Here is a 144,179-nt window from a genome sequence, read left to right as displayed (position 1 = left end):
ATGGTTGTCCAGAAGATGTGACTAAAAACTGCTTCATCACTGGTTTTTGGTTGGTTGGTTGGTTGTTTTTGTTTTGTTTTAAGTAGCTCAGGACAATTTTGAGAGTGACCCACTCTGAGTTTTGCTAAAAAAGAAAGCAGACATTTCTTTATGGAAATTTTCTATCCGTTTTCTTTCCATTACTTTTGTGTCTGGACATTCAGGGAAGCCCTCTGTAGCTGAGCAAATCTTTCCTGGTATGCCCATTTCTGGCTAGGCCCATGTATGTACAAATACTCACTAATATTAGAATTGAAGCTGAGATTTCAAGACAAATTTAGTCAAAGAAAGCAAGCGTGTGAGATTTTTCTGGTGCTTGAAGGGTTTGCAGGATGCCTTTACTCTGTGTACATTTTCATTAGTTTGTTCTCAAGAAGTTGGTTCCAGCCACCCACAGTTGGTCTGAAATTGGTCTGTTGATTCATTGCATCGATACTGTCTTTATTTAGTCTTTGGTGCTGTTTGGAATAAGAGAAAACACTGTCCCTCTAAGAGTAAACCTAACCAAAATTTGTACTTCCTGACTTTTAAGGCCAGAAGAAAAAAAGGCATTGTGCTCATGTGGGCTTCCCAAGGCAGAGCATTTTCTTGACTTGATTGTTATTTTTAAGTCAATCTCTGCAGCTGGATTTAGACTTCTTTTAGGAGAAATGAACAGTCTACCTTAAACTAAATTTTTCAGCGAAATATTTCACCAGAGTTAATGGAGTATTGTAATGGATAATTACCCTTAATGATAATAATTATCCTATTTCTAATCTAAATATGCTCCACATGTAGTGGTGTACATTCCTGAATCATTTACAAACTATACCAGCATCTATTCTTGTATTTTGGGGGAAGGAAAGGAGTTGCAAAAAAACAAATTCTCTCCGTAGTATATATAGTTAGATTTTGAGGCATACCAGACCGCTGCCTTTTAGCTCAATTTATGTGTGCCAAACGCACTGTATAGCTTTATAGTTTCATAGCCTCAACATCAAATGCCATTACAAAGTCTAAGGTTATCACACTAGCAGTTACACATGTATTTACCAAACCGTTAATCTCCTCAGAAAATATCTGGCTAGTTATGTGTTTTCTTAAACCTTTGCTGTTTAGCATCAATGACTTATGTTAATATTTTATTAATTGAATTAAATATTCAATATTTTAGTAAGACTTCTGTCAAGATGACAGCTTGCAGTTGCTTTGCTCACGTTGCTTATCTTTAAAACGTCACAACTTTCCTACTGCTTTCCACCCAGTGGTTTGTTCAGCGTGCAGAACAACACTTTAGGGCCTCGGAGAAAAAGAACATTTTCCTCAGGTTGTTTTGTGCTTTGAAAATCACTTTCTCTGTTCAGCTGATCTTGAGACCAGTGAAGAGCAGACAGGAATTAGTCAAATCAGGAGGTGGTCATGCTCTGAGCAGCTGAAGCCACTCATGTGAGACCAGCACTGGATGCCAAGGAAACATGTCAGCTCTTGGTAACCCCATAGTGATGATGCAGGGACTACCTTCACCCAAGGATGTCCTCCTTTCCACCTAAAACACTGCTGTGAATGACAGCAGTACATGGTTCATTGTTTCTTTACCAAACAAGGGAAAGGATATGATTTAGTTCTGGAAAAACATACCTTTTCTGTTTTATAATAGATTTAAAAGAGGATGCATAAAGATGGAGGCCATCAGGGTGCAGGTCAGAGCCACAAACTCCAGAGGTGGAGACATCAGTGTCTTCCTAACACTGACAGCTTAGTGTGGGCCTCTCCAAGGGGCACCTCTCTGTTCCTAACACCTGATATACAGGGCATCCAGGTGGGCCAAGCTCTAGTTTGCCATCCATTCAAGAGGATTAAAGCAATTCTGCTCTTCCTCAGAGAGTAATTGTGAGAAGAAATGTATTAAAGATGAAGAAATGTCACAGTAATGAGGGCAGTATAAATGCATAGTGAGAAAAGTAGAAACAACCACACAACCAGAAGCTTATTGGGAAGAGTGGACATTTCTAAGGAAAACAAGATTACTTAGCATTGCAATAATAGGCATAGAAATACAAAATAATTTTTAAAGGTGCATAAAACCACCAGCAACTAATAAACAGGCTTTGATGGCTTCCAGAGTTACTTCTCATGTTTTTCTGAGTGCCTGGTCTGGACCAGTGAGGAAGGGAACGGAGCCAGGTGAATTAGGGGCCGTCTCTACATTGGCAGTTCTTATTTTCTGCCTTTAATAGCTACATGTCAGCTGTCAGAAGTAATTTTCACTATTCTGTTCCACATGTATCTGTTTATTCTCCATGTAAAAATACTGTGATAAACCACCAAGGAGCACATGGTACACAAGCAGGTGACACGTCTTGCTTTTGACCCTTTCTCTGCCATTTGTCACTCTCATTTGTTGTGCTGAAGAGCAACCCAACCTGATCTCACGATCTTGGTTTGCTCTGTGACTGGTTTGGTTGATCCTGCCTTGGAGGAAGAATAGGGACTAAGTATGAAGGACCCTACCAGTCCCATTTTGTATGATTGTATCAAATTGTATGTGGCATCTGTGAACATATATGTTTCATTTGATTTCAGTGGAACCATTTTTGTTTCCTGGGGCAATACCAGGAGGGGAGAGTTGGCCCTGAGTATGTATGCTCCTGCATGCCAGCATTTTCTTATCTTTGAAATTCCCTCTGTTCTGGAATGTTAGAAAATAATAATATTTAAATCATTCATAAAATATCAGGTCCTATCAGCATACAATACATAATTCTACCCTCCCAGTGAAAACTGACTCTGCAGCTATCATCATAGTAAGAAAGTAAAAATTTACTTGCTGAAATGGTTTGGAAATAGACTGATTGTCAGAAGTGGAACCAGGAACCATTAGTTCTACAACTCACTTGATTACTTAGCTTCCTTCTTCTCTCCTGTTGAGGAAAACAAAACAAAACAACACACACATAAGTAAAAACAGTACAGATTAAGGCCAGGAAAATGCTTAAAGGGCTTCAACGCGTTGGAAACAATGGTGGCAATGTTGGAATATCACAAAGCTTGCACCAGGTGGATCATACGAATACATAGGAACAGAAAGAGCACTGTGTGCAAGTTTGTCAGGACCCATTGAACCAATGTGAAACTGAAGGTGACAGTTTCCCAGATTGCATCATTACCAGTGACAAGATGTAGTGTCACCACTACGAGACAGAGTCAAAACAACAGTCCATGGATTGGCCACATGTGAATTCTCCACAGAAAGAAAAGTTCAAGCAGCAGCCCTCAGTGGGTAAAGTGATGGTCACTGGCTTTTGGGTTAGGAAAGGAGTGATCCTTCTGTATTTCCAGGAACCTGAGCAAGCCATCAGCTCAGACCACTACATCACGACACTCACTAAGCTGAAAGCTCAAACTTCCAGAGTCAGGCCAGAGAAGAAGACAACCTTTCTCTTGCAACACGATAACTCCTGGCCCCATACCAGTTTTTGATTTTTTCTTTGCTGCACCAGGAGTTCTTTACCTAGTCTTTTTCCAGGGCTCCTGGAGATTTCTCAGGGTTAATGTTGCCAGTTCTTGTATAAGTCATATCACTGGGAAAAATAATCTTGGCAGTAATTGTGTACTTCAGTATATTACCCAGTGGAGTATGTGACTATCTCTTGCTAAACAACAAACATAGAAGTGCAGAGGATTTAATTTCACAATAAATGATACAGGTGCTACGTCATTTTTTAATCTGTGCAGCTGTTTGTAATGTGTATAAAAGGAAGTACAGAATATATGATATATCAGATTGCATAATTCAATTCAAAAAGCGCCTTTTGCTATATTTGATTATTTCCTCTGCTTAACTGAAAATGCAGATTTAGTCATTCCCATTAACTGAATCATTATTAAACTTCCTTTAGGGAGACTCAACATCTCATGATGGTTATGTGGTTGAGTACACTGAGGAAGGGGTCTCTTCCTCCTCTGCAATAACCAGCACTGCTCATGGCATTCTCTACCGCTCACCATCCTTCAAGAAACAGGTGTCCCATAAAATATGGGAAAAGGAATTTGGCCCTGCAGAAAAAGATTTGAGCTAAATGCCACCAGTAGTACTTCTGATTCAAAATGTTGCTTGAGTAGCATTAAATAACACAGTTCTAGCCCTAAGTTGAATAAGAAAAATGTAGTAACAATTACTTGTTTTCATGAGTTAGCATTTCTTAATGTTAACATTTCTTAACTATTGAGCAACATAATAGGAAAGATGCTTGACAGCCACGGTCCTCTAAGAGCAATTAATAAATGCAATAAAATTCCTGTTCTTTTAAAACGTATTCCCCTTTCTTTCTCCAAGGTTACAATGATAGCAGCTGTGATACTGATTGGTAGGCACTGCTACTGCTCCCTTATAAACCTCCCCTAATGCAATTTGAAAGCCTATCCTTATCAGCATGACGTCTGCTGCTGATGCAGCAGCAGATGAGAATCTTGGAGGAGGGGAGAGGTTTCCTGCAGGTAGCAGAGCTGAGCCTTTCTCCTCCATGCTGAACACTGGGCTGTGGACAGCACTGACGCACAAGAACTTGGTCATTTGGAGACCATTACAGAAATACCTAGTACCAAACAGGGGGATTGACTGCCTGGGGGAAAAAAATAAATAGTCCTAAATGTGAAGCAACCTCTTTGTATGAATCTGTGGCCCTGGCATGGTGCTACTGTATGGGTGACTGAAATGGATCTGACTATATACAGCCTATGTGGGAGAATTCATGTGTTTTTCCACACTCTTTTTACAGCTCCCAAATCTACCTTCTGCCCCACTGAAGAGACCTGGTGGCCAGGCCTGGTTATTATCATTGCAGTATGCTGTGCCACACTAGTGTTCCTCTTTGTAGTTGTCATCATTTGCTACAAAGCCATAAAAAGGTAAGACTACAGATGCTTTTAATGTGCTCAGGGCAATGTAATCCTACAAAAGCTGACCCAAGACTTGGCTTGGTTTTCTTCAAATGCGTCCTAAGGGCAAAAGGCAGACTGAGGTACCCTATGGTCAATGAATGTTCTTATCGGAAAGTTACTTTATGTACCTTTTCTTTCTGTGTAAAGGATGAAGCTCAATGCCCAGCCATGGGCTTGAGGAGTGGAAAAAACAGAAATGGGACAAAGTCATGTTTGGTTTAACATCAACTTCCCCAAAGTTAAAATGCTTTAGGATGCTGAATAATGTCAATAGGCTTTCAATTCAGAATGTGTATGTGGGATGTGAGATTTTTGGCCCAGACCAATTCCTAATTGCAGCATTTCAAGTTGATGCACGCTCTTCTAACCCAAAATCTAGGGTAATTTGTGTAATTTTTCATTTGGAGACTCAACTTTTGACTTATTCTTGATTATTCACTTATTCTTTATTCTTGCTTCAATCTACACAATCAAAATCAAAACTTACTTCCTTTAATTTAAAAGCCCATGTGAAGCCTATGTACAGTACTGTGTGTAGGAACCATTTCAGCTCCTCTGCCACTGGCTTTATGATAGATGTGCTTGTTGACACTCCAGGCAGTTAGAAAGCTTTAACTTCAGTTACAGAAAAATGGGACAGGGAATCATCCGTTTACAAAAGGATTTCAACTTCCCAGTGGAAAAGAGTCAAAACTCAAAAGCTTCTGTATGAAGATCCCAACTGTGTGTCCAATACTCGGATTTAAAGAAGAAAGTACCTTGTGGGAATTGTATTCCCACAGTGGATGGAGTTTCTATTCTCCTCTGCTGGTCTGAGAATCACCCTGAGGATGCCTCACAGCTGGGTTTTCACTCTGTCACTATTTCATACTGTAGGTGTCTCAGGCAGGAATTGTACTGCAGCTGGGTCACTTGGCTCACCATAAAGAATACAATATTCAATCCATAACTCTCAAAAGATGCTGCAGTGACATCTGAATCACTATTTGGAAAGGTGATGTTTTTTCAGCATTGGGATGTTTGAGGGATCTTTCTGAGGTGAGAAATAGGAAAAGAAAATAATTTTCATGAAACAGTTATTTGCGTGCAAGGTAACTGCAAGACTTTTGATGAGCCCCAGCAGGGATATCACAATGGTAGAGCATTGCATGTATTTTCTGGTTGTCTGAAAAATTTATGCAGTATTTGGAGGATAGTATATCCAAGAGCATCAAAAAGAGAGAATTCAGGCAAGAAAACAGAAGTCTGTATCTACTATCTTATTAAATTTACATAAATATCTTTGCTATTCTAGCATAGCTTAAATGAATGGTTGTTAGTTTTGAGGAGCTGGAAAGCTTTCACTCTGTCTGCTGGACTTTTAAAAAATCATCTATGGGGGACTGAAACCAGAGTCTGGTTGGATGGGTAACATAGCAAAATTTCTTGCTTGTAGTTCCTAATCTACCTTGGACTATTCACAAGTTGTATTCTTTTTTCCACAACAGCTATTGCATTTGTCTGCCTAATGCCAAATTATGAATAATTTCTGCCAAGGCTACAAAATACGCCGATGGGAACAGTTACTCTCCAGGGCAACTTGAGCTTAGCAAAAAAATTGCTCTTCAGATCTGCTCTCTGCTGCTGGTAGATGGGAAATACAGAAAAGAAATTTAATCAGACAAATTTAGAGCTGTCTGGAAAAGGCTATGGGAGTTCACATAACCAACTCTCTTGTGTCTCACGTCAGTGAAGGATAATGCAGATGCTTGATGAAGACACCAGTTATTTGTCAGTGATGAGAATATTAACACGCAAGTCTGCAGCTTGAACTGGCGTTAGGCTCAGAGAAAAGTGAAAATTCTTCTTTTATCTTATTGTTGACATTCACACTGTTGACAAATGCTAAGCTGAAAACTGCTCAGCTGTGGGATGGATGGCTATAAAGGAAAATCTTATTAATTATATTTTTTACAGAGTAACTGGAGCATTGCTTTTCATCAATGAGTCCTTTCTAAAACAACTGTTAAACAGATGCCTTGAAATGCCTGGCAGCATCCCTCAGTAGTTCAGGTTCCTTGATCTACTGTAAAGGATATCTGTTGATAAAGCCCTGAGAAATAAGATAATACACTTCACAAGAAAAGCATCTCTGCCTTCAACACAGAGTATTATCACATATTGTTGAGCTGAATTGGTTTTAGCTAGTGTGAGAAATCCTTCACTCTATTTTTTGCTGGGAGGTAGAACTGGCTAAGGAAGGAGGGAGGATATTAATCTGAGTGACACTGAAGCTAAGTCTCTCTAGTGTGCTCCTGGTCTCATGTTCTGTAGCTATGCTCTGCACTGTCCTTTCTTACACCTCCATCACACCAGCTCTTCTCTCAGACCCTCATTTCTTTGCATCTCCTGGAAGTGTGACATTTGTCATTTCAGCATTTCTGACAGATCTGACTCCCCCCTCCAGGGCAGCAAGTTGTCTGATTGCCTGTCATACACTCATTCCCTTCAGATGTGATCCCTTCAAATGCTTCTCCTTCAGTTGTATCTTGGTTGGGTTATAGACATGACATGGCATAATCCTTGTTGTCCAAGGAAAGGCCCACACAGTTTCTCTCTATGTAGAAACAAGAAACTAGTCAGAAGATCCCACCCTTGCCCACACTGACTCTTCCTTAGCTCAGTGTGAGGATAATGTTGTGGGTCACCACTGAACAGCATCCCTTCCTTCTTTGTACCATGTCAGGCATGTCAGCGAGTTTCAAAGTTGGCAAAGGTTCATTTCCCTGCCACCATTTAGCTGAGGGGCAGCAAGCGGGACCAGGAGAGTAGCAAAGCTTGCTAGGAAGGAACTGTTTACAATGCCCATCGTGAACTGACTCGAGACCCTCTCCTGCTTAGTTTCCCCTCTCTGAGACAGATATCAAACCATTTCCCTACATCTCACAGGTGTCAGATAGGATCAACATCCACTGTCCAAATAGCAGTGTAAACAAAAAAGTGGCAAAGATTATTATCCATTTTTACTCTGTAAAATGTTGTGTATTGCCTCCCAGAATTTTTAGACAGGAATTTTCTACCTCTTCCTGGAAGAGCTGGGGAAGATCCACATCTTCACATTTGGAAACTCTCACTGATGAGAGCCTGGGGTGCAGCAGAAACTGAAAGCGCCAGTGAGCGTGAAAACTGGCTTGCCAGCAGCAGATGGTTCAATATCTTTTTTGGAGTCTGCAGGGACTACATTTAAAAATTCTCACAAGCCCATCAGCTAAAAAAGAAATAAACTATAATAATAATACCAGGAAGATACCAACACGAGCTGCTTGTAAAGTACATCTATCCATGGGCAAAACTCGTACTATCAGCCAATCTGAATTAAACTACTGTAAACATATATGGTGTATATCTTCCAATGACAAATCCTTAACTGTTATGGATTAGGTATTGCAAAGAACATAACTGGGCTAACTTGATACCATACTTCTCTGCTTAATAGCCTCCTAAATGAAGAGGGTTTTATTGCCTGCCCATCAACTATAGCTATATCGTACTTAACCTAAACCATGAGGCTTAACTTAATTAGCAGTATAAGTACTAAAGAGATGCTGAAGAGTGAAATAACAACAATTATCTGATTGTAGGGTGTAGCAAGCATTAACTGTCTTAGCAGGAGAGTACAGGCAGAGATTTATTTGCACAGGGCTTGAATCTGTTGTACTAAACCCTCACTTTCATAAGAATCAAATCTAAAGTGGAAAGAAAAAGTAGAAAAATGCTATTGTGCTTAAGTTAAAATCTCCAGTTTCAAATGGCCAGACCCAATCCAACTCTCTTGTGTCTGCTTTTCTGCTACAGGAGGACAGGGAATACCTGTCCTCAAGGTATCATAACTCAGCTGTATTTTTATTTGATCTGTATAAAATATTTCTTCTGAGTTTTCTCTTCTGTAAGCTAAGAGTTGGGTTTATCAACAATTGTTGGCACTAAGCCATTTTTGTCATGAAATACAACCTAGTGAATTGCTGCTTCTTTGTATGAAATTACTAGTGAAACCAAGCCAGCCTGCTGTTATCTCCATCTCCACACCTCCCCTGGAAATACTTAAATTGTCCGAAATGAAATGCTCATAAGAAATGGTGAAATCCACTCCTGTGCTTTCTGGTCCGCAAGGGAACTAATACCAAAATATATAAGTCAGCTTTAATGCTCAGAGCACTGCCAGACATATCTTGGGAGGATACCTATGGGGCAGTTCTAAATTTCTGCATGTGATACTGGGGTCTGCAGCTGCATAGATCAGCTTTGTCAATCATTTGAAGAGATGACATTGTGCTACAGTGTGGTTGTAGACTTGGTGACAGCAAACCTAGTTTTGTAGTAGATGAACAGCTATGCTCTTTGGTCTTGATGACAGAAGGATATTTCCTCTTTTTTAAAAAAAAATCTGAATCTTCTCTTAAGAAGCTTTCCAAAAGAACATTAGAAAAGAATCTAAGGATTGGCTGGATGTGTTGCGCTTTGTTCAAGCAGCATTTGGCATCTGTGACACATTTTGTCTGCAGATTTCTAGAACAGGCATAACCACAGGCCTGGACTCAGACTCACTTAGGTGGTGAGAATTCTCATTTCAGGGGTAAAGAAAGTGCTCTCAAAGTCAGGATTGCTGTAACATTTTGCATGTCTGAATGAGTAAGCAAATATCTGGGTCCAAATCTGGACTGCCTCCAGGTATTTCTCCAGCATTTATCCCTCTAAAAACCTGATGCCCTCTCCCTGGAGCACAGTCACCAAGAAGTAAAACCAGGAGATCCAAGGGCAATTAGCACAGGCTGGAGGGAGCAAGGCCATTTCAGTATTTCATGGTTTGTGGACTGGACTTGGGCAAGTGCACCATGAATGCAAGCACCTCTAACAAATCTTAATCTCGCTTAAATCAGTGCAGCTTCAAAAAAAAAAAAACAACAATCAGTGTAGCTCTGTTCCGCTTAATCAGCTCTGGAGGTGGCTGCCTGCTGAGCTTTTTTCAACATCTCCTTACCATGTACGCACCTGAACCATGGTAAGTCAGTAAGACTGGAGGGAAGTAGGAAGTAAACACAGCAAAAAGGATTAATGAAAATATTTTGGTAAACAAACAGCTGAAACAGGGCAGAAGGGGATTGACATTTTGTAATCCCATTTCTGCAGCTCACTGGTGTGTCAGTGCCTTACTATGAGGGGACTGAGGTAAAGGGAAAAATAAGTTTCTGGTTGTTTATATAAAATTAAGATACTGAAGCCATCTCTCAAGTCTCAAAGAAGAGCACAAAGCTGAGCACCCAGGTCTCTGTGCCAGCTGATGCACAGGCTTTGTAACCTGGCAGGAGATGTTTAGGGTGTTTTTCAATATGTGAAAAGCCCGCACTTAGTTTCTCCAGAACATCCATATGGTCTGAGATGGCCTGTGAGCTTCTCATCTTGCCTAGGGATGACTCATTGGCTCTGCAGGGTTTTAAGACAGATACCTTTGTGCTCAGCTGTGCCACAGGTTTCAATGACAAAGAGCCCTCCTGCTAAGTCAGCAAAGAAAGGAGGCTGATGATAGCAAAGTTTAACATAATATACCTTTATTCACTATTCTAACTTTGTCAAGCCTCAACAGGTTTGTATGTGTCTTGCAGCCTGAGAGAAAGGTACCATAAACGCCTACATATGCAATTCCTTAAATAGGTAGTGAGTTCACCTTCAAATAATAATAGGAGAAAACATTGTACTGAAATAAAATGACAGGTCATATTTACGCCGTCTTAAAATTCATTGCTCAGGTGATTTCTAGGGTACTCAGCATTGCCCTGTGATTTATAGACCCTGTGTACTGCAAGGTCTAGTTTCAGTAGTTGGAGCAGGCTTCAGGAGGTTGACTTTAACAAAGTGAGGCAGGTGCTTGCAAAGGGAAAACATCAAGTCCTTCCTTAGGAGGACAAAAAGCAGAGGCAGAAGCTACGGTGAACCACTGTCTGCGTCCTACCGGACAGACCATGACCCTCTGTTTCTCATTTTGTACCGTTTGCACCCTCAAAAAGAAAAGACTATATAGTCTTCCATATGGCTACCTCTTACGAGAACTATTGAGATCAAGCACAGTCTAGTCCAAAATCATTACTAATTGCAACAAAACTATGCTTTTCAATATGAGAAGAAAAGTCAGAAGAGTGGTCTAATCTACATAGTTGCTATGAAGTGGATATCTACAGTATGACTGATGACCTGCTATTTTTCTGTTTTCTGCTGCAGATTAGGCTAGCACATCAAGTGGGCAGAAATCCTGTGCTAGATGGAAGTATTTTACAGTTACTGCCTCAGCACAACTCTGAACGACAGGTGGATTTCACCTGTGTGATGCTCATGTTAATCTAGTTGTACTAGCTGAAATATTCCTAAAGTTCACTCCAGCACAAGTCAAAGATACAGGCAGATAGTGGAGTTCTAAAAAGGAAGATTCGCTAATTTGAATGATTTTAAAATGACTCCTTATTACATGCTGTTTTTCTTGAAGCTGTAGTTTCTGAAGTAATATGTATAAATATGAGATTAGTTTTTAAAATGGGTTTTTCATCTCTTCACCCACTCTCTTCACCTACTGTTCTGAAAACAGACTTTAAACTCAAGACTTCTACATATTCAAAACTCAACAAGGCAAAGAAATCAGTTTCTCTTCCTTAGAAATTCATTTGATTTTCAAACTTCTGCAAGCTGACAGGAGGGCTCTTTTGGTTGACCCTGCAGATGAAAAACCACAGCTGTGTCCGACACGTACCTGGCACAGTGTGCTGGGACATCTCTGGAAAGTTTTTGTCTGGGTTACCTAGGGTACCTGAGGGTCTGTGTTTGTCACAGCCTGCAAAAGCCTAGCAGCACCACACTGGGATGCCCAGAACAATCTGTTTTATGGAGCAGAGGAGACTGTACCCCTGGCGCTGGGGTGGAAATCAGTTACTCCAGTACTATACCACACAGAAATTCCCTCTACACTAGGAGAATCCCCTAGGAATCTGCTGTGTGCTTTTACCACTCCCTGTCCCTTTCCGCAGAGGATTTGCAGTGCATCTGGAGTCAGAGCAGTGGAGCCTGATTTCTCTAGTATTGGAACAGCTGCAGCTCCCTGTGCACTCACCAGACACAGAGGATTTGCAGGAGTTCTAGAACCCAACAATTTAGGAAGAGAAAGCCAGAGGAGTATGGGCCTGATTCATCACTGTCTCCCAGTGTTTCTTTCCAACTATTTCTACTGAATTTTACGTCATATCTAGTTGCCTCTAGCCAACTTAGCAGTTTCTGCCCTCACTGCTGGTACTCACCCTCTTGCCACAGCATGAAAAGAGCCGAAACTGCCAGGATTGAACCCAGCCACCTGCAAGGGTGCCCTGCCTCCAGCCCTCCCCAGGAATGCCCCAGCAGTTCCTCCATGGGCCCATAGCTGTCCCTGCTAGGCTCTGTCTGGACCTGCTTTGCTCTGCGTTGGGAGCACCACATAGCAGACTTGCCCATGGAGCAGGAGAGCACTAGTTCTTCCCATCACTTTCATCTGAGCTGTTGATCCCCTCACAGGGGGAAAAGGCCTCACAGAGGAATCTTAACAAGTTACAGGGCTGGGCAGTCACCAACCATATGTAGTTTAACAAGAGCCAGTGCCAGATTCTGCACCTAGTCTGATTTTTTGCTCAACCATCCTTTCTTCTCTGCACCGTAGTACTAAATATTTATAAAGCTCTGGGGTTGCTAAGCAGCATTCAGCTCCCACTTCAGGAGAGCCTTGCTGCAAAGGCAAGATGTGCAGTAGGCCAATGTGGGAGACGATGGCACTTGCTGGGGTGGCCCTGCCCTGCCACACACTTGCCTCATTCCTCAAGTGTTTCCTCAGTTGAGAGGTGTGGTTACCCCCTCCAGCACCATAAGGCTGGAGAACTTACAAACCTCCAGATTGTCCGGCTTTGAGAGTTGTTGGCAAAATATCTATGTCAGAAGACATTTTCGGAGATGACCTGTTCCAGCATCTATTACCCCAGGCTAAAGCCAGGTAGTGGAGTAAAGCACAGACAGAGAGAAATGAAGGGTCTGATCTCATCTGTTTAAAAGTCAAGAGTAGGAAAATAAGTTTGTTCCTTTTCTTGCCTTTGCCTCAAAACATTCTTGCAAAGAGGCCTCAGATGGAGAAATCATGCAGTGCCTTCTTTGGTGTCTTCTTCCTAAGGTAGTAGCATAAAACATTGTGAAAGACATTAATACTCCCAAGCAGTGGTAAATGGGTGCTAACCTGGCTCTTCCCTTCAGTTGCTCTTAACCGTGAGAGCGCTGTGCTCTTCTGAACACAGAGACAGGCTGAACTGAATCCTTCCTTCAGAAAAGTTACCTGAGCCTGCTTGCTCCCAAACTACATAAATCCAAATCTTGGTGCATACATCACGGTGCGCAGGACTTGTGACTTGCTCTACCTCTGCATAGACTTGCCCAGTTGCACACCTGGAACATGGGAAAGTTGGGACCACTGTGTACAGTCAGCTAATGGCAGGTTTGCATTTTTCTTGCAAAGAGAAGGACCTGGCTCTGCAGACTTTTCTCTGTGACTGGAGAAATTCAGGAGCAGCTACGTGGAAATCACTGGTTTTACTCTAGCTGGTAAAAGACAGATTGCCTCAAATGCAGAGTGATACACAGAGCTGCAAAAGTCAGTTTATTTTAAAAATTGTAGCCTTCTTCTCAGCTCCTTGCATTTATTTGTCCTGCAGATAGCCTTCAATTAAAGACATTTCTGTAATAGAAAATCTGCAGAGAATTTTGTTCCACCTGCACAGAATGCACCTGTTTAAATAATTACATGAAACTCTACTCAAGTGATTATTTGAAATAGCAGTAGCCTTGCTCTTCTGTCTGGACCTAGTCTATCACTCAAGTTGCTGCCTATGTTTTCAAGGGATCAAATAGCAGGGTAACCATATGCAGATAACTATCTGCATTCAGCAAAAAAAAAAATCTGGGCACAAAGTAGCATGGAAGATCAATTTTGTTCTGGGGATGGAAAAGTCCAGTGCCTAGAATGGCAATATCTATAATTGCTTGGGTAGTGAGAGACATAATGTCCTTCAGAGATTACAAGAGAGCAATGGAGAGTAGCTCTTGCTCTCTTTTCCACCTTACTACTCCAACCCCACATTTTTTTTCCTATATTTTTAATCCCATTGGCCTGGCACATCAACTACCAGCCAGTTCGCAGACATGGGGTGCAATTCCTGCAGGTTTCCCTCCAATTCCCATATAAATATCATCTTGTAAGGACAACTTCTACTTGGAGCTCAACTAAGTAATAGTCTATATCTGGTTTTACCAGCCACCATTGCTGAGCAGAGCAATCAGGCAGGCCTCATATCCTCTCTATATAAAAGAAGCAAGGTGTTAATCAGGATTGATACAGTGGGCATTTGAATAGCACATTACTCCAGACATTCTTAATGTTTGTTATGTACTTTGTGAACAGAAACCACTCAACACTGATGAAGATTGTTCAGTATGTACCGGAAAGACTGTAGAATACTGGGGGAACTGAAAGATCTTGAGTTCTGGCATACACTCATGGTTCTGCATTACCATAAGTGGCAAATGATCAGAGCGTAGCAATTGGAAAGAGCAACACGATAGAAAAGGCATTACAAAGAGGTGGAAGGACCAGCACGATAGAAATGTGCTACAAATGAAGGGAAATAGATCACTCACCCATCAAAAGATTCTGGATTTGCAGAGAAAAGCTCCACCAAGGAGGAATCACCAGAAGAGATCCTTCTTCAGTGGCAGTCAGCCCTTAAATGAGGCCTAAGAGCCAGGCTCCACCTCTTCTGGACACACAGGTGAATTGCCTTCACCTGTGCTCCCAGGGCTGACTGGGTCTTTCCTCCAGGTGCTCAATCAGTGGTTCAGGTCATCACTCAACAGTTCCCATACATCAGAGTGAGGTTTGCTGCTTTACATCCTCACTTGTGGGAATGCGTGTGACTTATTTTTGTGAGGGTCACAGAGAGCTCTCACGCACATGCAGAAATGAAGGACTGAACCTGCAAGGAGAGATGTTGAATTGGCAGCAGAGCATCAGTTGGCAGGCAGTTGTATTGTATTGTTTTGTTAGCTAGATACTGGGTGGCAAGTAATTGCATTGTGCATTTATTGTGGCATTTTTTTTTCCATTTTACTTTTCTGCTTTAGTAAGTAGTTTTTATCTCAACCAGTAATTTCTATTTTGTTTCCAATTCTCTTATTAGAGGGGAACAAGTGAACAGCTGTGTGGTGCTTAGCTGCCTGCCATGTTAAACCACAACAAATCCCTTCCATACACGTATCAGTTTCCTTCTTCAACCTTTGTTGCTTTCACTCATTCCCTGCTTCCTCCTCCAGCAGTCCCCATTCAAACCTCTATTCTTTTGAGGGTGGCAAACTTATTTCTATCTCCAGCTTAAATTTTAACTTTACCCCTGTCTGCTTCCTATTTCTCCTTTTAAACGGTCTTCTTCCTTTTCTGGTATTCCCTGAAACCATTCCCATCCCCTCTTTTTTTTTGTTAGGTTAAACTGTTCAAGCATGTTTATTGTCTTCAGTAAGAAGTTAGGACAGAAATTTGAGCTGGCTTCTCACTTTAATTATAGACTTGCTAAGGCAGATCTTACCTAACACAACAGTTACCTACAGTCTCATTTAGCAGGACTCTACGTATGTATTGGCAGTGCCAGGAAGTTTCTGTGTTGCTTGGCTGTAGCCTTGGCCATAATCCAGATGTGTTTTAACTTTGTTAAAAGTAAGGTGCCTTGATTTCATGCTTTAAATGTCTCTTCCTCTTTTTATTTTCTTTTTTTTTTTGTTTTTCCATTTAGTGGCTTTTTGCCAGGCTGAAAGGTCAGCAGCATGAGCTCATTGTTTCACATTAGGCCTGTTCATTTTATTTCCTTTTGTCATCAAAACACATCGATTATGTATTTTACAGCGAGAACACCCAATGGATAACGTCAGCTGTCATGTCTCACTAGTCAATAAAACCTTTTAAAGATCATTATAGAGAGTGCAAAGAATGGGATGTAACATGAGGGGTCACTGGAAGTACTACCATCAGTTACCTCAGTTAATAGTCCAGTAATAAAGATGCTTCTTAAGATAGGTTTTGTGTGAGTGATAAGTAAGGAGCATAATTCTGAAGTTAGTTTAAATGAAGCCTGAGTAGGAAAGGTGATTGCATCACCTTAAGCTCCCAGAGATAGATCTTTCTTTGGTACATCAGAACAAATCCTGCTCAAGTCCACCAAAGCCTGTGGAATTACTCTGACTTTGCCCTGCTGAAAATAAATGAAGACGAAACTCCACTTCTTAAATTTCATGTGTGGTTCAGCGATCTACTGCAATTACTTGCGATCTGAAGAGACCAAATCCTCCCATCAGATGCATTCCCAGTGTCTCCAGTAGGCTTGGGTAGGTGCACTTCTGCAGTGGGAGCCCTGCCCACTGCATTTTGCTTTTTGTCCAATAGCTCAGGGAACCTCTAAGTGCTGATGAACGTCTCTAGAGCAGCTCCATATGGAAATATTTTTCCCTGAGAGAAGCGCTCAGCAAAGACTAGACATTTAATCTGTGCACAGCGAGGGGGATTCGACTGTCACAGGGGAGTGTGAAACACCCCAAAGTGGAAATTGCCCACATGCCTGCAGGGTTTGCTTAAATATACTCCAGACATCAGTCAGCTAAACATGGCTGTGAGGGAGAGCTGAATTAGCCATAAATTGCAGGCTTGAAAATTCTCATGTGAACATCCAGAAAAGAAGAAATCTTGCTTAGGAGATGGTATCTTAGGGCTAGATCAGAGCCTATTGATGCAACATGACTTGCAGCACTGTGAAAGGGACTCTTCCATTTTGCATACCAGTTCTAGCACATGCACTTGTACAGATCTTCTCTCCTTCTCCACGTAGGAATTTAACTGAGTAACTTGTCCAGATGGAGCTTTTTTATTACAGTTGTAACTCATTTGCTTTGTTCATGGGAAGTAGTTGAGCCAGTAACCTCTTCCTATGAGTAAGTGTGCTGCTTGTTTTCTAGACAGACTGATGGTCCATATATGACAATTGAATGGTGAAAATCTAAAGTTTTAAAGATTTTTCATCTTTAGGACTTCTTCGGTTTCTACCGTTAAATTGTCAAATAAATAATATCCAGACTAAACTTTTCTGATCTCACTGAGACAGTCAAAGGAAGTCGGAACATGACTCCCTTCCTATGAGCTTGAAAACCATCTCAGAGAAGTGACCTTCCTTTCTACTTCAAAGCATGAGCCCTGTGTATCTGGTCCATTGCTCTAGGCTGGCCAGCCCAGATTGGTCGTGAGGCAAGGCTCCTGGTGGGCAGCTGCATACAAGCTTTCTAGATTTGACAGCTGTCTCACATAAAGCGACTTCCTTCTGTGCACTGAGCCTCTGTAGCTGGGGTCCTACTCACAAACCAATCTTAGAAAGCTTGCTTCTCCCAGTAGTTGCTATTACGGGAACAGATTCATCTCTGATGGCTGATGCCCAGCATGAATCAAGCTGCTGTTTGATGAACACCCACAGTGTTGAGATGTAAACACCCTCCATTCACTTTCTTTGCATTCTTATAAAAATTCTGGTTGTTGAGAGAGATGGTCCAGTAACTGAATAAAAAATTGTAAAATTTATTCTTCCATGTCCATATCTGCTAAATGAGGATGTTTCCAAAGAATGATGGTAGCCCACACATCATCTTGTCTGGGCTTCCAGCAGCGAAGTCTAGCTGCCATGGGTGCCGCTAACAGCCCAGCATGGGAGGCATGACTGTGTAACAGCACACATATCAGATATCTACCCCATTTCTTGGAAGACTTTGTAAGCCAGGAAGATGCTGCTGCTGTTGGATCACTGCATGTACCTAGACAGCATGGGTATTTCCACCATACATATGAGGATAGACCGATCCTATAAAGCAAAGGAGTGTATTGTATGATATTCAATTTTACTGAAAAACATTCATTTTTATGTGTTGATAGCTAATGAAATATTCATCTTTGTGGAGAGCAGCTTTGAAGTCATCGCACATACAAGCACAGGAAGGGCTCTGGAGTCACTGTGGTGCTTGTGGTAGAACCGGTCTGCAGTTGTTCGTCTTTCCTTATTGTACATTTCAAGTACAATTTACAATTTTGTACCACTATTCAGGAAATAACAGACTTGCACTGTGGTCTTCTGAGCGTTGGGCATCTCCTCAAACAGTGTTCAGCAGGGAAGGCATAGTGCCTGACTGCATTTTTAAAGAGAAAATTGATGCTCTATTCCCATTTTGTAGGAAGTAAAATATTTCCCTCAGTAAATCCCAAGTGAAGGTGGGCATCTCCTGACTGTGCCGAGCTGACTGTCAGAGCCCCAGCAGGAGGTGAATTTATCATATTTCTTTTATTTATTCATCAAAAAAGTCATATATTTTATTTTTTTAAGGTGTAAGAATGAGAAAAATAAAGAGAAACTCTCCCATAGTACTCTACCAGCAGTTCTGCATTACAAACATAGACTTACATTTATGGTAAATTTACACCAGTAGTAAAAGCTGGCAGGGGGGTGTTGTTCAAACATACCAGCTGAGTTTTGTGATTAGATGTGATCGTGTGCCCAAAAATGTTTTCCTGTCCTGGTTTCAGCAGAGAGAGTTAATTTTCTTCATAAAGGCTGGTATGTTTTGGATTTGGTATCCTTTGTTTCAGATTTAGAATGAGAATAATGTTGATAACATACCAACATGTTAGTTGTTGTGAGCGTTGTTTACACAAAGTGAAGGATATTTCAGCTTCTCACAGAGCCCTGCCAGCAAAGGGGCTGGAGGAGCACAAGGAACTGAGAGGTGACAGAACCGGGACAGCTGACCCAAACTGGCCCAAGGGATATTCTATACTACACGGCAAAATATTGAACAATAAAACAGGGGAGGAGCTGGCTGTGTGGAGTTGGCTGCTGTTACTCAGGGTCTGGCTGGGCATCAGTCAGCAGGTGGTGAGCAATTGTGTTGTGCATCACTTGTTCTGTGTATTGTTGTTATTACTGTTATCCCTTCCTTTTCTTACCTACTAAACTGCATTTATCTCAACCCACAAGTTTTACCTTTTTCCAGTTCAGTCTCCAATCCCACTGAGGGGGATCTTTTCTAAAGTCGGAACATACAAATCCTGTTTAAATGTGCATCATTACACTGACCTTTCCACAGGACTCTGCAGAGAGCTGGCATAAGCCAATATGAATTTTTTTTTTTTGCAAACAAAATTTATCATGTTATGTTATCAGAACCTCATCAGAAATTGAAGCTTAGCATGTGAAATGCTCTAGTAAATGGCTGTTTGGTGATTTCTTGATTTTAGGACTCTTGAAAATTAATTCATAAATGGTGGAGAGGTCATTATGGATTCTGATGCATCGTTTCAGCATGTATTGCAGAGTTATCTTTCATTCACAGTTGTTTTGCATGAAGAGTGCAACAACTTGCTTGCTAAAGCACAATGTGTATCAAATTACACTGCAAAGCAATGCCACTTAGCCGGTTTCACCTGCCACCAAGTGCATATGTCAGGTATGAATAGTTCCCTGCTCTTTCCCTCACTAATTTGACTCATCCATCCATGCCAGTGAAGAGCAACCCTGGAATGGAAATGCATAAATACAGGGACCACAGCATTTCATCTGAAAGGGTGCTTTGAGTATTACGTGCGGGAAGATCATGTATAACCTACCTTGTCAAGCAGAAAATAGGGTATCAGGGTTCTCCTTGGCATGTGAAAGGAAAACTTGTGTACTTGGATCAATAAAATTTGAGGGGAAAAAGAAATAGTGACACACAGAGTTAGACACAAAAAGAGCTAGTACCCTAATGCAAACAGGCAGTTTAAAAATTGCAATATAATAAAAAGTCTTTGGTTATCTAAATTCATGAGTCCATTTTAATCAATGTGATAAATGCATAAAGCACTGTCAAGCTCATGATTTAAATGGTGTAACTGAGGCAAGTGGGACCCCAAATCTGTATCTGTCATCCATCTGGAAATAAATTGAGGGAGTTAAGCAGAGCGTTCTGCAAGCCTGAACTTTGGTTCTGCCAAAAATAAGTAAGTGTCTCAAATTGCCATTTCATTGAGCCCCAAGGTAGTTGCTGTGTTTCACTCATGCTAACCCTGAGCAGCTGATGAGGCAGAGGAGGATGTGGGAGCTGCAGAGAGCCAGCAGAACCCTGATAAAATCTCCATTACACTGTTTTCAGGCTCTGAACAAATAATTTCCAGTGCATTCCATTGCAGTCCATACAATATCAAGGACAGCTTCTCCAGCTGGTCTTGCTGTCAGAGGGGAGTCTCTGAATAACTCAGCTCCATTCTGGGGAAGTGAAAGCAAACAGCTGCTCCTGGGCAGGAAAAAGAGAAGCTAGAAGAGGCATAAGGGAAAAAGAGCAGTTTCAGGAGGACTGAAGAGTTCATTCCTGAAATCACCTCTAGAAAAAAAAAATGAAATATGTAGATAAACATGAGAGGAAGATAATTCCTGAAGAAAGAAAAAGTCTAGACAGGGAAAGCAAATGGAGCTGGAAGGATGCAGAAACACTTAACACAACAAAATAAAGAAAGAAAGGGCAAGCAGGAGACAGAGCTGATAGTGGCCAAAATGTCTTCATTGCTTGACAGTTCATGAAGCCAATTGTCGTGTTTGGAACAGGAAAATAAAAGGAATTTTGAAAACAAAAGAGAAGTTTAAAAAGAGCCACAACATTTTTCCTGCCCATGAGAAAATGAGGGAAGTGCTGCCATCGGATTCTCCATTTCTCTTGAGTGGTGAGGTGGGGTGGAGGGTGCTTTACAATGGCATGACAGGTAGAGCCACAGGAGCTTTTTCCAAAACCAGGCAGGCACAGCATGTTAACAGCTGAAAAGGAGTTCAGCAAAGTTCTTAGGTTCCTCTTCCTTCCATTTTCACTCTCTAACAGCTGAATCGACAGCTAATATTAACAAGCCTTAACCCTCACCAGCTAAAGAGGGGAGTAAGACATCGCAGTCAAACATATTTTCTGCAAGATTACAAGAGAAACAAACTTATCTTCCTGTAATCATCGTCCACATACCTTTCACTAATGCTTTTATCTGCTAAAATTAAATATCGTTAACTATTTTTTATCAATTGTTGTTTGCTTTGTTAAACAATGTTAAGAATAATTGCAGGAAATGTTGTCTTTTACGAGTATGTGTATCTTTCTTTTTGCCCTTTCAAGCACCTTCAACTCAAGGCACTAATGTGTGAGATATCTTTTTGGAAAGCACAAAACTTTTGCCTCCTGCTGTGTGTAAAGCCTTGGCTTTAAATAAAGGTCACACTACTTTTGATCAGAGAAATTGTTGAGGAAACATTTACATGAAGTAACATGGTCTGTTTTGCTCAGGTCTTCCCCTTTGGAGTCACTTTAAAATCCCAAAGAAGGTGCTTTTGCTCAGTGATTCACAGATTCTTGTTAGTTTTCTGCATTTGCTGGGCACTTCAGAATTGCCTTGTATTTAGTATTGTTGGACCTGGACTGTGTTACCAAAATGGTGCCAATGGCCGGTAGCTTCAACACTTACATGGAGTTCTCTGAGCTAGTAAACTAGGTTTCCTTCACAGGCAATGCAGAGAAACAGGGATGCCTTGGGCACAAAGCATCTGACTAATTTTGGGTATCCACCTCAGCTTAATCTTAATCTTGTTTTAAAAGTACTTCTTTCTATTCACTGATGGTGAAGGAAGTCTGGGGTGTTCACCACAGATGTAGCTATCTACACCTACTCACAGGAGTCCTCTCCTGAACATGGAATTTTTATGATGACTGGTGAGTGACTGAACTGGTGAGTGAGTGGGGTCCTCAGTCAATACGACTGGCCATCAGCACAGTCTGAATGGTGTAGCACTTTGAGGAGAAAGGCCTAGGGCTGGCCTGATGCTGACCCTCAGCCTGTGTCTCCATTCCAGGGATGAAGGTAGTGAAGAGCTGGGAGGTTGCCATGGGGAGACAAGCAGCCCTGTATGTGGCTTAGGACCAGACCCCTCACCTTCCAGGTGAATCATCAGGCTTGACAAAATTTAACTGCTGATTTAACCTCTGTTCAGAAAGGGAAAATAGAAAGGAAAAAGTCAGTGTTATAACGCACCTTTTAATGTCCTTGCTTTTCCGTATTGACAAATAAGATGTTTATCTCTGTCCTTTCTTCTCCTCTCACCCTACCTATACATCACGGAACCTGGGATCACCTAAGGAAACCCATGAGAAAAGAAGAGAACGGAACCAATCGGGCTGAATATGCAATGACCTCCTCCCAAAACAACAAAACAGTTGATAACAATGCTGTCGTATAATCCCTGAGACCCCACTGAGGCTCAGGAGGTGGTAAACTTTTAAAGCACAGCATGGAGTATGCAAGGTGGGTGAAATAAGGCAACGAAAGGAGCTCTGTGGCCAAGGACTTCATTTCAGAAATAGCGCACGTATCAGTGATTCAGAAGAGAAAAGCAGGCTGCTCTTCAGGCTTGCTGCTTCTCCAAGGGAGGATAATCCCCTTCTCCAAGAGACGTAGATCGAAGCTGCCCAGAGAAAAGGCATCACAAAGCATTGCATGCTGCATCTCGTGAAAGCAACATCATGGTGCCTCCTGTTTCTTCTTCCCCCTGTTCTTAGTCTGAATAGAGTCCCACAGAAAGCTCCTTAAATAGGGTCTTTTGAGGAAAAGGTATCTGCTGGAGTGGCAGCAGCTTACTATGAATGAGTCTGAGGGTCAGTGGTGGAGCTGTCATCCACATGCTTCTCCTGCCTGAGCAGTGTTTTCATCTAGGACCTAGCAGCTTTGTATGCTTATACTTCATTCATTCTTATTATTTCATTACAAAAAAAAAAAAGGAAAAAAATCTGTTAAGCCATCAAGAAACCAAAAATTGCATGAAATTGTGACTTATCCCAGGAAATTCGTCTGTGGTCTGGTGACTGTGCAATTTCCATGGCTGAAGACTTTTCAGGCAAAAGAAAAAAACATTAATTTAGCAATTAGCTTTGCTAATTAAAGATATTATTAATAGGTGCTTTGAACATTATTATTTCATAATCAGCCTCCTTTTTTGCATCATGTTACATTTTTTTTAATCTTTAAAAAGTTCTTTTTTTGTGAAAGTCCACACATTTCTCTGTGTTTGCTTCATGCTGATTTGCCAGGGAAACCCCTACAGGAAAGTTTTTGTTTACACCTTGGAGTGAGTATTTGGGCAGAACTGTGTTGAAAGGATGAGCAGCCCTTGACATCCTCTTCATTCACTGGTGAGTGTTGCTTCCTGAAAGTGTTGAGTATCCTGATCCACTGATGATGATGTAGATCTGGCTTGGAGGACCTGGTAAGCTGGCGATGGTCACATTAACTCAGTCTCTGCCTCTCCTGGCAGAGACTGCCAATCGTGCCAAATTCAGTGTAATAGCTTAGTGTTATACTTTCCGTGGCATGGATTGCTGACTACTTAAAGCAAAGCTGAATCCACCCAAATTCATTTCATGTAGGATCTCAGGTTAGACTCTGTAATCAACACTTTAGATAAAGGTGATCGATCTGGCCGAGCTGCTGGTCTTTCCCCATCTCCTGAAAACTTTCCTTTGTGACCCATCACCACGTGTATGTCTTCATTTACCTCTGTGCTGAAAGTAATGACACAGTGAAAGACAAATGTCTACCCTGCTGCTTGTCTGGACATCAAGCAGCAATACCACTTGGTTTCCATGTCTGTGAGTAACTCCCGGGCACCAACTCAGTCTTGCTCTGGGACATGGCTGTTGCCCGAACCGTCGCTTCTGTCATTAATGCAACACACTGATACTTTCAGTTCAACATAAAGATGTGCCTGAACTGCAGAAACCAGATCTTGATTTTGAACACATTCCTGTCTGCATTTGGTCTACCTCCAGGATGTAGAGTTTGGCCTAGAGGAAGACAATGTTCTGCAGACATTCCCTGAAAAACCTCCAGGATGTTCAAATCAGCGTTTTCAGCTCAGGCCCATCTCTAATTTTCTATTACCTATTGACCAGTAGGGTATATGTAAATATAAGTATCTTTTCAATGATGAAATGAAATGCTGCTATATACCGCCACTGAGGAATTTATTCATTTAAGCTTTTTGGCCTGTTATCACTACATAAAAGTTTAGCTACATAAAATAATTTTTTAAAAGCTAGACTTTCTTGAGAAGTGAAAGCAATTATAAAAGTTAAAGGGAATAAGTAACCCTTTGCCCAAGAGTACGATACTTCCCTTCCATATTTACATTGTGTGCTAGCACAAGATACAGTGATATGCTCTTACATACAAAGTGAGATTAAAATGACAGAAATTGCAGTTTGAGTCTAGTATCCCAAATGTTGATTACCAAAAGCACTTAGCCCCTAAATACTACAATAAAAATATTACAAGTATATTTCTAGAATATTTTTAAGCTATAACATTTATTTTGGTGTAGTTACCTACGTTTACCTTTTTTTACTCCAGTTCTTTCTGCCTAAATGTGAGATAGTCTGAGACTGGTTGCATGTTTAGCTGAGAGTGTAAGTGTGGATGCAGATGAGCTTAGCATGACACAGGCTCAGGATTAGCACTTTCTCCTAAAGGTCATTGATTTTATTTATTTCCTAATAAAGCTTTAAAGGCATGTTCTGTAAAGCCAAAATCACAAAAGGGATTTGTAGCTCATTATGTTAATCAAAACATGTCTGTTTCTGCAAGAACAAGTCTAAAGAGATGATCAGAGGATGCTATCTTATTTTCAGTGATGTCAGTGGTAAAATGGCCTCAATGAGAGAAAATCCTGATACATGACATAACCAACAAGCAAACCTCTCACAAGGCACAGAGGTCTTCTCAGTGGAACACAAATATTCAAACCTGGTGTGGAGCAGGGAGGCAGCAGATTTCCAGGAGCCACACATGGGGACTGGCATCTGTTTTCAATTCTGCCATTCATCTGCTGTTTACTAGCAAGTAATTTTGCTTCTCCATGCCTCAATTTACCCATGTGTATACTCGAAATAAAAATACTTAACAGTCCTGTGGCAGTATTTTGAGAGCCATGTACATATCTTACTTGCACAGGCAGAGTTACAATGCCACTATATGCAACATGCTGATATTAAATAAATGTATTTGGGAACACCATTACGTAATATTTGTACTGCCCAAAGCATTTCATAAACAAACATTCCTCAGTGTATTTTCGTAGTCCTTTGGCCACAGATGAGCAGTAGGAGATGAGCAGGGAGCTGCTCCTCACTACTTCATCAGTCACTTTCTCTCAGTACTTACACAGCTGTATGGTTGGGAGAGATAGGAAATTCCATATGGGGCAGTTTTGTCTGTAGAATCCTGAGCATCTAGGTACAGTTGACTGTACTGCACCAAAAGTTTAAGGTGATTTTCAGAAAGTCTCTTGGAAAAGTACGCTGGAAGCAGATTTAAGTCTTCAGAAAAGAGAGGCCAGAAAGGCAGTGTCTTTGAGGAATGATTTTTGAAGTTTTCTTATGTGGTTTAAGGGTTTGTCTAACACTCTGCGGACTACATGGAAAACTTTTCTGAAACAGCTTTCTATTCTTCCTTATTGTACTATTATTAAACACAAAGGGAAAGGAAAGGCCTTGATGGATAAGGGCTCCACTAAGCAGTGACCCTGGATCTGGGGAACTGGCAATTCAAAATACAGTTTTACAAACACTGCAAGTTTATTTTTAGATGCAGAAAGGTCCTGCATAGCTCCATTCACAAAATAGCCAGATCCTCAGCAGTTACAAAGGTGGGTTGTTTCTAGGCAGAAGTATAGTGCTCTACTCCAACCCCTCTGACCACCACCAGACAGCCTTGCAAAACAGAAAACCACTTTGTTCAGTCTGAGGGTGAGCACTAACTCAACATTTCTTCTTAAGTACCAACACAAGCATAGACTGCACTTTAAGGGCCTGAGCTACAAAGCATTAAGTTTCCTTAGCGCTCAGCAGGAAGGTGCAGCTGAGGTGTCCATGTCTTGCAGGAGGCCTCAGCCCTGCAGCCCTCCCTGGCTCAGACCCACCACAAGGTTCTGACCAGGAGAGCATCTCCACCTTGCATAAATGTTGCAAAAACAGACATGGAAGGAAAGACGAGAGTTCTACCAAGTTTAAGATATAAATATGTTGATATATATCTAGATAGAGACCTAATTGTCCAGTCTTGCATGCCATATGGTCATGCATAGCATGTGAAGCAAGCGTGGCCCTGCTTCTCCAACCAGGTAATGGCCATAGATGCGTCCAAGCAATGGAGAATCAGGCCTGAGGTAGATATGTATTTACAATGCTCCCTGCACCTGTACAAACAAAAATATATTATTTTAAACTGCAAAATAGTGTGTTTAAATCAATGCATGAATGTAAATATTCTAAGATCTGCCTTCTTGACATGTACAGATGAAAACAAATATTATGTATAGGAAATCTGTATCAGTGGTTAAATGACTAAAGAGAAAAAAAAAATCAGAATTAATGTTGTCATGTTTCTCAAACAAGCCATTAATGTATATTTAGTATTTAAGGATATTGCTCAACAAGTATGTTCCGTACCAAAAACTGTGTTGCAAATACAGATTGTGCAGTACCCTATTTTAAAAAGGCACCATAATTAATTTTTATTTTAAATAAAAATGTACTTGTAAAAAGTTTCCTGTGTCCAGTGGGTTGTGTAGCTGAGGGTTGGGACATGGTGAAGAGAAATGCTGCAGTGAGGAGTGAGAGTGGTGCCTCTTCAGGCACTTCTAGTGCTGAATTAACCCTATTTACTTAAATGTGCTTTCTGCTCTGGTTTCAGTGCAGCTTGTGGCTGCTGACATCTGGTAGGGTTCTGATGCATCTCATCCAGCCCTCAGTTTCAGTCCCAGTCCTGTGCACTGCTACAAGACTTTGGCCCTGTCCATTTCTTCCCCTCACCCCACACTGGCGTTCTTGCTTCTTCAAACAAAAATAGTGACTGAAATAACTCCCCAGGTACCTTCAGGCTCCTGAACAAGATCAGCTGTATACAGGCCTGCATGGGGTGATTTTTATTCCAAGTGTGGAGTCATCTTGGTTAGCTTTAATTCCCAAGAGGGGATTTCCTCATGGTACAAAGATTTGTCTGCCTAATTCCTAGAGCTCAATAGATTTCACTTGTCCCTTGTGAATAATTTCACATCCCCATTTAGAGGTTCTCTTGAACAAACCCCAAACCAACACAAATATAAAATGAGCAATAACCCCTATGCCATGTACTATAACATCCAGGAGACTTAATTATCAGCTATGTTTTGTGAAAAAGAGCCCCCGTATTATAATTTACATGTGACTACAGAAAAAGAAAATGCCTCAAGAAGACATTTGTCTCCACTTCAGACATCAAAGGTGCAAGATCAATGTCCATGCTTCCAGCCTGTAGCAAAGGAAGACGCACAGCACTATGAAGAGGAGATTTCCACAACAGGGAGAGACTGGTTGGAGACCATTCAGCAGACAATGGCAGCACATAGACCTGGTGAAATTCAGGTGAGGACCCTCAAGTCCTAGTAACAATAAAAATACCAATCAAGAATTCACTGCCATGTGACTATTTGTATACTTCAGTCCTGGTGAAATGGTCATATGAACCAAAGCATGAGCATGTTGAAAAACAACCAAAGCACTGGTACTCTTTGGTGAACTACAGGAGTATTTGGTGCAAATCTGATTAGACTGGAACAGTGCAGGAGAGCTCCAAACCAAAAAAACTGAAAGTGTTTTGCCCATAGCTGAAAATATTACTAAATAAGAGACACAGTAAGCAACGTGCCATGTTGTGAAGCCTGGTGTTGTCTGATGTGCTCTTCCCTCACTGCCCCATCACTGGGAACCAGCATTATGATACCAAGAGAGTAATTAAATTACTGGGTTTTAATATTATTTGAGAGGGAGCAAGAGAAGTATAATGAGGGAGATGTGGTTTGTTATGTGATTTTGGTAATCTACAATCATTATCAAGTGTATTTCAATAATTTCATCTGATCACGTGCATTGCCAAGGTCTACATCATTTTAATAGATGTCCATTACAATTAGTTTCAGCTAACAACTTTCTCCGTTTCTGAAAGAGGGCCTGATTTGGGCATGCTTGATTAACGCGGGTGTAGTTTTTGCCCACCAAAATAATCAGATGTTTCAAAATCCTTATGTCTTGCTCTTAGGTTATTAATGTGTCAGCATTCTTATTAGCTATTTCTTTTCTATCAAAAATATTCCCTCTGAGCTGATCTTCCATTTAATAAAGATTATATCTAAGCTTCATGATCCTTTCATAACTATTAGATCCTCAACCAGTTTTATAGCACAGAAACAATTATCTAATTGCGATCTAACAGAGGAGTTGCCCTTGAAAATGACCTGAATCTAATTAATTTTTTAGCATTCAAGAAGAAAGTACTGGGAATATTAATACTGAGATTCCTGGCATATTCTGAACTTGTTTTATTTTTGCTCATATTTTAAACAAAAGCACTCATTGCCACATTTAAACACTTGTCATGTTGCTCCTGCCTTGCATCATAGCACAATTTGGCATAACCATGCAGATTAGCAATTCTTCCAATTACTTTGAGCATCTGAGTAGAGTTGTCATAGCATCCTCCTGCCCCAGTCCATCCTGCCCGGAGCATCCATACACTCTGTAAGCCTTAGCAAGGGCTCCTTACTTGGACACAGAGAAGGGCAGCAATGCCTGGGTAAAGCATCCAGCCCCTGAAGTGGGAATTGCTATGGAGAGGGAGTGATGGTGCAGCTATCAGGCACAGGATGCAGCACCAGTACCCCTTAGTTCTGCCACTACGGTCGCTGAACAAGTTAAGGTGTTGCAGCACACGAGTGAGGTTAGAGGTGAGTGGTCAAACCTCCCCTCCCCCCTTACTGTATATCATAAAATGACATAAGTGTATTACACCCATGAAAGATGCATTATTGCACTGACCTGAGCTTCTGATCAGCCTCCTATGCTGCTGAAGAGGTGGCTGTACAGGATGAATGTAGTCCTTGGTGACCCAGCTCTGCTTCCCCCAATGATTTACAAAAGCAAATCCTACAGGCTTTAGTTTCTGCCTCACTGTATAGATGGCAAAGCTACAACAAGCTGGTTTTATAAGTGCTGGCTAGGTACATCAAGTCCTCTTTCTGGCTTGTTGGTTTCCTTAATCTGTGAGCATCCATAAAAAACATTTAAGTGGTATATATATTTGTCTTCCTGAAAGTACTTTCTATTATATATCACAGTGGCTGAAGGAGAAAGGAAGTTTCTTTGTAAATAGCAGCTGGCTGTTTTTTCTTTTCTATGCATTGATATAAATTTCTTGAACCGGGTTTTGTGCAGCACAAAAAGAACTTTGAGCCAGAACATGAATAAATTTCCCTCTAAGTTCAGCATCACTTCCCCCTGCACACGCACACAGAAATGCTTTCAGTGCTTAAGGTTTCATTTAACACAGCCACAGTCGGAAGCAGAAAAGAAAATATAAAGAAAAGCAGCAGTATGGCAGACACATCCAAGTGAGTGAGCCTGTGAGCCAGAGACAGCCTTTCCTATTTTGATTTGTAATTTGAGGATAATTCAATTAGACATTTCAACCAATTTAAACATTCATGCATTGTCCAGCACCAAAGCATGAACTGTTCAGCAGCAAACTAGACCTGACAGCCTTAGCAGGCCAAGTACAAATCTCAGCGTTTCAAATGAAAAGACCTCACCTAATTGATGCCTACCGGAAAATTAAAAAAAAAAATGGGAGTGCAAGGAGGGTGTGGGGGGTGAGAAGACTACAAATGGCAGAATGAGGCATATATCCTGATCAGGGGCTTCACACCTCATTAGCAGTCATTTGCTTAACAGAATATTTCAAGGCCTCTGTGTTCCTCTTAGATTAAAATCCGAATGCACCTGATCACCCATCTGCTGCTCCTCTCCAGCAGTGTCTTAACAGCAGGCATTCAGGAGCAGAGTGGAAGGGACCTGCAGCTGCTTGTTGCAGCCCGAGCCCTCCTGCCAATGTTTTATCACACTGGAGATATCAACCAATGCCAACCTCCTGAAACTGTACCCTCACCACAGGAGAAGTCCAGTCTGGACAAGCTTGTGGACATGGCAGGGAGAAGTCAGACAGCAGGAATCACTGTCCCTACATCTATTTCTGCCCAGCAGGTATTGTGCAGCAACTTCCCCAGCATCAGGAATGAAGCCTGCCCAGGGGCAGGGGCCAAGCCCAGTACCTGTCACCCTGCCCTGATCTGCCCACTGAGCATGAGCAGCCGAGTCCCTGCTGGAGGGAACCATGGCTGCGTCCAGGGCACAGTTTAGTCATGTTAAAGCACCATGTATTTGAATTTTAGAGAGAGTTTAAAACAAGGATGTTTTGGAGTCTTTTTTGCTTGAAACATGTTGTTCCTTATGACCTCTGACGTCAGGGGAAATAAAGTTGTTTGTCTTCTCCACAGCAAGCTGCCCTGCAAGCAGCAGGTCACATTCACCTACAGACTGGCTGCCTGGCAGGCAAACTGTTATGATGGACACAGATTTGGGCTGCCCAAAATCACTCTTTTCATTAACAACATTTAGAGACAGGCTAGGATAATAACATGACTCATCAAGAAAAGCTTCTCTGGCAGCTATGTGCCTTTGGTGTACTTTCAACTGCTCCTCAGACCATTTTCAGAGAAGAAACAAGACCTGCAAAACTTTTTGCAAAGGTATCACTCCTCTTCCCTTTTCATTTTAATCACTGTATATTCAAAGTAGTCTTGACGGACAGCATTTACTCCTTTGAGGGTACAGAAGTCTTGCGGAGAGATCTTGACAAGATGCAGGGCTGGGCACTCACTAAGAGCACGAAGAGCAGTATGAGGTTCTACACCTGGAATGGGAAAGCCGTGGATATATGTACAGACTGGGGGACAAGAGGCTGGAGAGCAGCCCTGCAGGAAGGGATCAGGATGTTCTGGCTGATGGCAAGCTGAACATGAGCCAGCAGTGTGCCTTTGCAGCCATAGGGCCAACGAGGTGCATCAGGCTCAACACTGCCAGCTCCACTCTGTGCTGTACAGCCTCACCTCCAGCACTGGGTGCAGTTTTGGATGCCACAGTGTAAGAAGAACATAAAACTATCAGAGAGCTTCCAAAGCACAGCTACAAAGATGGGGAAGGGCAAGACATATGAGGAGCAAGAATACTCTGTTCAAAACTGGATATATTTGCACAAATTTCTACAGAAAATCCCACCTCATTCTTGAAAATACAATGGATTAATACTGCACATGACTTCAGAAAATTTGAAGAAAATTATCTTGTGTGTGTGCGTGCATGTGTTTGTGCACACATGCATGCAATGTAATTAATCCTGAGTAGACAAACAAAGCTTAATCTGAAACAATGGTTGATGGGTAGACAATGCCTTCAAGGTCACTTGAGCAATTTGGTCAGGCACCCCCTGAATGGGACAACAGAAAAACCGGTGGCACATCCTCCTCCTTCCCATCTAGCACCAGCACACACAGTGCATGCCTTGATGATGGCCACAGGGCTGCTAGCAGCTCAGCTTCTCCCAAAAGGGGATCTCACAAGGATCTGGAGAGTACATGGGAAAGGAGCCCAGGGCTTTCTGGCAAGATCTTCTCTCCAGTGTTGAAGTGAACATGGAAATACAAGTTACAAACACATTAAAACAAAAACTCCAACAGATTTTCTTCTGGGGAGTGTTATGGCCATAGGACACTTCTTTTAAATCCACTTTTCCATCTGTTTTTGAGCAGGTTCTCATATCAGGGAAAACTACTCAGATGCATCAGCAAGGAAGTGAATGCCCTTTGAACTGCCTCTCCTCTAAGGCACAGCTTTGCATAATCCATCTGGGCTGACAGGTCACACACCGCCAACAAAAAAGACCAACTCATCCTTTTTGATGGCTACAGTCTGTCACTGTCCCTTGCTTTCAGCACGTGTGGCAAAGACGTGCCCTTCCTCTGAGGGAACCAAGGAGCTGAAAGGAACATGACAGTTCATCAGCTTGGGAAAGCTTCAAAACAAACAGCATTGCATTTCTATCTGTGGAGTTTCAAGGATTTTGAACAAGGACTTGCATTTAATCAGCAGAAGTAAGAAAAAAGATATATATATATATTTAAAAAGAATCTAAAACATATGAGCTACCAACCCACCTTTGCCAAACTTTTCAAGTTCACACGCCCCATTTACTCCAGGAAAATATGCCTTTGTTCCAGGAGTGTTCCTGGTGATGTTATTTGTAGTATAAACAGAATTTTTAAAAATAGCTGTTTCTGAATTCTTTTTCAAACCTGGTCACTGTTCTTCTCACTACAAAAAGAACTGGTCAAGGCCTGATTCAGACCAACTTTTCTCAATCAAATTAAGCATCAGTATCTCTAATGTTCTTCTGAAAAACTATTGTAATTTAAAACCTTGCTTTGATCTGTATTAATTTCCAACTGTAGCTGAATTAAGACAATCATCTGTAAATAATGTCTATGGACAATAAGACATCATCAGCTGAGGCTGCAAATCCCTGATGCTAGATAGGAGATTCCCTAAAACATCATGGAAAGTACAAAGCCCGGGGGGTGATGCTGGCTGCTAGCAATTAATGATCTGCTGATGCTGACAAATCTAAAGAACTGAAAAGAGAAAGTGGTCTTACGTGATTGATGCTTTTTATAGAGTGATGTACTACTTGTGCTGATTTCAGTGTCTGGACTCCCATGGACTTACACAGTGTAGCACCTGGCTGCTGAAGGGTTCATTTTCAAGTTTTCAAGAACAAAGAGAGTGTGGCTACATTTCACACTGAGTTCTGAGTTTTGAAGTACATAAGAGGATGTTTGTTGAAACCAAAGTGAAGAAGATTTGCCTGAAATTTTATTTTGCAGAAAAGGAATGCTTTTTGAAATTACACCAGAGATGAAAACAGCTATTCCATATTATGATTTGTACACTTTATCCCATGCTTAATAGGCCAGGAGACAAACGAAGGATTTGCACAACTGATGAGATTCTTATTTGCAGGAAGGGGGAGAAAACAATTTTCCTACATATCATATGGTAGTGATGTCCAAATATAAGTTAGGCATGATATTTTAATGTTCAGGGATAACCCACATTCTGCATTTGTTGTGATGATTCACAACAATGAACTTGACCCAAAAAATTCTGCAGAAGCTCTCAGTGTTACTAATAATAATCATTATTCAGAGATTTCCCAGGTGGATTACTTCACCTTCTAATTAAACGTGATTTTGCAGAAGATGGCTTTATTTTTCACGTGCATATTTGACTCAACAGAGCTGAACAGTGGGCATCCCTCTCCCAGAGCCAGTGCTCCAGCTCTACTGTGCAGCTCCATGGGGCAAGTGTGGCCAGCCTCAACAGAATTCACAGCTCTTGAAATGCACTGAAGGGAAAAGCTGTTATGTTTCTATGAGACCCACAATGCAGATTGTTTCCTCTTGTCTGGATTTATGGTAAAGGATGAACACAAGGCCAACATAAGCATTCTTAATACAGCTTTTAGGAAATCAGTCTTACAAGCATGATAAATGAAATGAGCTACGGTTGGATCCTTGAAAACTGTCTGCAGCTATTCTGGGAAATAAAGTGGTTTTTTGTTTGTTATTTGTGTCGCTGTTTTTCCCAGATCTTTGCCATCTTGATTCGAGATATTTCAACAAAAAGCTCTTTAGCTAAGTGATGTATTTTCAGACTAAATTCAAAATTCCTCTGTTTGCTTTTACAAATTCAACCATAACCTGATGAAACCCTCTCCTCCGCACCCACAAATCACATGTTGACATGTATCCTGTATCCCTAGCATAAGAAGGACGTGGACCTGTAGAGCAGGTCCAGAGAAGGGTCACAAAGATGATCAGAAGATTGGAGCACTTCTCCTATGAAGAAATGCTGAGAGAGCTGGGATTGTTCAGACTGGAGAAGGCCCAGAGGAGACTGTGGGGCCTTTCAATATATAAGCATGGCTTGTGTGAAAGATGGAGAGCTTTTTTTTCACTAGGGCCTGTATCAACAGGACAAGGAGTAACAGTTTTAAACAAAAAGAGGAAAGATTTACATTAGATATAAGGAAGAAATTCTTTATTATGAAGGTAGTGAGGCACTGGAACAGGTTGCCCAGAGAAGCTGTGGATGCTCCATCCCTGGAAGTGTGCAAAGTCAGGTTGGATGGGGCAACCTGGTTCAGTGAGAGGTGTGCCTTCCCATGGCAGGGAGTTGGATTGGATGGTCTTTAAAACTCTTTCAGTCCAAACCATTCTATGATTCTGTATTACCATGATGTATAGCACTTATTTCTTTACCAAAAACAAGGTACTGGGAAGAAAGATTGACTTATTGGTAATTATAAAGTTCTGATAAAAAAAGAGTCACCCAAGAACAGAAATAATGCAGTCTTTCCCTGCTAGCTGACTGCATGTTGCAATCTGTCTCTCTTGTAGAATTACACTATTTCAGGCAAAATAGAGAGGCTACCATAAACCTGCTCTGTTCTTAGAAATGGGCTGAGATCTTCACCTGGTAAATAGTCACGTAGTCCCATTGGATTTGAAGAACTTCAGTTTTATCAAAAGCAAAGATACATCCCTTTTCTTCCCTCTGCCAAGGAATCAGACAAAAAGTGGCTGCACTGTGAGCCAACATTCTGCCTAGCTGCCTTCCCCACATGCGCTGACTGTGGCTCTTCTGTACAGCATTGCTCAATTTGCCTGAAGCTTGAGGACAGTTTCCAGCCTCCCAGAGCATTTCATTACCTTATCTCCATTATTTAGACAAATACAGAACACTTCTCCAGACAGGTTGAAGGGCGCCAGTTTATCTGCATTAATATAATAACAACCCTTTATCCACAGTACCCAGCTTCTCCTTGAAACTCAGCCACTATCCAATGAATGCTGTAAATAGCAGGATTTGCGTGCAACAGTACTAGATGCACCGCACTCCTCATTTGATCCTGTTCAGTTGTGTTTCCTTTCTTTGCTTTTTGTTTTGCTTTTCTGAAGTCAACTTGCCACTTGCCGTCTTAGTGTTTATTGTTAAACAACCAGTTTGAACAACACTTATGATCTAGTTAATGAGTTATGAGTTTTGTTTTACACAGTCAGATGTGTTGAACTTCAAAGCATTTACCTGGCTGAGCAGGGACAAATGGTAGATATGGTGTCCTGGGGCCATGTAATGTTAATGACAACTATTACCTTTGCGCTGCCCATAAAATCTTGCCATGGTCTGGATGTCTTAGGGCTAAGCATGATGCCCTGTAATTACATGGAAGGAAAGAGAAACCTGTAATAATTATTTTATTCTGCGATTTGTATGGAACTATGCTATAGTAAATCGGTGAAGTGATAGAGCTATGGGAGCAAAGACTTATTTTACATGTTTTTTTTTTTAAGGATCACTTATTATTATTTTAAATGCCAGGTTCTTAAAAACATTTAGAAAAAGACAAAGCTTATTTTCAGGCTTCATATATATATATATTTAAAAAAAAAAAAAAAAAGACTTCTCAGAAACATAATCCTATAAATGTAGCTGTATGTGCAAAGAGCATTTCAAATGCCTTCTTCTAGGGGCTCTATCTGGGACAATAAATGTTTTTTTACACTACCTAGAATCCTTAGCAAGAGTAGTAAAGGGCAGGAAATTTACCTATAATAATCAGTCCTAATTTTCTTACTGAACTACTGAAATAAAGATCCATTCAGAGTTTGCTTGTCAGGACTGGAAGACTTTTATTACTTCTTTTCTAGCTAGGGAGAAAGTTCCTAAAACAGAAGGAACATGCCTCAGAGCAGTATTTCAAACAGAAAATTATCTTCCCTGAAGATCTGAAATATGATTTTGCTATATTTATCAGTTTTATAACAGAGAAAGGTCAAAATGTGAACTTCTCCAGCAAATTCAGCAAAGCCTCTTATGCTTCATCTGTCCCAATGGGAATAAAAGTAAACTTGCGTCTACTGCTTTAATATTGGTGGGTCTTGGTTTTCTGTTTTGTGTGAAAATATTCTGTGGAAAATTTGGAGTACTGAGACAAAACAGGGTCTGAAAAATCAGATTCAAATAAGCAGGTGATAAATGTGAAGTTCAAAAATTAAATTTAAAAAAATGGAAAAAAGGAAAAATTATGCAGAGGCACTTCTCTAGAGAGAGCCAAATCCATTAAACTAATCCATTAAGCAGCTGACATTCTGACCCATCATTTCTTCTTCATTTAGGATCTTTCATCCTTCATGCAAGAGGATCTCTCATTACTTTTATCTAAACAAATCTAAGTGCATTGGCATTCTTCTGTAAACAATTTGCGGAGAAAAATCCTCTAAACAGTCACAGCCTGAACAGTGTGACCCCTCAGATGAATTCTGTTTTTTCTTCTGAGCCAATGACCTAGACTATATAAACAATTTGCTTTACCCTCCTTCCACAATTAATTTCCATCCAAAAGAATTTTCCTTTCTAGAATTTGATTTTGAAATAAAGCAAGGAGGTGGATAGCAGGACACTTTGATGCAGATCCCTGTTCTGTCACATACTTTTTCTAAGACATGGGTGAGACAAAGCCAGATCTGCAGAAAACGTCTGTCATGGCTATCCAAAAGGCTTAGATTTGAGCTCCTGTTCAGCCACAGCCTGGTAGGAGAGAGGCTGGGATTTACAGGCTGCTCCCCCAGTAGAGCAGCTTTGCTCTGAGCGTACCTTAATCTACACGTTCAAGTGCTGAAACTCTTCAGGAAGCACAGAATGGTAATTTCTTCTGATCCAAACCAACGGGCCCATTCCAGCAGGAGAGACTTGCACTCAACCCAGCATCTCCCTGGCCATCAGGCTCTTCTGTGTATCAGAGACCTGAGCTGCAGCCTTCCTCTCAGCTCTGCTTGGGAATGAGGCCTTGAAGCCACTCTCCCCTCCCCAGACAAGGCAGCTGTAGCAGCCTGGTGGGCCCCTGCAGAAAGCCCCTTCTAAGAACGTCACCTGCATAGACAGCAGCCCTTATAAGCCAAGCTTTCACAGCTTCCAAGGAGTAGTCCATAGGCCCAGCGTGTTGTGAAGCATTGAGTTACAGACTGAAGATATCTGTGATCCATGTGCAGCAGTACAGAAGTACTACCTTGGCTAGCACTGAGTGAATCAATGAAAGAAAACATTAGGGGAAATGAAGCTGAGAAGCACAGTATGTCACTAGATTGCAGAGGGGTGGCACCAGGCACTGAAGATCATGGTCAGCCTGGACCTCAAAAAAGTGCGCTGCCTCTTTAGGGCCTGTCAGTCCCTTCCCTGCCCTGGAGAAGTCTCTGAGAATAAAAGCCTAAAAGTCTTTAAGTTGTGACAGGAAAAGTGAATGCATTTCACAGGGTCCCAGTAGTCTCCCTGTGCCAGGGTCAGACAAGTGCAGGCCACTCACAGTTAACTTGGAGCTTCCCTATGATCTCTGGCAAAGTTTCTGGGCCAGGTCATTAAACTGCTTCAGCAGAGGCTCGCAGCCCTGCAGGGGCTTTTGCAGGCAAAGCAGGAGCATGGTTCTTCCTGCCCAGAGGGGCTGTATTCTCATGCATTTCCTACTCCATCGAGCTCTTCAGAAAGCAAATGACCAAGCTCAACTTTTAAACAACTTAGTTTTCTGAGTGTTTTTTGGCATTGATGAAGAAGTTGCCTGTTTTGGACTGAGTGATTGTCTCTGAACTGCTACCCAATATATATGCTTGCAAGTATGGCTCTCTGTGACATTTTTGCTAAGCTAATCAGTTCCTGTTGGTAAAGCTTAATAAATGTTACTCCTTTGCCACGCAGGGCTCAAGGTCATTCTGCTAAGGAAAAGAAGGATGGAAATTGAATTTTGGAAGAAATTTTCTGTAGGATCATAACTTAATTCAACCTTTAACCCTTGATATTTCATACTAAAATGACTCATTAAAAACGAGAAGATGAACACTTCTATTTTTGTTAACAATAATTATAGTTTTTTCCCCAGAAATCATTTACTTATATGTCTGGGGAAAAAAGCACACACTGGACTTTCACTACAGGCAAGATTCTGCCATTCCTCATACCTTCAACCCATTCTATTGCCAACCCAATATTTGGTGTTCCTTACTGATAAGTGTAATCAGATAGCATTGAATTTTGGCTGCTCTTTGGTACATTCCCTCTTTCCAGTGTTTTGAGGTGACTGATAACTAGATTTCAAACTGAAAGGAGAAGGAGGAAGATGGTTTTCAAATCCCTGGCACAGAAATGAGAGTTTAACCAACTCCTCTTGCATCACAGATAGGTATTCATGATATGAATACAAGGGTAATAGTGCTTTTATTACCAGCTTTCTCCAGCAACTGTTTTGGAAGGACAAAAAGCCCTGGTTCAGTACAGCAACTCTGGCATCCTCAGAAAAGGGTCAGTGATGAATTTCCAAAGCAAGGAAATTGTTATGAGCTCAACTGAGGTACCGAAATTTAAGGACTTAAGTACTCAGTTTCTCACTGCCTACTTTGCACAGCTCCTTGCTCAGTCTTGGGCTTTGAATGGCCTGTTTCAAAATTTTCTGATCTGTAAACATATCTTCTAGGCGTACAAAGAGATACTTCAGGCATATAAATTCCTTAAGGAGATCAGATGAGCACTATATCATGTATAGTACACTAAAAGTGATGTACCATTTAAATGGTACACTATACTGACAGGATTAGACCTTCAGAAAGTTAATATCTTCTCTAGAGAAATGCCTCTTAAGTATACCAACAGCCTGTCATGGTACCGCATGTAACTTCTGAAGAGTTTCCTTAGTAGCTAATTTCCCCTTCATGAATACTGGAATCTACTAGGAATTACCAAATGAACTTCTATTTTGGCTTTATTTCTTTTGCTTACAGGTCCATGTAAAATTTCTTCCAATTGCCTGCCAAGCCCCCATAGCTACCTTCACAGATCTCCATCCCTTAGGCAGTTAATTCCTTTTGAACAATGCACGTCATCTTTTGTGCCCATAAGACCTTTACACACAGACACTGGGGGTGAACAAGTTCCTTTTATGTTTCTCAGAAGGCTTTATGAATATAAACGTGATTTTCATAAGCTGGGGGAGGTTCCTCACGGTGTGGGGAAGGAACTGAGACACAGATGCTTTGTCCAAGAGAGGTCCCACTCTGGGACAGAGGAAATGGAAGCCAAACCTCCTTTCTCCACATTCAGACCCAGGCATTCCTACACGGACTGACTTGGTTGCTGACAATTACTCAAATTAATGTAATCTCTGTGTCTCATATAATGAATAGCACAGACTCGGCTCAGTTTTGTTTACCTGTATGTATACTGCATAGCGGGTCTATACAAGTTCCATACTTATCTTGCCTCTTAAAAGCATAAGACTTGTTTCAGTGCCTCAGGGACGATTTAAGCCTGTGTATGTTGGAAGTGAATATAGTATCAAAGAACATACATTTGAAAATATGACTCTCCATGATGGCAAGGAAGATCAGAGAATTTGAAGACAAATTAATTCAATTACGTAAGTATTATTTATTTCATTCCAAATGTTTTGTTCCTAAGCATTAGTTTAGAGGGGATTTTAACTTGGCTAATCCAATAAAGAGCAGCGAGTTGGAATAAAAACAGCAACAATTACTGCAATTCCTCTTGTTTCTCTTGCAGAAAGCAGCCTGTCCCACCATTAGCTCTTACGCTTTCAAAAACAACCTTTCCATCTCACCCACTGCTGACATTTCCCAAATGAACCACCTCCACCAATAGCAATGTTTTAGCAAACAGTCATTCTTGCCTGCCACAGCTGTCTTATCCAGAGAACCTAATCAACCTGCTGGGGAGAGTTGAATTATTAGAGATATAAGACTGATTGAAATTAGTGATTCCCAACACTTAATCCCAGTGTGAGAGAAAACAAGCCTTTGCATATTTAAGTACTAAGTTATCTCAAGCAAGTATGGAACAACAGTGACTTGAAATACATGTTGTTCTGTCAGTACCTCATAAATTACTGGAAGTTTTGGTAAATCGGTTGAATGCTGATTCCAAGTTTGTTTAAATTTGTCATCCCAGGTATATCTCTGTATACGAAATGTGTCATAAAAATTAGAACTTCTTAGATTTTTTACGAAAGATTTCAAGGCTCTATCCCGAACCATCTGCATCTCATAGGAACAAGTATTAAATAAGTCTTTGCAGATTTGGCCAAGACACCTTTTGTATGTCTTTGCTGCCACAGCAGATGCCCAGAGGAGAGCTCTAAAGACAAAAGCATCTCAGAGTCACCCTGTATCAGGTTTTTGCCATGGCAAAAGGAAAAGGATCACGGAAGTTGAGGAAGATAGACGGACTTCAGAACAAGCTCAGCACCACTATACCAGGCAAGGCTGGAAGGTGCCCAGTATGTCCCAAGGAATGATGAGATCCATCAGACAAGGCTCCAGCAAAAGTACTGCTGAATATGAAGTTGTTCTGCTAGAGCACTACTGCTGCTGGTTGCAGGTACCTTGATACATACATGCCCACTATCAAAAAGTTGGCATGTGTATTTGTGAGCATGTGTGCATTTTTGTTTAAAAACAAAAATAATTAAATATAAATTCAGTAAAATCATAGATACCTTGTTATTTCACCATGGCTTCACTTTCTGGGAATACTCCTCCTTATGGTTCCTCACTCCCACAGTGCAGATGGTGAAAGTCTGCTCCTGAGCCATGAAACCAGTAGAGAACCATCTCCAATCACCCTATTTTATCCAAGCACTGCCTTAGCTCACCAGAGACTGTAATGAAGCCATTAGGCCAACCGAAGGAGAAAAGAGCTATTTAAAGTAGATCTAGTGCCAAAACTGGACTGAAGTGGAAATTTTCACATTGTGTATATGAGAGATCAGGCTGAGACTGAGCCATGCTGCTGCAGAATTACCATGGATCCAATTATGACTCTTCTCCCTTCAGTCTTGTAATGCTCCATTTCTGATTATGCAGTCAGCAATAAAGAAGTGGATGTTTATCTAAAACACTTACAGTTCTTCACTTTCCCTTGTGCTCCTCGTCAGTTTGCCCTTAGACTGTAAGGCAATATATTGTGTAACCACCCTGGAAACATATCCTGGATGTCAAAGGAAGACCTTCACACAACGCAGATTCTGCCTTTAACTTTCAGAACTATGATGCCACTTATAGCAGTAAAGCACCGGTAAAACAACAACAAGAAGCAACAAGGCTGTCAGCTCAGCACACTGCCTCTCCCTTTCCTGGGCAATCACCGAGCATAAGCACTCTGAAGGTTACATCTCTGCCAGTTTTATATATTGACCTTGATGTCCTGTCCCTTACAATATTCTTTAAAATCCATCATCTCAAACTAAGTTAGAAAACCTAATTAGTAACAGAGACAATGAATAACAAGCTTTAGGGGAGGGAGGAGAGAACTTCTTGCAGGTGGCCAGCTCTTAGCTGAATAATTCTCTGTGTAATGGTCATGCTTCAAAAATTTAATTCTCTGTAATTTCATTTAGGATGGGGAAAACAAAACAAAATGAGCAAAGTGATATAGGATTTCATTTATATTCTGACAGGTACGTTCATCTAAAGTTTACCTACAATAGCTGCACTTACTGTACCTTTCTTCCAAAGCATTTAATGGTGTGAAACAAGCGGCAGTAAAAAAAGAAAACACAGGGCCTACTTGGCATTGTTATTTGCTATTTTTATACTGAAAAAAGAAGCCTCTCTACATCAGGCTGATTGTATTAATCTGAGATTCCCACAGTCCTTCAGACTTGATTGCTTTTTGATTCTTGCTTAGTGTAAGTGGTGATAAAAAAGCTGAAATTATAATTCCTATTTAGAAGACAAAGGGGTTCCATGGTGAGTGGCACATTCTGGTGCTTTAATTAAAAAGTTGTGCTGAAAAGCTTTGCTGCTTCTGCAGATCTCTGCTTGGAGCACAAAAAGGGTGTTATTTGCAGACAGATTTGGGGGACCACCCTTACAATTGTTCTGAGCTACATTCATGTTTTTAAATCAGCATACTAAGGAAGAAAAGCAGCCATCAAATTTGAAATATTCTTTTTATCTAGAAAACAAATATAAAAATCAGTCTTCTCAATGATGGAGATATATTTTTGGAGTTCTTAAGGTGTTATCATCTCTACTGAAGCTCCTAAAGGAAGAATACCCTTAAAAAAAAAAAAAAAAAGCTGAAGTATCAAGCAGTAATTGAAGGCCGTTAGCCCAGTACTGCAATGATTTTCAAGTGCCAACTTCCTTTGAAATGATTGCCCAGAAATCCCTAGGGTCAAGGTTTTTAGTCCCTGAGGGCAATCATTGCTGTACAAACACAAGCCACCATTCTTTCATGGAGACAGCAATGGCTGATGGATTAATATGTTATGCAATGCTCTGAGCTATCCACACTCCCTTGGAATTCAATTCGTACATAAAAAGAAATCAATAGTCATCACTGTTTCTTTCAATTTCTCATATGACAACAGCACTGAGAATTAATATTTTACTGAGATAAATAACTGTAAACTAAGGCTGTAGGGGGCATGTGAGATTTGGGTTCACTTGAGAGCTCAGGTAAGGTACTGAAAGCTTAGATACATTAAGTTAAATCATATCTAGATTTTTATTTGATAGTGCCAGAACATAGCATTCAATGCTCAAATCCTCTTTTTGTGCTGGAATCTTGACATAGTTCCCTTCTAACCTTATGTCTAAGCTCAAGCCAACCTATGTACATGTATTTGAAGTTTCTTCTCTGGTCTAGATACCTGCCAAACCTCTGGGCAGCAAGAAGAACACGAGGAGCTTGCCACAGTGAAATTAACTGCAAAGGTTAACAAGGGTTGTAATTGTCCCAGCACCCAAGATTCAGTTCCTAAACTCTGAAACTACCGATTACTAGAGAACAGAATTGCAGGTTAAGCTTGATCTCACCAAATGTTTCGGTGCATGTCAGAACTGTGCAGACACACAGCTTTTACCTGATGAGATCCTGAACAGGAAAGAGAGAAACTCCTCCAGTGAAAAAAAAAAAAAAAAAAAAAAAAAAAAAAAAAAGGGGGTGGGTGGGAGAGGGGAGGGGTAAAGTCAAAATTAGTTCTGCTCACAGATGGCACCTGAGACAAGAGCACAGCTGAAGTGACTTCATTTACTCAAAGATAATTAACTAATGAGGGATGTAATTGTGTTTCTAAAAGTTATGCCCTTAGGGCTAGGAACAATTGGCACACAGCATGTGCAGGCCCTTCTTGACCACAGTAACCAATGCTTTCCAAAGGAGCGTTTCAGACTTGGAAGCTTGCTGCATCTTTGTTCCTGAACAAGAGCGTAGCATGTGATCTACCCTTCCAGTACCTTCTGGAGGAAACCAGCCACCCCCATCTTCTACTCAGGTACACATGCTCCTGGTGCCCAGCAATGCCTCCAGCCATTCCCTCTGCTAACAGCACTTTGAAGCAAACCAGCTTCAGCAGCCCTAATTTTTGGTTTTGGCTTCACAGCTGGGGAAAACTAGCAGCTGTTTTGTGATTCAAAAAGAACAGAATAGTAACCCACTGGGGTTACTTTTGCATGTAGGTGGGTGAATCGGATGAATAATTGGACAATGCAAATCAATTAAGACTATCTCAGTTAATAGAGTTAATTTGCTAATTAGATCACATTTGGTGAATCAGCTGCAATTCACATATGACAGAAATATTAACAAATATTAAATGCTTACAGTGAAACACAGGTAAATGTTGCTGCTGAAATGGTTCTGAAGAAGGTGATCACTACACAGAAGTTTTTGTCTTTAAGGACTGCAGAAGCATGATTGAGTTTCATAAAATCCTCGGGGCAGGAAGCATATTTTCTTCTTGGCTTGAACAGCTCTCATCACCCTGACAACTCCCAGTGGAACATAAATGCTCACTGGAAATGAGCTGAGAGGGAACTTTCTGATTAGAACCTATGTGTAGATGTTGACTGGGGTGAGACACTGGTGGGTCTGCTGCAAGGAAGTCATAGAATCATAAAATTACCAAACATCCCAAGTTGGAAGGGACCCATAAGGATCACTTAGTTCAATTCCACCCAAAGATCAGACCACAGAAATGAAAGAAATGTTTTTAAATTTGAAAAGTGATTTAAGAAGAAGCAGTGAAATAATCAGACTGGCCCTCTCACACTCTTCCTCTCAGAGCCTGGAAACATATCTGGGCTATTTGTATCTAGAGACGTACACTTAGGGCAGATAAGCATCTGATATTTGAGCCAGCTGAGTGTCATCGCAGTGGAGATCATTGGGAGGGAAATGCTAGTGCTATTATATTAAATGTTTTTGGAAGGCTTAAAATGCTTTGGTGAGGTATAATTAATATGATCTGAACAAAAGCAGAGCTGCAGCTTCCGGAATACCAGCTATCCCATGATGACTTAGGAAAATGCTGAGCTCTAAGGTCTGTATGACCAGAGCAAACTGAAGATGCAAGACGAACATGGGCGACCAAATGTGCTGCTCCCTGCACAGCAAGAACAAACAAACAAACAAAAAACCCACCATTGTTCACTTGTTTGTGCAATAATGGCAAAAAGTGGTGTTCAGTAAATATATTATTATGGATATCAGATCATGGCTGCATCACTTTCGCACTTTCATATGGCACCTCTCTGGAACCAGCTAGCACCAGAAACTGGTGCCTTGTTTCTTCACAGTATCAATCTTTGTTCCTTTTGAGCTATAAATGCAGAGTTTGATCCTAAACAGGTATATTACCCGCTTCTGCAGATTCCGGTAAACTTCTGGCAGTTTATACTTGCTTTGAATCTAACTAATTAACATAATTTACACAAGATCTTCTCAGTAGTGCAAAATGGGTAACATTTTTAATGATTTATCTATTTATTTTAATAGTGTTCATTTATATTCTGTTTTACTGATGTTTTCCTGCATGGCAAGGATTCACAGGTTTAGAAAAGCTTTTGTAAAGAACTTCATTGCAATTGATTTGATTTCATATGAAAGCAAAGGAGCTGTCAGAGAAGCAAACCTACCCAAAGAAAGGATTACCTATAAACTTCTTATTGTTTGCATATAACTTCACAGATTTGCAATTGTACCCTTTTGGAAGGACCTAAAATAGTAAAACGGCCCTAGCAGTTTTGTTGCCCAGCTGCTGAATTATACATAGAGAAAACTGACCCAGCGTTGCATTATGTCTATCAAATGTGGAGCCTCCCAGCTCATGGTCATGGCTTGTCAGGTTTGACAGGAACTGGTTAAACACAGTGTCACAGTGGGTTACCTGGGGCTGCTCACAGGAATTATGCTCGTCAGTCAGTTGGCAGTCTTGCAGTACCTATCAAGTCCTGCAAAACGATGGAAAGTGATTGAGTATGAGACTTCCAGTTACTGAGTCCTGGCTTCTCTTTTCCCATGTTAATGTTTTGTAAGTACAAACAAGAAACCAGCACCCTTCCCAAGCACCGTTCGCAGTGTCCTGCAACAGAGCTGTGACGCACCGGCCATACACAGTGAGAGCAAACAGCTGCCCTGCTCCCGCTACAGGACTTCGGCACCACCGCAGCTCACTGGGCATAGTAGGCCTGCCTTGTCCTCGTGAGGCCTTCTGTTGCCTGACCAAAGCCAACAGAGTATTTCAGAGTTACAAGTCAAGAGACTTCCTAGATGATCTTAGTGGTCCTTTCCAACCTTAACGATTCTACGATTATAAATTTGCATCAAGTCAAACAAATGGCATGTCAACTTTAAGTTGACTGCATTGCTGTTGCCTTCACTTGCTATTAGGCCTGAGATGAAGCCCATATCACTGACTGAACATTCATTCAGAGTCAGATCCCACAGAAAAAAGACACACTCTGGTCCTGCCAAGGAGTCACAAAGAAGCAAAAACAAAAGGTGTGGACAAAGATGTCCCTCATCTGTGTGTACCTGGGGAGCAGCACAGGAATTTTTGCTTCAGAGTCTTTTCCCAGGACTCACTAACAAGGACAAAACAGCACTGGGCTCTGGCTTGAAAGAAGGCCATGCAGACCAGAGGTCAGAGACATCTCTGGGCCCAGAACATTCATCAGTCCTAGAGTACATCGAGTCCCGCTGCATCAAGAAAAACCAAGCCAGAAAAGTGACTGTGTTTCTAGGGCCCCTGACCCCACTGCAGTTCTAATAAGAAGTCACAGAAGTGTTGCACACAAGATAAGGCATGTGTGTGGAATATCTAACTGATATCTAACTTATCTAACTGATGAAGCTCTCTGTTTGTGCAGTCCTGTGTGTACATCAGTGACTTTCTTAATGAGCTGCAGAGAGGCCTGCCCAGCCATGTGAGGCATTCAGTGAAGATGTTAACCTCGCTTTCAGGACAGAGAGTTATGTAATTTATCCATACATTGCACCGTGGACGATGTGGGCTTTACCGCCATTTCATCCCAAGTGCTCTGTGTTGTTGAAACTTTCACAGTTCAGTGCACAGTAAATTGATTCTTCTACTAGGTCAGCCCTGGTAACAGGCAGTGATTTAAGCTGCTTATCACAACATATGACTAAGTAGTGATTCTAAACTGCAGCTCTTCATGACAGAGGGAGGTTAGACACTGCTCCAGCGGCCTGGCTCCCGGCCTCTGGTATTTGGTAGCATTTGTACAGAGTGCCAAATGTTATTTACTTCCTAATCTGCCTACAGAATACAAAGAATTGCTGCTCCGGGCTATTTCAGAAAGAGAATATGAATGACTCACTTGAATTTTATCTTGGCCTCAAGCACTGTCAATATATGTTTTACTATGCTTTAAAAAACAATTAATACAGATTTCTGTGTATCTTAAGAAGTCTACAGCTCATTTAGTGATTTTCAGGAGGTGTTAAACCACACACATCCAGCAAAGCCAAGTTATTTGTTGTTATTAGTCAGCATAATCCTTCATCAGAAACTCCTCCAGGCTGTATTCTCTATGCTAGAGCAGTTGCTCAATTCATATTTACAGTCATACATGACAGCAGCTCTGCAAGAACCGTATCAAACCCCTAAATCCTATGCTCATCTATGGAAGTAGGTTCTGTGTCCAGCTCTTTTCTCAAAACCCTGGGCTAAAACCAGGTCTGAATTCCCACAAAGTCTGAAAGAGCTCTGTTACGGACAAGGATTCAGCATGTCTGGCTTGGTTTGTGTTTTAGTATCTACCCATCATTATTTGTGTTCTTTCCGTGTTTTGCCATTCTGAATACTAGATGCTTAGAGGCAGAGATTTTGCTAGGCAGGGAGAACACTTGTACCACATTGCCTACATTAATTATCCATTGAGATGCCTGTTCATGGCATCTACTACATAGAAGTGACTTTTGAAGACAAACCTCTTTACCACAAATAAAAAGCCTTCATCCTTTAAGTGTCCACAACCCCACTACGCCCACCTGAGATTACGTCCTTTCTCACACCCAAGGCCCCTTGTTCTCTCCCGTGCTTTGCCTTTCAGCTGTCTTTCAGATTCACTGGGCTACACAAAGGCACAGAGGTGATGAGATTTTTGAGTAAAATACAGAAATCTCTCTCCTGCACATCTTACTTTCAGGGAACCAATTGCACTTCCATTTCATTAAGGTGATACCAGACTCCACCACAGAAGAACATGGGCCCTATTTGTGTGCTAGCCCAGCAAAGTCATCTTCAATATTGCAGATAAGCAGGAACAAGATACAGTCCAGGAAAGGAAGGAGTCAAACTAATTGAAACTAAAGTCCGAAGCTCCTTTTTTCCTGAAGGCCAAAGTTAACTAACTACAGGTGTACCTCAGCAGTCAGTGCTCTCTCGAGTCCTGTTTAACATCTTCATTAACGATCTTGATGATGGGGCAAAGTTTACCCTCAGCAAACTCATGGTTGGCACAAAGCTGGAAGGAGTGGCTGATACACCAGATGGTTGTGCTTTATTCAGAGGGACCTCAATCAGGCAGGGGAAGTGGGCTGGCAGGAACCTCATAAAGTTCAGCCAGGGGAAGTGCAAAGTCCTGCACATGAAGGGGGACAAGTTTTTCCTCATAGCCAGTAAAAAGCTGGAGAATGAAAGTGCTGTTTCTCTCACCCTTACTACCAGGAACATTTGGGAAGAAGCCTTTCCATATCAATGTACGCAGGTTTGTGCAATCTCAATTCAGCATGACAAGAGTCTATGCCTGAAACATAAGAATTTATTTTCTGGGGGATCACTTAATAATCTTCAAATCAAGACAGAAATGCTTTGAAAACCCTTGAAAACTTTGCATATTCAGATTCAAGTCACATACAAGCAAAACTAGCTACAACAAAACAGCTAACAATGAATCTACTGTATGTTACTTTATTCTGATCGGAGCCACTCCACTGTAAACACTGGAAGGGATCTTTTAAGCAATCTAGCATATCCTTAAAATCTTTTGTCTTAGTGGGTTTTCCTTGTTTTGTTTTTGTTGGGTTTTTTTTTAAGCATAATGTTCATTTAATAACATATCTCCAACATTTCCACTTCTATCTTTCCTCAATATCATTACTGAGGAAAGCATGACCCTCTGCAACAACCAAAAGATACTCAAGCAGTTCCTTACAGGTGTGCATCTCTACTTCCACACAAACTAGGAGGAAAAATCTTAATTCTTAGAGTAGTAGTAAAATCCAGGAATTTAATAGCATTCTAAAACACAGTGTAATGTATGTTTGCTATTTTTCTAATCAGTAGTAGCATTATAGTAATAAATACAGAAAATACAACTGTGATTGCACAGATATAAATTACAAGAAGTGGTAAATCATGATGCTCTTAAGATTTGAGGCAAAATTCACTGAATTTATTGAATGTTCTTAAATTTCAATAGGCTTTGGCTGGGCCTCTCAATGATATTAAAATCCATTTGTTATTAAACATCATGTTCAATACAACAGTATGCAAATGGTGCAATTTGATAATATTATTATGCAAATGTTCAGGTCCAACCATGCTCTTCTGAAGTCTCAAAATACAATTTCCGTAGACATCAATCAGAATAAGTCTGAGCTATCCATTTTTAATTGCACTGTATACAAGTATTACAGAAGAATACAATACAGTATTCACAAAAATCAGAGGCTTATATGAAACCTACAAAGAGCAGCACAGCATTGATGAAGTAAAAGCAATATTTCAAAAAAAATAATAAATTAGGCTTGGCAGCTTTGGAAAACAGTATTAAAGAAAAAAAAGACAAATGAATTGGCACAGTTTAACAATCTAATCTCTAAGTGCACTTTATAATAACTCTCCTTAAAAGCTGCTGTTTTCCCAGAAGATGGTGACAAAAAGCCTCATTAGAACACCACTGTTTTGTAGTGACAGGTTTTATTGCATTGCCAGCTGTGAATCTAAAAAAAAAAATCTCCCCAAACAACTATAAAGGTTACTAAAAAGCCAGTTTTCTTTATTATCATCAAAAAATAGCAACATAGCACTTCCATATGTTTGTGAATACCCACAATTCTAGTTTTAAAAAAAATAGAAGTTAAAGAAAGGTGATTTTTGTTTTAGCTTCAAAAATAATGTAAAGAAACATTTATTAACGAGATATTTCAGTGATTAGAGAGATATGTACAATGCAATAGATTTGAGTCCAATCCTGCAATATACATGTTTGTGAATGCAGACTTGAATACCTGTTGATCTTGCTCATTTGAGCATAAATGATTAATGTAATTAAGGACTGGCAGGGTCAGGCTCCTAGCTTTCACATAAACTTTTCCACAATCTGTTCTAGGCTAAAAAGTATAGATACAGTATATAGTCTGTATACTGATTTTTACAAAAGGTGTTCTACAGCTCTAACTCCGTTATTGCTAGACTAAAAATTGACATTTGGAGCAATTTACATGAATCATAAAGGATAAAACTGAGATGCAGCTTCTGATGACTGAATTTCCACTTGAGCCATTTTAAATTGGGTACACTGCAGCCATTTGCGGAGCACTGACGAGCTATTGTTCATTTGTCCTGACCCCTGTAACATCCTTAGGCTGTGATGGTTGACATTGCTCTGGATGGCTTGGAGGCGTAGCTGGAGTCCAGCAGACAAATGCTGTTAAAATAATACAAAATATCTAGTTTATCTCCTTTAATACATGCATTAATACTGTACTTATAGTCATCAAGTGTTGTTATTGGTCAGGGAAAGTTCCTGCACTACCCCAGGGACACATTTCTTTCTTCCACATCCTGTACTGTAGCGTTGCCATGAATGACAAATGTGCCTACAAATCACTAAGACTCTCAATCCTGATCTGTTATGGGAGTCTCAATAATGGAACAAGAAAACCAGAGTTTGGGGAACAACCACTTCAGTAAAAAGTGAAAGGCTAGGCTGCAGAACCCAGTTAGAAGTATTTCAAAAGGGAAAGGAAGAACAGTACTGAGCACTGGGCACATATCGTAGCTGATGACGCTAAGATACCCAAAATCTTCAGTGCTGAGTTTCGAGACCAAGTCTAGTGACCCTTCTTTCAGAATTTACAGAAATACGTAAGATCAATAATAAAAGGACAAGTTAGGAGAAACAACTTACCTTAAGATTTGACTGTATCATTGGCAACCACATTGGTATTAGCTGCAAGAAGAGATGCATTTTGTTATTTTACAAGTGACTGTAAACATGCTGTAGCTACTGTGAAACAGAGAAATGTAAATCTAACCCATTTAGTTGTCAAAATGGACACAGTCTGAACCATAAATCTACAAACGTGGTTATTTTTCAATGATGCATGTGTTTTGTGGCAGATTACTCTCTAAGGTTAAGAAGCCAGCTTCCTTTGTTTGCAGTTTGATGAAGCACCAGTAGCAGCTACTAATATCCTGTCTAGGGATTGCCTTAGACAATGACAAGAGTATAAAATTAAAATAAAAAAGAAAGGAAATCACTTCTTATTTTCCTGTGAGGGCATATCTGTACATGTAGGTGAGCAATAATGGAATGAACACAGTACATATTCCGCATTGCAAAGTACACATCAAGAACTGAAAAAACAGAGAAGTTCCTAATGAAAGGCAGATATTTAAATGGTAACCAGCACTTCATAAGCCACTAGGCCAGTGTCATTAATTGCAGAATGTGACCTGTAGGCTTGCAAGCACAGATATACTCTGCTAACTATGGAGAAATGCTATTTATTTCAGTCTCTTGATCTTCAGAAAACTTCTGTTTCTGAGTAAGTATAACATGACAAGCTTCTAGAAGACAGAAAAACCCTTCTAACAAAGGTACTCATATTCTCCAATATTAATTTAACCACTGAGGTTATTGTTCTAAAATGTTCCTCCAAATGGCATCAAAATTTGCAATGAACCAATTATGTTACCAGGAGCTGCAAGTTAAACTTAATCGCTATTGACAACATTAGATAAAGTGCTGTTTGCCTTGTGCAAGGAATGATAATTGTTTCAATTTCAGTGCTGTTTTGCTGGAGAATCATATGCAGTTCTGTCAGAACCAATTACTTAGCTACCAAATAAAGAACCTCAGCATTTACAAAAACATGAATGCCAAAACAGCTGGAAAGTAACCAGATGCAGCAGGTGTGGGAATTCTCTACGTCATTCTGTGGACTCCCACACTAAATGAGGTGCCTACTAAGGTCTAGTGCCCCAAAGTCCAGATGTGATTCTTGGAGAGGTGGGAACAGGAAACATATAGTGAAAAGGCATGTTCTGTGTTCTACTGCCACCACAAATATCATTGACATTTCACCCAGAATTGATGGCTTCACCATGAAATGAGCCAGTGGAGACAGAACTGGTGTCAGAAGTAGAGCAAGCAAGGAGAGAAGGTAGGCAGCAAACCCTGGGAAGGGAATTTTTCTCAGGGCCAAGGCACCCCTTTGCATCCGAACCAACTGACTGGATATCTTTTAGAGTCAGATGAAAACAATAAGCACTTCTCATCACTGCTTTGGTACAAGATGAACTGGATATCTAAAATAGATAAAGATGAGTCATGACCTAAAAATATGTGTTTATATCCATTGACTAAAAAGGGTAGTCAAGGAAACTAGCTCATATTGATATTTATACCACAGAAGTCTAAGGTTAGATAAGATTATTGTCATCTAGCACCACTTCCATCTTCCAGAATCTGGACACATGGAGTAAAACTAAACATTCTGCTTCTGGCACAAGAAAGTAAACCCTCCACTCCTACAGCTGCCGCTTAGATAAATGAGAGAAGAAGAAATTTTTATTGAAGCACTTAAGCTTTATGACCTAATTCCCAGCCAGCCTTTTCTACACAAAGGAATAATACATAAAGCTGGCTAGAATAAAACAGCTGGAAGAACAGACTGCTGTCATTGTCAATTTTTGGAATTGATATTTTCAACAGGATCACATCGATTCCAGTGCAAGTTCTGACAGAAACCAGGCTGGAGAATAGATTAGTTACTGTGCTCTTCTGGCTCCTCAGCTCTGCCCACTTAGAAAGAAAAATAAACATGTAATGGTTGAAATGCTTTCACAGGAAATAAACTCTGTTTTTCTCACCAGATGAGTTAAAATGTTCTGAAGTCAGATGCAAAAATCATCCTCTAAGAAAACAGGAAATTACTTAAAGACCACAGAAAGCAATCAAAGATATGTCTCAGTGCTAAATTCAGATTGAGTTTATTTTAATAGCAGAGGTCAACACAGTATTTGGAGGAGGGATCCTCACAGAACCAACACAAGGAAGGAGATAATGGAATGCTTATACCAGCAAAAGAGAAAGCTCTTCTTTCAGTGAGATAGAGCTGAATTTTTCATGTCTTCCCTTTATCTCTTGTTTTAAGACAGTTTTTCAAAGTACAAATGGCCTATCATCATCCAAAACCTTCTCATTGTGGTGCACTGGAGATGTGTGTGTTGAATCACACATAATTACATAATGACTTCATTAACAAGAAGTTTTTGCAGCACCTGGATTCTTCAGGTGGAATAAAAGACACTGCAGCAGACAAAATGTGAATAACAAATGATCAGGACCGTGCTCAGTTCCAAGAGGAATTGCTATTTTTGCTGAAAGAATGTTGGAAAGAACTAGGGTAAATACTTACACAATTAATTAGTTCTGAAAAAGTTAGTAACCTGGGACCACAATCCTAAAATACTATTATGTCCAGGTATTGTTCCTGCATGACTGCATTTTAGAGCTAAGTAAAGGGGTTTGGGTCATCCAGACTCTTCTCTCCCACCTCCCATCCACTAAACATGAAAGAAAGCACCTTAACTGAATTTCATAGGCTTTTGAGCTTGATCTTGTAGTAACAAAACCTGATTTAACCTGATTTAGCATATTATTGATATATACTTCAAAATTTAACCTTCTGTAAAGTGTTTATTTGAATTGTGACTGGAATTTAGCCCCAAAAGCCTCTCTTTTCACAGCTTTAAAGCCATTCTTCCATTTTCTTTAAAGACATATCCCTGTCAAATTCTGGACAAACTAGACTGCCCCCCAGCTCCTCTAGGGACAGAGACAATTACTTTGATGTCCCTACAGTGACAGAATTTTTGTGATGAATTGAGACACTTCTGACAGTAAATCTGTATTTTCACAATGAATGTGAATATTTTCAGGTCAGTTAACGTCAAATCCTTTCATTTTAGCTACTGTACTTTCAATTCCTCCTTCACCATAAAAGATGGGAGTAAAATATTAGTGAGAATCTTCCTTTATGGCAACTGAGGAACTACATAAACCAACATATATCAGCTAGGTTCAGATAACTACTTGGTTTGTTGTAATTTTCTGTGGGGGAAAAAGAAAATACCTTCAGAGTAATGTGATGGCAAAACAGGTAAAAAAGGCTAATAAAATTGATCCATGCTTGTGCAACTACACCAACCCTTTTGCAAGCTATTCTGCTCTGATATGAATAGTACAGAAAATGCCCAGGAGCCTGAGTGCTGATTTCAAAAGCAGTTTTACAATAATGAAGCATGCCTTATTTGATTTTTAATCAAAAATAGCCTGTTGCACATCCATCAGAAAGAAGATTTACTATCAAATAATATTTGATTAAGAAAGGCACACAGGCATTTAATACACTACTGTGGAATAAGGCTTTGTAATCAACCTAAAAGAATTTGAGATCTGATCAATGAGGGGATCTCGAAAGGATTTGTGATGGTTTAAGATTACAGAATGGCTGAAAATTCAGACAGTACCTAGATGTTCTCATAAGGTCAGAGACACTAGTTGAGATCATTAGGGGAATAAGACCGTCGCAACAATGGAAGGAGGAAGTAGATCACAAGTCCATTTCAAAACATCAGGTGAATATGGATTTGAAATTATGATCTGGGCTTACTAGAGATTATATTTTTTGTTATGCTCTACTAGATTTTATTTCTACATTACATTCAACTTCAAATTCTACTTTTTTGTTGTTGTTTTTAAGATTTGCAGGAATCATTCTCTAGTAATCACAATAGACAAACAATATCCTTGACTAAATATTCATAAGGTGGTACACCTACCTTTACAAAGATAGTAGAGTTGCATTCCTGTAAAGCCTCCATTAAACTAATCACATGCAGACATACCATTTCCACCATCTTGTAAAAAAAAAAAAAAAGAAATCAATATCCAGTATTGTACACTAAGCAAACCCTAAAAAGAACCTTCCTTTGTTTGCTTGGCAGTTATACTGAATCACTATATGTGTATTTACTAAACACACATAAGATAATATGTACATACAAGGTACACTTTTCTTTATTGACTTTTCCCCTGATGCAGCAACATCTGTCAAATATTTCAAAGTGTTTGATGAATTTTAATTCCTATCACACATCAAAACAAGTTGTCTTCAGCTTTCTTCCTTTCAGACATCATAAATCCTTTTACATGCCTTTGCTGTATAGTTCTCATCAATCAAGGTGTCAGAAATTGATATTTTTATTTACTGAATCCTTTGAAAATTAACATAGCCACACAAAACATCTCTTTTTTTCTACTATCAGAAGACAGTTTATTGTTCTGAACTGGCAGTTAGTCCATAATTCTTCCATTTTGTATGATTAATTATGACAGATGAAGATACTATTTATTTGGTGGTAGACAACATTTTATGTTTTATATTATGTAAATTCATAGATTCAGGAAAAATACCTTGAGCCATCAGTATTTACAGCACTTGCATAAACTATGCACAAATTCCTTTGACAATAATAAACTTTTATGTAGTGGTTTTTATCTTCAAAGTGCTTTACACAAATGCTAATTAACCTCACAACACCCATATGAGATGAGCAAGTATTATTATCACATTTCACAGAGCAAGTGCTAAGGCAAATAGTTTAATAACTTGCACTAAAGCCACACAATTAGACACTTTAAGAATAGAGATTGGAACTTTGGTCTTCCAGGTCATATTCTTGTCCTAAAGTTTGACATTTTCCTTTGTGTCTGACTAAACAGCTGGCTAGTTAGTAGCACTGTGCACAGCTCCCATTGAGTGGCTAAAGTATCATTTAAAGACAGTTTTAGATGTTCCTTGCCTCTTGATATGGACAAGATACAAGGAAAGAGTGTCAAATTCACTCCAAATTCAGCTGATGCACCTATGCAATTACAGTTGTAAGGGCAAAGGTCCAAAGGTGGTGTTTGTTTTCTTCCTCCCCCTTAAAAAAGGGGAGGAAAAAAAGCAGCAAAAGAAACAAAAGAGAATGAAAACTCCAAATGTTCAGAGCACCTTGCTTAGAGGATGAGGCCATCTATAAAGAATTTTTCTCGCTTGTATACTAGTTACCTTCTCAGTTAAAGTCAAACCATCATTAACATACAGTCATGACACCACACTTGTCATGTCTTTCTGAGGAGTGGCTAACAACACATCTTGTCCATCATAAACAAGCTCTTAACCTTAAACCTGCATGCATAGAGAATCTTTAGTCAGTGGGAAGCAGAGGTAGCACTTATGTGAAAGCCACTGGCACAACTCTGGGTTCTTACTGTATAAAGCTTCTCCAAAGGCAGTGAGCAGTTGAGATAAGTGAATAATTGGAAGTTAGTTTCAAAAAAAAAAAAAATGGCCTGGATAATTTCTGGGCAACATGAGTTATTCCCTCTCAAATTTTACCCCTGGAGATTCAAGTCATTAACTCCTCAAAAGTGTTTCTAGAGATAGCTACGTGCCTTATTTTTGATAAGCAGCTAACGGACTATGAGTACTGAAGAGTCAGCACTGCATGTTTTTCACCATTGTATGGTAAAAAAAACAATTGAAAAGGATATTCATGGAATTATCCTAAAACACTTAGTTGCTCATGTCAGGCAGAGTAAGATGAAGCAATAGGACCAGTGGGAAGAGCAGAGATATATAAAATGAGACTTGAAGCAGAGAGCCCTCAATCCAACAAGCTATGACTAGCTCTGGAACACAACACTGTTTCAGGCAGATCCTGGCTATATCCTATCTCAGGCCCACTGCAAGGTTGAACCAATACTAACTAGCATTCTCTTTAATTTCTCAAAGCATCAGTGTTGCTTTAAAAAGTTATTCAGAGACTGATGTATTCCACTGGACATGGAAACAAAACCAAGCCCCATCCAAGTTTAATCTACACAAATCTGTGCACAGCATCTGACTCACCACTTTGTTATGTGCCATCAGCTGTAGGATGCTCGGTGTTACTCGGCTCCAGAACTCCAGGGCTGTAAGGATTGCTGTAAAACTAAATTCATTCTGATTCTGGACGGTCGGAGCTACTGCTGTTTGTTCACAATACACTGTCCAAAGCTGAGCAAATATAAATGCGTGGAAGAGGGAACACATGTGCAAAACAGATGTCTGTAGAAATAGAAAAGAGAGGACAATGTTTATTGAAATAAGTGTATTGGAGTATAATGCAGAGGCTTTCCCAAAAGTACTCCCCTCTCATGCATTGCACTGTGCAGTCTTGCTCTTCACTTTCCTGAATATTCCTCTTTAATTAGGAACTAATCATGCTTGATAACATCTTCATGTTTAGAACTGATTTCATATATCTATGGACTAAAAACTGCATTTGCAACCAGACAATCTCATTCAATCTTAGTGTATGACATTAAGGTCCGTCCCTTTAAAGAAAAGATTAGTTTTGCAGTACAGGTACTAAACCTTAGTCCTGAGACTTTTGCTGGAAAACTCCAACCCCCATTGTGGGAAGCCTGGAGGCATCTATAACATCTATGAGTCTGATCACCTACAAGGAAGGGTATCACACAAAATACATCATCTTACAACTGTGATCTATTTCTGTCTTGCTGGGACACAGCTGCTCACAGTCCAGGAAAATAAGTTCTGTGAAGCTAACGGAGAATTCATCCTGTGTACTCAAGCATGACTTTGCTAATAAGTGTTATATATTGCAATGTCTGAGGCTTCAGGAGTCCTGAACATTAACTACCTGCTTATAACAATGATGTTACTGGTTAGAAATGTTTTCTCAGTTTTACAGTGCATCAGTGATCCATGCTTTGAGGCAGCATGACCGCATCAAATATTACAATGGTTGCTCGGTAACAGGAAAGAGGTAATTGACTGAGGGAAAAAAAGACAAAAAAAGCCAGGAGACATGAATGGGAAGCACCAGTGCACTGGCTGGGTGAGGGGAAAGAAAGGAGGATTTTAAGTACTAGACAAATGCATAAGCCTTCTGCTTCTGTAGTTAATAAAATCCTGGTTGGTGTAAGTGTACCGCTATATCTGTGTTCAGATAGTGTCACAAATTGCTTATGATTTGCAATAACTCTCTTGTCAATAGCTTCCTCAGAAACAAAAAGTTGTGCTTGAACCATCACTGTTTGTAATTAATCTTTGATCACAACTTCAGTAACAGGTTACAAAATTCTACTGTACACCTAGATATGAATTAGCAGCTCTCTAGAGATTTGCTACAGAGATGGTCATTGCTAAAGATTCAGTTTGGAATTGCGTTTTTCCTTCCCCACTCCTATTCAGAGATATTTTGAAAATGTTAAATCTCTTAAACTTATTTGTAGTGATCTCATCACCAGTTTTCTATACATACAGAGCTAACTATGCAAGAAAAACTGTAGAGATTTTTTTCCCTAGATCTCAGGTATTAGTAATGTTTTAGACCTCCTTTTTACTTCAGAAGAAATAAATATTCCTATGTTGGCCTGCTTTAATCCAATGGAATCTTTTCTCAAATATAAAAAAGCCAGAGGGTTCTTAAACTCTCAAAATACCTTTATTGGATTACTTTAGAAATGGTCTGCAAGATTCTGTGCTGGAAGTATAAACCATTTTAAACAGGATATTAGTGTACATTATGTAGTTTTGATAATATTTATAAAATTTTAAATTTCACATCATGATCAAAATACACGTTACTGAGAAGTATTTTCTAGAGTAAGGCCAGTATACACCACATCTACTCTTAAAATGCAGAATCCTTACCTTTGATTGCTCTGGAAACCCAATCAGAATAACAATAAGGTGATCAGCAATTTGTGAACCTGCATCCAGTGGAATAGGCATGCAAGATGATGGAGAATTTGGACAGACAACATTGTGTGTCAGTGACCCCAGGAGTAGCCAGGACAGCAAGCGAATATGTGAAACACATTCTATGAATTCTTTGGGCCTGTCAAGAAAGAGTGGATTTTATAATGCTGCAAAGTTTTCTACTTCTTCCCCAAAACAAAGAATCTCTTTAAGCACTTTGCAGATGCAGTCTTAAGTGTTCTGGAGGCACAAATCATTGGTACAGCCTACAGGAAGTCTAGAACCACACAGAATTTAGTGGATTTGACATAACCTTTAACAAGTCCAACAGAACATACTTGGGAGGGAGGCTAAGGAGTGGTATCTGTAAAAGGGTAAAACATGCACAGATTCACCTGATCCATACACAGTGATTATTTACACAGAAATCATCAGATGAGGATTGCCTAAACGGAAGCGCTTCTCCCTGTTTCCCAGGACAGCACACAGCTGACAAGGCTATGACAAGATATTCTTCATTCTACAGCTAGCTCTGAGACACAGGTGCCCTGCCCTGCCTTACTTTTGCTGTGTTCCACTTCTCCATACATGAACTCCAAGTGGAGTAATTTCTTTTTTCCTTTGTCTCTCCCTGGACACTAGGACTGCATTCTTTCGAGGGCAGAGACTGTGCTTCTTTGTGACTGTTATTCATCCACCATCTAGTGCAAAGCTTAACTCTGAAGCTCTGTGCTTAATCAATCTAAAAAGGAATAGTATTTTCTGATGTCATCTTGTCTATTCCCTTCCTGTGAAACAGTTCAAACTACATACCCATTTGAATACATAGGCATGGGAAAAAATATATTAGATCAAAAAATCACTACCTAGTAGGCCACTCACTACTCTTATTCATTTATAATGTAATGTCACTGTCAAGGACTCATAGAAACAAAGATACATTCCATTAATGTATCTTTGTGTGCAGACTGATAAAATGTTCATCCTCAAATACATAAAGGGTCTCATGGGAAGCCCACATCTTCACCTCAGAATATATAATGTAACTTTTACATGTAAGAAACTGTAGCCCAAAGAGTTTCTTATTCTTCTTATTTGAAGCCTATATATGTTCTATCTGCGGGACAGGAGCCCAAACTGCTTAGTACCTAGAAGCCCAGGCAGAAAGTTTGAGATAAAGCTGGGACTAGAATTCAGATTTGTTAAAACACAGTGAGCTACACTCAAAACATCTCACTTGCTAGCATTGTAAGACAAAGGACAATGCTTTGCTCTTCTTTTTAAAGATAAGACATTGCACATTAGGATTTCTCATACTGAAAAAAGAATAACAAGTCTTGAAGAGCAAGACTTCTCCCTAGGAGAAGTCAGTATTTGTATCACCATCTAAGCAGACTTACACTTAAAGATCTTGCTCATTTGTAATCAGTAATTTCAAGGGGCTTAATTTCCATTTTTCTATGACCATATTTTATATAATTATAGGACTAATAAATTACTTCCATGGTTTTCACTGCCTGTATCTAGATGGAGAATCAAGTTCATTTCCAGTGCAACTCCAGTCAAGTCAAAGGAGATACCTCCGCTGGTCTGTGCTTTAAATGTTGCACTGATGAGCTTCTCAGATAAGAATCAGGGAGACGCTGACAAGCATTTTCAATGTCCCATGGCCACCACTCCGAACTACGCATCCTATCTACTCAATCTAGCAACAAACACAGAATTCTGTGGAGACTTCTAATTCATGTTAGTGTTCCTTTTTGTGGAAAAGCATTCTCACCCTTGTTGCATTGCTGAAGGAGGATGGTAAAGCCAAGGCAAATATCGGATCACAGCTTTGTTGTCTCTGTGGTTTCCTCGTGTGATTTCCATAGCAGTAATCTGAGCTAAACCAACTTTCAGATGCCCACCAAACGTGTCTTCATGCAGTGGCTGAGAACAAGTCTTCATATGACTCTGCAAAGCAAAGATCTTATTTCCTACCTGAAAAGAGTATTCTGTTTCACTTTGCTTCACTGTCTTTCTCAAGGTCTCTAGCTGTGTCTAAAAAACTACAGAATATAACTCAGAAATGGGCTTAAAAACATTCTCCAGTCTCTATACTAGTAAGGGTATTATAATGCAGCTTTTTTCAAGGAGGACACATTCTCAAGAGCTCACGAAAAGGTAAATTTTACAGAATGTCTAAGTATCTGTTGTACCAGCAAACTCAATGTTGATAAGCGCAAATTCATGGTTGCACATCCAGACAGTTTAATTGAAGATCAAAGAATCCAGCCATTCAACAAGGTAGCTCTCCGGGCAGGAAATGCCTTCCTCCCGCAATAGAATTGCGCAATATTCTATTTCCAGGTGCAGAAATAAGCTGTCTCTCATTCACCAAAGATATGACTGTGCTGCTCAAGTTATTTGCTACAAATGCCTTTAAGCCCTGCACATACAAGGGCTAAACCTTTTACCAAGACACCTCATTACATTTCTGCCTGGAAAGATAACATATTATGCTGTTTTGACAGCTGTAAGGCATGTTTCACTGGTGCTCCTTGAGATAATCCTATATTTCTAGCTGAGCTAACTTTGCATTACTTTCTGCCTCTGGTCTAACAGAACATATGCAGAATACATATATATGTGCTTTCCATAAGAAAAAAAGGCTATCAATAATTAAATTATTATAAAAGAATAAAAATCAGTGGATCAATAATATTTTATAACAGGATCCAACCCCCAGCAACTTATACTCTCAAAATCACTTCAATTCTCTTTGAGAGGAAAAAAAGAAACCTATCAGCATGTATTTATAGTGACTTTGCTACAGACAGGTAAGGATAGAAGGGTAGGCAGGCAATTATATTCTTCAAAAATAGTGGCATTTTCTAAATAAAGCCTGATCTCTAGCAATTAAAATGTTATCCCAAAGGAAAAGAAAGATAATAAACTGAACAGAAAAAATAAACTGGAATGCAATTACCTTGAGAATTAACATTTATATCTTGTTTATAAAGCAATAGTTGTGAATATGTAGGACTGAAAATACTTGACTTCTTTCACAGAATAGGAAACTATTCTCAGGCACCCAAAATAAGACACTGGAAATTAATCAATAACTTGAACTATTTGTTCACTGAATTTTTCTAGGATAACATTTAATAATCTTTTCTCAATTTTTATTTTTTTCTTCTGAAACACGTCACTCAACATTTGAAACTTTGAGAACTTTGAAAATTGGAAAGTTGAAATGATTCAACTTTTGCTGTTGAAATGTTACTAGTCGTACAAATCTTAACGATTATGTGATTTTGTTAGTCCAGATGCTCTTGATAGTCGTAGTATGATACGCATTCATGGTAAGAAATTGTACAAGTAGGTAGGAACATCAATGTTAATAAATCCCAGGCAACATAAGTAATTATATTTAATCAGCTTAAAAGAAAGTAAATCTAGACATTGTGAATTTGTTAAAATTCTGACTATTTGTAAATTTGTAAATTTCTCACCATTTGCAATATTTTCCCAACAATGCTGGAAGCACATAATAAGTTTACCTTAAGATCCTACTAGAATTTAAAAGTGAAAAACCCAACTTCTCAAATTCAGCCCTATTTAATAAGAACTGTCTTTTAATTTTGCAAAGACAGCCGAAGTTTATTCTTCAAAATAAATAAAATTACTACCATTTTTGACTCTTATGTTTCTCCTAGAGTCCTGTGTTACATGGATTCAGACAACACAGACTCAATACAACATGCAATTTTGACAAGTCGGTTCTGATTTCATTTTAAATGCCACAGAGGACACATTTGGGGGCTTCTTGTCTAATTTAAAAATATAAAAGTGACAAACTGGGTAAAGTTTTAGTTCACGTCCTAGCTATATCTAGGTATCCAAATGTACTAAATAAATAGTCCTACCAAGCATAAGAAATTATCAATTCAGACTTAAGCTTTGGAAAAGCATTTCTTAAAAACAGACTGCAATTCAAGGGAGAAGAGGCACCAAAAAAAGAAAGTGTAAATGGAAGAGATCTTCCTACTGAAACCTTTACATGGAAGAGAGGACATCTGCAAGTATTTTCAAATGAATTTTTCACATTCTCCATTTCTATGGAAGTGGCAAATCAGATGTGTCTCTCATTTATGATTTATTTGCCAATCTCTTTTGAAAGTAGTTCTGAACTGGAAGAGAAATGGGTGAATAACTTTAAAGGATACAGTGGGAAGGCAATTCAATTCAGCTTAAAGTGATTAATTATTTTGTACTTTGAAGTAAATTTCTACTCCAGCTACTGTACAAAAGGCTGCTTCTCCTACTGAAGATTTTCTTTTAAATCACAATGGGATTCAAGGCATAGGGCCAACTGAGTAAGAACATACAAAAAAAAAAAAGGTATTTTGTCCAGTAAAACAAGGTTACTGGGGGTTTCAAGAGATGTGATTTTCAATTTCACAGGGATTCTTCCTCTTTTGTGGTATTATTATCCCGCAATAAATTGTCCCCTCCAGGGCATAGAGTATAGTGGAGAGGACAAGGGGAAAGTGAGCAAGAGTATGTGAGATAAATAAAAATAAATTAAAACAAAAACAAAAAGATAGAAAGAAAAAAGAACAAGTGCCTCAAAGTCTTACAATGGTTCCTTCCAGGCAGGATAATTACAGAAAGCATATTTAAAACAACAACAACAAAACATCCACATACACTTTATGTATGCCCATAACCAACCTTTAATTTGGTTAAGGTATGCATATCTGCAATGAAATCCAGCACTTCCCCAACATACTGCCTCATGCATTCCATTGCTGCTGTTCCACACTAGAAGGTAAAAGAAATAAATTTAAGTAACAGGTTTCAAATATGTTAGTGCTTTTGTCTTTGCTTCTTGTGCACCACAACTCAGGTTTGTTTTTGTCTGTTTCAAATTCTCTGCTTTTTAGTTGCATTACTTTAATTAGAAATAGGCATTCTTTGATGTTTTTCTTCTCACTGTAATTTGCTCTCTTATCGAATGACAGTATCAAAAGATAGACCAGTCAGTATAGCTCCTTCATGCATCATAAAATGCTCTAATCTATGACAGTAATGAAAGATTAACTAATGAAACTTTCAATAATATCTTTCTCATGCAGCTCCTGAAGTTTACAGTGGTCCAGAATCAAAGTCTTAAAAGTCTGATGAGAGTTTAACAACTCAGTTCTTCAAGCCGCTGGTCATATCTGCAAGTAAAACCAATCAGATGCAATTGCAGAAAACAAAATTCAGTCATAGACACAGATGCCCTTATGTTCTCATGAATCATGATAGGAAACAGGGTAAATGATTGGCTTTGTGTATCTTCTTTATAAGCATCACTGAAATTTGTTAGGTTTTTTTTTGTTTGTTTGCGTTGGGTTCGGATTTTTTGTTGGTTGGTTGGTTGGCTGGTTGGTTTTTTTAACTAACAAATGTTTCTGGGGTATTCCTATAGTAAAGTCATATGGCATTTTAATGGCACTCAAGCCAGTTGCAATTTTGAAAGGAGGATGCAAGGGAGATAAGGAATAAATCCAATTCTCATGAACTATTCCAATTTGAACATAAAGGTGTAACCACTGAGAAGTGATCCCTACCAGAGCAAGAAAAACTCCAAAGGGAAAACAAAAGGATTCAGTGTGGTGCTTGATTCCCACAGCACAATTTTTTTGTAGTCCCTTTCCCAGAACAATGAAAAATGCTGGTCTGGCCTTCGGCTAGTACAAGACATGCCCAAGATGCGCACAGTACTCAATGGAACAAAGCTGTCAGATTAAATAAAGGTTTCCAAACCGAGAACTCTGGAGAAAAGCTTTCAGAAGATGATATGGCTGACCCACAAGGTATCATATAATGTTTATATTTTAATTATCAGAGGTGAAGATGATTCTAGCTGAATTCAAGGGGAACTACAAATGTTCAGCATTCCTCAAAATCAAGTCTTTATAAATGCCTCAATTGTAGGGTCCAAGTGACTTTAGAGGATATAGGATGAAATTATTAAATTTGGTATCTTTCTTCTTACAGTGGCAAAAAAAACCTGTTGTACCCCAAGTCATAGGCTCAGGACAATATATTGCAAAATGTTTATAGAGGGGGGAAATATTCTTCTTTTACCTCTATTTAATCACCTGTGCTTTGAAACACAGAAGCTGAGTACACAAATGAATCAGATTTAGTTTTGACCACAAAATTATTAAGCCATAATTGAGTTTTAGGGCCTGAAATTTGAAAAACAGTTAGCATTCTATTTTTAAGCAATTCATGTGGATGATCCTCATTTTCCTAAGTTAATATCAATCTACTCAGTGTTGAATTAATACCACTTTCCGGTTTTTCAAATGCTATGCCTGTCAGCTCCCATGACAGAGTAACAAACAGTAAAAAATGGTCACTGGCAGCCCTGTCAGCATATCCTCCATCTAGTTTATGTGGAGTATTGAAAAACAGAATTATAAAAGACATTATACCCAGACCTCTGAATAATAATGTTCCATTTCAAAAGACTTCCCTCTGAGTTTCTCTTTCATTCAAGCAGCAAGCTACCTGGTTTCTTAAATTTTTTTCTGAAATGATCACTTTCCTATTATATCTTTTTATAGCAATGTCAGCCTATCTATTTAAACCAAATGTAAATTAAAACATTCTGCTGGGAGGAAAGCAAAGGCATTATTAAAGATCTTCTTGAGCACAGGCTCCAGCTAAAGTCAGACATGTGACTAAATATTATTAGTGAGAGTAAGGGAAGCAGCATCAAGCCCAAAACTTTTCAACATAAATAAAAAGGAAGAAGCCTAGCAGGTACTGAATGCAACATACCTTGCCAACCACAGAAGAAATGAAAAGGAAAGAGCATTCAGATGAATCATAATGAGCTAATAAGACATACTTTTTGAAAGCCAAAACTCAGAGATGGATTTTGATTCAATACTTACTCCAGGCAGAGAGGCAATCATCTGTTTATGCAAGATTGTTGATTCAGCTAGTTTAGTTCCAGCATCTGCACAAACAAACTAAGAAGAAATTAAAGATGAGTTATTTTTGAATTATATTTGGAGGAACCTGATGACACAAACAAGTTATTCATGGCTTTATTAAGATCATTTCAGACCTCTTCTTGCTTATATTTGTAGTCAATGCCTGTAGAGCTCTCTTCCTTTATAACCAATTTAGTTTGCTCACCATTATAAATGAGTGATTTTAATGAAAAAATTTTGACTTTAATGTTTTTCGTTAACACATATATGCTGGGCAGAATTAATTTGAAGACTATTATATAATAAATAAAATTTCCCTTTATAAGTATAAATAGGTATCTTAGCCATTCCCTAGATATATGAAATACTCATTTCATCCCAGATTTAAACAAGATAGGGGAAAATAAGGCAGCATGCCATGTTCTTTACTATGATACTAAAATGCTTTCACTGAAGTTCTACAATAATGAACTATATGAACAATTTTCAAATTGAGAATACACTGGTAAAGTATAAGATAACTTTTGCATAATAAAGGCCAAAAAATAAAAATACAGGCTGTTTCTGAGACATGGTCATTATCATTCTGTTATATTAGACTACCTCTACTTGGCTTTATTATGGTTTTCTTTCCCTTCCTTTCTTTATCTTTTTTTTTTTTTTTTAAACTTTCAAATCCCTTGCCCCAAAATCTCCGCCATCCATATCACTCATATATTAGATCCACTAATACTGTTATTTAATCTTTATGTTTCAATAATGCATTTGACAACATACAGATGATTTGCTTTTGCAGAAAACTTGTATTAAACTCTATTTGCTCTTGGGTAATTTCTGTCTATCATGATACAAAGAAGCTTTCTAACAAAGAGCAGACAGAAAAGAAGAACCAGCAAGCTAAGGTACAAGTCTTAATTTTCTTTCTTAACAATGAATACTGTGGTACCTTTACAAAGTGAGATAGATATTGACTACACAATATTCTTTAGTCATCTAATGCCTATGTGTTAGCATGCTTTCAGTGACTGAAACTATTCTTGAAAATATTTCCAAAACATTTATTCTTGCAGTTCCACAGGCTGTACCTTTCAGTGATTTAATCTGAATTTGGACTGCCTACCAAAGACTTGGAAACATGTCAGACTTATGACTTGACCAACAATCTCTTCCTTGGGGTAAATAATAGAAAGATATATCTGAGTTTAGGTTAATAACCTAATTAGGCATTATCAGACATAGGCCTGGATCCAGTTGACTCTTCTTTTGCTTAGAAATTATTTTACACCAGAATAAGCCACACAGAAAAAAACAAGAATCTGACTCATATTTCAGTTGATAAGTGGCCTGGTGCTCTTCTTGTCAGAGCTCTAATCATTACACAAAAAGGAAAAGAAAGCCTTAGGTTTATGGGCTATGTTGATCCAGACTTTGTCTTAGCTAAAGCAGCAAACAGGACACTCCACTTCTGTTTTAACAGAAGACCCGTTAATTAAGTGAACTTAAGTGAACAGGTGACAGATTTTCGCTTGATGTTCCCTGTATCAAAAGGAGCAAAACTGTTGCAGCAGCAGCAATCAAAGCTACCTCCACTGGTCTCCTGTAAGCTTCCTATATCTATTGCACAGTGCAGTTTGGATTAACCAAAATATTGATTTATTTGTGAAAAACAGCTGACAAAATCCATTACAATTTTAATGAGCAATTGGACCATGTTTAGCTTATATTTCTCAACATCTGACTGCCAGGTGCAAGGATCCTTCCTAAATTCACAATTCAGTTAAGAGAAGATGGGGAAAACAGATGCAAAATGAAAATTTCTTTAATTTCCAGTCCAATTAACTGTCATTTACGTTGTCTTCCTCTATTAAATACTGTAAGGCATTAAAATGTCACTGGCAGGAAATTCAGCCTCAGCCATATGTAAAGGTAAAGGAAATAAAGTATCTCCTTGCTGCAAAAAAAGATGAAGAATGGGCAAATAATACCATATTTCTTCTTAACATTGTCTGATAAGATACGGATGGATCATAACGTTTAAGCGGGAATGTCTTCTGAATGACGCGAACTAAGTATATAATATAATTATCTATATTATACTCCACTTATAATCAGAGCTGTAAAAATATATATTCCTAACAATGTATTATGTATGTAACTTTAAATTGTTCCAGTCAGTAATTAGCAGAAAAGATCTTCACAAGGACAAAAATTGGAACCACTGAATTTACAGTAGTTGAAGATCTGGACAGAAATCGGAGTTACCTAAACAAAACAAGTCAAGTATACCGATCTTTAGGGGATGACTAAGCAAGCAAATTCTAATGAGACTAATATAATTTGAAGTCAGTGGAAATCCTGAAGACATACATTGATGAAATGTGAGCAGGAGGAAAGTACTGGGAAAGAAAACACTGGGTGAAGAAGCAGTTCCTATGGAAACCCATGGAACTGCAGCATGTAGATTATGGCTTTAATTTGCTAGGGCAAATTGAGAAGACAGACTTTTTTCACCTTTAACATCCAGGATACCTATCCGGGATTTGGATGATCTGGTTAAAATTCACTTTCTTTGTAAAGTGGGGTATAGTTGCACACATTTTAGCACAGATGTCACCAGTTACACTGATGGCACCATATAGTCTGGAATAAATGTGGGTGACAAACATACATTCCTAGAAACTCCTTTGTCAGACAGCCCACAACTGTTCTATCATTAAAATAAAATGCTTTTAGCTCCTTTATTTTGAACATTTTGATTGAATGTCAGTGTTTTGTATGCACTGTCTGTATAGAACCTTGTATGGAGGCTAACAAGTTCATGGAGAAGGGACTGTCTTGCAAATGAAAACCATTTTCCTTTGGTGCTGTATTAGCTTTGGTACAGTTTTATGGACTTGAAACCATACAGTTTAAATGGATGTTGTATGGCCTTTGTGTGGTAAAGCTGTACACTGAGCCTTCCATTCTATTAACAACACCAAAGAAAATTCACATAGATATATTTGTTTTTACTATCAGGTTTCTTAGATTACAATAGTGCTTAAGATGTACTAAGTGGCTACTGTGGTATTTAAATTCAAGGTGATACTAGACCACATACTACTGAGGGTTGCCAATTTGCACTGTCAGTAGGTCTGAATACAACCCCTGTTCTTTATCTCTGACTAGACAAAAGCAGAAGCTTTGAATATCAAGAAATATGACTTACATCACTGGCCTCTGAAATGCTATGCAAGACCCTTACAATCACACTGGCTGCTGTCGTGGAAGGTATGAATGTGTCCTAAAGCATATATAGCATATAGGAACAATGCTAGGAGGAAAGTACTGTTAATTATCATTTTCTCTTTACTTCCAGCATACAGGAGAGAGTTTTCTTTGATGACTCTATCAGGTGATTCTCTCAATGTGAAGGACAAGTGTTTATCAGTTAAATTCTACTGCCAAGACTGAAGGGGTATGTTCGCAGTCCTAAATGGCAAATTCAGGACTGATTAGACTACAGAAATTAAGGTACTTTGTCATCCTCCAGGGCAGCCATAGGAGAAAGCTATATAATAGAGCAGTGCAAAAAAGTTTGACTTTTTCTGTAATCTAGAAGTCAGTCAAGCCAACAAACACAGATGCACGTGGTATCAAGCTGCATCTCTGCACCGCAAAGACAGAGAGCAGTTAGTGGTTGAGTTATTGGAATTGGTCTCGGTTGGGACTCAAAATAAGTCTAAGATTAAAAATTTTAAAAACTAACTGCCAGAGCCTGAAATGTAAGCTTTTCAAAAAAACGCTTCCCCTGACATTGCTGGTACTTTCAGTAACCATGTTGGACTTGTAAATCCTTTTTGTTGAATTTAGGCTGAGATACAGTCCAGATGAGAATAACATGAGGTAGATCTCCTGTACCTGCACCAGCAGCAATAGATTCATGTCTGGTAATGGTGACTTTAACTTCAGTGCCTGCAATAACTCCAATATGACACTGCGTGTCAAGTAGAATTTGTCCCTTTCCTGCAAAAGAAGAACAGTGTTATGAATGTTCTGAAATTCACTGGCACCCACTAGTAAACAATACTTTTTATCTAAATTCAAAAATACAAAATTTACAGAAGTGTACTTTTTGTTACTGCCTTACAAAATTCCACAGTTTTGAAATTCTAAAGATCAGATAGAACAGACATCAATGAGAATGATTTTTACTATGCAAGATTTTATTTCATACATGACAGATTTTATAAGACAGTTATATAGCAAAGGCATGCAGGGTAGTTGTCACTGCTTACTTCCATATAGATAGAAAAAGGAAAGTAGTAAGGACTGACACAGGAAAACAAACTGGCAATAGTCTTTAGCATTATTCTCTCATTAAACTTGCCAAAAGTGGTCTAGATTTTACCATATATATTTTTGCTGTCATTCCCCTTAAAATAAGGGTGTCAGCAGTAAGACAGCTTTAACATTGATTTTCATTCATTAGACTAGCAGTATTTTTCCACTTACACAATAAAAACCATTTTGGCTACAGCTGCTACAACAGAAACATTTTAAAACACATGGTGAAAAATCAGCCAATGGAAATTAGAACACAGAAGCCTAAGAATAGAGCTGTAGAGCTGAAACAGCAAGGCGGTTCATGAGATAAGAGGAGCTTGTTACATATCTTACTTTGACATTCTCTGACTTCAGAAGATAAGATAAAAATGTGAAACAAATCCATAGCCTGCTAGTGACCTCCACAACTCAAGAACTTTGATCAGCAGAGAGACTTACATTGAGCTATTTTTCAAACGAACATTAGAGAAGAAAAAATGTTTTCTAATAAAGAATGTGTCTTCCAAAATATGTTTATGATTTAAAGTTTATTATCTTTTGTCTTGTAAATCTCAAGCACTTGCCTGCTCACTTGAGTAAGTTAAACTTTTAACTTTTCATTTAGTCAGGGTCTCAGCTCCTCTGTGACATCTGCAAAATGGAATAACGCTTTTTTCTTCCTCAAAGAAGGATTGTAAGGTTTAATATGTGAAGTCAGTTTGCAGCTCATTTCCAGCTGCATGCAGTAGAAAATGCAACTAAAATGAAAGGAGATGGAGGATATGAGTAGCTGGAAGACTGAGTTTTGATTAGCACAGACCGAGAAGCCTGTCACCACTGTTCCTCAGAAAGGTGATGTCACCACGCTGTATTTGGGTAACACACAGCCAAGCAAGTGCCTCCCACAACATCCACATGTCTTTTAATGAAAACAGATTTTAAATATCAGCCTTTGAGTTGGATAAAGGCACTAAAACAGCAGAATGGTATGTCTGTTGTGGAGATTATGATGCCAGTCTGTGAATGAAAGACCTGACTTCAAGTACCTGTTTTGCCCAATACAAGCAGAATTTTGATTTTCAATTACATGGAGCACATGATCTTATAACACGTTTTCAGATTGTACATTTAGCTGATGGAATGAGCCCCACACTGCAGCAGTCTAGGCAGCTAAACTTACAAAAAGCTGAGGCTTCAAAAACTTTTTTTTTAATTTCACTCCTTTACAGGATTAGCAAACACAGATCAGCTGAGCTGTATTATGAAACAATGTCTTGAGGAAACAAGTCACATATCCTATATGCATGAATGGTTCTCTTATCATACAATGTCCTCAGTAACTTAGTTCCAACAATGCCATAAGCAGATGCCAAGGGAAGAATAAAAGCAGGGCAAGCATATATAATTCCCGCTATCACTCTCATAGCCACCGACTATTTTCTACTCAGGGAACATCTGAGGTCAGTGTGGCTTCTGTATGATTTTTAACTCTCAGATATCTCTTCCACAAGCGTGTCCGCTGATCACTTGTGCCCACATCAATTTTCAGAACCAGCATTATTTGGCAAGGAGTCATTGTTTGGAGAACCACTTATTTTTGCTTGCTTTGACACTAGTTCCTACTTAATATGTTCTTGTACTGGGATGGCATGAGATTACTCACTTCAGTCTGGTTCACTTGTGACTTTCCAAACCTCTGTCACCTTCCCATCAGTTGTTGCTTTGTCAAATTGAAGAGCCTGACTTAGTTGCTCTTTGTATGGAGCACACTCCACAACTTGATCATTCTTGTTACTTTTATCTGAACTTTCTCCAGTTCCGTTATATCCCTATTGGGAATGGAGAACAAGAATGGTACATAATACCCAAGGTCCAAGAGGACACTAACAACCTGCTGGAATGTCTATTCCCCAAACAATGACTCTTCATATGCTTTCATAGACCTGAGAAACATACACAATGCAGTTAATAATTACATGCCCCAACACAATGGACAGAATTTCCTATCAGCAATCCAATACAGTCATCTGCACATGCTGGAAGAGAGGTAGAATGCTTGTCAAAAGCATTCAGCCATGTTAGAAACTAACACCTAAGCTACACAGAATGTTACTGGGCCATCATAAATTGCTTTGTCAGAACACTGGGAAAGAAACGTAGGCCTCATGAATCCCAGCTTTCCTTGGCCTTAAGGAAGATACAACAGCGAGCTAACTTTCTCAAACTAATCTTACCTGTCAAAACTCTTCCTGTTTTTTAAGCACAGACAGATGAAGAAAAATCAAGTAAAATGTTTTTAGACATCTGACCTCTTACTTCCTGCTGTTAATCAGAAGTGATGACACTGAAGTCAATGGCCCAGAGCACTCTTCCTACTGAAGTCTCCTCATTCCTATCATTCTGCTACTGATAAATATGTATAAGAAGTTCAGATTCTGCCACAGCAGTGTGAAGTCATATTATTCCCATGAAAATAAAGCCCAGAGCAATCACACGTGTAAACATGGCACAAAAGAATCAAGAAGGCAACCCCTTTAGTTTCTGTTCAGCCAAAGCTACCCTCTCAAATATCTATGCATCCCTATAAAACAAATGCCTTGCAAACTTGGAATTATCGCTTTTCAAAGGCAAATGTTTAGAATGTGAAACTACCAAAATTTGTTTCAAACAGTACCTCAAAGTCCAAAGTAAGTAAAAAGAACTGAAAATTTGGTTTAATAGAGTAATATGATATCTCTCCAAACAATCCAGGACAAAGCAAAAAGTCTTTATACTTGCCTCTGTTGCTACTGCAGTAAATGAAAAAACTGAGGATATACCATTTCAGTGTTCTTCCAAAATTTCAATAGCAAAACGTTACTGTGTGCAATTCAGTGGAATACTGCATTTACTTAACAGTATATTAGTAACAACAGTATGTTAGTAAAACACTAAGTTTAGACTGAAGCTTCAGTAGTTGTAGGAGATAAGAAAGCCAAAAAGTATCCTTAAGAGACTTGAAAGGAGAGCTGAAGATAAGATGATAACAATCTAAAAAAGAGATGCTACTCTCAACTGAGAGTTTCAAAGGCATTGAAAAATATCAAGTAGCTGGAACAGAAACTCAGACAAGGAAATATATCAGACTGAAGCGAGTCTTCAGACACAAAGATAGATATTCCTGCCACAAGGTATTAAGAAACTGCTAATGATTAAAAGCTCCAAAAGCTTCATAGCTCTCTATGAAGTACACATTAGAGTGGTATACTGCTTGAAAAGACAAAATTCCTTCACAGTGTAGCTGAAAGTTGTGCTGTGAGTTTTGTTTGAGCCAGTAAAATCTAACAGTTAATTCTGAATAGTTGTAATGCTCACAAATTATTTTCCTTCTGCAATTTGCTTCTACATGGTATTCTATCACAAGCAGCACTTATTGGTTACAGAATGTCCACTGTAGAGAAACACAGACAGTGCAACTAGATTGTTTTCTCTAAATGCAGTCATTAATTTGTTATTTCCAATGTAAAACCATGGCATGCAATAACTTGGATAACGTATTATGGAGTTCCACTAAATTAAGCATTTTGTGGATAAAAATTGCAGGAGAACATTCACAATGTTCCTAAAAGGGAAAGATTTTCAAAAGTCATGAAATCATATCAAAACATTTTTCTGAGCAATGCTTTCAGCGGGTTCCCTTTATTTGTATCTATACTGGGAATGTGAAATTCAGTATTATTAATAGGCACTAAATCATCATCACTACTTGATTAGCCAAACTACATTAAAACTGTTGACGTGTCCGAAACTTGACACTGATTTAATCTTTTTTTACAAAGATCCTATTTGATGGCAGTAGGACTTTGTCTAGGACTTTTGTCCTATTTTCAGTGGTCCCTAATGGAAGATATAGTCTCATTGTTACCTTAGTGAAGGCTCGGTAGCACAAACCACACAGTTCCACCAGGTAGGCCAGAGTGAAGACAGCATTCTGAATGACAAAACTTAGTAATTTTGAAAAAGGCTCCAGAAGGCTCTGCAATGACATGATTTAGGGATATCATCAACTGGTTGCTCAGCAAAACAAAAGGCATTCCAACTCAGAAACATCTGAATGGAACACCATCATTACTGTTAAATCAGAAATGATTTTGCTGTGATTTACACTGCTTCAGTCAAATGACTATTCTATCTTCCAAACGACTTCATGCTTGTACAACAAATTAGAAGAAAAAGAATTTTAAAGTTTCATCCCTAACACAGTGTTTATGAAACATCAGAGACTCAATAGTGCTTATGCAGAAGAATCTTACTGATCTCAGAGGAATTGTACTAGTGTGAGAACTGCAGAATAGGCCTCTGAGGAAGTTCGTCATTATCTTTTTTCTAGTGGAGAATATAAAATCTTTAAGATACACACACCCACACAGGATTGCAATCCCACCCAAACTTTACTGTAACGTAGATTCCAAAGCTCTTACCATTCTCCACAGAGTATCACATCGCACAATTTTATGTTTATGTATAATATTTTCCTAGCTAGTGGATAAAAACACATTTGTAGAATAATGCAGGTTGGTTGAACATGAGGCAACAGATTGGTGTCTTCTTGAAACTTACCCTGGTGGCACTAGTAGTAGGTATCTTCAGCAAGCAAATCATTATTCTTAAACTAGAATCTAAAGAACACTGTGGACATATTCAGAGGGAAAAAAAGATTAGTACCTTTCTGTGTACATCTCTTGCTTTTAGAGGTGACAGCTATTAATAAGTTATAGGTGAAGTCTGAGAAATGATCCCTGATGACTGATTTTTAGTTACTTGGCCTCAGTTTACTTGTTTCTGAACACATAATCATATCCCCTCAATGGTAACATACTACAGCATGGGTCTCAAGATAAGAACATTTCACAAAAGGGCTGGTTTAGAAAAGTTACCTTTACCTCTTGTATTACAAAAATCTCCTAGAAATACATTCCCACTGTAATGAAAATGGACTTAAAAACTGAGTGAATTAGCACCGTCTACCTCACTTTTGTGATTATCCTGGACTATGACATTTCCCTGTACATCAAGGTAGGGCTGCACCCCATGACATTAGAATAAGCTCTGGCAACGGCTGCTCCAGAGGCCCCACTAAATGTGTTCACTGAGGTGTAATTGATTTTTCTTCTGTGTAAATCACACAGGTTGCAACAGTGAATGGGACTTCCAATGATCTGTTCTTTGTCTCTCCTTGCCCCGGGTGCAAACATCTAGAAGAGCAAAGAGTCATTTATGATCCCAGAGGAAGGAACAGGTGATTGTTTTACATGTATCACTAATGATAATTCCCATGAATAAAAGGGAAATCATAGTAAACACTCCATCTAAATGGACAGCACCAAGGAATTTAATGTTTCATATAGCTTGAGGGTGACACAATTTAAAAGATAAGTCACAAAGATAGATGTTGGATCCTTCAGCTCACATTGATCAATATGCCTTTGCACAGAAGAAATTACTGCTTGGCTCATTCATGCTGTGGGAAATGAAGTCAGAATAAAAGTATCAGAATCCCATGTTTACTGGGAAGAATCAGAAAAGTTTTTACTGTGTTAACTGAAAAACTATCAGGAAATGTACACAGTAGGAAATAAGGCTTCTCTGTTTTGAGCACTCAAAAATAAGAGCCCAAAACTTCTAGATTCAGTTTCCATATACATTCAATTTCCATATATAGCCAGAACAATAACCTGGTCAAACAAACAAGTTGGGCCCGGTTACTAATGGGAATAGTTCCAGTAGTCTCACATTTTACTCTGCCTGTCTGATTATTGTGTATTTTTAGCAAATTAGTTAGGTGGTGCTGCTCTTCTTGTGATGTTTAGTTGGTTTTAACAGTTAAAACCAGACAGATGCCAAAACACTGATTCTCCCAAATGCAGTAATCTAATCTGACAAAGTCAGGGCATGGAAAGTGAAGAGTGAAAAAATATCTAACAAAGAGTGAAAGAGTGCTCTCTGGTCAGAGTTGTTATTGTTACCTATGGAAAAATATTACTAAAGAGATAAATTGACGTATAATAAATCTAGTCCTCTGTAAACATTAGTTGCATCATTGGAAAACATTCACAACCACCTGTACTCTGGCTCTCACCCACAGCTCTTCCACTGTTTCTGTACATCCTAACCAATGGTAGTTATGCTCATTTCAAATGTCTATATCATACCTTAAGTGGCAAAACACAGGGGAGTTTGGTAAGGAAGGTCTGAAACTGATTACTAATTGTAGTCCAAAGGTTGCTGGGTGAATCCATTGGCAAGGCTTCCATAAAGGTGGCAATATTATCCAAACAGCGTAGCATCGCACCCCCTGCTGGTAAATTCTTTTTGTTATTTAAACCCTGGGAAACAAAATGACAACTATAAACAAATGTAAATATGGAAACATGGCCACTTAAACAATATTTGGAATTTCAGAGGTTAATTTTTCATATTAAATATTACTTACATCTTGTATAGTACTAATGATAAAATGTTGTCTAAGGAATTTGACCTGAGTATATGATAGTTAAGTCTAATTCATCTCCTAAAGTACTGATCAAGAGATTTCAGTGTCAAAAGTGTAAGGTGCTGAACTTTGAAACAAAATTTTATGCTCAAGGTCGTAACATATACGCTGCTTATATTGTCATGGCAGTAAAAAGAAAGCACAACTCTTATTAACCAGTAGTTTGTCCATATTTTCCTCGGGCAAATTTTAAAGAAGACACTAATGTTCAGTAGGCAATGCACAATTTTTTGGCTTGTGTACTAAGGACAGGCCTGGAAAGATGTAAATACTTTTAAAGTTCTGTCAAAATCTTTGTGTGAAGGAATTGCCATGTTCTTGGAAGAACAGGAGAATACATGGAAGTGACTAGTACTAGTGGGATGATAAAAGTTAAAACAGAAACAAGCCAAGAGCACAGAAGGTAGTTGGTGAAAAGCAGGCAATAGATCTTTGGATCATTTAGAGAAAGTGCCAACAGATACAGATGAGAAGGCCAATATAGGAGGATAAATATAGCCTAAGCTGCTAAGGAATAGGACAGCTCCAGGAGCTGATCTGTGGAAAAGAAGAAAAAAAAAAGCTATCAGTGAGAACACTAGAGGAAAAATGGTGAGGATCCTGCTTCCAGGGACAAAAAAAAAAAACAAAATTCACATTGCTTTTGGTGATATAAGTTTGAACTCCTAATAAATGAGGAGAGGTGTCTTCAATAAGCCTGATAATGCCTAATAAAGCTAGCAACATTAAAAGAGTTGATAGCCAACATACCTCTAATAGCTGGCTCAGAGCAGCAATAGAACTCAGCTCACTGAAGTCCATAAGGGATGTAGCTAAGGTCCGCAAGAAACTTCCATCTGAAATTGGAATTATGTTTTTCCACTGGGTGTTCATATAGGGATAATTGAAGGGGTCAGAAATGTACTCAGGTACTGTACTTCACCTTTAATATTGCTCTGGAAGAGCTGGGGGAAGATGCCATTGGGAGCCAGCTGATGGAACACACAGCGGAGGAACTGCTTGGCCACACCTGCAGCATTTCCAGGGATCATCATGCTGAAATGAAAAGAAGGAAAATAAAGTAGAGATGGTCACCTTGCAGATGAAACAATTCTCTAACCTGAAAACACAGAGATAATAAATAAGATCTTATTTTTTTTTTAATTACAGAAGTGTTCAGTTATGAGAAAGTCATAAACAGAACTTTCCTGATTAAAAAAAAATGTTAATTTTACTTTATTAATTCAGGTCAACTATTCAGAGATGGAATAGTTGTGTATACCTAAAGTATTTGTCTCAAAAAATAGTTGCATTTTTCCTTATTCTCCACATATTTTTGCTTGTGAGTTGTCAGGATTTGAAGTACAGTCCTCCTCTCACCTTGTGGATTTCAGTGATACAGATTCTTGGTTTAGCCATAAAACACATGAAAAATAGGTAAACATGCCCATTACAATATTAATTTGCCTGTTGCCATTTCCTTCAAGAGCTGAAATACTCCCTAATCACTCACAAATTGAATGGTTTCATTAAAAAAACAGAAGTGTTATCTATTTCCTCATAAACTACACTTCCTAGCTTTTGCAGCTTTTCAAAATGAATTTATCCTACTCAGCATCTTTTTTAAGTGATGAGACATCACCAGGAGGGGTTCTCCATGGCTGAGGATGACTCACTTCACCTCACTTCACTGAATACATGGAGACAGCTTATCAAGGCAAGTACTGAACAAACACAGAACAAGCTAGAACGATCTGCACTGAAATTGTGGAAATCAGGAGGAAACTTTAAATGAATCTAATTAATCTGAATCTGATTTTTTTCATATTCACTATATGTGAATATGAGTTCCTGCTCATCTTCACAGAAGACAAAATATTTGAATGAAATGAAAAAGGATGAGTTTTTCTCTTACTTAGAAACTTAAAAAAAAAAAAAAAACAGATTTTAATTTCAGGTCATCTACGAATGAATAAGAAAGATAAAAAAAAAAAAAAAAAAAAGGTAAATTTATTTGATTTTATGGCCAGGGAGGACAATGCTTTAAATTAATTGCTTGATTTTGAGTAAGGTATCTTTTGCTACTATACCTTTCTGCTTGATTGGAGAAACTGGTACTTGATGCCAACCTGCAACAAAAATAATAGTAATTGAAGCTCATATGCTTTTATGCTTTTTTGTGTACCATTTTGAAGAAAGTCAATAGACTATCTATTTTAAAAAATAATAACGATAAACAAAAGTTTTACAGAACATTTAAAATGCTACCAGAAAGATCTCCTGAAGTGCTCTTAATTTCAGGCTAATCATATTGGAATAACGTATCAACTCTAACCAGCTTTGCAATGTCACAAATACTTCCCAGATCTGAAGACAATTCTACTTCCCTTCCTGCTCCAGAATGATGATAATGAAGTGAAAACTACTGTCACATTCATATCTAAACTAATTACTAATCTGAAAGGATGTGGTGAAAAATAAACTTTGCCAGAAGCTGCATACTGGGTGAATTGTTTCTGATTAATACAGCAACATAGACCAAGCCAAAATTTTCCACTTGGCAATCTGAAGTGAGGCTTCTAATTTCAGATTTTGGCACCTAAATAAATGGCTTAATTTCAGAAACAGTAAGTACCTAAGAGCTCTTACAAAGTCAGATAAGAAAGCCAGGGGGTTCTCAAAAATCACATAATTCATTTTTAGCACCTAAATATATACTAGGAAGCCCAGAACGGGAATCCCATTGTGAAAATACTTAACACAGTCATAAAGTAAATCATACACCTAAGTATGCAGAACACAAAAACAAATAGAGTCAGAACTTATACTATCAAAGCAATACACATTTATTCCTAAAAGTCACTAAAAATTGGAAGCATAGCTTACATACAAATACCATGCAATTTTTACTTTCATCTGGTACACATCAGTATTTCAGCTGGTATAAGATACAACTGAATTGCAAGTTCATGGAAAAAGACTAGTTTGCATCAGCTGATGATCTGGCTTTTAACATTCGTCTTTGATTCAAGATCCTTTCAGGGTGGATTTAGCTTTTGCTTAGTCCTCTGTCAGTGTCAGTTCAGAAGGCAGTTTCCTCTCCAGTCTCCACTGCAAACTGCAAAAAGGATCCTAAAGCAGCTCAGTCAAGGGCATCAGTGTAAACCAGAATGGATGGTGATTTCCATTAATGATGCATGACAAGCTGGATGCACAGCATACATTCAGCTGTGAAATAATCTCAGGTTGGATACTGCAGTGGATTGAAGATAATATTCTCTTCAGTTGTCCCAGCATAAATCAGAAAAAAAAATCACTAGAGTCCATGACTCCACTGTTGTTGAGAGGAGCCCAGGCTAAAATAAAATATATTTTCTCATGTGCAAATTAATTCTGAGTGAAAATAGCTCTGAGGCTACCTTCAAGCAATACAAGCGTTGATCCTGGAATAACTGAAGCATCAGCTTGACTTAAAGTGCATGAGGATTTCTACAGAATTTGGTGGAACTAATCACATGCCCAACAGCTATTTCCAAAAATCTACTGAACGTTCAGATACAAAAGCATAGCAATTTTCTTCTGAAGGAAATCGAAGTCCTATGCAAAGTTTCTTCTCTCCATTTGAATGCTATAATGCATGCATGTTGTGGTGTGGTTGTGGAGGGGTGTTGTTTTTATTTGTTTGTTTTGTAATAAACAAAACATTTAGATTCTAACTTCCAAATGGAAAAACGTCATGAGATATTAACTACATCAAATACTTGGGGACATCTAAAGCTTTTTGAAATTAACTGCTTGTATGTGTTTATCACTACCACTTTAAATATTATTTGCATAAACTCTCATCATCATCTCCACTTATTACCTCATTACTTATGTTTAGTGTAATTCCTTTATAGATAGCCACTTACTGTGCTTAGAATTTTCCAGAAATGGCAGCTAGAAGGAACAACACGGGACATTTACCAAAAATACTCCATGCTGCATGCCATCTGCTGCTTTAGAAAATCAGCTTGCTCCAAGGATGCAGCATTCCTTCTTCAAAGCATAGAAAAAGGTAAACCGCTCAGTCTTCATCCCTGATAATTTCTCTTCCAAATGATTTACTCTCTGGCTTCTTAATGACTGTTAGTTCTGTATTTATAAGAATCATACAGAATGTAAAACATCTGTCTAGATTAGAAACTTTGCCTCTACCAGAGTTCATTAGCAGTGAATTGCAGCATTGGAATTAGTGAAAATGGAGAACATGAATAATTGCGGTGTTTAAGTGGAACTGGGAGATGAAGAGGCAGGGCTGTAAAGAGCCATGTCCCTGAGTAAATCAGTCAAGCAACTTTAATTTCATACACTGAAAGGAATATGGAGAGGAGAGCCATGCCATTTCTGCATGTGTAGTGCAGCTCAGAAGTTTGTTCTGAAACACACCCAATGCATCTCTCCCACATCTTAGGCAACAAGTTCTGGAAGCTGCTGAAGCAGCAATGACAAGTACTACAATATACTTGTCATTGTAGTAGATAGTAGTACAGGTTGAAGAACCTGAAAAGTTTTTCAAGAAGAACCAGATGTTATGTTCATATAATGAAGTTTATGTAAACCCAATTGCAGGCACAAAATTCTTTCAATCATACAGAAAAGAGGACAGTCCTGAATTTACCTTCCAACAGACTGCATGATGTCCAAGAGTAGAGGAGCAGCCAAGTCTGGACTAAGGTGAATGAAGGTTGAGAGCACAACTATGGCCAGGCCTAGTGTTTCTTCATCATATTCTTCAAGAATTGCTCCACAATCATGGCATCTGCAAGGAACAGTAAAACCGACATTGACAAATTCAAAACAAAGCAAGCAGATGTATTTATGTATTTTTAAAGTACTATAATTTAGTACTTTCAATTCAGAATTAATTTAGTAAAAAGTGTAATTGTGATCTTTCTATAATTAACTTAAGTCTATGGCTTTCAAATATTAATAAAGGTTTTCACTGGCTGCACTGGCTGTTTCTACACTGACAAATGAAGGAAGAGAACCGTGTAAGTCTAAGTTTTGAGTCCATCATTGGTAATGGTTAGCTACTTCCCTCACTCTGTATTGGACTGCTTCAGTTTGCACTACCCAAGAGAAACCTATCACAGTGAAGACTAGCCCTAGCAATGTTAACATCAGCCAGTTCATGCCACTTGGTTTCAGGGAAAGGCTCATGTCCCTGGCACTTTTCTATATAGCAGCATAGTCACAAATAGTGACATTCAAAGATGATCTCAGAAAGACAGAACAATTCCACATTGTCCTTTCTGTCATGAATTATGAGTAACAAATTATGCAATTAGGAACAATAATCTGATTGGTCTCCACAGCATTTATAGCTCTTAAGGAAATGAAAGAAGGAAATGAAAGAACCAATCAGAGGCACAGAACCTTAGATTTTGGAGAAGTCTCCTTTTCCAGGACAAATTTGCTGCTGAGTCACTTACTCCTCCTGAAATACTAAAAGACAACCAAAGAAATTCTGAAAGAGCTCTCTAATGTCTAATTATAAAGATAATGTCAGACTCAGGAGACATGAGACAGGCTTTCACAAATGTATGTAAAAAGCAATCCAGTGTGGGAAACTAGCTTATCTCAGCCCAGTAGGAAAGTTTGCTCAGTTTGATCAATAAGTTGCTAATGACTCCAACAGATTGTGATATTTTAACCTAATGGAATTGTACAGGCAATTTTCTTGCCTTTGTTACTAAACAAAAGGGAAATATGACAACAAAGTCATGAAAGTCAAGCTCAGCTGGTCTACATGTTAATAAGCAATGATGCTAGAAGTTTGGAGAATTGACCAAAGGATGTGTCAAAGATAATCCTAACTTTGGAGATCCTTCACTTTGTCACACTATAAGGCCTGCTTCCAGCCACAGCCTGCTCAGCAGCCCTGACCAGTGATCATCCAGGTAGATCTGTCTTCTGGACTGAGCACAGGAGCACAAGCAGGAACTTAAAGTTTCTATTCATAGTTTTTCAGTAAATCAACACATAGCTCCCTGCTGACTGCTTTCCTCCTCCATTAAATGAGTACACTTAATACTTATTTCAGAGGATTTTAACCAACAAGTAGATGTTTGCAAAACCCTTTGATATCAATGCTATGTTGGTAACAGAATTGTTGATGGATAATCATAACTTTCTACTTCAACTGAAAACCGAAAGAATTCAAAGAATAATCTTTTATTTTTCCTAAGGCAAAAGTAGTTTCCAGTGATCAGAAGGAACCATTGATTTAACATAGGGAACAGTATAATTTCACCCATTTAAGCAATCAGGTTTAACTAAAGAAAAATCCAAAACTTTTGTTACCCAAGTGTCCTTAGTAGGCTACATATATTGTACAATTCTAACCATGTAAGTACTCAGTTTCAAATGAAGGACAGCAAGTGTCTCCCTTCCCCTTCATGTACAAACTCACAGACAACCCTCTGAGTTAGAAACACATCTTGTGGGCAGTGTTTTGAAAAATTTTAACTTAGAGTAAAATAAATAAATTAATTTTAAAAGATAGCATACAGTTAAAAGATAGAAAATAAACTTTATTTCTGTTAAGTACATTTAGTTTGATCTATTTGAAGTTCAACTAGATTTTTGAAAGGAGCAGAAAATGAACTTACTTGTCAGTCATCACAGTGGGCTGGTCATCAGCAAATTCTTCTGGTGCAGGTACAAACATACTGACTATACTGGGCGCTGACAACAAGCTGGATTTTGTGGCACCTTAAGGCAATAAGGAATAATAAAAACAGAAAAGCAAAAGAAAATCACTGAACAGAAACCTAAATTGCACTGGCCTGAAGATCAGACTTCTAAGGAAGAGCCATATGATTTTACTCTGCACAGAATAAGAAATATTTATGTCTGCAAAGGGTATAGCACATTCCTCCAATTAACTATAACTATCAATTAAATACATATGAATCCTTGAAAAAAGATAACAATGAAAAAAATTCTAGGAAGGGCAGGTGTCCTTGTATCTACTCATATTTAGGAAGAGAGGATAATTCTGCAGATTGTAGTAGACTGGAAGAAGATTTGCAGCCTTCCCTCATAATTCCACGGAATCACCTTCTCACCATTCTTAATCACATGAAGAAGCAAAAAATTTTGCATGTCTCACCACCAGGTCATCAGCTTATTCACAGCATCCCTAACAGGGGCATGGGAGAAAAATCATAAAAAGGGACAGCTGGAAGAAATCATTTATAAGAATTCAAGAAACACTAATAAGCATTGGAGGGCTGGTAATTAGAAATGCTTTCCACTGAAAGTCTTCACAGGCATCTTGATTCTACAAAACTGAGTTTTTCAGCTGGGAGCCTAGAGCTAGAACTTTGCCAACATATGATGTTCCTTTAGCATTAGGCGAATTGTGTGGAGCTTTTTTCAGACAGATGCTTATTTTAAATTGAAAAGTTGTATATAATAGAGAATTCAAACTCTTTGCTTATCTAAATTGTGTTTTCCAGAATTGGACCAGTATAAGGTAGTCTGAGAGTCTAACATCTCTCCAATATGGTAGTCTTCCTTCTTAGCCCCTTTGTTTGCATTAAGCATTAATGTTAAGTTATGGCAGGAAGGAAAAAAAAAAGAGAAGGAAACAAACAAAGCAGAAGAGGTAAGACTCCAACTACTCTGGTTGCAAAGATGGATGAATCCAATATTAACAGGCTCATGGATAAGCCATCTGAAACTTCCATCGATGTTATGGTGATGTACAAGCCATGTCATTCATCTTAGGTGCATTTCAGTGGTCATTTAAATATTGTTGGCAGTTTCATTCTCCAGGTCATCAAGATAGAAAGAGAGATTTAATTTTTAAGGAAAAATATCTTATGTTGTTGCTTTGTATAGCTGGCATGATAGAGGCTGCATTACAACTGTTCCCATAAAGTTCAGATCCACTAATGAATCCAGGGAACTCAGCTGATAGACACCATGGCATTGTGTATAAGCTGCCCCAAAGACATCTCATTCCAAAGATTCATCTATGACAAGCACATTTTTTAATCAAGTTTCAGAAAAGTATCTAACCCTTTTTAATCTGAATTCAATCACATGCTAATATTACCAACATTTTTCTGGTTCCTTCAATCTGCAGATTTAAATTTAACATTAACATTAGCATGTTCTGACAATATTTAACTATGGAGGTGGCTTCTCCATGGATGCTAAGTTCAGAAAGAACTTCTGACAAGATAATCCCAGCTATTACAAGAAAATCAAATTTAATAGAACCTCTCAGGCAAAATAAGAAGCTCTGAATCTTCCACAATATTTGAACTCCAAATATGAGTGTTGAGGTTTGGTTTCACAAGGAGATGACATTTTACTCAGTATATGAAGAAATATTTCTTTTACATGCAGAGTTCACTATTTTGTAATTGTTTCCTGAGATTTGTCTGGATTAAAATAGACACTCCAGGAAGTCCAGAATAGTCTTCAGAAATGTAGGACAACATCCAGAATGTAAAGAATAAAGTAGATTTTCCATATATTTCTAGCCAATTACTTTTCCCTTCACAAACATATCAAGATCCCTCTACCGTGACTTTGGAAGTTCACCGTCATCTTCTCCAGATAGAAGGCCCATTGCAGCATGCAAATCCTAAAAGCTGTCATAATGCAGGCCACAATGCTGGAATACAATTCAGCTACTCAAAAAATGTCCTTCACTCATTTACTGAACAGAAGAAAAAACATGATTTATTTCAAAGAAGGTAGGTCACTGCCGTTATGAGATTGTAAGAAAATCTGCACATCTTTGGCTACAAGGATGCTGAACTGGCAACTTCCAGGTCGACAGCACAAACCCAGACAGAAAAAGCACTAGCAGAAAGCCAGTGTCTTTCATCAGTTGACCCTGTCTTGAATGAAAGGCTTTGTATAATAATTTTTCAACAATCTATGTTCTGCAGGACAGTTGAGGGCTTTAAGTTAGCTGAATGGAACAGAAAATTCACTGTTATTTGGTACTAACGAGAAAACATTCCTAGCAGTCTTAGCAGAGACATCAGGTCAACTGGACACTGAACTAACCTCTGATTCTTAGTGGTGGTCCCTCCAAGTCAGGGTTTAGGCAAACAGGGACATTGCACAGCCGCTTTCCATGCTGTATCTGCTCTGTGAATAAATACAGAACTTCAGTCTCCATCACTATGAATCCAGTACATCACCAGCACAAGATATAAACAGTTGAATCAAGAGAAAGACAAATAAAAGAGCTTTAGGAAAAAAAAAAATAATATTTTAAGTGTAGAAAGCGCAAAAGAAAAAGGGAGGAAGAGAAAACTGGAAGTCCACAAAGGAAAAGTGTCAGATTATATAACACCAAAGAAGGCATTTTTAGAAGTCTGACTAAACAAGAAATGAAATGCTAACTGTAAAGATTCAACAAGACATGGAATATAAGAACCACAATAAGAGAAAATTAATGTTTAGGAATACCATAGATTAGAAGTTCATGTATAGCTTGTTCTGACAGATAGACATGCAGTGATTTTAATGTACAGATAACAAGCTTGAGAAAGAAAGGTTTGAAATAAGAAATGAGAAGCATGGTACCTACCCGTGTTTAAAAAAACAGAAAGCATGCATGGACCAAACTTGCATCATATACTTCTGCATTATAACACTTGTTACACTTGAGCATAATGAGTCTCAAAACTGTAGTGTGACATTGAAATGACTAGCAGTCAAACTGGCCATTTGTCCTGAAAAAAATAATCTGTCCAAATAATATTTTTACTTTGAAGCTAGTGGTTGAAAAGAAGACTGAGAGAAGCAAAATTTTCTGGAAGAAAACACTTTACTTAGTATCTCCATGCTTGGAGGCCTTTAGTTGTTATGAATGTTAGACAGAAAAGTAGTAGATGTTATGAAGAAATCTAGTGGACTTGGAACAAGGTTAACAAGATGGAGTTCCTATGTGGTTTTGAGTATTGACTTGTTCTTCTGAAATGTAGACTAAATATTTTTCACAGAATTAAAGTAGTAACTTTTTAATCTCTAAAAACCTGCCTGAAAATTGAAGTGATACCAACTAAGTCTCTTTAATAAACAAACTTACTTGCTGATAAGACAAAAACTAATGCTAATTCTGACAAGTTTTCCCCTTTATGACTTAAGGATCTCATGCTGAACATGCTACTCAGCAGATTGGACTATCAGAAAGTAAAGACCTGAGCCATACACTATACCCTTAGCCATGCTTCAGACACAAGATTTAGGTTGATGGAACTGGAGATTGACGACTGAATTAAGCAAAAATTTGAGCACAGTTGTCCAGAACTGGTAGAGACATTCATTCAACATGCTAAATTCCACAAGAGTTTTTAAGCATGTGGACACATGTGGACCTGCTCATAAATTCCTAAGAAGCACAATTCCATAATGTCACTAACACCAAGATGGGCAGTGAACTACCTAGTCTCTAATACAAAATATAATTAATTCCTTGTTTAGTGACATCTGCTGTGAATTTGAGCACAAGAGAACAATTTTTATAGAAGATTAAAAAAAAAAGTAAAACTTCACATGAATAATGAGGAAATTATGTGCTTATTTCCATTTTCATTGTCTGTTTTACGTTCATCTTAAGGGGTGAAAAAGGTCAGCAAATGGAAAACAAACTTCAAGTGTTCAGCATGAGCTGGCAGAAACTTCTTTACAGGGAAATGAAACTGGATAATATAATGTGCAAATCCTTAGTGTACCAACACCATTGTAAACATATATGCAAATTAATGATTCCATGCATCAAGGATGAAATTCCATACTTAATGAAATCAACAGTGATACTTCCATTTCAATCAGCTAGGTCCTCAATGTGCAAAATTATGGGGACACCACTGTATCAGAGGGGCTACATCCCAAATATCCCAACTCATACCAGATGAGAATCTGCTATTCACTATGCAGTTCCTCTTTAGACTTGAGATTGATTATTCACCTGCAGAGGTAGAATAAAAACACCTACTTTTCTAGTGGATTGTTACAGAAAGTAATTGGTTTAAGGAAATAAAAATAAGGAACAATAAACGCAGCTCACCAGTATCCCAAGTGCTGATATTGTGGGGAGCACTAGACTGGTGTTCCAGCTGCCTCTTCATTAGCTGGTTCATTGTCAGAGCTCCCAAAGAGCCTCTTTTCATTTGTCTGAACTGAGCTGCAAGTCAGAAATGCAAAAGGATTTCAAGGGCTCAAACAACATGTAAAACTACTCTTATTTCCTGAACTTACAAGCCAGCATGAAATAAATACTGATAGGACATGAATTGCTTGCTCGAAGATCTTGCTCAAGTCAATATGTACTTTTCACACAACTACACAGGGTAAAATTATGGCCCAGTGACCTACCATAAATGACTTGGATCTAGGATCTCAACTACTGTGCTGTCAGTGCCTTTTTGTCATCAAATAACACAAGTTATTCAAAATACTTGGCACCTGCGCAGTGTAAGATGCCACCCTGAAGTTCCCACGCAAATAGGTGATAAACTCACACACTACATACTGAGAAAGGAAACTCAGTCTCCTCCCAGCTAAGTATGGAGGACTACTTTATCCATGCTCACTACTGGTGAAAAAAAACTGTTTTGCTAACTGTTCCACCAGCATTCTTCATGCAGAGGCTTCCTAAATACTTGCCACTCAGGCATAACACCTGTACATTCTTCTGAAACGTGAAGCCATCATGCTTTTGAAAATGGGTCCACTTCATAAATGCCCTTCCATTCTTCTCATTCTTCTTACAAGGAGCAACAAGCCTTTGCCATTATCTGACCATTTATAATACTTCTTTAAATGAGAATCACTACATTATTTTATGGCTTCGTCTCACTGGACAGTGCTTCCAGAAAAAAAAGAAAAAAACACACTTGTGGACTTACTGTTCAAGACTTTTCTGGTTATGTATCTTCTGAGCGCTTAAATGGAGGAAGAAATAAACCATATAATACTCCTGACTTTCTTCTCTCCATTCTTAAGAAAAATCACATCAAATAAACGTAATACTTCCATTTTGCCAGCTGAGCATGAGCGATATATTTCCACCACCACTGTAATCAAACTCATTGTTCACAGTATGAAGACAGAGACTATGACTGAACAAAGCACGCCTACATGCATCTCCATACAGGAAAGCTTTACAAATATTGCCATAAGTCTATGTTTAAATGGCTTCCTCAGTAGGGCTCAACAGCAAGGACAACAGATCAAAATCTTCTAACGATTATTTTCATTCGTATCTATGTTCAACATTGTTTTAAAACCATATTAATGTTATATCAAGTATTTCACATTTAAAAATCCAATAGTACTCAACTAAGTTTTGAAAACAAACACAGACACATTATTAACTGTGATGAAGATCATGGGACAAACTATAACTTTCAGAAAACTCTGAAAAGGTTGATTGCCTTTATCCTAAACTGGCTCTATCCAGTCCCTGCTTGAAAATTTCAAACTCAGAGAAAGCAGAATGTTACCAAAAAAAAAAAAAAAAACTCATGCCCTGAGAATTAATAAACACAAAGATAACTTCAGTGGGAATTTGCATGCAAACCATTTTACTAGGTGAAGTATTTTAAGTTTTACTTTGTTATATCCTTTCAGTGTATCAGAGTGCATTTAAACACTATTTTTGGTACAAGTACAGCCTCCTGCAGCATTGCTGCAAAGTAGTCCTTGTATAACTGAACTTCTGGAATGGAACCAGGCCAGGACACCATTACGTTTCACTTTTTAAGTTATATTGCAGCTGTTTTTTCACAGCAAATTAGGAGAAAAATATAATTTTCATCAATTGCAGGGCAAGGATTTTAAATAGATGCTTTATCACTTTATTAAGTACAGAATTTCCTGATGAAAGAACAGCAATTAACGTTAGAAATGACAAGACTGCTTGGAGTGCAGATGACTGCCAAATTTTAGAAAATTATCTCTCTGAATTTTCTTAATAGCTTTTGTGGTTAGAATTTAAAAACTTTCATGCACATTACTCAACATCGGGCTACTGTTGAGTGGGTTTGGATTTCTACTGTTATTTATCCAATTTCTCACAGACAACAATTTCAATTATCAGTAATTTAAAAAAAAATCCCAAAACCTAAAACCCAGAGAGCTGTCAGTCTTTGAACCACGTTGGAGCCAGGCTGACTGCTGTGGCCCAGTATGTGCCTTTTCCAGTCCATGACTGACTGGTGATTTGGGGCAGGAAGTGGTCAATGATCAGGTATTCTACAGGAAACCTGAGAATCATGAGGGGATAAATAACTTCCATGTATTATTTGGTGAGCCTTTCATATATTAGCTAGTGATCTGGTCAATCACATTGCCTTTGCTGTGGAATTCTCTCCCCAGGAAGTCCAAAGGCAGTATCTTCCTATCACAATTAATGACATGATTTCTGTGGCCTAGCGCTGGTTAAACAAGCAATGTTATCTGTTTGTGTTACAAAGTGCCTTGTGTGCACAATCCTAATCAGGACTTGTTGTGCAAAGCACTGTAAAGGCATGTAGTAAAAGGCCAAAAATACTTCAATCTAAATATACAAGGGACTCGAAGTATTCATGCTGTGTCTTACAGCTGGAAACTGAGCCACACAGAAAGGAGTAAATTGTTGAGAGGGGTAGAGCTTTAGCATCCACTAATTCCTTCAGTACACTAGAGTGAATTCCATCTGGCCCCATGGATTAATACGTTCAGTTTAAACGTTGAGCTGATACAGCTGGTCCCTTACAATTCTGGTGACCACATATGGGAAGTCAGTGCTCCCCTAGTCATGGTCCTCCAATTCTGAGGTCCAGGCAGCCCAAGATTTATCATTAAATACTGAGGTAACAAAAGGCATTAAAGCCTCCACCCTTTCCTTCTCCTTACTTTTTAGGCTACCTCCTCCTGCTCTTTCAACCTGACAAACTTGAAAAAGACTTTTTTGTTGTCTGACACCACAGTAGGCAGTGTCAACTCAAGTTAAGCTTTGGCATTTCACATTTTCTTCCTGCAGATGCAAACTACAGCTCTGTATTCTTTCTGTGAAGCCAGGCCTTTCTTGCAGAGGTCAGATATTTTCCACTTTATTTCCAGAGTTCCCTGTTCAGCCAGGCCAGACTTCTGACCCACTTGCTTGACTTTGCAGTACAATAGGATTGTGCACACAAAGTGCTGTGGCTCAGAAACATCCTCAGGTACCCCCTGGGATCTCTCTAGCCGCCTACTCTTTTCTGCACTTGCTGCTGCTACCTCTGCTACTGCTGCAATTACCAGGGCTTCCTGCAGCTTCCTGCCATTTTGAACTGCTCAGTAAGATATAGATACTATTCCAGATTTCATGTATTGGAATTTACAGAAACACAGAGCCCTCACTGAAACCAGACAGAGATAGGTCTTAACCGGTGGCTCTTTAGCTTCTTTCCTGAGTGTCATTAGGTGGACGATGAGTGTTCAATTCTATGAGGTGCACATCACTCAAGATGTTTTTGGTAAAACTGGAGAGGAAACCGCTGTTCCAAGAGCTAATCTAGCATGTCACAATAACATCATCCTTTAATAGGGCCGATACACTGATCTAGCAGTACACTGCTATCAAAGCAGATCATCATTTCCCCTGCCTTTTTTACTATCCACAGACGCTGTTCCATCAACCTTCAGATGTCTTACTTAACATTACCAAGACGGACATGCAATTCTGGATTTTGTTAAACTTTTCCAAGATGCTTCCACCTTTCAATGTTAATTACAGCTGTTCTACTAAGCCAGGTGACAATAACTTTTTAAATCAACCATGTTCACTTTCCCCTGAGATGAGTATAGGACTCTCAGATGAGAAGTTACTGCATTTCAGCTGAGTGGCACTTAAAAGCATTTTACAAAAATTGCAAGAGTTTTGTTGGTTTTTTTCCTAAGGTAAAACAATAAATACGACAAAGACCACAGTAATAGTCCCGTGAAGCTCTCGTCCTCTGCTTCTGTGGACAGACAGTTGACAACATTTTCTCTCACTGTAAAATAAACATTTAGCTTCAGTAAATTCTGCTTTAATCTGCTACCTAGCCTAATTAGGAAAAACCACATTTCTCAAATGTGTCAGGTCACAACAGAAAATCTTGTGGTTACTAACTGCTAACATGCTCCTGATCGATATAGATTTAACAAATCTAATGATGTCCAGCTCAGCCATGTTTCCAAGAATCAATAAAACTCAGAGGGAGGCATTTGCCATATGTGATATGTATCTGATGTAAAAATACAAGAGATTAAACTCTTGAATCAGGGATGCACTTACTTGATATGGAAGAGTGACTACTAGTCTCTGGGACACCTGCTTCAAGGGTTGGTGCAGAAGATGATTCTCTTGGCATTTCCAGAGTTGAAAGTCCTTTAGCAGCAGGATCTACATACAGAAATTGTACTTAAACTGTCAGTGTTTAGAATTAATAAATATTTTCCATCTGCTTTCATGCTGGATGTCTTTTTCACATTTTTTTCAATCATCCATTCACCATCTGGCATTCGCAGCAGTTCTAAAAGGACTCAGTGGTAATGTTTACAGAGGCACAGGGATCTAATACTTAAAATCACTTTTTGAAGAAGATTTTTACATACGCCCATTTAGAGCTCAGAACTAACAAATGCACATAGAGTTTGATTTTGATACCACTCACAAATTGATTAATAGGACCACCAACATGTAAATACGTATCTGTGCTGTAAAGTCTCAGGCAGGAAATTCTGTATCCTACAATCGTGCAGTTGAAGAAACAATCACCATTTGCACATTTAATTCAAAATCATTTGTGTCAGAAGCCCTTCTAACACAAATGGAAGTACAACAGGCTGACAAAGCTCAAATAAGGCTTTGAACTTATAATCACTGTATTATGATGGTGATATTAAGCCTACTTAAATTAATTACAACACATATGTTCTCAAATAAATTAATCAATAAGGCTAAACAAAGGAAAACAGATGCATGAGATACATTAAACTACCCAAGTAACTAAATTATCTAGTTATGCAAACTGACTGTAATGTAAGTGAGCATTTAAAGAGTCATTGTGACTTGTTTATCCTTCCCTTTGGATGACATATATAGATGCCTGCTGTCAAATGACTGTTGTATATGCTAAAATCCTAGATTCCATGTGGTGTTTAAGATCTGGGACAGTCCTTTCAAGATGTTTCAAGGATGTTTTTGCTAGGGAATTCATAAAAACTTACTAGAGTTCCTTACTATTAAGCAAAAAAAACCCTTTGAATCTAAATGCTTTTAATGACCATTCTTCTCAAAGAACCTACATGAAAGGTTCAAAAGCACTTGGCTCTCTTTTGTTTTCATAAAGCTTCATCAGCAGTTTGTCAGCTTACTGGTACCACAAATGGGACATTAGGCCTCAAACAAATGTAACAGCACATCTATGATCACACTGAATGATTTCTCCTTCTAGAACTAGGATATCATGAATTCACAAATCATAATCGGAAATTATATCGTTCTTCCCTCTGAAGTAACCCAGAAGTAAGTGAAGTCAAGCATACATAAGTATTACTCTTCAAAGAACTGAGGCCTGAAGAATTCTTTGATTTTATTATTAATATATGTTTTTAAAAAAGACTGATAAAAATCCAGTCATTGAAAAATCCTGAAAAGAAATAGCAGAATACATTTTTAACACTGTTCTTGACACGTTCCGTTGAAATCTGAACAGTTAAAATGTACTTTCTCTCTACCTGAAGAACTTAGTAACAAAACCCTGTATTAAAATGACCTGAAAAAAACTAAGGATGCATGGAAGTACTCTATAGTTTTCCCCATGCTTGCACTTCAAATCTTTAATAAGTACAAGCCTCGTAAACTTTACGTATATATGAAGTATATATACTTATATATACATATATAATATGTATATATGTATACCCAACTATAGTATAAAAACAAAACATGAGTATCTTTGGTGCTAAATGCAATCTGTAGTTAATTCCAAGTGCTCTTAGCTCTGACAAGTTTGCTTTCCAGTTTGCTTTCCACTGTCTTGTGTCTGCAGAAGAAATAAGAGACAAAAATCACTATATACAGAGAAGGATCAGTATAATATGGACTAGATTAACAGGATAAAAGGCACGGAAGGATGATAGTTTTACTGACTCCTCACATAAAGAAGTCATGGAGTTCCACTCCCTAACTTTGATATGAGGGGCAGTGTTTTCATCATTGAGCTCCAACTTCCTTTTCACATGGGCTCTTCCCTGGACATGCATGATACCTGTACAACTAGTACATTCCTTGTGAAAAACAAACACCTGGAAACATTCCACTAGTTCAGATTGCATCAGATCACATATCTCTCTCTGTATACCTATCTGTTACAAAAACCTTCATAATACGCCATTAAAGCAGCAGTTGAGCTCACCTGCCTCCTTCTGCTCTCCCAGCTTGTCGAGGATGTTAAAGGAAATGTCCAGGTATTCTCTCTGAATAGCACTTACAGCAATCTTCCTCTGCTTCCTCTGGCGGGGAACAATCTGAATCTTAAATTCTGACTCCTCGGTCTCCTCTTCTTGTTTTTGTTCTGTGTTTTGCTCAGTATCAGACTCTGCGTTGTTACCAAGTTTATCACTTTCAGTTTGGTTTTCAGAATCCTCAGGAACTTTAATGAGGACTGTTTTAACACTGGGACTTGGAATTGCTCCACTAGGCCTAATGTCCTCCACACTGAGTTCAGAGTTATCATCAAGGGACATTTCTGGAAGGGCAAATGACTTCTGCAGCAGGTCCCTTTTCTGTTTCAGTGTTAGTGAGTTCCCACAGGATACGTCATGAAGTTCCTCTGGCTTATCTAAATCTGAAGAGTTCTTTTTATCTTTGGGAGAAGTAGAAAGGATGTCCTCTATTCCTGCTGAAGTGCTGTTGCTTGTATCCTTAGAACTAAAGTCTTTGGAGCAATCTTCAATGCTGAACTGGACCAGAGGAGTTGTGCTGAGGCTGAGAGCAGAGACATTGATAGGAGTTGAGGGAGATGACACTGTAGTTTTGCCAGAGACCTCATCATTTAACTGGTTTGTTGTTTCTTCTTCATCACTCTCCACTATTCGTAGAGGAGGAAGTGGTTCAAAGACTAAAGAGTCACTGTCTGAAGTAGAAAGTACTGAATGCTTTTCAGGACCTGATGTTGAGTCAGAGGACAAATCTATCAGATCTAAATCTTCCTTGGGACCAGTAGGTTTAACTGGAGAGTCCACCTTCACTTCAAAGGTTTCCATGCAGTTTAACCTAACTTCTGGTATGACAGGTCTTCTTGTTTCCTGGAAACTCTCTGCAGGAGGAGGATTTTCTTGTATTTCTATATTTTCAGCTTTAGTAGAAGAATTCTGCCGAGATCGTCCATAATCACTCTGCCTGTGTATCACGTAAGCAGCAGGGACAGGTGGTTTTTCTAAGTCACATCGATCTATGCAGGACTTCCTGCGATGCTCATCTAATGTAAACAACAGGGAGTCTGCATTCCCTATATCAAGAGATTTTTGTTTTAGAGACCGCAGTTTTTTTTTCTGAATGCTTTCTTCTCTCACACAGCGTAGAATACTGTCTTGTAAGGCCCCCGTCTCTCTATATTCAGCCAGCTCTATTTCACCTGATTAAAACAGAAAGAGCTAATACTACCTTAGTTGGAAACTTCTGCAAGATATACCTTCATCTCACAATTCACTGCCATTTCAAATACAAACTCAGTATTAATCAAAACCCTCTAAAATTTGTTTTCACCTCAGAGAAACATTGTATAGATTTTTACAAATTAAAAGAGATAAACAAAACAATAATAGCAAACAAAACCCTACCATACATTTCAATAATAGGGTTTGTCCAAATTCTACTCATTCTGGATAGATGCAACCTGCAGACAGACTGCTTAACCTTATGCACTGGATAGAACAATCAAGTAATTTCTAAGGACATTTGGCATGGCTGCATTAGTTATAAAAGGTAAAGGAAGAAATTAGATACACAGACCATTCTGAAGAGGTTTCAAAATAACTTTGGATTACAGCATTGTGGATATGCAGTGCAATAAACTCTACAAAGAAAGGGGATAATTTGGAGCTAAGAGTAGGAAGTTGTATTTCTACGTGAGTTTATACTAGAGAAAAAAAAATCATACTTCTCTGCGCATTCATCTCAACTGGTTGATATTTCACCATTTTGCTGCCACCAATTCTTTTCAGTCTTGCGAAGAATGTTTGAGATTCTTTATTGCAAGGTCCAGTTGGTGTATCGTGAATGTCAGACTCATCAAAAACACTGTCTTCCTCTGCTGTAGAAAGAAAAAAAAGGTATTAATCTTAATAGAGTGCAATTCCTTGACTGAAAAGCTATCAAAGTGATTAAGCCTCAGCTAAGTTTTCAATTAAACTTGAAGAGTCATCTGAATTTTATTTAAAAAAAAATCTATGGAAAATAACTAGCACCTCTCCATCCTTGTTACATCATGAATTCAAGTCAGAAAGGACAGAGATAAATGGAAAATGGGTTACAACAAAATAAAAGTATACCAATGCTTTTACTATTCTAAGCTGGTATTTTCCAGAAGTGACTGTTTTCATCTTAACCAGCTTAACTCTTGATTCTAGACCACTAGCACATGTACATACATCTATGCTTGGTCAGATGAATTGCACTCCCTATATCTCCCTATATCTGAATATCTAATTATAATGCAGTGAAGGCTTGTTGCAACTCTTACATATGTGCACAATTAGTTAAAATTCTCATTAAAAAGGCCAAAGCCTACCCGGGTGTGGTGACTGAACTACTCAGCCTAAGGCACCCTCTCTCCAACATAAAAATTAGACTGCTGTGCTATGCTTAGTCTACAAAGAAACAGTGAAATAATTCATTTTGCTATATATGGCCATAGGTTGTCAGATAAATCAGACCTTGGACTTAATTCTGAGTATTATGTTCTAAATTTCAGACCACATCTGCCCATTTCTACAACGTCTGTGTGACTTCATGGATTAAATCAATGACTATCAAATAAATGAAAGTGTTTAAAGTACCTTTTTCCTTTTCACTGTATCGGCTTATGTTACTGTTGTCACTATACAAAGGACCAGCAGTTGCATGGGGCTTGCAGCTGTGATACTGAGCATTGAGGGTATTGACTGTGATATGGATTAGGTGAAGTACAATCTTGCTGATTTCACAGTCTCTGTAGGGGTACTGTTCAGTGAAAGAGAAAAACTTCAACTTAAAACTCAACTTTTCTCCATGGATAAACATTTAGGCAGTAAAACAGAAAAATGACAAGAATATTGTCAGCTTGGATGCCCTTTGCCTTCCTTTGATCGTACATTTCTAAACTTGTGGTGAGGAGCAGGACTGTTTTCAAATTTGTACAGACGCTTCAATAGATTCTCTATTAAGATTTAATATGTTGCTTTCTTGACTCTCATATGACAACAAAACCAATTGTTAGTAATGTAAAAGGTCTTATCCTCCAAACGCTGTATTTCAATTTGCATGTTACCACTCATTTTTAGTGCCTCCACTTCCTTGCATGCTCTGTACACCTGCAAGAACTTTGTTAAGCATATCAAAAGTATTCACAACTATGTTTCAGTGTGTAAACACCCTATATTTTAACAACAGTCGTAAAAAGCATCACTTAATAAAGAGTAAAATCTAATAAACTGAAGCCAGTTAGAATTTGTTTTTAAAAAACACCTAAATACTATATATGACCTTTCTAATTAGCTTTTCAATTTTTATATAGCATTTTACAGTTTTCAAGCCCATATTTTTCCTTCACAGTTAACTATGGGAAAGACAATACAGACAGCAGGAATAACAGGTCAGGTAGCACAGATGAAAGCCTAACTACTGCAGGCTCTGAAATTAAACACAAAGAGTAAGCAAATCAGAGGTGTTCTTCACAGTTCCTTTCATTTACAGTACAGTTAGGTGTTCCATTTAATAAGTTTCACTTTTAAGTGTGAATTTTAAGGTAGACAGCACCTCTTTAGGACCACTTACCTTATAGAGAATGACTAGTAAAGCCTTTAACCACATCTGCCGAATGTGAGGTTTGAGGGACCAGAGGGAGCAGCGAGGAGGTTGCTGAAAGTAATGCCTTAGCTGAGGACAAGTGCAGTATTTCAACACCTGCACCACCAAAGGAAGAAGGTGTTTTCCCAGGTTGATGTTGTAGTCCATCACCTGAAAAGAATACCAGCACAGGGGATAGCTCACCAAAATCTGCTCTGCTGATGTGATGAAGCAAAATAATTAATTCAGTTTAGAGATCAGTTAAATGAAAAGAAATAAACAATTTTATGGAAGTCTCACCATCAGTTAAAAACTTTTGCCAGTTTGTCAGGCTCTCATTTTAGGTAGATAGGTAAAGTGAAACAAAAGAAGATGCATTCTGAAAGTTTTTCGTCTTGCACAGTCTGAATACTAAAATACATTTTCATGTCCACAACATATGTTACGCATGGATAGCCATACATTATGGCACAAATTGATCATGCTTTAACAGATAAAACTATCCTATGTGTATCCCTTGTTTACCAGCTATGGTGCAATTATGCGTTAATTGTTGTTGTTAGTTGGTTTGTTTTTCCAATTAACATTGCACTGACAGTTTTCATTATTTTCTCATCAGTCTTGCAGCAACTTTCCAGTCTGTCCAGGTCTTGTTTGAAAGGCTATGCTGCCATTCAACAAGACCTGGACAGACTGGAGAGTTGGGCAGAGAGGAACCTGATGAGGTTCAACAAGAGCAAGTGTGGAGTCGTGCACCTGGGAGGAATAACCATATGCATCAGTATAGGTTAGGGGCTGACCTGCTGGAGAGGAGGCTCTGCAGGGAAGGACCTGGGTGTCATTTGGGACAACAGTTTGGTTACAGGCCAGCAGTGTCCCCTTATGGCCAAGAAGGCCAATGGTATCCTGGGGGGCACTAAAAACAGTGTGGCCAGTAGGTCGAAAGAGATGATCCTCCCCCTCTACTCTGCCCCAGTGAGGCCACATCTGGAGTACAGTATCCAGTTCTGGGCTCCCCGGTTCAAAAAGACAGGGAATTATATAGCACAGTTAGGAAAAAATCATCCATACAAGGAAGATAGAAATCTGCCTTAACACAGCACATAATGTAATGCTGATGTGTCTTAACCAAGCAGATCCATTTTTTAAGATGTCACAGGAAGATCTGGAATAAATGATGTTGGAACTCAGCCTAGGATGCAGAGTCTGACATGGCATTGCTAGGCTGCACTCACCCCCCCTCCCCCACCCTCCCCAGACACAAATGTACAACATTGCCACCACGTGGGGCAGTACTGAACTGGCTTCAAAAAAACTGACTTCTGCTAGGGAAGGGAAAAGATGTATGCTTTCAGGGATAAAATCTGAAAGCAGCCCTACAGCTAGAGAAAATACTTGTTCCAAAATACAAGTTAGTTTTGATGTCTGCTACATGGAGGAAATCACTGAATCATAGAATCATTTGAGTTGGAAGGGACCTATTAAATGTCATCTACTCTAACTCCCCTGCAATGAACAGGGACATCTACAGAAATATCATGGCCTACTGAAACTCCATTTCACTTCAAAGGAGGCAAGATTCAACTATAAAGCTTTTCAAACAGAAATTGTGAATTTGGCTATCAAAGGCAGAGGAAGAGGGAGGCAGAGACTGATATTCAGACTGTGTTAACTAAAAATCAAGTCTATGTTGCTCTCTGAAGCTTGAGAATCCAAACCTAACAAACACATAGAAAAACATGGAAGGTGTTGTTTTCTGTCCAGTGATCTAAATTGCCACTGCCAGAAACTCAATAAACCATAACAGGCCTGAAACTTCAGCTTAAAAAAGCTGAAGTGTGTAAAAAAGTACAAGTGAGGGATTATTCGTTAACAATATACAGCAATGATGCCCCAAGACAATGGATCAGAATGCATTTGCTGCTACTCAGTATGCATTAACACCTTCTATTTTTGCCTATGAAACACGAACACCTGAAGATGCTTCATCACAAGTGAAAAGAGTATTCTGCAAGCATGAAACATTTTTCAGCCTAGGATCACAAACTGCTCTACCAGTAAGAATCAAGCCTTAGAAGAGCATTATGAGGTAAGAAATTACAGCTCTCTTTACTTTGAAGATGAAGAAAGAAGGCATTATTTTGGTACAAAGGCAGCCATGCTACCACCATTTCAACAATAGGCAAAGAGAAATAGCAGAAAAAGATAATAACTGCCTTCACCCACTTGTGCAATTCCAGCAATAAAGGCATTAAAGCAGGTGGAAACACGCATTTTTTGTGGTGCAATCATGAAGCATCCTTCCTGCTGATCATAACCAAGCAGGACATACAGATGGCGCTTGACTGTGTTGAAAGCTTTAGCACTGCTGATGTCCGACTCAGCACTGCTTTCATCCTTCGCCATGAACTTCATTAGCACAGTGATGAGCTGGTGAACAGTCTGGTGATCAATCCCAGCATCCTCTGGCAGTAAGTCTTTTATCGTATTATCATTTTCTGGGGAGGGTTGTCCTATCAATACAAGAGAGACATTGGTATTAGTTACTGTATAAAAACTGCAAAAAGGTTACAGCATATACCACAAACTTCTTCCAGAGTTAACTGCTCCATTTCCACGTGGATGAAGTCACAGGAGAGATAGGCATGCATTTCTGAGGGCACTGTCCCACTGTTGCTTCAGTGTCATAGAAAAATAGAATCACCAAGGTTGGAAAAGACTTCCAAGATCATCCAGTCCAACCGTTGATAGCACAATAATATCTACTATGCATACCAAATTCAATTTGTCAGCTTTTCCATACTTAACAGAGCTGCTCATCTTCCCATCATAGAATCATAATGGCTTGGAAATGGCTTGGGTTGGAAGGGACCTTAAAGACTATCTAGTTCCAATCCCTGCCATGGGCACAGTTGCCACCTACTAGATTAGGTTGCCCAGGGCCACTTTTGTGCCTCTCTGCCAAACTGAGTATTATCATACCTTTAAATTGATGTTCATTAAGAGAGAATAAAATCCCAAGGCCACCATGTTCTCACCTGGCAAAATTTTCAGCTTTTCCTCAGCAAAGAATGGACACTAGTTTTTGCTGGTAGAGAATGTATCAAATGGCAAAAAGGAGATAAAAAAAAGTTCTACCCAATAAGAGTAAAGACTTTTCTTTTAATATTGAGTCAACATATTTCTAAAATAACGTTAGCCAAATGTAGGCACAATTATTTATTAGGTTTGACACTCCATGTACTATGTCAAAATCTAGTTGACTTTTTCCCAGAGAAGAAGTATAAGACTTAGTTTATAAATACTGAACAGAAATAATCAAACAGTAATACTTAGCACTGTTGTCACGTGAAAGACTAGAAGATACTTATTAAGCACAAGAAAGTTGGGGTGCTGGCTCTCACTGTCCAACCGGAGCAGACTTGCTGCAAGTAACAGTCACCAACTGGACAAGTATTTTCATTTCCAAACTCAAATATTTTTTAACTCTAGTATATCCAACTACTTTTAGGATCATTTGTCCTCACTAGAACTCTCTACTAACTATCCGTAGAGTTATCCTCTTCCTTCTCACTACCAGTGTAACACCTTTTCTATTGCTAAAAATGTTTAGCAGTAAGCGTTTCCTACAATAACAACCGAGTTCATGAAAAGCAGCAGCTATTTCACACGTCAGTGTATCAGATTCTTTTATTAAATTGTTATGAATATGTGTATGGCTAGAGCACGGTGAGGAATAATACTCTAACTTATCCTGTTTTAAAATAGTAATTTAAATGTTTCTGTATAAATAAAATGCATTCTAAGTGCAATAAAAATCATTTATCTGGGATAATCAAGAAAGAGAACAGATAATACTATTTTGGCAGTGTCAAAAAGGGAAAGACTAAAATTAAGTTTTTATTACATCACTATTTTTTAGTTTGTTCTGTAAATACTATAACTGTTAACAACTAAAATTGTTGCTAAAATGTATCAGATGTATTTTCTAGTGTGAATTAAAAGTCTGCCTAACAGTGAATAACTGTGATAAAGCAAGCTGGTATGAAGCAGAATTACAAGATGATCTATTTGTACTCATTTAATGGATAAATCCTTTCAACTATTGGAAATAGCGGTTAATTTTGCAATAACTGTTTAAACTGAAGTTTCTAGGACAGAACCTACAAGCAAGATTAACTCCAAGTATGATCTTGCATTTGGACTATGCAAAGATTAGTTTTAGATCTTGAAAAAACAGGTGAGTATAAGGTCTAGTTCATTCAAGCAGTACACGAAAAGTAAATGCTTTTCTACAGCAGATGTACAGACTTTGTTTAGGAGTTGGTTCATTCCTCAGAAGATATGTTCAGTACTGCCAATGCAAAGTGTTAAAAACCATGAGTCAAACCTTCAAAAAACAAAATTAAGATTTCAGAGAAATAATAAACAGTGGGCAGGAGCAGAGGGACAGCCATTTGTCTTCTAGCTTCCAAAGCATCTGTGATAAGCTTGAATCACATTATCTGATTTTTTTATTATTTTTTTTTGTATCAGTTTTTACTACCTACATGCAACGTTCCATATAAACCTTTTGGTAAAAACTGAATTTGCAAATCAGGTCACTAATCAGGTGAGCCTGGAACTCAAAAGTTGAAAGTCTGAAATAACAAAATATATCTAACAAAATCACAATGGCTAACAATGCCTGCTGTGAGACCGACACTACTAATGTGACAAGTTTCTTTAAGCCCAGCCTATAGCAGGTGAATGGTGCCATTAAACGAGCAACAATCATTTGGTGATACCTCTCCTCTTCACACTATGATTTCATTTGCTCCTTCTATGTGCCTGTGACAACCTGCACAAGTGTTCTGTAATGAACTGGTTGACTTCTAAGTCTCACTGGGTTAGCTTAATAGTAGTATAACCGGTGCTAATTCTGAGACTCTCCCAGTCCATTCCACAGCTCTTGGTCAGCACTCACAGTGGGAAGATTCTCTTGTTTAACTAATCACCTAGTAAGGCAATCACTTCTGATTCTGAAGTTGTGTTGGTTGGAAATATTGCAGGTTCTGAGGAATGAATGTAAAAAGAGATGAATCTGAGGATTTTCACTTCCAGTTGATCACTCTACAAAGGTCTCAGCCAAAGCAAGAACTCTCAGCAAATCACAATTGTTTAAAGACTGTTTACTCACTTGGACCCTGCTGAAATGACTATTCATGTCTGACAGAAGGGCAGCAACAATACAAAAAATTGCCAGTAAATATAAAATAATGGGCTTACAATGTCTGTAAGTATACAGCAGGGAAAAGAATAACAACTACAATCAAAAGCATTCTTCTATCATCTCTTTAAAATCTGAAAGTCAAAGGTCAGGTTGAACATACATAACCCATGGGGCCACCATAGTAAAGAAATGCTTGTTTTCAGAGGCAATGAAACAAGAGAATGAGGCAGCAATAGATGATTGCCTCTGAAAAACCTCTGTCCAGCCTTTAAGTAGTAAGTATGACTAGGGGCTGTTTTCAGTACAAATCTAGAACAAAACGAGAAGTTACACCCTTTGGAACTATTTTGTGCCTTTTAGATAGCTTACAACTTGGACAGAGCTTTTTCAGGAGCCAGCAAGAAAGCCAGCACTTCATTTCCCTGTTCCATCAAAGCACTTACTTCAAACCCACCTGGTGTTTGCTCTGGTGTTCCGCCAAGTGCTGGAGCAGATTGCTCGTGTCTGGTCAAGCTCACAGCTTAAAAAATTACACAACAACAACAACAACAAACAAAACAACAAAAAAAACAACTGTTTAAGTAAGTAATATTCATGTCTTAGGCTTCAGCATACATTCAGTGCTAGCATATTTATGTTCACTTGCTCATGCACAGTTGTCAAGGCAATGAGTGTCACCATTTGAAATGTTACTCTTGTGCTCAACACATTTTGTACACCATGTTCTGTAACTCTAGTTCTCTCCATCATTCAGTTTTCCTGGTGGAAGAGTCATCACACAGGAACACCTGTGCAGGATCAGAAATCGGTCAAGAAGGATTATGTAAGAGTCCCAAAATACAGTGCTGCCTGGTTTGGAGAAAATAAATCACACAGCAGTTCACTAACATTCAAGTTTGAACATTTTGTCTGTTCCTAATATATGGGTAGGAGCAATGCAAGAGGTCCAATCTGAATATAAGACAAACCCATGTTTGTAAAATTCTCTAAAAGACTATGTTCAAGCTTTAGTTTTGCTTTGAAAAATATCTGTACATCGCTTCATAGAGGCTTAAGATTTTCCATCATCTAGGCCCTCCTACACAAGCTGGCAGGAAGAATGTGTTGCATGGATATGATTTTGTTATTTTCTTCACAAAGGAATTCTGAAGATATCTAACAGTTCATTTGATTCATTAAGAGTTGTTTTTAAGATTCCTAAGAATATGCTGCATACACTGATGGGTAATTACAATTAATAAATTATTAACAAGTGAATTTTTCCATAAATGTATCGATTTTAGACAAAATCACTGTGTATTAACCACAAATAAAAATTAAGATGCATCCACGAACTAGTTTTGGAGCATTTTTTTCTGGCATTTTAAATACAGCATAGATATAATGTTTGTCTATATTTCTTGAGAAACTCACTAATATCTGAATACTGCCCCAATCGGTCAGTTTTGCTATCCTATTTGGATAAATATTGACAATTCTGTTGTGTACCCCACAATAGGATACAATCCTAAGGGAGACAAAAACATAAATAGATACTCAACGAATTTTGGTGGTTAAGGTTTCTGGAAGGGAGAGCGCTCTCTTTGACTCCACTGGTCCCTTCACACTGTCCCTCAGGGAACGCACACTCTTCTGACGATTACGTGCGAAACGAGCCCTCTTGATCTTCCACATTGCTGCATCACTGAGGTTGGCGACATTTGTCCGGACAGCAGTGATAGCTTTGCAAATGCAATTGACCAAGTTAGGATTCATTCCACAGCATGGTGAGGCCCTAGTGCTGCCAAGTGCCAAATGCAACTGGGCCCCCAGTCCCACTGAAGTCAAGAAAGATTCATATGGGTTCAAGGGGTCCATCTGCAAGGAACTCATTTGCATGCTCTCGTTCTGAAACCCATACAACCCCAAAGAGCTTAACTGTGTTTAAAAATAATGATGTCCCTTCTTTCTTCATTTAGAGATTTGAAAAAGACTCTTGAACCAAAAACTTGAATTTCAGGCTAAGGGAATATGAGGAGCTCCCTATTTAAAATGGCAGAAATCTCACAAGTATGGATCATATTTAGTGCAGTCTTACCAAACATGGCATATAGTTTTGCCTCAGACTGACCTCATGTCCTGCCTGCATCTATCATCCAGGATCTGAATAGTTCCTCTAAAATTCTGTGAGTGTGATTATGCTTTTATAGTCTTGTTAACAGCAGTACCATTGCATGTCTTAATGAAGTCACTAACATTTTTCTATACTTACGTCTATAGTGCATTCAAACACTGAAGTTTATTATGTAAGTGACCAAATCCAGTGACCCCGTCTCTTGCACCACTTATGTCTTTCAGAAGACAGAGAAAGGCTCAAGAGAATCTTAAAAAATATCTTTTAACCACATCTGCAGCTAGAGGAGCTAGAAACTAGTGCTGAGATTCCCTTCTCAGGCCTCAGCCCCCTGCTTTGGGTCAAGCTACTCACCTAAAAAGATAAAAATACTTCTGCAATTCTACCTACATTCATTACATGAATGCAGTAGCAGCACCTGGGCTTTTTTTAGGACTTCATGCAAGTGAAGGAGAAGGCATTAGGCTGCTGAGGGACACATGTTGTCCAAACAGCTGTTCCCAACTTCCTTCAGGCAAATCAGATGGAAATAGTTGTGCCTCATGGTCCACCATTTGGTTAAGGAAGTTTTTGATTATTTCACATATTAAACAGTAATGCACAAATTATTTTTAGCCCCCACTAGCGAATGGAGAGAGATGTGGTATTCTTCAAGAATTCAAGTACAAAGAGGACAAATATTTCAAACAATTAAATCACTACAGGAATAGCTAAGCAAGCACTGGCGCCAGTACCTTTTGTGCTGTGCCCCAGTGCATTTGTTTGTTTTAAGGACAACACAACTCCTAGGGCTATCTCTGTACAGACCATTACAGAGCAGTGTCAGGCATGACCTAGGCCTTTGAAAATAACATGCTGTTAGCATAAAAACATACACAGAAGAATAAGTGGGATAATGCACTTTGCAGTTGAGTGACCAAAGAAACAGACCATGTTTGAAAAATTGCCAAGGTTGGCAATCAAATCCTGGTGAGAATAAAATATGAAGCCCAAACATACAATGAAATATAGCCTAAGCTGTATTTAGGCAGTCAAAAAGTGCCCACATTATTCTCTTCTAGCCTCAAAGATTACTTAGTTTCAGATAGCTTAGACAAGGGAGGCCTACACCTCTCTTAGACCCTTCCAAGCAGCTGAAATTCCAGAAGCTGATAAAAGGTGGTCAGATTGATTTGGACTCTGCTTACTTGTTGGGAAAGGGAATTCTTTGTTGCAGTCCAGATGAAGCTGTGCTTCCAGAGACAAGGTCTCAAAGCGATTCACAAAGAACTCCCAGCTCAAAGCTGGAATATCCGCTTTTAGAAAATGAAGTAGCAAAAGCTTACTAAGAATTGTGGGCCTGTCCTTGACAACTGTGTCAAACTGGAAATCAAGGCAGAGGCAAAGACCCTATGGAGAAAAAAAAAAACAAAAATAGTACTGAGATGTGAGACTATAAGCAATTTTTTTTTTTTAAAGCAAAGGGAGGTCAAAGCTCTAATTTCTGACAGCTTGTACAGGATAAAGGTTTAGCTCCTTTTTCCTACTCCTTTAAATGAGGACTAATGCTTCGACTAGTAATGGAAAAGTAACGTTCATAAGGAGATAAACAAATTATGTTTAGAAAGGAGAAGTTTCCAAAGTTTTGAGGAATACAAAAGTATGGGCAAATATTCTGCCCTACTGCACATTTGATACAAAGACCCATAAGGCTTGTTTAAAGAAGCAATGACTGTTAAAGTTGCAATGACTGTGACACCGTACACCTGAACCACTTCAAACATCGGGTCAAAATCCAGATTTTGTTTGATTGCATTTTTCCATACAATGAAACTACCTGTAAAGCTGGCCTCTTTATGGTGTCAAGTAATAATCCAGCTCTTGTAGCTACTGCTGGGTTGACATCTTCCACAGCAGTCAGGAAACAGCAGAATGCGTGAGCCAAAGAGTACTTCAGTAGGTGGTTTTTTGTCACAGAGTGGATATCCAAAAATCTGCACAAAACTGCCACCTTCTCCACTGTAGCAGCCCCCAGAGAAAGAAAATACGAATATTAACTTAGGCAACGGCTTCTTTATGTCTTTCGTGTTTTGATGAACACACTTCTCCTAGAAATAAGCACATTTTAGAAAGTAACAACAAAAAATAGCTGGGAGATATTGTGTTTTGGTTTTGTTTTGATTATCCAGAATGCTTTATATTCTCCCTTATTCTAGTGCCATTGTTTGGCACCACACTATCTCCCAAACTCTTCAAACCAGCAAAAAGATAATCTTCCATTACATGTCTCCTCACTTACAGCAGAGAAAGCTCTATCTCTTCAGCAAAGCAACAAAGATCAAGTAGTATATGTCTCCCAGGCCTACCTGCTTCAAACCTCATCTTCCAATCTTTGCTGTTGAAATTGCTGTTTATGATTGTCCAGAAAATGTCAGCTCCATGAGGAAGTGAAAGTGCATGAAGAACAAGTGGGACTGCCAGGGAAGAAAGCTGAGAGAACTCAGACTTCACAACTCCCCATAAGCTGGAAAGAGCAAAAATATGAAGACTGCTTATAGGAGCATTCTCTTTACATCCTTTCTTTGAAATGTCCACACTGTATTGTTAGTGGGAATGCACTTTTCATTAGAATCTCTACGAGCCATCCTAGACCTTTATGTGAACACTACAGAGTTGCTTATATGTGAATAGAACTACTTGGAAGTCTTCAACATTTTTTCTTGAAAATCCAGGTCTAGATATTCCTTACATTGAAACACTTCAGATTTAACTAAAGTTTAACTAATTCAAGGCACAACAGCCAAGGAATGTAATCTATGCTGTGAATTAGCATGAGTGTATGAGCCATGTGAACTGTCTTGCCATCACGAATCATGTGCGCCCATAAATCACTGTGATGTAAAATTCCTTCTGCAAAATTTATATTCTTTGACAAAATTTTCCGTGTACTTTTTTTTATTGGAAAAAAAGTCTTTTTGGGATAACATAAAAGAGAATTAACTCTGAGATTGAGTGAATTGTACACTCTATTTTAAATCAATTCAGGCCACCAGTATGAGAGTTGTAATACTTAGACTACATGCTCTCACTTCAACAGTGGGCTGGGTGTTCTCATATTTGGTTCCTGTGCAACACTTTGTTCTCCTCTTGTTGAAATGCTTCATTACCACTTTTAAAGTGTGGTTATGGCCCCTGAAGGAGGACTCAGACAACTACTGAAATTTTAATCTTATCTCTCTTGAAGTATGACATGTCAAACAGACATAGTATAGTGAACTGAGCAACACCAGAACTTGCTTCCAAGCAGATGCAGGGCAATATGATATGTTTATCAATGTTTTACTAGATCACAGTAGTTTCCCATTTCTCTGGGGAAAAAAAATAAGCAAACAAACAAAAACACCACTTAAATCAAAATAATTACTTTTTCTTTTGCCCAGCTGTGTGTTCACCTCTGGTAGGGCTAGAGATGTTTGGGTAAATATGAAACTGGACAATGCAGGGTATCTTGGTTCTATATGCAGCTTCATAAGGGCACATTACATAGAATATTTACACAGCTACTTAACCTTTCCACAGTTCTCTACCACGCTTCCTTAATTTTCCCTATTAAACCTGCAAATTCTTTGCTGTCACAATGAATGCATAGTTGGGGAATCAATTAAGTATTTACACAAAATATGTGATAAAAGCCTACCTTGAAATCAGCATATGATCTTGAATATAGGCAAGAAATTGTGGATGGTCCTTTCTTGCTATGTAAAGACATTCTCCATGAAGACAAAGAATCTTCAGACAGTTCAGCATGTTAAAAAGAATGTCTGGTTCTTCAAATCTTGACATTTCCTGTGTAAGCAGATGTACTACTCTCAACACAAAAAAAAACACTTAAGGGGAAATTCAAGCTAAACAAACAAGTAAATAATTTTACCTGCAGTATAGTGTATATGAGCTTCAAGGTAACTGGAAGCTGCTGATAACAAAATTTTCTTTCTGTGTCATTCTTTACAGCTGTTAAAAATGTAAGTTACATAAATTGTTGTTAAAGTCCTCTCATTTGTGGATTGAAAGCGAAACTAAAGAATATGAAAGTAATCAGAAGCAAATTAATTCTTGCCACAGTAACACTGACATCAGTAAAGTTACAACTGCACAGAATTTGGCATCTAACATTTTTGTTACTTGGTATGTTCACAAAGCCAAGATTTCTTCCAACACTTTTTGAGGCAGTAACACCTACTACCAACATAATACAGTCTTGCTGTTGATACGCTGAAAGAATTAAATGCATGGGAAGAAAAGTACTTTGCCCCTGAAAAACTGCTTCAAAACCTTGTGTTCTCTATGAACGAAACGTTTCATTCACGGCCTTACTTAAATACTCAGTCTTCTCACCCTGAACCTACCAGTATTTTCTGTGGTCTCTGTGTGATTCCCTGGGTTTTCTCCATGTTTTGGTGCTGATTTGTCTTCCTCTTCTCCTTCAGTTCCTATAATAAACTCGGGTCTAGTATACAGAAGACTATCCTCGAGGTTATCTGTGGGCTCCTTTAAGAACATAATAAGTTAAATTCATTTCTTGATGTTTTCTAAATACATTAGGCCATATCTTGCTGTTTTAGTAACATTTCATGTGGATAAACTGGGCCCAAATGAGACAGAGATTGTCTAGCTTCCATGTAAACTTGCATATTCAAATTACCTACACATCTAAAATCCTGCATCAGCAACTGCATTCTGACAATAAGATCATGTTTCAAACATGGATTTAAGTGATCACACTTAACAGCTGCATACTGGAGCTGAGGAGCATCCTCAGGCCTCTGAGTTCACCAAACCTGTCTTCTTTTCTGAGCATTTTCAACAACCAAGCAACAGCTAAGACCTTCCAAGTTGCCCACTTGATAACTGCTTTACTCAAAATTACATTTGAAAGTATTTACTCTTAGCCTTTAAAGGAAGATGAAAATCACTAAGTATTAATGCTTCACATTTTATTTAAAACAGTATCATAGCAGTGTACTTCCGAAGTGGGCAGCATTGACAGGGACAAGAGTTCACACTGAATGAATATTGCCTGTGAATATTGCCTGTCTTACCTGTGTTCTCTGAATCAATCAAAAAAAAGGAGATTTTAAATTCGATGGCACTTTTGCTTTAACTTCCCAAATGTTCCATACCAAAGGTCAGTGCAGCTTTGCTCTCTTCTGCACAATGTAATGAGCACAATGAAGAGGAGTTTCAGCATGCCAGCAATACAGGTTCTTGCTGTACTTACCACTAGCCTGATTTCTTCTTTTGGAGCAAGCTGTTCCAGCAGCTCAAAACCCAGCTGGTAACACAGAATGCTGGACTGACACAGACCACATTCAACTGCTTTTTCATCTTTCTGACATGTGTGAGAACCACCCCAGGGTGCCTGGAACACATTGTTTATGATGGATATTATATCTTTTGAAATGCTGTTCTCTAAACCCAAAGTGACACCATCATCCTGGAGTTCCATCTGAAAAAGCGAAAAGAGTAACGATTTAATACTTCTTTAGAAACCACAGCTAACTATCTGTTCTACCTATTCATATATTTCTTCTAATGTTCAAGCCCAAGACTGAACAGCTGGAGTAAGGTTTTGAAAGTAAATAAACAATTTGAAGCACAGGATCCATTAACATTAACTGGAGACTGTTACTCAAAACAGTTGGATTTGAATTCTCGATGTATAACTTTAGCTAACCAAAAATTATGCATCTAATCTAAGCCTATCAACAAACTTCATCTTCTAGCCTGTAGAAAAAAAAAAAAAACATCTCCATACAAAAGTTCATTTCACTCATATGAGATACCTAACACAATGTGGAGGTGTCTACCTTCTCTTAATTGACCATTAATCCTTAACTCTTATACGGGTAAAGGCACATGAAAGCTGTAGAAAAATTTAAATGCCTTATATTTTGTCATAGTCCTTCATCAGAAAGGGTCTCAATACAGGATTAGAGAGACTAAAGTGACTACAGAACTTCAGTGTGTCTTAATATAGATATTTTTCTTCCATGAGTACCTGCTTCAAGATGAGATCAAACATCAAAATGAAGCAATTAAGATTCATTTCATCATCCTCACAGTCAAAGTCAATTGCCTTTCCACTAGGATGTCCAAAGTTCTTGAAGGGACTGTGAAAAGGACTACGTATAGGACTCCGAAATGGGCTCTGGAAGGGGCTTGGGAAAGGACTCAGCATGTTGTGCTGAACTCTGCGCCCAGGGTCAGAAGCAACGCTTACCTGAAGACATATAAAGTAAACATGTTCAAATGAATGCTAAGCATTTAAACGATCTTATTCTATACAAGACTGGGAAAAATGTCAATAATTTTGACAGCTCTACTATTCCTTTTGATAGCTTTTATTTATTTTTTAACATGCATTATCATAAACAAAACAGAAAATTGATGCAAGTAATAAAGTGGCCATCAAGTTACAGTGGTTTGCCCCATGATCCAGGGATATTAACTTCAAAAGCAGGAAGCTAATAGAAGGTATCTCAAGACAACAGGATAACTATGGCTATACCAAAAATATGGGTAGCTGTAAATGAAATAAGCACTGTAATAAGCTGTAAATGAAATAACAACACTAAGATGCGCATTTCTGCACTGATTTATGTTCACACCATAGGCCACTTGCAACGCTCATAGAACCTCTAAGTGTTTCAAGAAAATATATGGTTACATAACACAAGGACTATCTTTAGAAAAGCTATGGTCTGGCTTACCATATTGTCCAGTTTTTCTGTTTAGTTTATAAGTGGTCATGAACAAGTTGTGTAAGTGCTCTCTGCTGAGCTGCATCAGAATGTGGGAGGACTACACGTGAAAAATCATCAACTGCCTAGATGCTGTAGGTCTATAATCTCAAGATTTAATCTTTTAACACTGTTTCTTCTGTTCGTAAAGCACTTTGTAGAATACTACTGGGAAGTTAGTCCCATCAGACCAAGTGTATTAATGCCTACGTATTTGTAAACACTTTTTTTTTTACAGATCATAAGCTTTGGGCAAAATAATTTCCTTTATAGAAATTTTTATATCTCTTGAAGGGAGAAAAAATACAGGCAAACAAAAATAAATTCTGTTCTGTCATCCTCCCAAAACATCCTAGCCCATCAAACTTGAAAAAATAATAAAAGTCACTCTGGGTGATCAGTTGTCCATGGAAAACATTGTTAACAGTTATTAAAAGCAAATGAAAAGAATGAAAATATTTGGAAAAGATACCATGACAAACGCTCAAAAAATATTCCATCTGAGTTCACTGATGAAAAGCTGCAGTTAATTCCTACCTTCATAACCTTTACACTGACCACGTGACAGAGAGGTATTAATTGAAGAACTCATGCCAATTTTCTTTCACTCTCAAAATTTGTAATGAGGTTCCAATCAAATGTTGCCATATTGAAAAAATGACTTTAATTCTTCACATGTATTCTATTAGGATAACTGTTCTAAGAAAAAAAAAAAAAAAAAGGCAGGAGAAATAACCATTACCCTCCGAGCTGCAACATTTCCTGCCAGTTCACTGACTCTAGATTTTCTTTGATTTGCTAATTCTTTCACAGAATTAACTCCATCAGAAAACATGCTGATTAGTAACTGAAGAGGAACAACAATGTCAAGTTCAGATAACACCTGAGGAAAGACAGTAAGTAAAAACAACCATGAGTTTCAAGATTGATCAAAAATACCAGCTACTCTGTAAGCATATTTATCACATGATCATCAGTTCAGCAAGTTGCATGCATTTGATTTTGGAGCATAGTGAGGTGAGCTGTGAATTTAGGTTTCTATTCAAATCAAGGCAAAAGAGAACTGTCAAAGAAGCATATTTTCAAAATATTTCTTAGCATGGTGCTTGGTGTACATTGAGATCAGTTTTATGCACAAAATGGGTACGTGAAGCCGTTCCACAAAAATGTTTCTGTGAAGCAAAAATATTAAAAATACTTGTACAAATAACTATTTACTACCTTTATTATTACCTAAAATAAAATTCCTATATTCATTCTAAGAATTCATCCAGATTGCCCACAGATGCCAATGTATTGACATAATTGGTTATCTGCAAATCACAGTGGGAATATTCGTCTACTTTGTCATCTAATATGAGTTCATCTGAACTTGTCATAACTGTTACTAGGAGCAAGAAAAATCTACAAGAATCATACTTTACTTGAAAATTCTGGATATGTGATTATTCAGGTAAACTATCCTTTGCTGACTTGTTAAGACAGGACACTTACATGCAGCCAGAGCAATGCTTGCTCTTGCACAGAGGCTGGATACCCTGTGAATCGACAACTAATGAAGCCAAACATCTCTTCCATGGAGAAAGGGAGAGGGCAAAGTTCAATGTCAAACATTTTGCTGAAAAGTAGGACAAAAAATATAGCATCACTGAGTTATCATAACATGTTGTCATGGTAAGATATAACAGAAAACTAGTAGAAAGGTGATCTCACAGTTAGCACTCATGATGCTTCTGCAATCTTATTTGCATCCTCATTCTCCAGGGGAGTTGAGCTAGGTTCCTGATACCACCTGTTCTGATTGAATCATATCACAGAATCATAGAATGGCTTGGGTTGGAAGGGATCTTAAGACCACCTAGTTCCAACTCCCCTGCTGTGGGCAGGATTGCTACTAGGTCAGGGTGCCCACGGCCCCATCCAGCCTGGTCTTGAACACCTCCACAGTTTCTCTGAGCAAGCTGTTCTAGTGCCTCACCACACTGGATTTGGTGACACACCTTAAGAATTTGCATATCTTATATCATGCCCAGTTTTATTTGATTTCAATACTCAATGTATAGGAAAATTTCTCATCTCACAACTCCACAGTTATTCCTTATCCTCACTAAACATGTTTTCATCAGTCTCTACAAATATAAGCTTACAGTCAGTTTCAGAGCCAGACAATGTGAAGCTTTATTGTCAAAGGCATGCAGCAAATATGAAACTATGTCTCCAACAGTCACCATTCTTCTTATGACACTTTCTTTGCTCAACAGGGGAAGATAGCAGCTAAGTCAATATGAATCAACTCTTTTTCAGTGCCAGCTCCACTAATCCCCTATGTTTCTCCCCAACAGCTGGCCAGGAGGAAAATGAATCTTCCTCCAACATGCTATAGGAAGACACCAAAAGTGTGCCTTGCTCAGCAAAGGAGATGATTCAAGTATACAAGGAGCAATAAAATGAAACTTTCTCAAAGGTTAAGTGCTCTAATCTAAATATAATTCATGAAAAGTTCAGAAGTATTCACTCACTACTGTCTACTACACAAAGGAAAGTAGGCTGAATGACTTTTTTATTCATTTCCAACATTTTATTTCAATAATACCCTCAACAATCAACATATGTAATAATAAAATGGTTTCTACAAATGTCTACATACCTTAATACTTCCCGGAATTCTTTCAGTTGATTTTCAGGCACTTCCGTCCTTATGGCTTCCAACCACTCTGGCATGATACATTCCCACACTGGCTGGTTTATTACATTGTATGGAATCAAGCAAAGGATTCGATTCAGTCCTTCTTTTAATTGGGTCACAGCACTACATGATTTGTCCCAGTATCCACCAACCTGTGGGTATTTTCAGGAATTATTCTGTTGACCATTACTTCTAGTCCCATATAACTGGTCCAGCAGAGCACCAATTTGCTAAGTGTTCCGCAGCCAAGAAATCATGAGGGATGTTCATGAGCATCCATCAGCCCAAATTTAGAATTCAGCTATGGTGACTGAACTGGTTTTTTCTCTCCCATTTGACCCACAGTTCAAAAAACGACTGACTGAGATTTAGAATAATTTTCATCACTTCTAGACCATGACATAGAATAATCTCCTATTGTTTATAATTAACAATGAAGGACAGATTTGCTTGGTCAAACTTGTACCTTCAATTATTTGTTCTGGGCCACCAGCTACAGTGCTGGATCTTTATTTTGAAAAGCTTGGTATGAACCAGGTCTTTGGTTCTTTCGTGTTTTGAAGTTTTTTGTTTACTTGTTTTGCTTTTATTTCTTTGAATGAAGCTTATGTTTTATGAGATCCAAAAGATATACTTCCAAGTAAATAAATAACTGGTCTCTGGAGACTAATTATTCTAACTGACCTCAGCTCACATCTGCTGTTCCTTACTAATGGCTGTAGAGATGCCTGCTGTTTTGGCAGCAACTACTAGTACTCTCAGCCAACAAAATATTTTTAACTCCATTCATCACAGCTAATTTCATGGCTGTTTTTTTGTTGTTGTTCTAGCGAACCCTTTCAAATCTGGAAAGTTGTTAAACTCATTCTCAGCACTGCAGTGGGGTTTATAAAAGTTTAAAAAGGGCTGGATCCAAGACAAGGTCCAACATGAACAAAAAAAAAAGTTTGCAACAGACTATAGCATAAGGTTCAGCCCTTCCTCTCCTCGTTAACCTCAAAGCCCAGATCATTTCTAACACCCAGTGAATCCATTCACCTCCCAGATTCCCTCAGCTGCCCTCCAGTTCACCCACGGACAAGGTCTACCTTCAGAGAGTTGTTCAGAGTTATATACAGGGTGGTCTGCACATGCGTAGCAAATTCCATATATGAGGTCATGAAAAATCCGTAGATGTACATGTGATACCTGATGAAGTGGTGTATCAAGTCCTTATGACACTTCCTACACTAGCCACCAAATTATAGGAAATAAAATGAAGTCATCCATCTGACATTTTACGTAAGAAGATCACGTAATAAAAGTCATCTCCGAATTTTACTAAAGAACGGGTATAGCTGGCAGTGATAAATGTGGAAAAAGTCTGTCTTACTCCCCTCACAAATATAAAAATCCCATTTTAATCCTGATGTTTAGTATTCTATAGATGAATATCCATGTATCTATTTTTGATGCATGCCTTCAACTATTCATGTTAAGGCAAGTTCTGTTTCATAGTTAAAGGGCAGAAAGTGAGGAAGGCTCCTTCAAGGAGTTATTCAAGCAAGGGGTCTCACTTATGCCCCCCAAATGACCTTCCAGATAAGTCTCTCTCTCACCATTAACAATAAAGCAAACTGTGGCAGATGAGTCTCCTGAGTCACTTAAATCAGAAACATAATAGTAAAGCAGACAAGTGAAGAAGAAGGTCATACCTGGAAGCTGGCAAGTGACACTTTATTTCTAAAGACAAGTTTGTATGCTTTAGCACGTAATGGAGATGTGAAGCTATTGAAAGTGCACAGTATCTTTCAACCTCTATAATATTCTTCCTCTTTGTCTTGATATTACTGTAAATTATCCCCCATTTCTGGCAAAGTATAACTTGAAAGGCTGTGAAGAGGAAAAATTCCTGAACTTTACTACTCCTTTATCAGTGGGATTTCTTCTCTCTTGATAGGGCTGAGGGAGAAATAGTCTTTATCCAGTTTACTTTAATGTCTGTAGGAAATAAATAAACCTTCAGATAAGTTATTCTTACCCTGGCAAACTCCATTGGTTTAGGAAGGAGACACATAACCATGACATCAAACCGGACATCACAAACTGTCTTCAACCACTTGGTAACAAACTGGGGTTTGAGCTTTTCAACCAGGCTACCAACTTCATCATCCATCATGTAAGCTGTAGAGTGAAACCACTGGAATACCATGCTAACAAGCCTTGCTAAACTCTCTGTGGGTGTATTCTCACTGGGAGTGCAAAGGCTCACCTGCAAGACAGAAGTACAAACGAAGTTTCTTACTTTTCATTCTAGAAATGAAAGTATTTGTCTACTATATTTTCCATATTCTCAGAGATACATAGATGCAGAATAACTATAAGGTAACTGAGCTGATCAGTTTTGAATATGGCACAGGATAATCAAGAAAACATTTCCACAACCAGAAAATAACAATAAGAGGAAAAAAAATAAGCATTTATTTTTTCTGTTTCAACATTGAAAATAATCAAAACAATGCTTTGACAAATTGAAACATTCTGGTTTGAGTTTTAAAATCATTTCTACTTTCAAAAGGTAATCTAATGTCCAGGAAAATATATAACTCATATATAAATATATAAAATGTAGAAATTAAAAAGATAAACCAAATTGAGTTATAAAAGCATGGAATAAGATATTTAGTTGGTATAATCAGTGATCTTTGCTTTACAAGAGCATTCCAATTTTTATTTTTTGTCTTGTTTGGGGCAGGAATATGAGTTTTAAGCCTTCAAAGATACCTGTAAAATGATTAACAATAATCTTCTCCCTGTATCCAATCTTTCTTTTATTCTAAACAATATCTGCACTGTAAAACTATCCCAAATCAGAGACAAAGTTTGTACCTCAATTCACAGACTGGGCACATTCCAAGCCCTTAATGACCTGCTGTTTGAGCTTTTGCTACATTCTAAGGAGAAGAGAGAACATTTCAAGTCAGGTTACTGCACTGAATTAAAAGAAAAAAAAAAGGAAAGTAACAGATTAACAGATGATAGAAGATTTAGGAAGTTCCTTCTAACCACCTAATAGCTGATAGTTGCCACTTCCTAGTGAAAGCTATATTCTGAGTATTTGGTAACCTTAAAGCAGTGACTGCTACCTGGCAGTAAATGAACAGAAGAGCAACTTTTTGTGTAAATTCTAGGAAACACCTGGCAATACTGCCTTCTAGAGAAGACAAAATTGTATATTAACAAGTGCTTCTCCTCCACTTTTTTCTTAGGATGTGGTAGCTAACAACACTGAAGAGAAAAAAGAGAGAGACAGGGAGAGAGAGAGAAAGAGAGAAAATTTAGGCTTCAGAAATAAAAGCACAAGAACTTCTTACCAAGAACCAGATTCCAAACTGGCTGAGGAGGCGTTGGTCGTGCTTGTCATCGTCTTTATTATCAAAGTCTGTGTTGTCCAGGGAGTGATGGGAAGAGGAAAGTCCCATCTGCCTCCTGCGGTTGAGTTCATGCTCCCTCTGCTCAGCATGGAACTCTGCTTCCTTCAGCAAGCTATAAAACAAGTTTGTAGTCAATGAAGACAGCTTTCCTGCACTGGATACAGATATCTGATCAAGGGTAATTAGGGATTAAGGCATCCAAGGTCAACATTTTCCTGGAGACAGTAATAAAATAAAATTTAGTTCTAGGATTCAAGGCTGAATTCTTCCATGAGGACAACACTCACAGCTGACTGATACTCAGCTAGAGCAGCAGGAGTTCAGTACTCATGAGTTACATGGGCAATATTTATACAAAACCTGGATCCTGCTTTACATATAGATGCTGTATAAACTACAGTATTACCTGATCACAGCTTCTACAGTACACACAAGCTCCTCTGCCCCACACTCCCGTGTATTAATAGGGGGTGGTGAGGTCTGGTAAAGATGGGTTTCTGCTGCTGCCCCAACTTCACTGCTGTGGTGATTTGAATGGCATCTTTTGCAATAGCGCACTGGCCTGTTGCCATGGCGACCACAGCATCCTGCTGAGAAGCATGTAACCACAGCTCTTCTCACATGTGAACTACAGTTCTGGAAAATAAATAGATTTTATTAGGCCACAAGTATCAGGCAGTGGAACTGAAAACTGTGATGAGAGTCCACACTGGAAAGCTGGCCCAAGTGTTGGCTGTTTCCAAATCACCATGTACAAGCACAGATGTCTACAGACTCCTGATGCCAAGTGTCACTGAGCTTTCAAGAACATGAGCTCACGTCTGGACTTAAATGTCACAGTTTCTCTTCTTTTGCAGCAGGCCAAACCAGCCTTTAAGTCATTAAATTCTGGCTTGGAGCAATCTCTAAAATTTACAGTAGTTCTCTTAACCCTTGCTAATATATACATATATATACGTATAGCAAACTAACACATCCTTAGGTATGTAATCAACGATGCCACATCAGTTTACTCTATGTGTGAATCTGGCTTATCATATGTAATTGTCCAAACCCCTGTTGTATGCACTACCTTCATTTTTGCCCTCTGGTAATCTGGCCCAACAGAAAAGTTTTATTTATGACACAAGATCTAGCATATATTATATACTGTATCCTACATTACTAAACTGTTATTAAAACACACTAGCTGGTATGTTTTGCAAGCAGATTCTTTTTGTCAGCCATTTTTTAGACCACTGAATACTTTCAGTCCATTTATTTAAAACAATTCACTGCTTACATTAGGAGCTTTGTCCAATTTAGGATTAATCTAGGACTTCAGGAAGACAAGAAGATATAAAACACTTAGATCTAAAATTAGTCTTTTGCTCTATTTACTTCACAAGCAGATTTAGAATAACAACTCCTCTCAACTGCATAATTAAATTGCCTTACTCAGTACATCTTGAATAAAAACCTACAGCTCCAATCAAATATCAACAGTTAAACAAAAAGAAATCTTGCTGCTAAATCATTCCCATCTTCAGCAAATGCATTCATGGTTAAATTGTGAAAATTTGGAATGATACCAAAAAGAATGCACCACACAATAATGGAATGACATTACACACAACACCAAATCATGCCTCATCACAGAAATGACTTAATCTTACCTTCTTCTGACATATAGCAGAAATTTCAGCTGTAAGGGGAAGGCATACAAAACATCAACACAGAATGATGATTCTTCTGTTTTAATATGGCAACCATGGGAAAATGGAATAGCTGCAAGGAATTCTCTAAGGCTAAACTTGTGCTTCCAGATACTACTCAAATCTCTAAGTCTCTTGGATTCTAGGAGGAAGGACACTGCATACGTGTGTTTACTAGATGTTTCTACACAGAAATGAAAGAACAGTCTTGGTACATTAAGTACGGTGTGCTCCTATCCACTTTGCCTCATAGAAGGATTTGTAACAGTGGGCCTGTTGGCACACTAATGCAACTGGCATACTATGGGAGGCAGGGCTCATATTACCACACTGCCTGCGAAAGCTGGTAGTATTAGTGAATTTAGATTGACAACATAGACGTAGCCACTACATCTGTGGTCCCTAACTCCATAGAGAAATATTTGCAGATTCAACCTGTAAGCAGTACCTCTCAATCTTTAACCCAGTATATGATTCAGAGGCTTCTGAATCCCTGATTCCCTTAAAATGAATGAAAATAATATTCTAATTCCCTTAAAATAAATGATACGTTGTGTAGTCTGGATTAGATTACAGCTGTAAGGAAATAGCAAGAAAAAACTCCACTACCTAAGAATTTCCAGTTTACTGAAAAAAGAGAAAGGGAATGTCTTCACTTTGTCCTTGAAACAGTATTCTAGAGAATATGTGACTGTCCTTGTAAACTCAGGAATACCGACTTAGTCTGCCAATAAGCTTAGCCTGCTTTCTGGCAGATAGTAAAATACCACACATACTCTTTGGCCAATGGACCATGATTGGATCAATGAATGCATCATTGAAAAATACGTTATGTCCATTTCTGATACCCTTTACAGCTTCCTGTTCGTTGAATAGTTTTTCAGAAGCTTTTAAAGCTTTGAAATCAGAGTCAGCTTATCAGAACTAGCTCCTTTTCTTGGCCAAAATATATTTTAAAAACTTGGCTCCAACAATATATGCTTAAAGAATTTAAAATCTGTTCAGTTACCTCTGTTTCCTCATAAATAAAGAGCTGCATATTATTTTGGGTATAAACTAGTTAATGCTTGATACTACTTTAAAGACATTAAGCAGCATTAAGTACAAGCTACTTTAAAATTCTACAATACTTTTTAAAAATAGAATGCAGCATTTCAAGTAGCACAGTATGCAGAAATACCAATAAACATAGGGTTGTACAATTATGATAAGTTTGTACCTACCCTTAAAATACCTCTTACCTTGTGGTAGAAGAACATCAATCAACCATTCACTGTGATCCCTATGAAAATTGTAGATCTAATTAGCTTTCCATTTCTTTATTTATGCATGCATTTATTTTTGCACTGAGGAAAGTTATCTAAATTAATGTCATAGCACTGATATTACTCTGAAGCAGTTTTTTTACAAATATAGTTTCTTAAATGGCAGGCTGCTTGATTTTACCTCTCTGTTGTCCCTGACTTACTGCAAATTGCCGCTCTGATATTGGTACATCATGTTCAAAGCTTTCAAAAATTGCTTTTAAGAGATTATCAGATGAAAACAATGTGTGCTCTGGAAGTCTGAAGGCAAAGAAGTGATAGTGAAGAGTGACAAACAAATATGGAAAAAAATTGTACCACTTACTGTGAGTCTCCTTAGAAGCTATGGTTCTACCAAATTAAATTACTTTGTCCTGAAGCTTTAAATCAATGACTTAAGCACTAAGATGACTTCTACAAGATGTAATTGCTTTTCTGGCAGCTGATATGGTATAAAGGTGGCTGTTAAATTGAGGACAAAGCAAAAACAAAAACATGTAGCTTCTGAACTAACTGTAATTTTGTCTATTTGAACTAATGATTGGAAGTTCCCTTAATTATTAGTAGATCTCATAAAGCACAAAAAATTCAATTTAAAAACTGAGGTTAATGAGGTTCATTCATGTCAGGATATATTCCTTTAATGTACTGGACAAGCCTGGACCAGTTTCAGTTCTTTACTCTGCTGCTTCACAGTAAATATTGGAGAACAATCTGAAATACATGCTACAGAAAAGTAACCAAGTCTCTGCAAAAGACCTTTCATTGTAATATTCTGCTTTAATGACATTCAGAGGATGAGGAGAAAAAAAATTTTCATAAGCAAAAGCTTGTACATTAGTAAGGTTCCCCTACCACAGTCAATACCTCCCACACTCTAGTCATTCAAAGATCTTAACTTCAAAACTCACTACTGACCCATTTACATGCAAGTGCTAATCATTTGGGTAAGTTTCTGTAATCCTTGTTCTCTGTGTTGCATTGTGCTCCATACGTTTCAAGAGAGTTAACTATACAAATTGCATGCTAATCATTTGGAAAAAAAAGCGTAATAATTTTCGGTAACAGCTTGTTCTGAACTGTGGAGTTTAACTGACTGTGCCTAATCATTCTCCATCTCTTAGTATACCTACCCTGCAATTCTCTGGCTGCATTCTTCACAAAGATATAGGGGAGGTGGTTTATCACCCAAAGCCACAGACAAGGATGGGTCAATGCACATCTGAAACACAGAAGGAAAATAATTAACACATCTGTCCACGAAGTTTCACTGAGAAAATGTTCAATGCATTAAATGCAAAGACAAACTATGCCTCACAGCTTTGATAACTATTGAGAGCATTAAGTATTCTGAAAGATGGTACTCAGGATCTGGCAGTCAAAGATCTCAAACTATTTCTAACTAAGAAAGGAATGTATCTAAAAATGAGAATCTATGGGAAAAGAACAATTTGCATTCCAGTATGAGTATTTTCATTCTCTGAAAGACAAGTATGTTTTGTGTTACACATTCACATTCATTAATATTGCATAGTCACAACAGACTTTTTGTTTCTTCCAAATAGACAGTCACTGAGAGGACTGCTTAGGGCAAGGTAATGGAAAAGTTTATTTCTGTCTTGGTATTGTCCCTTCTAGCAAAACCTAATTTTCAGTCATCATAGCAGTTAACTATCCAGCACAATTCCAGTGACAGCACGACAGCTTTGGACCTGTAGCTCCCTTGGCAGCATAGGCTGCTATATCCAAACTGAAAAATTAAGTCCTAATTTAAAAAGAATGTTCTTTGTCTTGCATTAGCTTTTATCTTTCCACATGTCAGGCACTTACAAATCAGTATGAAAATACACATTCGTTCAGGCTCTTCCTACTACAAAAGGAAAAGCTGAACGGTAATATGCATACACAATATATCAACCACTTAAAATGTTCCTTATTCTACCCAAGTGTAAGATCTTTTTTATAAAAACAAATGCCTCTTTGCATATTTCTCATCTTTGTTAATCACCTTTACATTCATCTATCCAAATGGCAAGAGGCTGCACCTTTCTGAGTGGCATTAGATCAACACAACTTCTGTCGCAGAATGTTAAAGATATTGTTCAAAAAAAATTGTGTATTTCATCTGCACAGCCTAGAGCTCTAAGTTTAATTTATATTTTGCTCTCCTTAGTGATTAGTCTGAATTTAGTGATTATAACTACATGAAGCAACATTTTCCAGCTTTTTCTATGTAAAGGGATTGTTGAGAATGACTGGAGAGGCCAGGGAAGTGGTGCTTTGCAGGACATGTGGGGCAAGTGTCACCATTATGTCCAGTCTGCGAAACAGTCTGTGGAAAATGTTTGCTGAAGAATTTTTTTTACTCATGTAGTTGTGTTAGTGTATGAATTGATGCCAAGAAAATTAACTGCGCCTACATATTTAACTAATTAGTATGCCAAGCTGTAGTATGCTCTGGACTTGGGATGGTACTGTAGTCTCTGCCACTGAATTGCTCTATGTGCAAACCATTTTACTTTTTATTTTGTGTGTAAACAAAAAAGCTGTCATTTGCCTCCTCTTAAAGTGGGGTATAAAAGTGGTACATAAAGCTTTGCTGCTATTTGCTTTAGAACACATTTCAATCAAAGGATCACAATGAGAGTACAAGTATTGTATGACATCAGTCTGATACCAAGGTGAACATGTACTTACATAACTGACATATTTCATGTATATATGTAGGTTCCTCTGAAAGTAATGTCTCCTACTTATTATGGGAACTACAATAGATCCAAAAAGCACAACAGCCCTCTTTGATGGAGCAAATTCTCAGCTATAAAACACTATTTTTCAACAGTCACTGCCAGAAACTGTGTATTTTCACTGGTGATGAACCATGACCTGCATGCTACACTTGTAAAAATCTGCATCAGCAGAGATGACTCACTGTTGCTGTCCCCAGCACCGAAACATATCACCCACCACCTCACTGTGCTCACATCCACTATTTGGTCTCTATTAACATTCAGCAAGCACAGATGAATGTCAATGGATGCAATTTTTTCTGCATGGAGGAATTCAATTCCACATCTTTGCTTCATAAGCACTTCTGTGTCAGATGCCATTTTGTCAGACTGCCTCTCTTCTGCCATCTGTCACACAGCAATGACGTGTAATGGACTGTTGTTGGGAAGGTTCAGCCTCTACTGCCATACCACCAACATCTACCTCTGGTGTCATGAACCAACATAATAAAACAGGAGGCATTACTTTCAGGGCAACCCTCATAATTAGATTTGCACATATATTTATACAAACACACATGTTTAGAAAAATATGTATAAGCCAGCTTAGAGTTCTATACAGTGCTTTGTAACCTTTCTCATATTTATTGTTAAGACTTGACTCACAGCTATTGGAGGAAATACTCCATCTTGCTTTAGGCATTCAAAGAAAACATTCACAAAGCTCTGACTCCTTTAGTCTTGAAAGGTTTTTCTATTCTCTTAGCTATCCAGCTACCCTTAGTCACCTAAACATCACTAGGCTCTACAGCTGGGGCAAAGTGCAACCCTCCCCCATCTCCAGATAGTCAGGTTTGACCTCTGACAAAACAGCAGTACCTTCACAGCTGGTTTGTTAATTGCATTATGGCATTCAATATGCTGGCAATGAATAGGATTCCAGGCTGCAAAACCAAAGCACAGGAGATTAATAAACAGACAGAAATTATTTACATTTTTTGTGTCTAGTGGTATCAGTAAGGAACAAGATCCTCTTGTATAAGTACTATGTAAATAAGAAAGAAGTAATCCCTCAGGAAGACTAATGACTACAATAAACAACCTAAGAAGGAAAGGAAAAAGTAAGACACAGACATTCCCTTTGTATATCCTTCCCATTCTCACTAGGTTTTGAATTAATTAATAATTCTTCCCCTCCCTGAGCAGGACAGTAGGAGTAGCTCAGTACATTCAAAAACATTCATAGGCTAAATGAAAACACTGCGGTAATATTCGAGAAACACTCTAGCCACAGAAGGAGCCTTAGTTTTGTAATGACAAGAAGTAAACAAAAGGTGGGTTCAAGCGATATCAGCTGGGTGCATTATGGAATGCCCTCAAGTCAAAGTGCCATTCAATTGAAGAAAACACACAGCTCATTGTGGGATATGTTAATAGAAAAGTTACATAGAGAAAAACTGCTCTGGTCTGCCCAGCGTTAGTAAGAATTCACATGGAATATCATGCTTAGTTTATAAATCTGGCTGCATAAAAGAAGTGATGTAGAGGAGTACAATAAGAATGATTTAAAAAAAAAAAAGTCAAGACAAATGTTTAGAAGAGATCATACAAATAGCTATCAGGAACTTTCAAGTTGATCTAGAGGGTCTTCTATACTTCATTTTTATTATTTAAATTGTTGCATTCTGGTACAGAAATATTAAAAATGAACACATTCTATATGACAAGAATTATTTGGAACAGACAGGTTGAGACAGGCAAGCAAGTTGTGAATTGCTGCTTGACGGTCCCAATCATTAAAGCAGAATCCCCCCATTATGTAGTTCGGTGGACAGAGGACTTTGCACCATTCACTTTCTCAACTCTATCTGCATGGCTGACATTTTCACTCTACAGTAAACCTCGAGTACTTATCCATTATACTGACCACAGCTGACATCACCTGTCTTCTTTGACAATAACAGCCAGATAAAGAGCCTTAGCAAAAGCAGTAGTGATAGCAGCTGGCACAACAAAGCAACCAAAGCAGTAATTGAAAGAAACATAAGCCAGAATCACTGTGAGGCCAAGAAAGCTGTTTCACAGATCGTTTGGAATTTATTTCTCGTATTTATTTCTCCTCCTGTTCCCTTTAGTTAGTATTTGGAATAACACAATATATTCCCTAGCCATGATCTTTTTTATTTTTATTTTTCATAATGTCTTTTGCAAACACGGACAAAATGATATTGTATATACTTATGAAAGCACCAACTCACAGAACAAAAGGATTTCAAAATGCATCTTAGAACTGCAAGCATGCAACTAACACACTGCTGGCCATTTACTTTATTTTTATTTTGGCTTGCACAAAAATAGCTGCACTGACCTGTGTACTGCAGTCCTCTGTACTCACTGATTGCCCCAGGGGGTTTTAAATTGGGCCAATAGTGAAATAACATTTGTACTGCTGGAGGTTTAACTTGAGATGGTCCATAGGCTATGACATATAGCAAATCCTAAGGAAATAAATATATAAGATGTTTATTTTGCAAGATAAAAGATACAATTCAACACTTATTATTTGTTTTCACAAATACACTTGAACACATAAAATATATACATTTAATGCCCTACCAATTATCTTTTATAATCTCTTACAAGTAGATTAGAAGTAAAACTTAAAAAACATGTCTACGACTGTCTTCTGAGTTTGGTCAGAACATCTAATAGCTATGATCCATCCCACATGGTATACTAACACACAACAAATGAAGCCTTTGTGTATTCTTGGAGCAAAGAGGTGTCATATAGCTAAATAGCTGGATCCAGATCAGATTTAGGCTAAGATCGTATTTACACAGAGTCCTTGGAAGAGTTAAATGCCACATGAACTGAGAAGATTGGTAGTTTTCAAAATTTCTGCCACTTGGAGCCACAGCTACCTAGTATTTAGGAAAGAGGTCTGTTCTACAAAAAGTAAAATTGCTTCTGTAATGTAAAAATTAGGACCTTCCTCTTCATAATTCAGAGGATGGGATATGTAGATTTTTTATCAGTTCTTGGCTTGTGATGAGCTCTATTTTCAAGTGCTCTGGTCTTCATTACCAGCAAGTCATTTACACATAGTATGTATGATCACAAACTTACTTTCCATACTTCTTGTTTATATTTCATGAGGCATTCCAGTAACTGGCAGTGATACACTGAGAGAGAAAAGACAATATAAACTTAATACTAAAATGGAAACTCATGTTACAGAAGTGATATCAATTAACCAGTTGGATTTGCTTTGTCTACATTTAATTTAATTACATTTTATTTCAAAAGGTTTGCTGAAGGATCATTGCCCTGAAAGTTATCATAAAATAACAGACATTAAATATTACTAGCTTTTTTTCTGTCAAGTGATGCAGTAAGATAATGAGCCTTATGAGGGTACTCACGGAGATAATTTTTTAAGACATGTTGCTTAGGAATACCTGCTAATTCATCTAAAGTTTGTCTCTCTGCCACTATATAAAGCTGTAAATGGATGTTTTGTCATTTACTGTGGGACAGACAGAAACAACACATGACAGCACATCATTCCTTTGTATACCAAAGAGTATAGAAGCCATACTATATTAAACAAGAGAGCCAAAGGAACCCTTTAACATCTGTCTGACTTCCCCAAAATCACAGAGGCAGAGGAAACATGAACTCACATGAAAAACGCAGCACTTTTTGAAAAAAAAGTTGCACAAGTAGCTTTTAAAAATAGTGTACAGTTTTTATTTACCACTGAAATGCACTAGCTTGATGCAACTCTTCTCATGCACATAGTGTGAGGTTCCTCCTCACACACACCACCTAGCCAGTTAGCTATATATATAAAATAGGAGATAGCTTATTAGCATGAAATACAACAGCTCTCTCAGGTAAAATTTTGCTTCATTTTGGTTGTGTCACTGCACTGATTTAACTAGGGCTGCACCACAGTGAGAGAGAATGGTTTTTACACTTAGGTACTCTCAATTACAATTAAATAACAGCTCTGTTTTGAGCCTGTAGCCAGAATTATTTGTCTTCTTTAAAAAAAAAAAATAGCATCAGTTGTGATCTTGGTGGGATACAAATCATAACATAAACCAAACTTTCACTACTAAATCCAATTTTGTAAATTAACACTGTTTCCTCAAGTCAAGCAAAAGTCGAACAGAATCTCATCCTGGGCCCAATCCTATTTCTTCATCACAATGAGATCTCACATCTGCATAATGACAACTTCAAGCATGATGCTCAGAAATGCCAGTTTTGACTAAAATTGATAATTTTTTATCCTGTGTTGGATACTAAGATAGATTTTTCCATCATCTGAACTTCTTTGATCACATTTGACAGAATCTCATGACACGGAGCTTCATAGAGAATTATACCAAGTTGCACATACCTGGGTTTGACGTATATTGCATTGCAATCATTAGCATTGATGACGCAGATAGATTGACATGAGCTGGAACACCTTCCCTCTTTGAGGAGCCCACTTAAAAGAAAGGATAAAAAAAATCAGTATGTTACAAGGAAAGTAGCATGTAACTCTGATTTCAGCAGATACAAATAATACAAATTTAAAAAAAAAAAATGTACCATGTCATTAAAGAAAAAAAAAAAAGAACCATTTTGTATTGGTGGGGGTGAATCCCCTGGAAGAAAGAGATGACTAAGAATATGGTATCATTTCACAGAGCACATATCTGTTCTCCTAGATCAGTAAGATTTCTTTCTCAGAGCTGCATTAACCAAAGACAGTGATCTCTTCAGGCACTCTCCTTCAGAATCCACAGACTGGTCAGAACAGCATCACTCATATAGTCACACACACCTAGAACTTGGGTTGTAGGTAAGGCAAGAATGAAGTAGAAAGTAAGGAAACAAGGAGAATGGAAAGCTTACTTTCAATGTGTACTGGCAAATCCATGAGGCTGGTGTCAGCTGGCTTTTGGTATATGACACAGACTACTTCTCAGGGACTACACGGTATGAATTGAAGCTATGACTATACACCACAGTGTGATCTACAATAAGGATAAACAGTAGCAATGCAGTATAGCCAAGGTGGTGTAAATTTGACCTCAGACATGAAGAAGCTAGAGTTCCTTCTAATCTCCTACTGTAAAGCTACTATCAGATTGTATACTTTGAATAACTGCAGAGTGTAGGTGCTTATTTGTAGAACTGTATCATGGCAATGTATCTTTGAAGGCAAACACCTCCATAAGAGGAGATGTGCATCTTCTCTGTTCCCATTCTACAGCTCTTTCCCAAGTCTGTCTGCCAGGATCAAGACACTAAGTATTTGGGATAGAACATAATCATAGCTACCAGTTCAGTGAGATGCTTTCATCCCTCCCATCTGGCTCTCCAGCTGCTTATGCCATTTCTTGTACACTCCCTTTCAGTTTGATTCAGAGCTGAACACCAGGAAAAAGAAAGGTTCTATGCTTGCCTTGCAAAGGAACAGATCACTCCCAGTGGAGAAAGCCTAGGACGCTATTTTAAAGAGCACACAACCAGTAAAGGACAAGGGAAGGGAAAACAGAAATTCATCTGGTATCTCCCCATACGCCCCAATGCTAAAATGCAACAGAGAGCCAAAGCATTCTTTTTTGAATGTCATCCACACAGAGTATGGAATTGCGTATATATATGAGAGCCAAGGACTTGGCTCGATCAGTTCTTTTGGAGAACAGTTTTAGAGATCTGAAGACATGGTGGGATAGGTTACCTAAGTACATCAGCTGTTCTTTGATAGATAACATCAGTAGAAGAAATAAAAGTTTAATACAACATTCTGCTCTTAATCCAAAGAGTACATTTTTCCAAGATCACTGACTAAAAATATTTAGGTGTAAATTTCCACAAAATCTTAATCTTGGAACACTGGACCATAATTCTTCCCTTATCCTAAGAGGAATTTCCGCACTCTTTACTAACATCAGTGGAGATCTTTAAACAAAAGCATTCATGTCTCATTCATTCTGTGACATTCTCAGAATTACAGAATGGTTGATGTCGGAAAGAACCTCTATGGATCATCTTGTCCAACTCCTGCTCAAATAAAGGTCAGCTAGAGCAGGTACTCAGGATATTGTCCAGCTGTGTTTTGAGAATCTGTAAACTTTCTGGCAGACTATCCAAGTGATCAACTTCACAGGGAAAAGACTGTTGGTTAAAACTGTTTTATATTAAACCTAATATTTTTGTCTGCAGAAAATGGCTAAAATTCTCTCTACTATTGAAAGCCTATTAAGCTTTTTGTCAGGTACAAAGACAAGTACTCAGAACACACTTCAGAATTCAAGGACTCACAATCCACAAGAATTCTGGAATTTGGTAATCACATCATACCTTCATGTGAGAAAATGAAACTCCACACTCCCCTTCCCATCCCCCTCCAAAAAAGGCAGTCACTGTCAGATTCTATCTTAACATTTACAGATAGAAGGCATTATGTGTGCAGATACTTAGTACAGAAATTTAAATGACAGGAAGAAATGGAGGGACAAAATTGGAAATTCATCACAGTATCATTACATTGAAAAGATTCATTATTGTACATCCATGTTCAGTACAGATGCAAAAATTATACATCATATGCATACTGATATTGCATGCATTCTGCACATTAACTCTGTAATCAAGAAAAAATTCACTCTAATGTATAAAAATTATAGAATTATTTTCACTTTAAAATAGTCTTTTTATATACATAGAGTACAATATTGCATAACAGTTCTATGACATAACTTTGGCTCTTACAGACTGATGCTGTAACAGTGTATTATTTTCTGAGCCATAACAATACCAGAATGAATTCTACTTACAGATAGCCATAGGCAGAAAAGATGTGCTGAGATATTCTATAATATCCTTGTGCAGAAATGGTGGAAAGGTAGCTAATGTTGAAATCATTGTATAAGGTAAAGTACTCAAAATATCATCATTGAGAAAAGGAAGCAAGCATGTAGTAGTGTAAAAAATTGATTGCCCAAGATCTGTTGAATAAAATGAAATAAATACAGAATCATTACATTGGAAAATAATTACAACTATGTATTTTTTGATTTATGAATCCATCAAAAGTTTGCATTTAAATTCAAGTATTCCCTCCAAAGTATCTCAGAATTAATTACTTAATTACCATAGTCACAAATAAGTGACATCACTCATCATTGAAGCCCCTCCTAAAATAGAGGGAAACAGCTGTTCAGCAGTATCCAGAATAATTTGGAGGGAATATGAACACTCCAGCCAGTGAAATCAACACACCTAAATAAAGTGGCCTGCATTTAAGCAGAGGTGTTATTAAATTCAGAATCTGATTGGTATTTAGGTTTGAAAAAGCTCCCTTTTGCAAAAAGCATCTCAGACTATCTGCCAACAAAAATCAGATTTTGATCTTAATTACCCTTACGACAACTGCAAATTGCTTCCCACACAGAAGCTAGGGGGAGCATCACTGCATTTTGCAAACAATACGTGATTAAACAGAGGATCTTGTTTTCATTAGAAGCCATTGAGACCAAGAACGCCCAAGGCTTAAAAAGAATAAAGTAATTATAAATTTATCAGTTTCCAGACTAATTCTATTTAATTACAATACAACGTTTTGGAAGGGATACTTAAGAAACGTTCAACATTTCAAGATCTAAACAGCAGAGATATGTTATTGTGTATGTGGGAACTGTGACATCTTCCAAATGAGGAATTGAGCCGGGGCCAGTAACCCTCCAAGAACCCAAAGAACTCTGGGTTTGAACCTGTGTGGTGACTACAATATATTATAGGGCATTATCTCTGCAAGAGAGGATTTCTTTTGTTACTGACTCTGTAACCTTACTTGTATTACACAGGTCTCCAGCCTCGTCTGTATACCCAGGGTGATTTGAGTGCTCAGAGAAGTCTGCATTTCATTTTTGTGTATGTAGTAAGCCTTCTGTGCAACAACTAGACTTTTAATGCTAGAGCATGTTTTGCTCTTGCAATACATATTTGCCATCTAAGCATTGACAATTTGGTATAGTCTGACAGGATGCAACCTGAAGACCATCTAGTGTACCCGTTGTACTTACCCAAACAGTATGGATTGTTCAGATTAAAAAAAAAATATGTTTCTTTTTGCCAAATGCTATGTTGAGGGAAAAAAATAAGTTCTATCGCAAAACTTAATTCTCAATATACAGAAGCACAGGAAATAATAGGTGAAGTCCCCTTGCCTCAAGCATGAGTCAACCATATTATTTCTGGCAGATGTTTATCTAACTTCGCTTTAGAAATCTGCAAGGCAAAGTTTCACTCCCATATCTGCTAATTCTTCTTAGTGTTTAACCATCCATATAATAAAAAGGTGTTGGATTTTTTTGTTTTGTTGTTTGTTTTTGTTTTGCTTTTGCTTTTGAAATTTCTTCTGCTGCAATGTAAGCCAGCTACTTCTAATCCTGCTCCTAGGTAACTGTAAATGCAAACAGTTTGTTTCTCCTTGCAGCAATCTTTAAACAATCTTTACATGTTTGTAATCATAATTCCTTTCAGTTTTCGTTAAGCCAAAGTTAATTCAGTTTTTCCTTTCTGTCCACATTTTCTAGACTTCAGATCATCCTTGTTTCTTTTTCCTGGAGACTCATCCCAAATAGCCTGTGCGTTTCTTAAGCCCAGATGAACAAATCTCAAAATTTTACTCCAGCTGATACCTTCATAAGGCTATTAGAATGAAAAATAAAATAAAATGCTTTGGGTGTCTAATAAAACAGATATTTGAGTTAAGATTAACAGATAATCTTGCTAGTATTAGTATATTAGTGAGTTATAGTCAGCTTCTGATCTGCCGTAACACACAGATCTTTGTGCAATACGACTTTCAAGCAAATATTTCTGCCTTTGATTTCCCTTGTTCAAATATTTTACATATCTCCTTTGATCACTTTTCAAAACAGACTGCAATTTACCAAGATTATTTTGAATTAGAAATCTTTCACATAAGGGATGTTACTTTCACTAACTTGATATCCCGTGTAAATCAAAGTGTTTTCTCATTGTTATCAGCCAAGTAAATATTAAAATATTTAATAACACTAGATGCAGCACAGACTCCTGTAAGGTTCACACTTGGTATATCCTTCCAATTGACACGGGCTCCTGGAGTGTTTTTCCTCAATTCAATTGACAACTCTATGTCCCAGATTGCCCATGAGGATGTCAAATAACACAGCAATGACACTGGCTAAGGACAGAAAAACTCCACCAGAAGAACCATTGTGCCACCATAAAACAAAATAATGTTTGTTCAGTGTTATTTGTTCTTTGGAAGTCTCCACTGGTTTTTAATTATCACCATGTTATCTACTTAGAAAAATATTGTTTTGATAATTAACTTCAAATTCTGGAAAAATGGTAAAGTCATCAAGTCTATAATTTGCTAATAGTCCCCCTTTTCCAAGATCCCAGTGCAGTAACCGTTGAATCAAAACATGCTGCTGCCAACTCAGAAGTAATTTAGCATTTAACAGAAGCAGCTTTCCTGCTAAAGAGTTTAGCAGTGAATCAGACTGATGACAGCACTCTCTGTACTGAACTACATAAGTTCATCATGATATAATGCACCCTGGTTCCATGGTGAAAATTAATATCTGGCTTATGCAACATAAGGAAAATGCTAGGTTTCAAAACCCCATTATAGGAAGCCACAGATTAACAAACCAGATATATGCAGTACTTGAAGTAATAAATAAACAAATAAATAAAAATACACCACAATCACTAAAACCTTGTGATGAACTAGTTCAAAACCTAAGAAAACTCTTCTTTTCAGCAAGCCAGACAGCGATATTGGCAACTTTTTAATCTGGAATATTTTAAAGCCATCTCTACTGTAATTGCTTTTCTTCAAACAAATGTATACTGTGTTCTATGCAGATATGGACCTTCACCAAAACACTAAATCTGCATATTCCTCACAAGATAGGAATACTTATCCAAGTAATTCCTCTTTAAGAGAGCCTCTTCAAAAAGACAAGCCTGTAGATATGCCAACAGATTCATATTCAAGTTCCAGATGTATTTTAGGCACATTTGTATTATTTTAGTTACATATTGCCAACATTTCATGGAAAATCAGACAACTTCAGAATTCAAACCCAAATCCATGGTTCACAAAACGAAATATATTTTATTTCATAAAATAAGCCAAACACTTTGATATAAGTACATCCCAGTAGATATGACATCCAGATCCAGATCAGTTTAGGCCCATCTCTTCTACTGCATTTATGCATCATTCATGGATTCTCAGCACTGAAGTTAAGCGTACTGGAAGGGTTCAAGGGCCTGCTTACCATGTTGACCATGTTGTAGCAAAGGAACTAGATCCAGCAGTGTCACCAGTGTCACGTAAAGTCCTTGATAGTCCAAAGATGGGTAGTCTGATAACTGAGCATCACGACTTTGCTGGCCACGTTCTGATGGAGCATCTCGCAGGACGCTGTAAAGGAGGGAGCGAGTAACAGTAGGGTTGATGGAACTGACCTGTGGTCTTAGAGATGGGGTGAGTGGGAATGGCACAGGAAAAAGACACATGGTCATGGGCACTGTCAAATTGGAGGCATCTTGATTCTCCTTCTTCCCTGTGCGGGACAAAATGCTGTTGGGGGGACAAAGAAAAAAAAGAGACAACAAAGACACAAAGAACAGCACATTACATTGAAATGACACTATAAAACAAATAATAAAACTCCAGATATATCCCACATAAGATGCAATTGCTCCCAAAACCAGTGTATCTACAAATCTAGTAACCATTCTTTTTCACGCTTCAAGGTACAAGAATTAAAATTGACATCTATGAATATTTACATTGCATCTCATGTGTTATCTGGTTCATAAGGAGCAAAAATATAAAAATGCATGTTTCAGTGCCCTACCCATGTTTCACAGTTAAGAAAAATTCTAAGTATTAAAAATGTTTGCTATGGAAAAATACCTGCATCAAAACAGATTGGTATTTTGCTCTGAGATTTTGAGAGGTTGTTGGATTTTTTTCCCTTCTATGAAATCTTTTGAACCAGCTGACTGAAAACATGTAAAATATAGGTGTGGCACTTGCAGAAACATGTTTTAGCAAAGAATAAACATGTGTGTTTGTTAAGATAGTCTTAAAAATCACATGTTTATTGCATTAAAATAATGTCTATGTATTTTATGATACTGTTTCATGACCACTCAGTCAGTATCATTTGAGATAATGAAGTTTAAACAGGCACATGGATTTAGAAATAATATAATATTTCTCAAATGTCAACTAAACTACATTTGGAAAAGTTATAAAATAATATATAGTAGATGGTCTTTAGCATATGTTTGTGAGCTAATGATAATGGTTGTTTATGTGTTTTTAACTTTGCTCATGTTTAAGGAGGAAACATTTTACTTTACGAATACAAATGTTCCTTGGGTAAGTAGTTACCTTCAAAATCTAAGTACTAAGCAAGCAAGACCAATAATGTAACTGCAGATCAGACAGTATGTTACCAAACATTCCTGCTGCTACTTACGTTATTTATTCAACAAAACTCACTATAAACTAAAGGAGAGATAATTTCAAAAAAATGAAAAGGATTTAGTGGGAATCAAAATAGAAGCTATATGTCAACCACTTTGCTATGTAGTTTTAAGAATGTTGTAAACATGTTAATCTTATTTTCTAAGAAGAAAAATAAAAAGCTACTTTAGATATAAATTGTCACTTAAGCAGTGCTACATTTTAGTTATCAGGCAATGATGGGGTTATCTCAGTCTTTGTATGTGCCTAGAAAATATAATACACCTTTTAAATAAATTAAACCACACACAGTTTTAGATGTTTTGCTCTTTTTCTTTAAGCATATTTTGCACCTCTCAGCAATCAGGACTCCCAAAAGCAATACCTGTTGGTTTAACTCCGCTCCCAAAGTCAGCATTAAAACTTATAAAAGACAAGAGAGTAGCACCAAAATTTCCACTGACTAATGAAGAGCAGAATTATGTCAAGAGGGAGACTTCCGGAAGTCTCGGTTCTCTTTAACAGAACAGACATCCCTACCATATAACCACCTTAGCACAGATGCATCTGTGTCAATGCAACAACTCACACAAGTAAGCTGAACTCATGCAAAGGTGCTTATAAGAAGAGATGCCATTCATTTGCTATATATGTAAAACACTTCCACAGTTACAGGTGCATGCCAAGTGGCTACTACCAGGCAGGTCTCACATCACACTTGCAATCAGAGATTGAGAGCATACTGTCTATTTTAAGAAACTACTTTTTTTATTATGATGCCCTACATATTTGGTAGATTAATTTGATTTCTGTTACCCAATGTCCAGTACAAGAAAACTAATGACTGCCATGACAATATTTATGAAATCATACCAGAAAAATCACTAGGATCTAGTATGACTTGAAAAACAAATGATCAGAGTGCTGATTCCTTTTTTCCTATTAACTTTTAATTTGCTTGATGTTTATTTGCTGTACTCTACAGCTCTTGTTTATAGACATGAAGGTACTAAATTATATTCCACCTCTGTCTACTAATAGATGATACTAATTATTCATCCCTGAATTTGCCAGCATATCATTTCAATCACTTACTTCTAGAAAGAATATTACTGTATTACTTAATCCTTGCTTTGGAAGGTGTAAGGCAGTGATGGAGAGTTTGCACTACAGACTTCCCTTTTTTAACATGGAACTATGGCTATCTGATTAGAAACCAAGGCACATAGTCTTATAAGTTGACTGGGTCATCCTTCTGTTCACTCCAGGAACAGAAATGAGATCATATCTGACAACCAGATCCAATCATGTCAAATTTAGGTGGGGAAAAAAAAAATTCAGACCCAGGTTTGTGCCTGACCAATATGTTACAATGGCAATAAATTAAAGAGTCAAAAAATAAAAATCTAGGAAGTCCCCTAAGACATACAGTGGTTGCAGTTTGTTCCTGTTTCTGCTCAAAGCACATACTGAGAACAGGGACTGCCTGCAGATCATAACTCCATACTGAACTTGCTCCATGACATGCAAGAAATCTGTCAGGGCTTGCTTCAAGATTTGTATGCCTCTGCTGCAAACCCATCTCAAAATTACTGTCTCTGAGGAAACATTGCCTAGAATGTCTACAAGAGATTTGCATCTCACCAAAGCAGCAAAACAAGCTTGATCATTAATTAGCCAGTAGGCATTTGCAGCTACTCCTTATGCAATTCGTTTTACTTAGAAATATGCATGGAGACATTTCTCCAAGAAAATGTGAAAGAATAAGTTGTTCTGTGAGACGTTTAAGCCTTAAGATCATTCCTCAAATGAGAGATAAAATACTGAAAATGAGCAGGGCATGAAACAAATTCATGCGGTAATGTAAGGAAATGTTTTTGTCCAAAGAGAAAATTAAGGAAGACTAAATGAATCAATATGCTATGCATTGTATGTGGTGACTTTATGTGATGTTTGTTCATAGAAATAAGGAATTGAATTTTTTTTAGCCATTCCACATCTGTTCCCCCCTCCCCTGAGCTTGTGCTATATTGAAGCTATGTACAGCGCAAAGGAGCCAACTAATCCCCTGTGCAGTAACTAGCAGAATGACACCAGATATGAATGTGATCCAAAACAGTAGGCATACCCCACTGAAAGCACATTCAATGTGCCATAATATGGAAAGGTAAAAAGTAAAGGTAATAAAAGCTACACTTGTAAAACACAATCAATAATATGGAATTTCTGTGACTATGCACTATTCCTTCTTGATTCCTTTGACTACAAGAGTTCATCAAGAAACATTTGTCCTAAAAATCAGCTGCAAAAAGAATACACATCAAAGTAGAAAATATTTTTTGAAGTTATTTTAAAATAGGTGATCTCAAGCGTCTTGTTCTGCAGACAAGACAAATCTCCAGAAATCAATGGGCATTTCTGCTGTTTGATCAGTATTCTTTCTGCAGCTTGAATTCATTACATATGCTCTCTCTCAAGTTAGAAAGGTTATTCTCCATCACATATTTCTAACACTGATATTAAACCCTACACAACGGAGTATCAGTGTAGGAGGCAGAAAGGAGACTCAGCATGCAGAATATTCAAAGAAATTTTTGATCAGACTGTTCAGAAAGACAAGTTCTTAACCAGTCTGTTTCATTCCAGGGTAAATCTTAGAGATCTGCATACAGTGGGTGGGAGTTTCCTCCTTTCCATCTGCCACACTAAATACAGGGAATGTTTTGTTTTGCTTCTTTAACTAGCTTCTGTCTTAGTATCAGCAAGCATATAAACTTATACTGGTTCAACCATAGCACTCAGGCTCTAAACCACAGTTCAAATGCCCCAGTAACAAGGATTTGACCTGGCTGAGTATCAGAATGCAGGCCACTTAATAAATTTAGATCCAAGTCCTGGCTGAAGTTTCTGGTATCCCTCTACCCCTGAGGTTGATCAGATACAAGATCATTACAGACAAAGCCATTTGTGTACCATGTAGATCTATGTGTTTCATATCAATATCACTTCTGCCTCATGAGGTGAGCATCATCAACAAAAGGATTTTGGTTCAGTCCCATTCCAAGCACAAAATAAAGAAACGGAGTTGCTCAACTGTGCAGCTGCTACTCTGATTCTGAACTGCTCTCATAGCTGGCAATTATAAAGTCTCTTCAGTAAGCCCAGAAACACCATTGCCCATGGAGTATGAAGAATTTGTCACTCAGGACATGCAGTTGTACTGCTCAGGAAGATTAAGGCAGTGGAGTGGTATTAAGAAATTTTCTTTAAGAAGCAGTTTGTAAATTCATCCTGTTCCACTGGACTTTTGCCAAAAAAGGAATGGATCTCATTGTAGTACTTGGTAGTTATAGCTGAGACACAAGATGTAAAATGTTCAGAATTAAGCTGTTAAAGCAAGAAAGTCAGACTTGAAGGGTCACAGCATTTAAGTAGAGGCTCTTTAGTTAACAGCCTTCTTCAAACATGATTTACATGTTTTTTTGTGTAAAACAGTCCATCAAAGCACACTGATGTGGGAACAAAGTCCTATTTCAGAGGTATTTTCAATGACTCTGAACATTTTTTTTTTACCATTGCTAGGATATAATGAGACAAAATTCCATTTTCTGATCTTCAAAAAAGCCCTGCTGGTTGTAACATTTTTATTCAACACTTTAAATGCTGAGGGAAACATATATCACAGAGGTTAAAGAATTCTAGTCTTTGAATTTTCAATGTTCACAAAAGGGCGGGGTTTCTTTGTTTCTGTTTGGTGGTTTTGTTGCTGGTTTTTTTGTTGCTGTTGTTTTCTTTTTTTGTTTGTTTTTAAACAGTGAAATAGGTGTTCCACTGATAATGAGTATTTCTGCCTATGCATCTTTCCTTCTCATAGGTTTATAAACAGGGTCATGAATCTTGTTACATTCCACGGGCTTTAACGGAGAGTTAGAATGAATTTATGTCATTCTTTCAAGTTAAATTCTTGCTTCTCCACTTATTTGTTCCATAGAGATAAGTGTACAAACATGTAGTTAATTGTATTTGATTACTGTTTCCTCAGGATGTAAGACAAATGGCTGTATTTCCAAACCAGCCTGTGACAGAAAGGAGAACCATCCCAGGTTGGGATGGTATAATGGGATATGGGATAACTCAGGAGACTATGTGCAGAAATGCAGCATTAACGGTATTTTTTTGCATATGAAAACTAATGCCAACCAAAACCTGGGCAGATAAAAATCAAATCTTCACTGTCAAAAGCCATTTTAAACTGATTTGGAAATATGAAACCACTAGGTAGCACTGTGGAGTAAAGCAGAATATGCATGTCATTCCTAATAAAGCCTCACAATTTTTCTCATCTTTTTAGACAGACAAGAGGTAGTATTTCCTATTCAAAATGTATTCTGTATTCATACGGTATTTAGCATCACATATTGTCACTAAATGCTGGATCAAACTAGATCAAACTCCTGAGTTGGAGCAATCCTGATCTGTTGCTGCTGCCATCCAAATCCAGACCTGTATACCAACTTTACAACTATTCATATTGTTATAAGGGACTGAACCAGAACCCAGTCTGAACTAGGACACAGAGTCTAGTCCTGCTTGTCTGGCTCATTGCTCTACCATCCCAAAGCACCAGGATTGTCAAGTAGTTCATGAGTTCATTAACTTCTAAAGCTCGCAGGTCACTAGCTCCTTTCTTCATGGGTTCAGTATGTTTGCACATTCATCTAAGACTTAGAAGGGCCAAGAAAATGTGTAAACAACCAAGTTTATTTTAGAATCAGCCACTCAATAAGCAGCTCAACTGGGCAAATTGGGCAACAGCCACTGAAGAGATTAATTTAAACCATTCTTTTCTTAAATTATGCTCTGACTCTTTCTGGTAGAGCATTGACCCATTAAATCCTGCAAACAATTCAAAGTCAGTGAATCCCCCCTACTGTACTTTAGCAAAGTTTTTTCTTCAAGAACATTAGTTAAAACTTACCTCAGTAACGTCTGAGAAAAGTATTTCAGAGTATTTGCAATGTCAGTTCCAGAGGGCACAGGGTAAATGTTGTGGAGAACCCGGTTGTGGTATTCTTGAAGGTAGCGGATTTTGGAAGCAACTACATAAATGACAAAAAACAAACACAGAAACTTTCATTCAACTTTTTGAAAATGTTGAGGGAATCACATCTGTTCCAACCACAACTGATTCTTTTTTTTTTTTAATTTAAGAATTAAAACATAAAAAAGGTATCTTCACTCTTTTTAACTGAATAAATTGAACATTACCATGCATGAGTGCTCAGGGAAGACAAGAAAGGCAGTGAATGTCTGCTTCTGCTTTAGATTGCCTTTGTGCTAGCAAATGGGTAAGAAAAAGGAAATTGAAAAAAAAGCGCTTATCTGTGCCTCCAAAAATCTCAGGATTCATTTATAATAAACGAGTCACTGGATAACAGGAGGTTCATATGAGGTGGCAATTCTATAGCCAAAAAGGAGAAATACAAGCTAATACTTGTTAATATTAATAGAGTTAATATTATTTACTTACTGCTGGAAGTGTACACTATGCAATGAACTACAGATACGAAAAGAGCTGTGCTGTTTCTTTAAGTGTCTTAGGAAATTTGATCAAGAAGGTGAGAGCATTTCAAAGAGCAGCAGAAGCTCTACACCTTCTTTGAGACTGGTTGTTTTAGAAATAGTGCTCTTAATTTCTATCAAAGCTCCATGTTCAGTATTGGAAGAAAAATGACCCACCACAGCTACAAGCCTTGCACTGCCTATATGACACAGTCCAGTCTCATGCAGAAATAAAGCACCGTCTGGACACTTTTTGCTCTATTCAAACTGACCAATTCCACTGAGAAACCCAGTCTGCCAGCCCTCAGTTGCCCAAATCACAGAATCCTCAGAGCTGGAAAGGACCTTTAAAGGCCATCTAGTCCAACTCCCCTGCAATGAACAGGGACATCCACAGCCAGATCAAGTTGCTCAGAGCCCGGTCCAGCCTGACCTTAAATGTGGCTGCTATGGCTTGCTACCAGATATCTGTAAATGAAATAAATTAATAAAATGCCAAAAAATATGGCATATCTTTCTACAACTACTTCCTTTCAATAAAGTGTACATATTTTTTTTCTATTAATCAGCACACATATAAGCTGAAATAACAAAACACTTTATTTAGACATTCTAAATACTTATATTAGCTTTAGGCTCAAGGTTTTGGCCTCACCTCTCAAAGCTGCCCAGAAGACTGACCATTTCAGTACAGCATCCCAGAACACTAATAACTATCTTAAAGAAGGCTCCGGAGCAAAAGTTTACAAGCTCTGAAGATACTGAAGTGTATGAATGACCTGACCTTCTGAGCACACAGAGACACTCTTCAAAATGTGCTGACACTCTGTGGAAATAATTCCTTTGCCACTCTTATAGGGTTATCATATAAAACAAATTCAAAAATAAAAATAGAAATAAATAAATAAATAAAGGAGGCTATTCCATGGTATTTTGCTGGGTCTCTCTTTATTATCTACACAGAGCCATTAAACTTCCTACCCTCCCCATAAGCATTTACTGAATTAAGTGAAACCATTAAGAGCTTTTAAAGATGGTTTTGGTTGTTCCACCATCCTGGAGAAGAACACTGTGGGCATCAGGCTTTCCCAGGACATTACTTACCGCAACTACATGCCAATTAATGTTACTCAAGGTGAAAAAGAACTAATTCTCTTTTGATACAAAGGCACAGCTTGGGTATGCTGTGGTGGTGGGTCAAATGATGAAACCCACTGTCAGTAGCTCTTCATATGAGATATGAAATGTGAGCGGTCACAAAAAAAAAGAGAAGCCTCTCAAGATGATTTCTCAGATTGCCACCATTTTACCTGCTTTCCATACAACCTGCCAAAGTGCTGAGGGGTGGCCACGGATTCACGTTTAGACCAGTGCCTTCTTGCTCTTCCCAACTGGTCAGTCCATTTCCACATTTGTTGTGTTTTTTTCTCTGTTTCTTGGTAAATTCAGATTCAGTATGACTTGAGACTCCTCCTTGAGACATTCTGGTTCTCACTTGTCTGTCCATGAGGGCAGAAGCAACTGCAGCAACAGTTGGAGTCTGAAGGCTTGCCTGATAATGACGCATGTACATCAATATAATCCTTGTTGGAGACTATCACCATTGGTCAAAAATTGCAGGTGAGTGGATCTTAGATTTATGTAGAGAAAAAGACATTTGGTAATGCCATAATAACTAGACAGGGGAGCAGCCTTGGTAAACAAGATACATTCAGTAAGTTAGAACGCATAGAATACGTATGTTAACTGAACAGAGCGCATTGAAGTGCCATGAAAAAGCGTCAGGAAGAGGAAAGATCTGCAAACTGGATCTCAAGTAAATCTTTAAACAAAAAGCAACACAGACACAGTAGAGCCAAGATGCGGTCTCCAAAATAGTACAAAGGGACAAAAAGGAAAGACAGCCTAGGAAAAAATACGGAAGAGAAGCTCAAGCGGAGAAGACCAAAAGAATTAGGAATGGGGAAATAGAGGAGGCAAAACAGAAAAGAGGGAAAAAGCCAAAGACAGTGGCAGGACAAGGAGCAGCAGAAATTCTTCCATAGGCCAATATTAGAGACATATAATTAATGTATGAGAAAGGAAGAGGAAACACATTCAGAACTTGGGTGGAAGGAAGGCAGAAAGATCAGAGCAGCACAGATCTGAGCATTGCACACCCAAGGCCTGAGGTACAGTCAGAACATTGCCTTTCTATTCATGAGGCCAGAAATGCAGCCCCACAGTAATAAATTCGCATCCAAGTAATATTTTAACAGAAGCATCATCCGTTACTCTAAATAAGTGGCAAACCCTAAAGGAAAAGTTACAAGTAATCTCTTCCCTAGAGCAGTTCAGCACAGGCTTACAGGAACAAGGACACTTCCCAGTGACCTGAGAAGCCAGCAGGATGCAGAGGACAGCAATCACCCTCTGAGGCATTAGATCACATCACATAGTCATTGTAGACATCAATCCAGACCACTGTTCACAGGCTGCCTGGCTTACATCTAACACCGAGTATCGGCAGAGAAAGTAGCCTTGATGCGAGTGACCAGCCCGACAGCGCCGATGTTTTTCCTTCAGCCTCTCGCAGTGCTCTGGCAGAGCACCAGCCATCAGGAGCCACACACGCGCGGCCCAGCTGCGGCCGTCCCAGCCACCATGTCACCTGGCAGCTCCACGCACAGAGCCAACATGGTGGCTGGCACATCCCCCGCTGCCAGGAGACGCGGAGGGCTGCGGGCAGGGCTGGCGGCAGCCGAGGGTCCTGCAGGACGTGGAGAAACACGGCAAGGCAGCGATGCCGCCGCACCTTCAGCCTAAAGGTGCGTGCCATCAGCAAGAGCGGCACCGTGCCTCCATCACACAGCGACGGCACCTGCACGGCAGCAACGCCAGGAGCACCTTCCGGGCGGCACGCCACCGGGGCCGAGGCCAGAGAGGCCCGATCCCCGCTCCATCCCCTCCACCCCAGCGCCCAGCGAGGACGGACGTGTTGCATCCCCAGGAAGGCCGCCTCGCCATCAGCACCACCGCAGCGGCGGAGGCAGAAAGAGCCAGAAAGGAGGCGGCCCCCCACTCCACGAACTCCCCCTCCCGCTGCCCGCCGCCGGGATGCCCGACAGCGCAGGGTGAGCGCTGTCCCGCCGGGCCGCCCCGCAGAGGGGAGGCATCCCCGAGCCCCGCTCCCCTCGGACAGCACCCGGCCGCGCCGCGCCGCCCCGCCCCGCCACTCACACTGCTCCGCTTTGGTGGACATGCTGCCGGCGGGGCGGCCCGAGCGCCCGCCCCAGCAGCGGGGCCGGCACAACGCCCCGGCTCGGCACCGCGCTGGGGATGGAGCCGCTGCCGCAGGGATGCGGGCCGGGAGCGGCGGCAGCGGGCGGGGACGGGGCGGGAACGGAGGGGGAGCGGAGCGAGCTCTTAAAGGGATCCTGTCTGGAGCCGCCCCGCTGCCCGCCTCGTGGAGGCAGCACTGAGGTATCCGCCCCGCGTGGGAGCCTCGAAGGGGCTGTGCGCCGGGGGTCCTAATGAGCCCCCAGGAAAGTGGTGGTGCTCCCCCCGTGGGGCTCTGGGGGTGTCTGGGGGCTGCCACGGGGCCACGGGCAGCAGCTCCTCATCATCGTAGTACCATAGACTCATAGAACCATTAAGGTCAGAAAGACCACCAAGATCATCTAGCTCAA

The 144,179-nt window shown here is 38.6% G+C and overlaps 2 protein-coding genes across 19 annotated transcripts in view; one reads left to right on the top strand and one right to left on the bottom strand.

Annotated features, from left to right (window-relative positions):
• The window catches only part of PRIMA1 (proline rich membrane anchor 1), a 44,649-nt gene extending 21,579 nt beyond the window's left edge, over positions 1–23,070 (top strand). The window contains exons 3-5 of one of the 2 annotated variants that reach the window (XM_021401956.1): positions 4,800–4,929; positions 19,364–19,572; positions 22,271–23,070. In XM_021401956.1, the coding sequence (XP_021257631.1) occupies positions 4,800–4,929; positions 19,364–19,379 (146 nt within the window). In that variant the 3' untranslated portion in view covers positions 19,380–19,572; positions 22,271–23,070. The remainder of the gene's footprint in view (positions 1–4,799; positions 4,930–19,363; positions 19,573–22,270) is intronic. The other variant, XM_021401955.1, reaches the window with a different exon arrangement.
• On the bottom strand, positions 48,908–143,884 carry UNC79 (unc-79 homolog, NALCN channel complex subunit). Of its 17 annotated transcripts, none has more exons than XM_021402239.1 (52): positions 143,731–143,883; positions 139,928–140,048; positions 133,748–134,052; positions 130,241–130,411; positions 127,807–127,899; positions 126,525–126,580; positions 125,764–125,893; positions 124,275–124,339; positions 121,800–121,888; positions 120,604–120,644; positions 119,324–119,352; positions 118,075–118,304; positions 117,609–117,780; positions 116,276–116,506; positions 114,217–114,407; positions 113,064–113,187; positions 112,312–112,452; positions 110,828–111,049; positions 110,048–110,275; positions 109,176–109,317; positions 108,701–108,780; positions 108,467–108,615; positions 107,136–107,293; positions 106,607–106,788; positions 105,978–106,179; positions 104,219–104,398; positions 103,132–103,197; positions 99,692–99,978; positions 97,454–97,636; positions 96,478–96,640; positions 95,580–95,732; positions 93,834–95,054; positions 91,709–91,816; positions 87,473–87,589; positions 85,462–85,545; positions 83,040–83,142; positions 81,047–81,187; positions 78,477–78,515; positions 77,330–77,442; positions 77,158–77,243; positions 76,067–76,240; positions 74,475–74,543; positions 73,780–73,890; positions 69,471–69,575; positions 65,529–65,606; positions 63,307–63,396; positions 60,368–60,543; positions 58,540–58,726; positions 56,728–56,925; positions 54,611–54,688; positions 50,670–50,711; positions 48,908–50,186 (listed from the first exon to the last, which is right to left on the bottom strand). In XM_021402239.1, the coding sequence occupies exons 1-52, from the start codon at positions 143,750–143,752 to the stop codon at positions 49,986–49,988; spliced, it is 8,127 nt and encodes a 2,708-aa protein (XP_021257914.1). In that variant the 5' UTR covers positions 143,753–143,883; the 3' UTR covers positions 48,908–49,985. The 17 variants fall into 17 exon arrangements, 15 of the variants coding, with proteins under 15 accessions (XP_021257914.1, XP_021257918.1, XP_021257915.1 ...); XM_021402243.1 differs by having other exon boundaries at positions 93,834–94,928; XM_021402240.1 differs by having other exon boundaries at positions 95,580–95,729.

Source organism: Numida meleagris, chromosome 6, assembly GCF_002078875.1.
Source record: "Numida meleagris isolate 19003 breed g44 Domestic line chromosome 6, NumMel1.0, whole genome shotgun sequence".
NCBI classification, from domain to species: Eukaryota; Metazoa; Chordata; class Aves; order Galliformes; family Numididae; genus Numida; species Numida meleagris.
The sequence above is the reverse complement of the archived record's forward strand: the minus strand, read 5'-3'. Positions and strand labels throughout refer to the sequence as shown.

Bases quoted from the DNA above. Each gene is read 5' to 3' on its own strand.
- UNC79 (XM_021402239.1), bottom strand. From the start codon at position 143,752: ATGTCCACCAAAGCGGAGCAGT. The intron at 106,180-106,606 runs GTAGTTTCATTG...TTTTCTCCATAG, and splicing joins TAAAGAGGCCAGCTTTACAG to GGTCTTTGCCTCTGCCTTGA. The intron at 96,641-97,453 runs GTAAGTGGTCCT...TTCACTGAACAG, and splicing joins TACTAGTCATTCTCTATAAG to TACCCCTACAGAGACTGTGA.